Source organism: Schistocerca serialis, chromosome 2 (genome assembly GCF_023864345.2).
Source record: "Schistocerca serialis cubense isolate TAMUIC-IGC-003099 chromosome 2, iqSchSeri2.2, whole genome shotgun sequence".
NCBI classification, from domain to species: domain Eukaryota; kingdom Metazoa; phylum Arthropoda; class Insecta; order Orthoptera; family Acrididae; genus Schistocerca; species Schistocerca serialis.
The window spans coordinates 287,106,394-287,228,289 of NC_064639.1; the positions used below are offsets into that span (position 1 = coordinate 287,106,394).

General features: G+C 42.4%; 1 protein-coding gene across 1 annotated transcript; it reads right to left on the reverse strand.

Moving 5' to 3' along the window:
• Positions 1-31,089: 31,089 nt before the first annotated feature.
• LOC126455912 (growth/differentiation factor 6-A-like) lies at positions 31,090-119,350 on the reverse strand. The gene is made up of 5 exons (XM_050091670.1): positions 119,092-119,350; positions 84,581-84,682; positions 66,825-67,072; positions 49,278-49,517; positions 31,090-31,811 (listed from the first exon to the last, which is right to left on the reverse strand). Exons 1-5 carry the CDS (start codon positions 119,348-119,350, stop codon positions 31,578-31,580), a joined length of 1,083 nt encoding a protein of 360 aa, XP_049947627.1. The 3' UTR covers positions 31,090-31,577.
• Positions 119,351-121,896: the final 2,546 nt, after the last annotated feature.

Sequence of the window (121,896 nt, forward strand, 5' to 3'; positions counted from 1 at the left end):
GCATGAAACTCAGGCTGAGAAATGGACTTCTATAAATTGAGGATCAAAAAGTAACTAGATATCTCACTCGCGTTGGTGGATGAGTGGTACTGTCGCATTTTCTCACCTATACACTCTTTTGACTCATTTGACGACATGTCAGCTGTGCATAAATGTCAGTAAAGTCACTGCACTCGTTCCAATAAGTAATGATTTACGTGTTTAACAGTTTTTCAGTTGTGGACATGACAAATCACTGTGCATAAATGTTTGCGCAAAGCGATGACATTCAATATTATGTGTTGTATTTTTGCTGGAACATAACTTCCATTAAAAATAAGCTATATCATTTATACTAGAAGGTTGGAACTGCTCCTTTGTACACGTATAACAGATATTGATTAATAGTGATTAATTCATCAGAGACTCTTTTTAAACTCTCCAGCTTCTACTTGTCACGTCAGTGTCATATGCTTCGTAACTACAAATACGTTTACTTAGATCATTGACAGAGAAAGGAGTGATACATTCATATTGATTTACCGTTATTTTCGCCAAAGAAAGCCGGTGACAATTTATCCGAGAAAAAATTACGCAGATGACAAACTGATTGAACACAAATATCAACGATAACTAAATAAGTACTACTAAAACGAAAATAATAGTAATAAAAATAATAACCATTCGATTCCTGTCGCTGAAGGGGGAGGTGTGTGAGATATTACAGAGCCCTAGAAAGCGGCGGGAATATATTGGTATGATTTCATCATTGGCACTGTCTTATATTTTACTCCTTGTTTCTACAGCTTCACATCTGACTTTATTAGGATGGTTAAATCATTTCTTTTCTTGCACAACTTTAAGGAGGAGATTAAATGAGGAAGTTCAATTATTCTCTTCTGTTTTGCTAAAAATGGAACTGATCTTAATTTTGTAGAAAGTTTAACGTAGTCATATTTGTATGTTTCAAGTAATTTCTTCTTGTCATAATTTATAATGTTTCATACCGAAACATAACATTCAATACCATACAATGGTACACGTTGACTACATTAAGTAAGATTTTCCGCTGTTTCACTGCGTAAGTTCTTTTGTGGCGTGTTTTTTGATCCCGGAGCTATTCCTCACCTCTATTCGGCTACTAGTGACAGAAAAACGTGGTCGGAAAATCAACCACGGGGTGAAAAACATTTTGACGTTGACACTTTTATAATAGGTGTGTTAGGAACCTGAGTTGATGACCCAGGGATGTGTAACACGGGTTCTCGTCTAACTGCTTGCTTGTGTTTCATGAACAGCTCGCATACAACCATACATGATGTTACCCTACAATGTAAATCATTAATATGCACCGCATGGAAGATATGCTATTAGTGCAAAGCCCCAAGAAGAAAAGAGATACGCACCAAACATATGTTAAAACTGTGTCTAAACTTTCTTACGGGCTCTAAGTAGTGTAATGGAGTATTCAGAGCGTTCGCGAGGATCCTCGTTTCCTATTCCAGAATACATTTTGCATACTATGGATCACCTGTCTCAGCACGTGACCAAGTCTGGTGACATTTCATTGTCTCCGATAAATATTAAATATTTCATTCATCTACATCGTAAGCAGTTTTGCGTTACAATTCCACAAGCTCTCACAACGCCACCGTCGACATTGTTGAAGCACCAAGTCACTGTTACCTCACATCTGACACGCCAGTTCGTGTTACCCGTTATTGGCTTCACTATCGCAGGCTAGTATTTGCGTTCCTCGTGAGTACAACAGCTGTAAAGCTTACAGATTCCTGTATTCGTATTTAAAGTAATCCGTGCTTTGTCACTGGATTACGTCCGTAGTTCATGCATAGTTAATCTCACACGCACTGCGCAAAGGAATTAAAGGCTCACTTTTTTGAAACCCCATTATTTTCGCCCATTCTGACAGAGCAGTGTGGAATTTGCCTCAAAGGTGCCTACAAGATTCCTCTGTCATAGTGCAAAAGTGTGGGGCCCTGCAACATCACACTAGGGCTAAGTGATGCTACAAACAGCAAGGTGTTGTTGTTGTTGTTGTTGTTGTTGTCTTCAGTTCAGAGACTGGTTTGATGCAGTTTTACACGCTTCTCTATCCTGTGCAAGCTTCTTCATCTCCGAGTAACTACTGCAACCTACATCCCTCTGGATCTGTTCAGTGTATTCATGCTTTGGTCTCCCTCTATGATTTTTATCCTCCGTACATCCCTCCAGTACTAAATTGGTGATCCCTTGATGCCTCAGAATGCGTCCCACCAACCGATCCCTTCATCTAGTCAAGTTGAATCACAACTATCGGCTCCCCAAATCTGTTCAGTACCTCCTCATTGGTTACGTGATCTACGTTCAAAGTGTTCCTTTTTTTCTGAACGTGAGTGTGTATTAACCCTTTCTCATACTTCTTTGACATAATCGACTGTAATTTTTTGCCTCCTTTCATTGATTTTATTATAAGTAGTCGTTTCCTATTTGAATTTTTCTCTCTGCGTTCACATATAGAATCTACCCAGTGTTTCCTTTTTGAGAGTTTCAGTTGCTATTGAAACCTCGCCCATAGGCGCGTTTCATTATATTGTTATGACCATGCAGTTGTTTTGTGCATGGGTTTAACTGGCGTATAACATTTCCAAAGATAGTCGCAGTAGTCTGCCCTCACCTGCCTTGCAAAATGATCTGAGCTGATACACAGGCGAGTAGCAATAGTATCTTCTTCGCGATTTCTTTGCGCGCACTATGGGAAGTGCCGCCCACGAATATACATTCAAACTGAGTTGTATTACAGTTGAGAGACTGGTTCCAATATTTGGAGATGAAGGATGCGGACTTTGTGGCCCCATTTGCAGTTATCTTTGGTGAGATTTAGCCGTGCATTATGTGTGAAAGACAGTACAGCAGCAAATTTTTCTGTCATTTCAAACAGGTTTCTTTATTCCTTTGGCTTTGCGTAAGAAAGCCTCGTTATAATTTTTCGTAGCGATTCCAGTTTTATGTGCTAGTGACGTAGGAATTGTTTCAAATTAGGCCACGTAAATCATTGCATCCATCGTTGTTTACCCATCAGTTTTCAGTTTGGCTTACCTCTTTCAAATTGAAACAAGATTAAACTCTCACTTACAAACGATATTTTGTCAGGATACTTTCTAGTTTTCTTTGTCAGAAAGTTTGATAAAATTATTTTCTTCGGTACCGTAAGCAACCATGTGTATTTCCAATTCGTTTCTTTTGGTATACCATTCCATGTGTTTGTCTATATTTATTAATAGAAATCTGTCGCGGATGTAGATTTTTCTTTTTTTGTGGGAGACTGTGAAAGTTGTCTGTCACTGTCATAACTCTCAGAAGTGAATTTTTTCCCATGTATGCTAAAGATGTTTCTGTACCAAGAAATCTATGTCTGAAACTACCATCATCTTTGACTAACTCATTACGTAGATACCAGACCAAACACAATGGCGCTCTGTAAAGACAACCAAACAGGTACCAGTGTGTTGCACGTTCCGGTGAGGAACTGGTGGTTCAAACTTACAAAGGTTCTGCCTGTCTACTGTCTGTCTGGGGGCTTCCTTCGGCATGTTTCGAGGTTCAGAACAGCAGCCATGGTCACTTTCTGACTTTCATTCTCAGATGTCGTGCTATTAAATGTGTATCAGGTACTGGCTTTCACCACACAGTTTGGAGCAACGACATGTACGGCATTTCCAGATATTTAACTTGTATTTATGTATGCTCGAGCGATATGTTCCTTGTTTGGTGGTATGATCAGTTTACAAACCATGGTACAGAATAGATTAGTCCATCCGAATAACAAGGCCGTTGAATTTATGACAACTCTGCTTAATAGACTGTTCTCAGCGCTTTCTAACGTATATGGAATTCTTTTCGTTTAAATCTTTGCTTTGAGGTGATCTCTTAGGACATGTGTTTCATGGTCGGATGATGGTGAGCCACACTGTGACAATGATTACGCTTTAAGTGAAATTATACTCTTTCGAATCTATGTCTACATGTCTTATGCGTGAATCTTGTCGCTGACTAATGATTATAATGTACCTTCGATAGAATGTGAACTTTGAAATCTATACTCAGCTATCACAAGTACTGTTATAATTTTTCTGACTTCAGCATAGATACCAGTCTTAGTGAGCCACTATTATGATTAGCGCACTCCTTTTCTCCAAGCAGCAATATGCGTTCGATATTTCTTTGTATGGATTTTTTTTCTTGCTGAAGAAGGCAATCTTCAACTGGAGATAGAGCTAGCGGTTCGTCATTTTTATGCCATGTAATTTCTTTGTCTTTAAATTTCAGATTCCTGAAAAGAAAATGTCGGGCTAACAGAGTGAGTCAAGCATGCTCACTGCACGTAATTAGGCTACTTGCCGTTTACTCACATATAATTGAAGAAAGACCCAGAGCTTATCCTAAGTTAGTATGATATTAGATTTCAGTGAAATATTAATTTATACCCATTACCGTTACGCCACACAAAGTAAGCTACTCCTGATGATTAAAATTCTTCTGGTTGTTGCACCGTGTCATTGAACAAAAGACTTTAAAATATAAACCATTAAAACGACATTTTGGCCGTACTACAACGGCTTTCCTTGCAGTGAGGAAGGCCTTAGTTATATGGCCAAAGATTTGGTTCACTAATTTATGTTTAAAAGTATTTTATAGAATGACACAGTACAACACTCAGAACAATTTTAAGCATCTTCACACTGGCTGTGAGACGCTCCATAGTTTTGTAAGCTATTTCTACCCTTCATTGTTCTATTCCTTTAAAACAATTTTTGTCTGGTAACGTTATAAGATCTTTGCTTCTATATAGAAGAGGAAATTCATTCAAGGCTTGATTCAGGTTTCATACAAGCATGTACATTGAATCTGGAAAAAGACAGGAGGCTTACAACTGAAACTCTTATACAGCGGTGGACTTGGTAGAGTCATTATTTTCTTTACTGGCTGGCTAGTACCATCAGCACTCGTATCTGTAATTGATGCTTAAATAAAATTTATTTCTGCCACTCGAGTGATTTTTCAAGAATCATGCTAGCATCTCTTCACTATCCATTGCTGGAGACCTTTTCAAGTCTACGCAAGACCCTGACTATTCCTTAATTGATTTAACTTTTTCATGAAATAATCTGCATCTCACAACCTTTTGCAGCGGTAAAGCGAAGTTTGTTTCTTGGGATTTTCCGTCTCGTCAATGTGAGTTCAGCGATTTGTAACCACATGGAATTCAATTTTTTTTGTGCAAGCCAGTTGTGAAACTCAGTTGATCCATGTAGAGACAGTTAGAACTACACCCAATCTTTCACTTTTCTTTGAGCTTGTAGACAAAACAACACAGATATTATTAGTATGTACGTGTATATATACAAGATACATTTTCTCATATATGAATGATTATAATACTTTCTTAGGTTTGTAGACAGATCACCAGGGATCTACCATTAACGTAGTGAGATGCATGTATACTTTTTACTTATCATTTGTCCGCCCCCGGTAGCTGAGTAGTTAACCGGCACGGTAGCTCAGCGTGTTCGGTCAGAGGGTTAGCAACCCTCTGTAATAAAAAAAACTGAGCTAATCGATCAACAATGAACTTCAACGGATGTCTTACGACGTCCGCAACGACCAATCACAACGATAAAAAAAAAGTGGTCAGCGTGACGGAATGTCAATCCTAAGGGCTCGGGTTCGATTCCAGGCTGGGTCGGAGATTTTTTCCTCTCAGGGCCTGGGTGTTGTGTTGTCCTAATCATCATCATTTCATCCCCATCGACGCGCAGGTCGCCGAAGTGGCGTCAAATCGAAAGACCTGCACCAGGCCAACGGTCTACCCGACGGGAGGCCCTAGCCACACGACATTTCATTTCATTTTTACTTATCATTTTATGCAGTTATTAATCATACGGACGACAAAGAGTATAAACAATGTTACTTAATTCCAAAGTTTAACCTTTTCAATCTCTAGTCGGTTTACCTCAAGCCCAATTCAATGATTAACTCAGATAGTAACTTTAACCTCACTTGGCAACCTTTGAAAAATTGTTCAGTCAATTAATTCAGTTACTGAGTTCGTACATAATCGTTTCAATGTAACTACATTTCCTCAAACTTCCTTGTTCATGTGGTTGCAGTATTTATTGACTTCCAAAAAGCTTTTGGCTCAGTATCATGTCATTAATGAAAGTACGATCAAGAGGGCATGAAAAAACATAATTATTTGACTGGACTGTAGATTTCTTCACAGAATGCAGTATGGTATCTCCAATGTCATCTACCAAAGTAGAAGCAGCCCGAAGCGTGTCCCAGGGCAGTGTGTTGTGACTACCGTTGTTCATATAACATATTAATAACGTGGCAGACAACATAACTACTAAACTCAGAAGCTTTGCAGGTCTACAATGTAGCATCTGAAAACAGCTGCACAAATATTCATGAAATTTTAAAATGGGTACAAAGATGATCAACTTGCTTTAAATCTTAAAAAGTGAAAAATCGCACACTTCATAAAACGCAGAAAAGTAAAATTCCACGTCTACAATATCAGCGGCTTAAAACTGAAGCCAGTCAACTCAAACTTAGACTCCATTGCACAAAATTTATAGATGGTGTGCACGAAATGTGGCTCACATATAAAAATAGTTTTCCATCAAGGCATGAGAAATATTTCTCTTTCATACTGATGCTAGTAAATTTAATGTAAGAGACGTACTCCAGAAGTATACGCGTCGCTGTTCCTTTTCACAATATGGTCGTATTCTACTAGTGTTTCAATTTCAAGGGAAGGTAGCAACTACGGGCATGCACAGCGAAAGGGGGGCGGGGGGTGGAGGAGGAGGAAGGTAGCTGTAGGGATAGCTGCACCTTTTTTTGTGTCATCAGTCTTCTGACTTGTCTGATGGGTCCCACCACATCTCAAAGTATCACTTGCAACCTACAAACTAAATGATTTGCTGGATGTATTTCAGTCTGTCTTCCTCTACAGTTTTTACCCTCTACAGCTCTTATGACCATGGGAAGTTATTCCACAATGCCTTAACGGATGTCCTACAATCCTGTCCCCCTTTTTGTTAGCGTTTTGCACATATTCCTTTGCTCATCGATTCTCTGGAGAACCTCCTCATTCCCTATCAGTTCTCATAATTTTCAGCATTCTTCTGTAGCACATCTCAAGTCCTTCGATTCTCTTCTTTTCCCCAACAGTCCACGTTTCACTACCATGCAATGCCGACCTCCAAACGCACATTCTCAGAAATTTCTTCCTCAATCTAAGGCCTATCTTTGATACTAGCACACTTCTCTTGTTCAGGAATCCCCTTTCTGCCAGTGCTAGTCTGCTTTTGATGGCCTCCTTGCTCCGTCCGCCATTGGTTATTTTGCTGCCTAGTTAGATTAGATTTTCTTACCTTCATCTAACTCGTGATAAACAATCCTGATAAGTTTCTCGCTGTTCTCATTTGTGATACCCCTCATTACCTTCGTCTTTCTTCGATTTACCCTCAGTCCTTATTCTGTACTCAAACTGTTCGTTCCATTCAGCAGATCATGTAATTCATATTCACTTAGGATAGGAATGTCATCAGCGAATCGTATCATTGATATCCTTTCACCTTGAATTTTAATTCCACTCCCGAACCTTCCTTTTCATTCCATCATTGCTTCTTCGATGTACAAATTGAACAATAGTGGCGAAAGACTATATCCCTGTCTTGCACCCTTCTTAATCCGAGCACTTCGTTCTTGGTCGACACTCTTATTATTCCCTCGTGATTCTTGTACATATTGTATATTACCTGTCTCTGCCTATAGCTTCCCCCTATTTTTCTCAGAATTGTGCGATTTTACATCGTCGAACGCTTTTTGCAGGTCAACTAATCCTATGAAACTGTGTTGATTTTTCTTTAGTCTTGCTTCCATTATCTACCGCAATGTGAGAATTTCCTCTCATGTGCCATTACCTTTTCTAAAGCCAAACTGATCTTTTCCAGCACATGCTCAATTTTCTTTTCCATTCTTCTGTATATTATTCATGTCAGCAAGTTGGATGAGTGAACTGTTAAGGTGATTGTATGTAATTCTCGCACTTCTCGGCTCTTGCAGTCTTCGGAATTGCGTTGTTGATATTTTTCTGAAACTCTGATGGTATGTCACCAGACTCATACATTCTACACCGAACGTGAATAGTCGTTTTGTTGCCACTTCCCTCAATTATTTTGGAAATTCTGATGGAATGTTATCTATTCCTTCTGCATTATTTGATTTTAAATCCTCCAAAGCTCTCTTAAATTCTTATTCTAATACTGGATCCCATATCTATTCTAAATCCACTCCTGTTTCTTCTTCTACCAGATCAGACAAATTTTCCCCCCCGTAGACGCCTTCAGTGTACTCTTTCCACCTATCTGCTCTCTCCTCTGCATTTACCAATGGAATTCTTGTTGCATTCTTAATGTTACCGTCCTTGCTTTTACTTTCACAGAAGGTTGTTTTGACATTCCTATATGCTGAGTCAGTCCTTCTGACAGTCTCTTCTTTTTCAATTTCTTCACATTTCTCTTGCAGTCATTTCGTCTTAGCTTCCCTGCGCTTCCTATTTATTTCGTTCCCCAGCGATTTTTATTTCTGTATTCCTGAATATCCATGAACATTTGAGTACTTTTGTATTTCATCGGTCAACTGAACACAGTGAGAATTTATTTAGCTTACGAAGGTGAAGATATCCGTGATGAGAGTTCTGCCCCAGAAATGTTGCAAATGCTGCCTTTCTGGGGGAACGAAAAAACTCTCCTCCCTACTCCTAAGTCACTAGATGCGCCTGATCCCATAAACCTCAAATGGCTATTGGCGTAACAAAACAGTTGGACAACAGAAGTTTACTCTTTCGAACTTCATACTACGTACATATTACTTTAAATTTCGGGGAATTGCAGCCAAATATCTACATTTTTTAAGAAGGCAATAAACATCGCTCTTGCTGTAGAAAGCTTTCTTTATTGAAAACACGACCGGTTTCATGCCAATTTAGACACATCCTCAGGTGATATAGACAGGAATTTACTTAGTAAATATTGTTATACTGAGCAGAATAGTTCTGTACATTGGTACTTACGTAAATTGCATTTACAACATTATTTTACTGTCCTCAAGCCTCTCCCCGCCTTCCACGTCACGGATGAATAAAAACCCGATGCACAGGGCGGTAGCTAGTTCGTTGTTCCTTATAGCCGTGCCCACATCGCCTCCATCTGAAAATATGGTATGTTTTTATTGGCGCTTGTATACATTTTCACACCCTGTGCAGGCCTTATTTTATTCTGTCCGCACCGAATACTCGCTTTATTTTGTCTTAGGGACACGTTTCTATCAATCTGTCAAACCCGTCTTGGGGGTTTTAATTTATCAGTGACGTGAAGGACGGGGAGAGACTAGAGGATAATGTTATAGACACAATTTACGCAAGTACCCAATGTATAGGACTATTCTATTCCGTATAACAATATTTACTAAATGAAAATAAAATTGTAAAATTCCTTTATAATTCTGGTTTATATCACCAGGATGCGCCTAAAATGGTATGAAACCGGTCGTGGTTTTAATAAAAATCCCTTCTGCAGCCTGAGCAGTGTTTTTTGCCTTCTTGTACGAACTTAAAATAAAGGTTTACAACTGTCAGGCGTTAATTCCAAGTATCAAATTGCGGTATATTTCTTTTTATTTGTTGAAGGGGTGTTCACTTGCACTATGTGGTTGCTGATCGGTACTCGTCGGTAGAAATAGGAAGTCGTCGTCATTAGAACTACCTACAACCAATGTTATCAAACAGTCGGTGGCGCTTCTTGAGTAACTGCTGTACAACAGCCTTCACTTAATTTCCTAATCAATGCTGCAACCAAGCGCTGCATTTGAGCGTGAACGTCTCTGTAATGTGCGCCGGCCGTTGTGACCGAGCGGTTCTAGGCGCTTCAGTCCGGAACCGCGGCGGCTGCTACGGTCGCAGGTTCGAATCCTGCCTAGGGCATGGATGTGTGTTTTGTCCTTAGGTTGGTTAGGTTTAAGTAGTTCTAAGTCTAGGGGACTGATGACCTCAGATGTTAAGTCCCACAGTGGTCAGAGCTATTTGATCAATTTTTGTAATGTCCTGTCGCAGCACTCAGTTTATCTATATGGCGGGAGAGTCTTGTCGGTAGCGACTGAAGTTGCTCCTAAACTTTTCCTTAGTCTACAATGAGTTGTAACTGAGCAGTGGCGCTTGGATATGATTTACGTATAATTTTGAACATTTATGATATAAAGGCACACTAAATAGAGCGAAAAAATGACCTATTTTCAAACGAATGAAAACCGAAAATAAAAGTGAGGGAATCTGAAAATATGGCACCCACGATGAAAGTTAGAAGCAAGAGATGAATAAAACTCAAATAGATTCATTAAAATGCCAGTAAATGTACTCACAGAGAGAATACGAACCTAGCAAGTACCACTGGTGATTTCAAGTATTTTGATGAAACTGATAGTTGTCTTCTGGTAACTATTTCCGGTGTTAGAAATAACGTTGAAAACAAGGAGAGTGACGAATCCATGAAGTATGAGATTTTGCAGAGTTAGTAGCAACCTCAAAAAAAGTGTCAAGAATGATGTACACAGCATCGAGAAAACATTTCGATTCGATTTGTTGTATTATATCCGTGATTGGTTTATTCTAAAGAAGTTAAAAATGCGCTCTGTAATTGTGAACCGTTTTCGGGTCACGTAAAACGCATGGCAATCATTGTGCATCCATAAGCCATCCACTCACTAGTTTAAAAATATTGCTGTAATCTGCAGGCACGCATATGAAGTCCTAATGGCTTAAAGATGTTGAAAACACAAGTAATTGTGTTAACGATATGACAAACAAAGCTAAGTGTGTAGAAGAACTCGACAGTAAGAACCAAGCGAAATTAGTGAAAACCAATCGCGCTCAGTTAAAATGAGCTGTTTCTTGCTTGTTGTTTTATGCATCACATGACTTGCCTTTAAGAGGAAAAACAAATACAAATGCTGTTAGTGACAGGTGTTGAAACGTTTTAAAAATGCCCCTAAAATGCCACCATAACTTCTTACAGGACCCAAAATGATTTAGATTCTGAAAAAAAAAACTGTACAGTTTTACAAAAATCAGCAAAGTGCAGCAACCCGACGTGGCACAGACTCCACAATTCGTTGGAAGTGCTGTGCAGAAATATTGAGCCACACTGCGCCTACAGCCCTCCATAGTTACAAAAGTGTTGCCGGTGCAGTATCTCTTGTGCGCGAACGGACATCTCGAATACGTTCCAGAAATGATCGATGGGCTTTACGTCAGGCGATCAGGGTGGCCAAACCATTCGCTTGAACTGTACAGAATGTTATTCAAACCAACTGCTAGCATTTGTGACTGGGTGACAAAGGGCATTGTCATCCATAAAAATTCCATAGTTGTTTGGGAACAAGAGTCGAACATAACCTTTCCCAGTCAGTTAGACCATAGGGTCCAGTCCATTCCATGCAAAAACAGACCACAACTTTAAGGATCCACCATCAGCTTCCACAATGCCTTTTTAACAATTAGGGACCATAGCATCGTGAGGTCTCCAACACACTCGAATCCTACCATCAGCTCTTACCAACAAAAATCGGCGTTCATCTCAGCAGGCCACTGTTTTCCAGTCATCTAGCAGCCAGCCGGTATGGTCAGGAGCCCAGGAGCGGCGCTGCAGCAAGTGTTGTGCTTTTAGCGATAGCCCATTAACGACAGATTTCGTCGCACTGTCCTAACGAATACGTACGTCGTACGACCACACTAACGTCTGCGGTTATTTCACGCAATGTTGCTTGTCTGTTGGCATTGACAACACTACGCAAACGCCGCTGCTCTCGGTCGATAAATGAAGGCGTTGGCCAGTGCGTTGTCCGTGATGAGAGTACTTGCCTGCAATTTGTAATTCTTGGTGCAATGGACAGCGGAATATTGAATTCCCCAAAGATTTTCTATATGGAATGCCCCATGCGTCTGGCTCCAACTAACATTCCCCGTTCAAAGTATGTTTATTCTCGTCTTGCGGCCATAATCACATCGGAAACCTTTTCATATGAACCACGTGAGTGCAAATGGCAGCTCCGCCAATCCACTGCGAGACTACCGCCATCTGTATATGTGTATTTCGCTATACGTGACTTTTGTCACCTCAACGCATATCATGCGTTATCCCATAGGTTGAGCGTGAGCGGGTGCACGATGTAGTTTCCACATAAATGGGTGTTAAAACTTGTGGTAGCGGCTCAAAAGCGAAAAATATGGAAATCACTGCGAAATTTGTATCGGCAGAAAAACAATTAATCGAGAGACCAGGGCTTACGAAGGGATCAGCAGCAATTAATGTAAATGGCGGAAAAGGAAAATCTGAGAATGCAAAAGTAAGTTTCATTATAATGAGGCTGTTAGCTTCTTTATGTTTAGAGCATTGAGCAGTTGCTAAAACGGCACTGTAGAAACCATTACGAGAAACTGATGAGCAGACAACAAAGTCCTCAAAATTTCTAAATTGGGAAACTATTTTTCCCCTACTGACATGAAAAATCTGCAGGCGCCCCTTGTAGCAATCATAGCAAGTACAATGCCTCGTCTCCAGTTAGTCTACGTGAAAAACAAGTATTTGTTACAATGTTGAAGCGGCAGAGCGCTGGTTAGGAAGTGGTAAGTATGGAACCACAAATAAAGTGTACTTTGTTGTTTTTATTAAAAACGAATAAAATCTTTACAATGAGAAAAATGCACGAATATGATCCTTAAAATGCATGAGAGGAAGGTGATCGCAAGAAAAACTAATTTAAAGTTTTATATACTTGCAGCATTAAGTAGTAAATGAGTTCCACACCAAGGCCAATCAAATAATTATTCTTATTAACTTCACATACAGCTTAAAGCCCACAGACACTAACGGAAAAAACCGCAAATTCAAGAAATAATTAATGTAGAGTAATGAAATTTCAGGAATACTTTTCTCTAGGTAACAGATTTAAGTTATTAACATTGCAAGATCACAGGTTAATGTAAGCGGAAGATAAGACGTTGCAAATGTGAAATGCTGGTACTTTAACAACCGTTGTAACCTCCAGAATGTTGAATGCAACAATGAAAACATGCACACAATGTGTTGTTCATCTGGAAAGATGGAAGTTTGCCTTTTGCAATTCGTCTTTCAGTACAGAGACGGTTAAAGATGTTTGTGGATGACGCTGTAGTTGTCAAATGTGAGTTCGATTGGAGACAGATGGGGTGATCGAGCAGGCCAAAACAACATGTCGACGCTTTGTACAGCATAACGCGTTACTGTAGCTGTATGTGGGCGACCGTTATCCTGTTGGAAAACACCCGCTGGAATGCTGTTCATTAATGGCAGCACAACAGGTCGAATCACCAGATTAATGTAAAATTTGCAGTCATGTGCGTGGGAAAACCACGAGAGTGCTCCCGCTGTTATACGAAATCGCAGCACAGACGATAACTTCTGGTGTAGGTGCATCGTGTCTAGCATGCAGACAGGTTGGCTGCAGGCCCTCAAAACGGTTCATTTCTGATCAGCACACGGCCATCACTGGTACAGTGGCGGTACCATCTTCCATCAGGAAACATGATGGGCCTCCAACCCGCCACGCAACAGGGAGTCTGCCTCGGGGCTGTCATCGAAGTAACAGATTTGTAACAGTTCAGTTATAAGAGTCGAGGGGCATGAAAGGGAAGCAGTTGTTGGGAAGGGAGTGAGACAGTGTTGTAGCGTATCCCCGATGTTATTCAATATGTACATTGAGCAAGCAGTAAAGGAAACAAAAGAAAAATCGTAGTAGGAATTAAAATCCATGGAGAAGAAATAAAAACTTTGAGGTTCGCCGATGACATTGTAAGTCTGTCATAGACAGCAAAGGACCTGGAAGAGCAGCTGAACGGAATGGACAGTGTCTTGAAAGGAGGATATAAGATGAACATCAACAAAAGCAAAACGAGGATAATGGAATGTAGTCGAATTAAATCGGGTGATGCTGAGGGAATTAGATTAGGAAATGAGACGCTTAAAGTAGTAAAGGAGTTTTGCTATTTGGGGAGGAAAATAACTGATGATGGTCGCAGTAGAGAGGATATAAAATGTAGACTGGCAATGGCAAGGAAAGCGTTTCTGAAGAAGAGAAATTTAACATCGAGTATAGATTTAAGTGTCAGGAAGTCGTTTCTGAAAGTATTTGTATGGAGTGTAGCCATGTATGGAAGTGAAACGTGGACGATAAATAGTTTAGACAAGAAGAGAATAGAAGCTTTCGAAATGTAGTGCTACGGAAGAATACTGAAGATTAGATGGGTAGATCATATAACTAATGAAGAGGTATTGAGTAGAATTGGAGAGAAGAGAAATTTGTGGCACTGTAAGTAGGCTGTTAGGCTGTTTAGGTTTTTTTATTGGTAACGCCACCTCTGTATGAAAATCACTGGCTGTGCTGTGTGCAGTCTGTGTCTAGTTTGCATTGTTGTAATACTCGCCATTGTAGTGTTAGGCAGCTGGCTGTGAACAGTGCGTAGCGTTGCGCAGTTGGAGGTGAGCCGCCAGCAGTGGTGGATGTGGGGAGAGAGATGGCGGAGTTTTGAAATTTGTCATGAACTGCTATATTTATATATGATGATATCAAGGTAAATACATTGTTTGTTCTCTATTAATTTCTTTCATTTGCTAACTATCCCTATCAGTAGTTAGTGCCTTCCATAGTTTGAATCTTTTATTTAGCTGGCAGTAGTGGCGCTCGCTGTATTGCAGTAGCTTGAGCAGCGAAGATTTTTGTGAGGTAAGTGATTTGTGAAAGGTATAGTTTAATGTTAGTCAGGGCCATTCTTTTGTAGGGAATTTTGAAAGTCAGATTGCGTTGCGCTAACAAAATATTGTGTGTCAGGTTAAGCACAGTCTTGTAGAATTGTTCAAAGGGGACGTTTCATATGTCGACCCTTAGCCGAGGATACCTCACTGGAATCTTCTGATTTTTTCTTGTAGTTTGTGTAATTAGTGTAGATTTTGTTTATTGCTAGCGCGTAATTGTAGAGAAAATCTCCTTTGTAGTTGCAGTCTTTCATTGTTGTACAGTAAAACAGTTGTGGCATGCATGTAGATTTGCACCAAGTATTTCGCAGCTGCAATTAACTAGATATTATTTTCAGTGCTATGTTAATGTGTTCTCTTATTTTTGCTCTTCAAATTGTGTTTTTCTGTGTTATCGTGTGAAATATTGTGACAATTATGGCGTGTGAAAAACGTAACACTAGGCTCCCAAGTAAACTGAGAAATAATAGTGACGACGAGCGTGGCTTATCAGCACCACTGTGTAGTGAATTAACAGATGTTCAAAGTAGTAATTTGGTAATTGTGAATAGGGAAATGGAGCGGGCTGCAAACAATGGTGTAGACAGTGAAACAGGTAGTGAACAGGGAAGCATTATCGATCGATCGGTCGGCAACAGCTCGCCTCAGGAATCCGAAATGACAGGACACAATTTCGCAAATACTGTAGATTCAGGTTTTGGGTCATCACCGTTTTCTCAAATAAGTCAAGACACATTTTCTGCTTGTCAAAATGTGAATGTTGCCGGTGCAAATGCACTGCCGAAAAGCGTAGAGAAACAGATTCCAGACACTAATACATTATCATTGCAATTAATGCAACAAATGGAACAAAATCAGAGACAAACACAGCAAAAGCTTGAAAAGTTAGACACAATGGAACAACACCAGAGACAAACACAGCAACAGTTAGACACAGTGGAACAAAATCTCAAAAAGTTAGACACAATGGAACAAAATCAGAGACAAACACAGCAACAGCTTCAAAAGTTAGACTCATTGGAACAAACTCTTGAACAAACGCGTGAAGATTTAACTACTGAGTTACATCACATTGAATCGAAATGTCAAAAAGTCTGTAATGACGTAAAAACACAAATTTGTGAGCATTTCCAACCTATTTTTTCGCGTCATGAAAATGTATTACAGAAGCACGAAGCAGCCATAAAAGAACTGCAAACTATTGTTCATGAAAATCATGAGACCTTGCAAGCTAAAATTGACTCAGTTGCATCTACCGATTCGGTTACGCAACTTGCAAGAACTCAGGAAAACTTTAAGGACACAGTAGATACTCTGAAACTTGGTTCAGAAAAACACACTGAGGAAATAAGTACACTATCGGAGAAAGTAGCCGAACTTTTGGATCAGTTCACTAATTTATCTACGAAGGTAGATGATAATCTGATTGACGCAAGACCGGTAGTCTTTAATGACACAGAAGAGTACGAACAAATTAGGAAATTCAAACAAAATCAGAATCAAATTAATACACAACACCAAAGAGAAATCCGGGAAGTACAAGATCAGCTGACACAGGTAATACGAGAATTACGTATTTCAGAGGACACTCGCTCTCCAACACGGGAAGAGGGACTTAGAAACACGGAAAAGCCACAAAATAATAACACAGGGCATATCGGAAGTTATGAAAGAAATTGGCAATGTGCACCGAATTTTGAGATGGAACGGCCGACACAACCTAACAATGACCGGTATGCGACTCGCCGACATGATGACTTTGACTATAAGCTGTTCATTACTACACGTAAATTCAAAACATTTAAGAATTCTGGCAACGACATTCATCCACAAGCATGGCTCCATCAATTCTCTCATTGTTTTCCTCCCAACTGGTCATTGGAGCACAGATTAGAATTTATGTGTGGCTACTTGGAGAATGAACCAGCTGTAAGAATGCGATCGGTAATTCACGATTGCCACAGTGAAGGAGAGTTTTACCATGCCTTCCTCTCAGCATATTGGTCTCAAGCCACACAAGACCGTGTAAAACATAGCATCATAATGATGAAACGTTTCGAACAATCTGAATTTTCCAGTCTTATGAAATATTTTGAAGACATGTTGCATAAGAATCAGTATCTTTCAAACCCATACAGCCCCTCAGAACTCATCCGCATTTGCTTAATCAAACTGCCTGAAAATTTACGACATATTATTTTGGCAGGACGTTGCAAAGACGACATTGAAGCATTTCAGGGACTCTTACAAGAATTAGAAATTGACACTGACAATCGCGGAACGCGAAACCAGGAACACAGCAATTACAGGTCACATCCGTCGCAATTCCGCGATGAAAGAAGTAATAACTTTACACGACAAGGCTATTCTCACAACACAAATCGTGACCAAAACAGACACCACCCGTATGACAACCGTTGGCAGAGTAGTAATAACTACAGGGAAAGATCACCTCTCCGTGGTAATGACTATCACAGAGACAATAAGATAAACAGACAATACGGGAACCAAAATAAATACTATCAAGGGAGACAGAATAACTTTAGACGCAACGGACCAGCGCGCAGTTACGATTCAGGGAGAAATTCTCCACCATGTGACCGACAAGAAAGAAACTATGGAATCTACCGACATGACGACAGACGATATGATCGTAACGACAGACCTGAATTGCATCAGAACTGGCGGGATTCAAACAGAGCAGGGCCCTCTCGTCACGGTGAATTTGTAGAAGTTAGGTCTCCAAATCCCAATAACGACGCGCGCCAACAAAGAGACAATAGGCAATGACTCACACCGCTGGCAGCAACAAAACGTACTTATGAAACTGATGACGCAGCTGCCGTAGCTAGTAATTACGTAAAAATGGAAGACATTAGGGACATCTTACTCCAGGAACACGACGTAAAACTTAACAACATTGCATATCCTGTGATTCACATTACTGTAAATGACGTAAAATTTACGGCAGTACTTGACTCTGGCAGTCCCATCTCAGTAATTAGTGAAACAGCCTTTAGCAAATGCAACAAATCGAACGATTGCCCCACACTTCCGTTACGTAAGATTAAATTACAAGGTGCAATCTTTGGAAAAAGTGTAGATGTACGCCAACAAACCAACTTAGAATTCTTTTGTCAAAGCCACAGCTTCTCTACGAACTTTCTTATTGTTCCATTATTGTCGACGGAAATTATATTGGGAGTAGACTTTTTGAATGAATTCAAAGCAATCTTAAACTTTCACGATGCTGAAATAAGTTTAGAGAAAGAAGGTAAGTCAATAGCTTTGAAATTTGAAGACTGGCTCTCAAACCATGATGAGGAAATTAATCGGCTTTACGTTCTGTTAGACAACAGTTCGGAATTTTCTACGGAACTAGACACTAACAATCACTCTGCAAGAACTGACAGGGATGACATCGATGGCATATTTGAAATTAATGAGTTAATTCAGAATAAAATTCAAACAATTGAGAATTGTAATGACACTGATAGGCAGGACCTTTTTGAGATTTTACAAGCACATTCCACAGTTTTTACTCATAAAACAGGAACAATCAAGGGATTTCAATACCAATTTCGTGTTCGTGAGCATACTAAATTTTGTGTTAGACCATATGTAATTCCAGCACATTATAGGGACCGTGTTAGAACAGAAATACAATCTATGCTTGACGAGGGCATTATTGAGCCTGCAGTAAGCTCATACAACAATCCGTTACATGTTGTTGAGAAGAAAAATGGATCGATCAGGCTTGTCTTAGATTCGAGACAAATCAATACTATCATTATTCCTGAAACAGACAGGCCGCAAACGTTGGAAGAACTTCTTCAAAATTTTAATGGTGTAAAAGTGTTGTCTTCCATTGATCTCCGATCCAGCTTTTATCAGATCGAACTTCATCCAGAATGTAGAAAATACACAGCTTTCCTTTGTTTCGGCGTTTGTTATCAGTTTCGGAAACTTCCCTTTGGTTTGAACATTTCTTCAGCAGCATTCATTCGCGGGCTAAATTCCATATTACCTGAGTTCTTAAAACGTCACATCACCTTATATGTGGACGCTATTCTGATAGCAGAAGCTTCATGGGAACAACATAATCGCACTCTCAACAGTTTGTTACATATTTTTGCAGAATCTGGAATTACAGTTAACTTGGAAAAGTCTGAATTCGGTAGGACAAAAGTGAAGTTTTTGGGACATATTATTTCTTCTGAAGGCATTCAGCCGGATCCTGAAAAGTTAGAAGCAATCAGAGCCATTCCAGTTCCATCTACAAAAAGACAAGTCCGCAGTTTTCTAGGTCTCGTAAATTTTTACCGTCGTTTTCTGAATATGCAAATTCTTGTTACACCAAAACTTTGTTCTCTCACTGGAAAAAATACTATTTGGAACTGGGACGAACAAGCACAGTTGGAATTCAATTCTTTGAAAGAAGCGTTACTTCACGCGCCAATCTTAGCTCATCCAGATCTGTCACAAGATTTCTGCCTTAGCACGGATTCTTCTAAAGTCGGTCTTGGTGCCCATTTATTTCAGGAAGCCATAGAAAATGACACTACCATTCAGAAAACCATTGCTTTTGCTAGCCGAGTGCTAACAAAATCTGAAAAAAATTATTCCGTTACTGAATTAGAAGCTTTAGCTATCGTTTGGGCATTTAACAAATTCCGTTTCTTTCTTTCTGGTAAGCACGTAAAAGTGTACAGTGATCATCGTGCATTACAATTTCTTATGTCTTCAAAATTAAATCATGACAGGTTAAAACGTTGGGCATTGTTTCTGCAAGAATTCCGCTTCACAATAGTCTACATTCCCGGCAAGGAGAACATTGTTGCGGACGCACTGTCACGCGCACCGGCTGGGCTTGAGAAAAGTACCACAGAAGGCAACCTCGAGAAAAATTTCAGTATTCTTTACATTCAGAAAGTCGCCTTTGAAAACTTCATCACCACATCTTTAAAGGACATTGCTCATGAACAAGATAAAGATCCGATTTGGAAAGACATCAAGAGCAAATGGCATGAAAAGACACACACACAGATTCGGCATTATTACCTGGTTAGAAACAACATACTCTTCAAACGCTGCACTGTTGATGACAAGCTATGGGTACTTTGCATTCCTGACGATTTTGTTAATAAGCTCATTTGGTACATTCATTTCAGCTACGCACATTTTGGCCCACGAAAATGTTATCATATTCTTCGAACGACTTGTTATTTTAACAATATGGAAAAGCGAATTCGAAGAGTCTTGTCTATTTGTAAACTTTGTCAAAAGGCGAAACCATCTACTGTCTCACATCGTGCTCCGTTGTTTCCTATTATTCCTTCTAAATTAAAAGAATTTGCGGCTGTTGATCTCTTGGGACCGCTTGTCAGAACATCTAATGGATTTTCGTACGTTCTAGTCGCTGTTGAACTTACTTCAAAATTTGTTTCTTTCACACCGTTACGTAAAGCCACTGGACGGTCTGTATCCAACGCCTTTGTTAAAAATTTCTTACGTGAAGTTGGACACGTTAGTAAAGTCATTTCAGATAACGGACCGCAATTCAGATCTGCTGTTTGGTCACGCATGCTTCGCAACCATAAAATCAAACCTGTTTTTATTTCATTGTACTCACCACATTGTAACCCCTCCGAACGGATTATGAAAGAAATCAATAAGCTTTGCAGACTTTATTGTCACAGAAAGCATCAGCATTGGGACAGATATTTACACTTATTTCAAAACGTGCTGATTGAAATGCCTCACGACTCCACTGCTTTACCACCTACTCTTGTACTGAAGAATGAAGAACCACCGAACAGAATCAGAGAGCTTGTACCTTTCCCGAATACACGTAAACTTCGACACAAAGACATAATTGATTTGGCTCTTAAAAATATAAAATCTGCAGCAGACGAAAGGAGAAAACTACACGGTAAAGCAAATGCAAAGAAGTTGTATATTGGCCAGAAAGTTCTCATTAAAGCTCATTCATTGTCACATAAGAAGAAACACTTGAGTCACAAATTCTTTCTAGTTTACAATGGACCTTACAGAATCCGACGTATACCACATGATAATTGCGTTGAAGTTGAAACTCTGCGTACTAGGAAGAGTAAAGGTTTACACCACATTTCACATGTAAAACCGTTTATTGAAAGATAATCTGCTTTTTAACTTAGTCTTTGTCATAAAATTTTTCGCTTCACATTACTAATATGCTTTGTCAGACTTAGAATCTGTTAACATACAACAATGTTTGAAGTTAAATATCCAATCAAGAACCAAGAGAACTTATTTAAACAGAAATGACGAATGCATTGTTATAGTGAACAGACGTCACAGTGTTATTGTGTGTGTACATTCTTGCTTGTTAGTTGTACAATTACGTAACGACTATAAGTCTCACATACTTAGAACATTTACCAGTACTGCTAATGAGATTTTAATGCAACATTTTGGTTACCTGAAAATACATTCTGTATTTAAAGTGCTTTCTGAGAGATACCAGATGACACAGAGGTTAGTTTATGTGACAGCTACACGATTTTTATCACGACGCTACTAATGAGTGACAATTTACAATGTTGCTTTTGCGGTGTATCTGTTTTATATCTGCACAGTTTTCTGAATTCTTCTGGAAAGAAAAACATGTTTTAGTAGTAACTTTTGTGGTATAGCAACAATGAGACAGCTTTTTCGTGGCACAACAATACGTTACTGTACAGTACTTTCTTCAACACGCCAATAAGCATAATAACTACGATATCTATACGCAAAGCATTTCACTTTTGTTTATCATGAGGTAAGTACATTGGCTTCTGCAGAACTTAGCTTTCGGAGGAAAATAACTACGACACTTCCACAGAGATTATCTTACAACAAGATGCACATTTAGCGCTACAGGACACGCATTTCAGTGATCAATTTTATACTTAAAACATTTATTTTTAAAGATTTTTGAATTACAAAGAAAGTTTTCCGTGATATATTTCATTCCATTGGTGTAATCTGTAACACCTGAGGGTATAATTACATTAATCCTCAGGGGGGTACACGCTTACTTTGTGTACCATGTGTGTGGCAACCACAAGGAACCCTAGCTAATATAGTATTTGCTTACACAACTTTACACATCGGTACCATATTTCTCTAACACAGAATTACACAGCTATCTGATTATTTGACAGAGAAACAAACATTCTTTTTACTACGTCAGTGACACATGTTTACGCAATTACACAGTTGGATCACTTCACACTTACGAAATTGTATTTTGTCTGTACTGTGTGAACTCTTCATATTTTTTCGGAACCATTGTGATACTATGAGAGCTTTGAATGATGTATTTGGTATAGATTCACGATTTTTAAAGTACGTTTGAGGCAGATGACACTTTTGACATGAGCAGAGAATTTTCTTTAGGTTTGGAATTATTGCAGAAAGCTACGACGATTTTGAGTTTTGACTGAGGTGTTAATGATGTTATTTTTACGACGACGATGTGTATTATGCTGCTGAGGCTTGTTTATGATTAATAGGCTGAGGCTATATGAGTTATTTGATTATGCTTCATATTTATAATGACGAAATATTGACGAGTGTCGATGGATACGTATACGTGTAATAAGGTAAGGAGTAATGCATAGTGATTAGGGACTCTGATTTATGAAAAGGATGTTGGAAACCAAGAAACGTACTTTAAGAGTTATGAAATGTATGTGTATACGCGTGAATGTATCACAATGCCGGCGAAAATTTTTTTGGACACTTATATTTATAGGATTTTGTTTCTACAGATTTGTAACGCAAATTCTTGACCTGTGAAATATTTTTATGTGAGACTGTCACTGTAGCGGAAACTGCTGTCGTAAATATTTCCGTACGAAAGTTAAGTGACCACCTGCACGTAATGCGTTGTGGCGCCCAGCTGGGCCAGCCGCCCGGAGAAAAAGCCATTAGGTGGAGAGAAAAAAAAAAAAAAAAAAGAGGCCATTAACCTCGCTTCTGACATTCCTTTGTAGAAAGCATCGCAAAAACGACACGGTCGAACTTGAAAACATATGATTTTTGTAATGCGTTGTGGGCACACAGCTGTGTCAAACACCTGGATAACAAGCCATTAGGGTGTGCCTTTCATCGCTAATGCGACACCCTCGTTACTTGAAAACATATGATTACTCGCACTTTGTGCTAATTACTGAAATGCTTATGAATTGATGGGAAATATTCGTACATCTGCACACCTGATTATGACAAGTGTCTTTCTATGAGAGTTGAGAGCTCCTGACTTACGAAATGCCACATGACTATTGAATGATATTTTTATGCTTTGGTTTGCGTAATTGCTTATTTCATTTGATATCTGGTTTCCAGCTGTGTTGCAGCTTTGCTTTTATAAAATAAAATGCATTTGCTAATGTGAACACTTTCTGTCAACAGATCTATTAAATAATTATTTTATGATCCACATTCTTTAAAAAAGGAGCACTTGGAAAGGAAAGAACAATAAGAAGGAACTAGTAACAGTAACACATAATTTTCTTTTCAAGTTCATGGTAATATTTTTTTTATAATAAATTGTTGTGGTGCACCACTTTAATTACGTAGACATTAAGATGTGAATATACATTTCCCTTATCTGCATTGTTGTCTTTAGTGTCATGTTTTTTTTTCTGCTTGAGCTGTGTCATGTTTCGATATAAGCTACTGTTTGCCAGGCATAGTGCTACTGAACTTTAATTTGTGTTACTCTGCTAAGCCAGATTTTTTTTTTTTTTTTTTTTTTTTTTTTTTTGCTGCACAGTGCCCTATATTAGTTGTAATATTGCAATTGCTTTGGCATTTGTATTTTTGTCATTGATGTTTGTGTTAATTGTTTTGTGCTGCTGCATTGCCTTGTCCCTTAGTTTAGCATCTGAGCTCAGTAGATTTAAGTTAGATTAAGAGGGGGTAGACTATAGAAGAGAATGAGTTGCGATGAATTGGAAGAAATGCATTGAAAAGTTATACAAAAAAAGGTACAGAAAACAGGTTTAGGTAGGATTTTCTTGGAAATAAATGTTGAGGTAAGAAATGTGTGAACATATAAATACAGAAAGCATGCTTAGATAGAATTTTTTTGGTGGAAACAAAGGATGAAATAAGAGGAAAGATATATGAAGTTTTGGGTTGGACTGCAGTACCAAATGTTACACTGAAAACGAACCCTGTCCTTTCCTATTGGTGTTATCCCACTATGTGTTTGTGTACCCTTGTCTATTTGTTTTCTTCCTGTCTCTGTGTAGTTTCATAGAATTTTTTCTCTTTTAATATTAAGCTACATTCACTATGATGAGGAATACTGTCATCCTCGAATATAATTGGCATTAATAATATGTTATTTACTTTGTAAAGATGTTAGACATTATTAATTCTGTTCTGTTTAATGCTCATGTGTGAAATTGATGTTTCAAAAGTTATTCTGATCTTTTATGTATTTACTAATGTCATAATTCCTGTAACACTGATGTATATGTTATTTCAATTCTTTTGTAAAGCCGATATTACTACAAATGTTATCTGTATTATTATGTTTTTAATGATGTATTTTGTACCTTTGTTATTGTATTCTCATGTTATAAAATTGTACTTGACACCAGTTCATCAAATTATTAACTTGTAAGTTACATTTCACTGCACACGTTTCTGTTGGTCATAGTATATGGACAATATGTTAGAAGTAGGGACTGTTAGTGTTTGCACTTGTGTTGATAATTCAGCAAGGGACTGGATAACAACATTGCTCGTTCTAAGGACAATTCCAAAAAACTTTGTGAGTGCACAAGTGGTGGTTATGGACTTGCTATATTAACTGCAAGACTCTTCACTAGTGATTGTGCACCCGCACAGTCACAACAGATGGCTGCTGGTCATCTCTACCAGGACTACAGTGGGCCTGTCCACACTTTCTACAAGGACTGCAGTGGGTCTGCACCTCTGGTGGCCCACCAATACCATACTCTCTACCAGGACTACAGTGGGTCTGCTCTGTGATGACCTACCTACCAATATTCTTCCAAACTTCGAATGACTCTGCTGTGGGTTTGCTCTGTTGTGGCCCATTACCTGTATGCATGTCAAGAGTCAGCACTGTCTTTCCGTTGGAAGGACAACACTACTTCTTCAAGACTGCATGGAAATCCACTACTTCTGTGTGCAATTTCTTTTACTAATGAGACTCTGTGAAAAAAAACCTGTAATTACTGTTATGATGAATGATCAGGACTATCTTTATGGACTGTGAGAAAATTTTAGCTTTTGACCAACATTGTATCAATAAGTGTGTGCATTTGATTTCTTTGTTATTGTAATTATGAAAAATTTTATCAAATCATTATTGGCCACTGCCCAAAAAAAATTTGTAAAATTTTTGTGGGGAGCATGGGGGCTCTGTAAGTAGGCTGTTAGGCTGTTTAGGTTTTTTTATTGGTAACGCCACCTCTGTATGAAAATCACTGGCTGTGCTGTGTGCAGTCTGTGTCTAGTTTGCATTGTTGTAATACTCGCCATTGTAGTGTTAGGCAGCTGGCTGTGAACAGTGCGTAGCGTTGCGCAGTTGGAGGTGAGCCGCCAGCAGTGGTGGATGTGGGGAGAGAGATGGCGGAGTTTTGAAATTTGTCATGAACTGCTATATTTATATATGATGATATCAAGGTAAATACATTGTTTGTTCTCTATTAATTTATTTCATTTGCTAACTATCCCTATCAGTAGTTAGTGGCTTCCATAGTTTGAATCTTTTATTTAGCTGGCAGTAGTGGCGCTCGCTGTATTGCAGTAGCTTGAGCAGCGAAGATTTTTGTGAGGTAAGTGATTTGTGAAAGGTATAGTTTAATGTTAGTCAGGGCCATTCTTTTGTAGGGAATTTTGAAAGTCAGATTGCGTTGCGCTAACAAAATATTGTGTGTCAGGTTAAGCACAGTCTTGTAGAATTGTTCAAAGGGGACGTTTCAGCACAACTTGACTAGAAGGAGGAATCAGTTGGTAGGGCATATTCTGAGGCATCAAGGGATCACCAATTTAGTATTGGAGGGCAGCGTGGAGCGTAAAAATCGTTGAGGGAGACCAAGACGTGAATACACTAAGCAGATTCACAAAGATGTAGGTTGCAGTAGGTACTGGGAGATGAAGAAGCTTGCACAGGATAGAGTGGCATGGAGAGCTGCATCAAGTCAGTCTCTGGACTGAAGACCACAACAACAACAACAACAACAACAACAACAACAACAGTTCACTGCGTCACTGTGGTGCCAACTGCTCAACTGCTGCTGAACGTGCCGTACGGTGCGCCAGAGCCACACGCCGAACATGATAATCTTCCCTCTCGGTAGTGCCAAGTGGCGTCTGGAGCCAGGTCATCTTGCGACCGCATACTCTCGTGACCACAGCTGCCACCAGTCATGTACAGAGGCTACATTCCTGCCAAGTCTTTCTGTAATATCGCAGAAAGAAAAGCCAGCTTCTCGTAGCCCTATTATGCGACCTCATTCAAACTCACTGATGTGTTGATAATGGCGTCTTTGTCGCCTTTAAGGCATTCTTGCCTAACATCCACTCATCACATCCAGTGTCGGTCTCTGTGGCCGAGCGGTTCTAGGCGCTTCAGACCTGATCCACGCGGCTGTTACGGTCGCAGGTTCGAATCCTGCCTCGGGCATGGATGTGTGTGATGTCCTTAGGTTAGTTCGGTTTAAGTAGTTCTAAGTTCTAGGGGACTTATGACCACAGCAGTTGAGTCCCATACTGCTCAGAGCCATTTGAACCATTTTTTGTCTTCTTCTACAGATTTTAAACCCTATAGCTCCGTCTAGTTCCATGGAATCATATCTTAGCAAACGTCCTACCGTTTTGTCCCTTCCTGTCAGTTCCTTGTAGTGTCCCATACCCATTATCTTCATTACTCGCAGCATTTCGTAGATTCCGATAAGAGTTCGAGCCTGGTGTGCGTGTGCGGTGAAGAGACCATTGGCCGTCTCGCCAGACTTGTATATATGTGGCGGCAATTCTTTTGGAAGTGTCCGAAAGAACAAACACGAAGTACATTTCCTACTGCTTGGGTCGCTGATATTTCGGGAATGTAGCAGTGCTGTTCCCAGGGTATCGCAGTCATTATGTTGTCACCGATCTTTTTAAGCATGATATTGTGCCTTACCTTGAGCTGTGCTCATTCCAAGGCGATCTCTCTATAGAAAGCCGCTCAGACATCACAGCCATTTAAATTCAAAAGATCTAAAGAAAATTTAACGACACCAAAAGTTTAAAAAATATTGCGTCAAAAAACTTATAATAAAATTTAAACAGTGTAACTTCTACTTTTAAAACAACTAACTCTTACACCCACAAAATTCTTAAGCCCAGTTAATTTCAGCAATTTCAAAGACCAGACACACACCCGAATGTCCGAAACACGAATGAGCCTTTTGTTCTAATGTCGGTGTAAAAATAAAAAAAATAAATATATTTACATTCAAATGTGACACTCACCATGCACTGAAGCGTTGCCTCGTTCTCCACCAGCAAACATATGTTGGGGAACACCCACAGTAGGCGACTAATACTGGGAGTGGCTGACAACTCTTTTGTTTCTGGTCGCCGATGTGCAGCACCTCCGTTAATAGGCCGCATATGGCGACCATCCACCTATGGCTACCACGGTTACTCCACTGCTAGGTGGGGTACTTCGGCAAAGGAAGGACACAACACGTCCAACTGTGCAAGCGCCACCACACAACCCCTGCAGGATCTTCCCTCACACCGCTACAACAATACACTAGCCGGTGCAGACACTACTCGTCCGGCATCACATAGAGCGCTACTCGCAGACGGAACATAGAGCCCTTTGCCGAGCAGTGCGTGGTGCGTGCTGCCCTTTGGCAGAGTCGCGACTCTATCGCCTCCTAGCGGGGCGGTAGGGTGGTGTGGCCTCGAGCGCCGTCAGAGATCGTTGACAATCGGTGACGGGCCGCCTCAGGAGAAATAATTTTAAGAGAGAATCCTACAAGTCAAAGCTTCCAACTAAATCCAAAAGTGGACGTCCGACCACCGGTTCAGCAGCAAGTACTCCATCTGGCAGAGGTTGTGTCGTTGTACAACCAAATGCCGAAGTTTTGCAATGCAACAAGACCAGCTGTACTTTGTCGCTAGGGCCTAGTAGCTGCCCTCCACGATGAACTAACGGAATGATATAGACAGACTGGTATAGTGCACTCTAGGTTACAGATCTAGCCAGAGACGGTAGTTCACTCACCACTAGCGGTAGAGTGACTGCCATTATTGACAGTCAGTTGGCAATATGCGTGTGGAGTTCCACACTGGAGTTGCAGCTATTGCTGTCATAAGCAGAAGACTGTCATGGTAGTTTTGATAATGGCTCTGAGCACTACGGGACTTAACTTCTGTGGTCATAAGTCCCCTAGAACTTAGAACTACTTCAACCTAACTAACCTAAGGACATCACACACATCCATGCCCGAAGCAGGATTCGAACCTGCGACCGTAGCGGTCACGCGGTTCCAGACTGAAGCGCCTTTAACCGCACGGCCACACCGGCCGGCTTTTTTTTGAAGTTCGTTGTTGATCGATTAGCTCAGTTTTTTTCATTACAGAGGGCTGCTAACCCTCTGACCGAACATGCTGAGCTACCGTGCCGGCTTTTTGATAATGCTCTGCCATCCTGCATAAATAGTATTTGGCAGCATTGTGCGTAATACATACTCTCTTGGCTCTTGGTAGCACTGTGCCTTCCAGTCTATATAATGCTGACTCGCATTCGGGAGGATGATGGTTCAATCCCGCGTATGGCCATCCTGATATACGTTTTCTGTGATTTCCTTAAATCGCTTCAAGTAAATGCCGGGATGGTTCTTGAGAAAGGACACGGTCGACTTCCTTACCCATCCTTTCCTAATCCAATGGGATCAATGACCTCGCTGTGTGGTCCCCCAACCAACCAACCAAAGTATTGCTAAGTCGATATCTATGTAACGCTAAGTCGATATGTATTGGATGGGAAATGGAGCATCTCTGTATTGAATTTCACATCAGGATTTTGTGCTCTCCAAAGCGGACCTGAGGGCTTCAAGACCTTTTGTAGGAGTGTGGTCTTGGCGCACTTTACGAAGGAAGATGATGCAAGAATTTTGAGAGCTTGTATCGAAGATATCAAACTTAGTACGAGTACTTCCTGCAGATAACATTTATCAAGCAATAAGCAGTCTCCTCTCACATCAAGATTTGAATCTATGAATTAGCACAAGCTTACCCTGAAATATTTCAGTTTTTAGGATTTTCTCAACACTGAGTATAAATTCATGGACCACCTGCAAGCTCTAAGAACGTATCTCCTGCCGAGTCAAACAGACTTCCTTGAGCGCCTTATGGAGATACTTCTAATAGAGTAGGCAAATCCTGCCTCACAGTTGTATCTTTACTGTTTATATGGCATTCTTGAGCCTGCTGTTCTTCCGCTAATACACAATATGAAGATATTCTTCAGAGACTGGATGTGGGATTACTTGAAATTTATAACGCTGATACTGGTTGGGATATTTCCAGTTGGGCTAACGTACTGTACGTTGGACAGGAACGGTTTTTGCTATGACCATGCCATCCTATAAGATGCTGCTTAGTGCCGTTTGACGATCTAAACGAACGAAACTCTTACTCAGCCTGGCCGTCAAGCGACAGATAACAGCTGCTAAGCAGATGAGACGCCTATCAGGAATGAAGCCTTTATTGCAGATATTAAATCTCAGAAACGGTGCACTTTGTGCATCAAATGTAGTATTGCACACTATCTGAGGTGTTCGAATGCTCCGGGAGACTTTGAACAAGGACGTGCAGCAAATAAAAGGCCTGGATGATCATACCAGAGTACATTTTGCACTCCTGGTGACGTTTCGAGCAGGGGCTTTCCTATAGGAAGGAACACAGATTTTGGCAGTCAGATGTGTTCTGTATTTGACTTGATGGTACAGCTACAACGCCTCGAAGGAAAGTTGCACGGTGGACCTACAATGGAAGTGGAATATGAGAAGCTAGTTGAAAAGGCTGGTTTGAACATTACAGTGGAGGAAAGGGAATCTACACGAATCAGTGTGTACCAGAGACAGTGCTAGCATAGAGCAGATAAAAGCTCTTGGCACTTTTTTTTCTTTTCTCGGTCCTTCCCTGTTCCGTAATTTAGTAGACTGATTTTACCCTGCGTTTGTAGCAGCAGAAATGACCTGCCCAGATCGTTGATGAGAGCAGCAGAAATGACCTGCCCAGATCGTTGATGAGCGACATCAGATTGTTAGTGAAACCTGAGATGGGCGCGACAAAAATGGAAGGAAAGAGAAGATAGCGTCTTTCAGAGTCGTGAATATGTAAGTGCACCACAACGGTCAGGAGTGAGGCGAGGAAGAAGACAAATTGTGAATCGTGAATTTATGGAGTGAGTTAAAAGAGTTTGTGGCAGGAAGATGAGCCAACAGGGACGTGTCTACTCGTTACTTTCAAGTGTGTTCATAATTCAACCAACTATCTTCAATGTTGATGCAAGTTTTTTGTTATGTAGGCATTCTGAAAGTTTTTCCCCACTCCCATCTGCAGAGCCTGTTTAGAGCCAAGCTGTGAGTCTGTAGTAAGTGCAGCGACACATCAACTGCGGTCGAACACTTCTAGAGAATACTAGCTGCTTATGTACTCGTTTTAGTTACACCAACATCTAATTTCTTCTTGTAAAGTAGTTTGGTCTCCATCCACAGGGGTGACGTCGAGTTGTTCACCGGTGACTACCCAATAATCACACTAAACACTGTACGAAGCAGAAAAGGCTGTCCCTCCAATAGTGCCAATATGTGTCAAAATTCTGAGGTTCCAACTACTTACTAAACAGACGCCTTCAACTGAGACAGTCGGTTGTTGGAAGATTATGAGGATGGAAAGATTAGTACATAGGACACAGAAACAAAGGATCTGGAAAAAATAAAATGAGAGACTGACGACTATATATTGTGTTCTTTAAACACTATCAGTGCTACTCCTAGGTATTTAAATAACATCAATCTGTTGCATTTGCTGCATGCATTTGTCCATACGGTCCTTCACCAATCATTTTACAATACAAATTTTCTAAAGTTCACATTATATTCTGTCATTGTAGGTAATCGGTCAGATACGTAATAATCTGCTTTGCTTTTTAATTTTTATAAAACAGCAGATAGCGATGCAGCTGCAGTCTGTGACAACTGTTCACGCTAAGAGAGATGTTTCAGCAATGAACTCAGACTGTGACGACAGTTATTTTACAGGCATCCGCAGCCTTGTGTCGACCATATAGCGATACACGATGCTCTTGCAGTAGCACGCTAAGAGAGATGTTTCAGCAATGAACTCAGACTGTGACGACAGTTATTTTACAGGCATCCGCAGCCTTGTGTCGACCATATAGCGATACACGATGCTCTTGCAGTAAGAAATCAGGTTAAGTGGCAGCTGCAGTCTGTGATGACCATCTTGTAAAGAGCTGCATTGGTACATGATGAGGTTCCGTGGCAAGCTGTCATGGCAGTTCGTCATACCGTGTCGTCGAAGAGGCAGCGGCAGGTAGTGCAGTTTGCTGAGAGCTGCAGTCTGTAACAGTCAAATCGAAGTATGTGATGCGGCTCAGCGGCAGCCACACTCTGCGACCACCATGTCGTGGTAGCTGTAGTGGTAGGTGACGACGCCAGTGGGCTCCATGTAGAGCACGGAGATGGGCAGGAGGCGCGTGGGCACGCAGCAGGCGCGCGGGGCCAGCCCTGGCCGGAACGTGTGCAGCAGCGCCTGCACCAGCGCGTGCTTGGTGGGCGACAGGTGCTCCGGCAGCGGCCACGAGCACCGACCCGCGCACTGGAACGCCTGTAACTCACCAAGCACACACACCTCACTCCCGACGTCAAATGGGACTAGCGAGAATAGAGTGGTGGGGAGGGGAGGGGAGGTGAGGTGAGGTGCGGCAAAGGGCGGAGAGGATGGGAGGGGAAGGGAGAGGAGGGGTGGGGAAGGGAGAGAAGGGCTGGGGGAGGGAGAGGAGGGGTGGGGGAAGGGAGAGGAGGGGTGGGGAGGGAAAGGGAGAGGAGGGGTGGGGAGGGAAAGGGAGAGGAGGGGTGGGGAGGGAAAAGGTGAGGAGGGGTGGGGAGGGAAAAGGTGAGGAGGGGTGGGGAGGGAAAAGGAGAGGAGGGATGGGGAGGGAAAGGGAGAGGAGGGGAGGGAAAGGGAGAGGAGGGGAGGGAAAGGGAGAGGAGAGGAGGGAAAGGAAGGGGCAGGGAGGGGAAGCAGTGTTCTAGTCGAAATGGACGCTTCAGCCTGTTGAGAGATTAAGAACTACCCACTTGTTCCATTTTTGGGATCTGCAGGACAGACCCTATACTCCGTATGGCGGGAGAAGAGCTCTGACAGTTGAAGTGGCCTTGCCGCACGTGCTTGGCCAACCAGATTATGAGATTTTACATTACCATGGCAACACCCAGTGTTGCCGAGTTGCTAGGTGATCCTTGCTTTGTCAGTGGTGGCAAAGGCATCGTTCAGCTTTGTGTGTCTACATGTGCATTCCACTAATTTTGCAAGTCTCTTGCTGTGCGTGTGTGCGTATGTGCGTGCGCGCGCGTGCGGGCGTGTGGGGGTGTGAGTGTACACGCAAATTTATGTACAGATTGTGTGTTTACTTTGAAAGGGAGAATTGTGGGCTTTTGATACAAGTGCGTAAAGCGATTAATAGAGTAGCAGAAGCATTGATCATCTCTACAGCGATGGTGAAGAGTGTCGCAAATGATATTGAGGCTACCTATTCAGCTGGGAGGCTTGTTATTGTGACGCATGGAAAGTCAGGGAAGAGATAGTGTTGTGTGACAAACAGGCAACGTTGAAAAATGCTCTCAGACAATAAGTATACGCATCCTACAGCATGAAGGAATATCTGACACTTAAAAAGTCGAGGGCGTAACAATCGGGTAGTGGTTCGTTCACAGGCAGGATCACAAGGCTCTCCATTACTTTAAAGGAATTGAGTTTGGGTGGAAATAATTCACAGGAACAAAGGTGCTACAGGAATGCAGAGACATTTTAGCGTGGAGATGTTGTTTCCCGCATGAGATGCTAGCAGCGAATCAGGTCAATGTAAAATGGATTCACGAAACATGGACCAACTTGCGTCACGCACGGTCCGTCGGGTGGGCAGACTACACGCACCATAGAAATATGAGCGTGCCAACTGGTAAAGGAGGACGACTAATTGTCCATGCTGGCCCTGTGAACGGTTTCGTGGCCTGTGCTATGATAATGTTTCAGTCAAAATAAAACTCGATTTGCATGAGGAGGTACATTTAAAGACCGGCTTGTTACTTGTTTGCTACCAAATGTTGTTTTGGTTATGGACAACGTGCTGTATCATTTTGTAAAGTTAAGTAAGGCACCATTGGCTGCTGTAAGGAGAGATGACAGACAGCTCGTTGAAAGATAATAAAATAGGCTTTGAACAGAATGTGAGAAATGTGGAACTGCTGGAATCAGTGAAACGATACAAGCCACAGAAGATGCTGTATGCTATTCGTTAGTAAAGTACCACATCTATAAAGCTATACTTCTTCCATCGTACTGTTGCCATTAAAGTACTATCGAACTTATCTGGGCCCAAAGAAAAGATGTCGCAGAGCAAAATACAACCTTTACATAGCGAGATACAGAGAAGGTCGTAAATGAAGCAGTCACACGAATAAAGCTACAAAATTGGAGGAATGTATTGAACTATTTGTGTAAAGATATTACAAAGTCTAATTTAGAAGAAGACGGAAGAGTAGAATCCATACAAAATTCTGTAATTTCTTTATCAGACGATGAGGACAGCAGCAGTTAAGATACGGAAGCCTGTGTGGCCATGAATACAGATGATCATTAAGACGATTATGATCTCGGAGTTCGCGTTCTTCAGTACAAAATATAAATATAATGTCTTCATTCGATTTCTTACACGAAACATTTGTGACTTTTGCTGTACCTTGTTAAAATCGAAAATCTATTTGTCTGTGTTTGTGTAAGAAGAAAAATACCTCTAGCACACGAGTAAAAAAAAAAAAAATTATCAAGCAACGCATCACTCAGTGCAATGCTGCCAGCAAGAATGCTGCAATGATTCATGCGGCATTGTTAGGCTTTGTAGACCTGGTTGCCACGCTGCCGAAGGGTGGGAGGGAAAGGTCCGTTGCCCCTCACCCCGCCGAGCCAGTAGCTGGCCAACTGCACCTCCATGTCGAATACCGGCAAGTGAGCTGGTAGCTGTCAGAGCTCTTGTCTCGCCGAACGGAGCATACCTACACCAACAAAATTTCGAAGGTTATTCACATGTACTTTCTGACTATACTATTTTAGCACGAGTGGCCCCGTAATGTGTAACGAGACAATTCCTACTACTGCATAGCCTATTGCATCGTGATCATCACCTAAGGCGAGGTTGTTCACGTGAGGTCTTGTTTTCTCACCTCTCCTTGGTTGGTCGTAACATTCCTTATATGGCAGCGTTGCCTTTCCTACCCTTTGATTGGCTCGAACTAAGAGAAAAACAATTCCATTGCAACTTGAGCAAAGTTCGAAGGCGTATGTCATCAAAAGTATCCGGATACCCCCAAAAACATACGTTTTTTATATTAGGTGCATTATGCTGCCAGTTACTCCATATCAGTGACCTCAGTAGTCATTAGACATCGTGAGAGAGCAGAATGGGGCGCTCTGTGGATCTCACAGGCTTCGAACGTTGTCAGGTGATTGGGTGTCACTTGTGTCATACGTCTGTACACGAGATTTCCACACTCCTAAACATCCCTAGGTCCACTGTTTCCGATGCGGTAGTGAAGTGGAAACGTCAAGGGACACGTACAATAAAGGTGTACAGGGCGACCTCGTCTGTAGACTGACAGAGACCACCGTCAGTTGAAGAGGGAGACCATCACACAGGAATTCCAAACTGTAACAGGTTCCACTGCAAGTTCTGTGACAGTAAGGCGGGAGGTGAGAAAACTTGGATTTCATGGTCGAGCGGCTGTTCAAAAGCCACACGTCACGCCGGTAAATGCCAAACGACGCCTCGCTTGGTGTAAGGAGCGTAAATATTGAACGATTGAACAGTGGAAAAACGTTGTGTGGAGTGACGAATCACGGTACACAATGTAGCGATCCGAGGGCAGGGTGTGGCTATGGCGAATGCCCGGTGAACGTCATCTGCCAGCGCGTGTAGTACCATCAGTAAAATTCAGAGGCGGTGGTGTTATGGTGCGGTCATGTATTCCGTGGAGGGGGCTTGCACCCCTTGATTTGCGTGGCACTATCACAGCACACGCCTACATTGATGTTTTAAGCACCTTCTTGCTTTCACTGTTCAAGAGGAATTAGGGGACGGCGATTGCATCTTTCAACACGATCGAGCATCTGTTCAAAATGCACGCACGGCCTGCGGCGGAGTGGTTACATTACAACATCCCTGTAACGGGCTGGCCTGCACGGAGTCCTGACCTGAATCCTACGGAACACCCTTGGGGTGTTTTAGAACGCAGACCGATTCGTGCCAGGCCTCACCGACCGACATCGATATCTCTCCTCAGTGCAGCACTCCGTGAAGAATGGGTTGTCATTCCCCAAGGATCTTTCCAGCACGTGATTGAACGTATGCCTGCGAGAGTGGAAGCTGTCATCAAGGCTAAGGCTGGGCCTACACCATACTGAATTCCAGCATTACCGATGGAAGGCGCCACGAACTTTGAAGTCATTTTCAGCCAGGTGTTCGAATTCTTTTAATCGCATAGTATATATACAGGGTGTAAATTTTAAGTTGACAAACCAGAATACCTCGAAAAGTAAGCTTCATACGAAAAAGTGTGTAGAATCAAAAGTTGATTGTTTTCGAGGGGGACATCTGCTGGTGCTAAAATTAGCCCGCCAACCCAGCGCCCTGGGGATGGGGCCGGAGGCAACTTTAAAATTTCAAATGGGAACCCCCATTTTTTATTGCAGAATTAGATTCTACATAAAAAACTACGTAAATTTTGTCTTCAACATTTGGTTTGATTGTTGGCAGTTGGCGCTGTAATTCTAGAAAATCCATGTTCTCATTTCTGCGTGGAAAATGGTTACAGAAAAATAAAAAATATTTATTTACTTCGTAATTTTTGATTCGCTAAAACTAAAAGTCTCCCTCTCTCCCCATAGGGTGGGGTTTGAGAGAGGGGAATTAGAGTTTTACAAATGTTTACCCAAATACTGTATTAATTTTTTTCGCAGGTTAGGATAAGTTTTATTTGTTTCGTGGTCATGAGGCCAAACAATTTTAATTATCAAACAAATGATCTAACTAGCTACCTAACTAACCAAACAACCTACTTACTAACGAGTGAACTCATTTTTATTTATCCGTAACCATTTTCCACGCTAAAATGAGAACATGGATTTTCTTGAATTACAGCGCCAACTACCACGAATCAAAACAAATGTTTGAGACAAAATGTACGGAGTTTTTTTATGTAGAATCTGATTCTGCAATAAGAAATGAGGGTTCCCATTTGAAATTTTAAAGTTTCCTCCCGTCCCACCCCCAGGGGGCTGGGGTGTTGTGCTAATTTTAGCACCAGCAGATGTCCCCCTCGAAAATAATCAACTTTGGATTCTACACATTTTTTCGTGTGAAGCTTATTTTTCGAATTATTCTGGTTTGTCAACTTAAAATTTATAACTCTGGCCAAGATGCAACGGAATTGTTTTTCTCTTAGTTCGGGCCTATCAAAGGCCAGGAAAGGCAATGCTACCACATTAAGGCCATGTTACGACCAACCAAGGAGAGGTGAGAAAACAAGACGTAACGTGAACAACCTCGCCTTAGGTGATGATCACGATGCAATAGGCTATGCAGTAGTAGGATTTGTCATGTTGCACATTATATTACGGGGTCACTCGTGCTAAAATAGTGTAGTCAGAAAGTACACCTGAATAACCTTCGAAACTTTGTTAGTGGAGTTATACTCCGTACGGCGAGACAAGAGCTCACTGTCATTGATTTGGAAGCACGTAGGAGGAAATAATTGTAATAGCATCAGAACTGTTTTTTGGCGTTGCGACATACATCGCAATTTGGGATAGATTTCTGACATTCCTTAAAAAAATTATATATACATTACTGGGAAGTAGACCTGCTCATTCCTGTAGCAGATTGCCAGAGCTGAATCATCAATGGAAACACGATCGTGCGAGATAATCTGCGAAAGGGATCAACTCTACAAGACGCAGTAGCAAACAGAACTTTTGTACGTGTGCGTGATGTATATATTTCTCTTCCACATGAAATGTCAGCTTGTTACATATAGGCACACACGAACAACCTTGAGATTATCAACCCGAGGTCGCCAGTGGCTCGCTGCAGAGTAATTCCATTTCGTGTTATTTCTTACTCGTGTTTGTCTTTGTACGCTTATTGATTGATGATATCTGCACAGCAGTATAAATGTCGGCGGCATGCTTTGCGTGTCTTGCTTCGAAACAAACATGACAAACATGTCCCACTCACTTGCCACTTTCGTAACTCTTAACAACAGTAATGTCGCGTTTGTCTTCGTCCTCAGCCATGCATTCTGTACTGTTCTGTGTAGGGTTTGTTTTTTCCGGCAGTGAAATGAAACGTCGTGCTGCTAGGGCCTCCCGTCGGATAGACCGGTCGCCTGGTGCAAGTCTTTTGAGTTGACGGGGACTCTGGCGACTTGCGTGTCGATGGGAATGAGATGATAATGTTCTACTTTAACAATGATATACAGCTGTATGGATTGGTTTAATGAAGAAAAGTTGGCCGATATCCATCTTGCGTTTGCCTTCACTGAATGCAATGGAACAGTGGCTCAATGTTAAGCTGTTCCTAGACAGGCAGCAACCTAATCACAGTATTTTTGCATCTGTACATGTGTTTTACTTTTTGGCAATAGCTTATTATAGGCTTTCTCACTTTTAAGATATTTCCACTGCAACAAAGGTAACTGAGATAATAAATCCAGATCTTAGTTCTATTATTACTCGGTAACGACACACCGGAGATCTTGTACCCCTTGTACTAAAATACTCAAAAAATATGAATGAATAACTCATGAAATTTTGTTGGAGTTCGATTTATCCTATATAAGCTATCAATATTAGCTTTCTGTGAGAGGAAACAAGTACAGTTCATGAACGAATTAGCTTTTTTTATGTATCCATTATTTATGGCTGTTAGATTCACACACCATTGATTTTGACGTTAGATAGCCATATAACATCAACAAATACAAGTGGAGGGAAAAGTTCTCTTTCAAGCAACTCACGTCCCTCCAAAGTTTGGTTCAAATGGCTCTGAGCACTATGGGACTTACCATCTGAGGTTATCAGTCCCCTAGAACTTAGAGCTACTTAAACCTAACCTAAGGACATCACACACATCCATGCCCGAGGCAGGATTCGAACCTGCGACCGTAGCGGTCGCGCGGTTCCAGACTGAAGCGCTGAGAACCGCTCGGCCACACCGGCCGGCCCTCCAAAGTTTATTAACATGGAAGAAGATGTGGAAAGCGAGATGCGTGCGATAGGGAACCAAGATGCTGTGTTTGTTCTGATGTGATTGTAGTAACCTTGTAATTAACATACATTAATGCGAAAGGTAATGTGATAGATGATCGATATATCATGTGGCGAAATAAGCATTGTCATTGTGTGAGATACAGATACCCCAATTCACTACTATGAGCTTCACATCATTATAACGTGCCTGTGCTTAGAATACAAAGGACTGCACCGTAATCTGAGAGTGAAATTAAAAATTAAAAAATGGCTCTGAGCACTATGGGACTTAACATCCGATGTCATCAGTCCCCTAGAACTTAGAACCACTTAAACCTAACTAACCTAAGGACATCACAAACATCCATGCCCGAGGCAGGATTCGAACCTGCGACCGTAGCAGTCGCGCGGTTCCGGACCGAACCGCCTAGAACCGCTCGTCCACCACGGCCGGCACTAAAAATTAAATTATTTTTTCCAAACTTCGTCAGTGCATGCTTCAGTGTATTAAAGTTAACATAGTGAAGTCTCAGAATGAGCAAATGAATATGTTTTGCTGATTATATTTGTTTTAAGAAAAAATTAATAGGTGCTAAACAATCAAGCTGGAAAGCTAAAAATTGTTCAGAATGTGCAAATGTATGTCACAATCATAAGTTAGAAGTCTCGACTCGATCGGGGCAATGTTTTGGTCAAAATTGGCGTTTTACGTAGAGATGAAGGCGCTAAATATTAAACTCATAGGATGAAAATTCGTATGTAGCCTCATTTTGATATAAAAACATTAACTACGTTACTCTATTAAGCTGCCTCTATTACTTTTCAAGTTATTTACTAAATGCCAAATTTGGGAAAAAAAACATCCTTATTCATAATAGATTAAGTATCATTTGTATTTGTTGTTCAAAGTTCTAAATACAGCAGCAAATGAAACAATAATCACAAGGAATCTTAAAGAGGCAGTTCGGAGGTCACGTTCTACTGTCGGTACCTTCCTAAAAATTCTAGCCAGCAAAATTTAAATTCAGTCGAGCTAAAACTTTTTCAGTAACTAAAGCAAACTGAACTTTAATTATACGAAAATTAAGACGTTTGCAAATTGTTAAACGACAGAGTTATTAATTAATGTGGGTTCAAGAAAGGGGCAATTTAGATGCTGCTACCTGTGCCTAGAGTGGTTGACAGCACTTGTTCCGTTCGGCGTCCCGCTGTGCACATAAATAAATACAGTCAGAGAGGCAAAGAGCAAAGAGACTTCGCACCGAGATATACTTGACGCAATCAAACGCTTGCGTATGCTGTGCCTCAGATGAAGTCACAGCCAGGCAGCTCCCAAACACATTTTCAGTGAAAGTAGGAAATCAACTTGCGTGGATTGTACACTGTCCTGGATCGCTTAGATTTCACGGAAGTAACTGTGTGCCAACCACAATGTTGACTAAACCGTGTGGCAAGTGGCGAGATTATTTTCCACTTTTAAGGCGAGCAATTAACTTTTTTGATTACAAGTCAGGGCGATAGATCATTTTACTTGGAACTTGCTGTACAGGTCGTCTCTGAACTGTTAATAGTGCTGATTCACATAGGGAAAACATATTGAGCGTGTGAACTTTTACTGAATATATCAGTTAGTTAAAACTCTAAACTTTTATTTTTAGTGATAGTTTCCTGATCCTGCTGAATAAATAGCAAGTAGGATCACTTTATTTCAGTGAGCACAATGAGTAATGTGGACTTGTAGACTGGAAATTATGATCAGTAAGTTCTCCATCGCTTTCTGGCTGACTGCAAAAATAGTTTTCAGGCTCGTGTAAATGGCAGAGATCATAGATTATTTTACCAGTCGCCCGACAATGTTTTGATGCAATTAAACATTATCACTATCTGAGAGAGCTAAATTCAAGCGGAAAAACTGAAACAGAGCATGAGAATTGGAATCAAGTTGGGTGGAGAAGGAAAACTAAAGATAAAGGAAGACAATTAAGTTAGCAGCATTATGGAAATGTGAACTACACCATTACTGTTTCCTTTATGACAATGTGAACGTAAATATTGTAAAAGTTTAAAGAATTAGACGGATCCTAACCACAACAATACCTAAAGATGAGCTAAGAACATCTTGAGAAGTTCTTTCAGGGTATGTCACATCACATTAGACCATTAATCAAAGTGAGATGATGGATGTAATTATGTTGTAACTGGAGACATGCTGACCAGGGTACATAGCTTTCATATTGTTAACTCCTCCGGTTCGTTGATAAATATTAAATTTTGCAGGATTATTTTATTTTGTTATATTCTCTGATCACAATGTAGAACTATTGTTGTAGTAACACATTTTTAATGTTTGTTTTATTGACCTTTTGCTCATAAATATGGGAATACATTGAACAAAAATTAATTTATGTAAGGGTATACAGGTTGCACGCAGCCTTACGGTACGTAACATGCGCTCGCCAGCCGGCCTATCTGGAATGCTGACAATCTGCTTGGTCAGTACACGTGCGTCCGGCCACAGTGCGATGCAGCGAGTAAGCGGTCCACAGAGCGCGATATAACTAGCTCACCATGGATACCTTCGATACGACTGCAATTAACCGCTGTTAGGATGACAGACACAATGATGATCGGTGCGCGTAGCGTGCGTGTTTTATAATCAGCCTTTGTTAATAAACTGTTTAAACTTACTTCTCGGTGTTCGCGTATTGCCGTACCTCAAGGACACATCGCTTACAAATCCTGACAAATATCAGGGTAATCATCATCCGGGGCAACAACACAAACAACCCCCTTATTGAAGTGGTGTCAGAAGTGGGATAATTATAGAAAATCCACAGTCCTGAAGAGGTGCAGCACAATGTGAACTTCGAGCAGCAGCAGCAGCAGCAGCAACATGAACATCTTCTGACTATGTGGCGACATCCAACGCTGGAATTCAGGTTGGTCTACTCCAGTTTGGCAAGAATACGAAAGGCAGTGATGGATCTTTATTTTGCGTTTGAGTGACTCATTGGCGTTGTATTAGACGAAATGTCGCAATCCAGAGTAACGTTGTCGATCTACAAACTGTTATTAATGAACTGCAAGAAGAGATTCGGCAGTTAAAAGCAGAAATAAGCGAGCGCAACATTCCGAAAGACTTGGCAAATGATAGTTCATGCAGTACACGTACAACTACAGTAAAGAATTTTTCATTATTGCCACCAGTACCAGTGTTTAGCGGGAAACCCGAAGATGTGAAAGTGTTTTTTCGTTAACTTGAAGGTGCCGCCCTGTTAGTATTATGGACATATTCCGATAACTTAGCGGTTGCCGGATTAAGAATTTAAGGAGCAGCACAAGATTTCATTAGCGCGGAGCCTACTTGCGTGAAAACAGAAGATTACAATGAGTTTAGAACGATTGTTGTGAAGACATTTAAAAGTAAAAACGCGATCAGATTTTACAGAGAGCAGCTTTACAGTTTGCGAATGCGACGAGACGAATCTATCGAGCAGTTTGCCGACAGCATTCGAAACATCAACGCTCAAACGTACGAGTTAGTAGAAGATGAAAATGAAAATCGCATTCAGTTGTTCGAAGCCGACCAGAGAGCCTTGGACACATTCATTCATGGGTTGCACAGAGAGGAAATAAGCAAGGCTGTTCGATTGGCACGATGTAAAACGTTTCAGGAAGCAGCAGAATCAGTTGCTGGTTTCGTTGAAGCACTAAGACGACCGAATGAGAAGCAGAAACAAGAACGCAGAGTCTTCAACACAACAGTACAATGCTACAGATGCAATAAGCTGGGTCACAAGCGTAAGGATTGTAAAGAGAAGCGAATCTGCTATCATTGCGGGATGCAGGGTCATGTTTCGAGGGATTTCTGCAACAAGAAGAAAGGTAATGCGAACAAGAGACAATCTGCCAGATCTTTAAACGAGTACGGGGCGTACGACCGTTGCCAGAGACAGTGATTCCTGTTAGTTCCAGTGAAAATCTGACCGAAAATGACTTCGTGATAGGTGCTGTATATCGTGGGAGAAACATCAAACTACTTATTGACACAGGAGTACAGACCTCAATGTGGTGTGGCATAGGTAAACGGGATAAAGTGCGAGGGTTAAACGGAGGAAAGCTACGTAACTGTGGAGTAGTTGACGTAGAATTAATTCTTGGCCAAGACCAAGATGAAGGTGAAAATAAAGATAAATACACAGCATGGGCGCAAATAGTTTCAAATAACGAAACGCGATACGACGGTGTTCTTGGATTTGGTTTCTTGTCCACTAATGAGGACAGATATTTGTCGCAGAAAGAAAGATCAGACTAGGCCGTAGCAACTACAACCTAGGAAATCGTTCTTCAGATCGTACTCAAAGGAGTAGCAATACTGACGTCGTGGGAATAGACCGTCCAAACGATGCACCAGTTCCGAGTCCATGTTCAAATTGATCAGCCTCAGCAAATTCCCAAGGGAGCAGGAAAGACAATCTACGTTGAAGTTAAGTCACCACGATGCAAGGAAGGAACTCTGTTATTAATTGAGCAATCCGAGAAAACTGAGTTACTGGATACAATGCATTGTTTTGTTGCTAGAAGTGTAGGTGTCGCTACAATGGTGAGACAATGTCGCAAAAGTCCCGGTTAAAATAACGAATATGAGCAATGAGGATGTTTTGCCACGAGGAACTAAAGTTGCTGAAGTGTCAAGCGCAAGTAAAAGTGACGTAATCCAGATGAGGTAACAAATTCTGCAGTTACAAACACAGATTTTTGTAACAGTACCGCAAGACTGCGACGAGGAGACGACGTTAATAATAAACCGAAGCGCAAGATTTGGAAGAAGACAGAACATTTGACAGCTGATGAACAGAAGATTTTAGCACCTTTTTTGTTGGAGTCCGCAGATTTATTCCGAAAACGTGCAAATTTACCTGTCACTCGTTTAGTTTAGCATCGTATTCATACAGGGAGCAGCAAACACGACAATTTGGATGTCTGTTTACCGTACTTGGTAAGTTGTTACAATGCCAAAATGCACAGCTCAACTGGCCTAAGTCCATATGAGATCGTCTATGGAAGAAGAATGCATTCACCCTTGGACTTTGCAAGATCTACTGCCGGAATGAGCAATGAACACGTAAGGGATCTAGTACGCAAGCTAAAGGAAGCATGGAGGGGAGTGAAACAGCGAAATGATCGATCCTCTCTTCAGCAAGCAAGATAACACGACCGCCAAGCAGCAGTGACACAGTATCGAGTTGGAGATACTGTGTATCTAAGCAACGTGGTGCTAAAGAAGATTCAAGTCAAAAAGTTTAAGAAGTTCTGGGAAGGACCATATCCAATCGCGGAGGTGTTGTCGCCAGTCACTCTTAAGCTTCGACAGCTCTTTCGTTCCATTGTCGCTCACGTCAATCGTGTAGAGCCATTTCTGTGTACTTTTCCTGTAGTATCGCAAGACGACGAGGACCGACTGAGAGGCGACCTGCTGTTCTCAAACCCAGGAAGAGAGAATCGCGAGGTCGCAGTCCAGACTTCGAGGCCGAGGCATCGCCACGTTCCGAGCGATCCTGTTCCAGACATGTGCGTAAACGTGTGTAGTGTCTGAGAATGCAATGCATGTGTTTATTTCAGCCATGTGCTTATGTGAATGTGTTGTGAAAATTTAGTACTGAAGCAATTGCACGAGTGCACAAGTGAACTAAACCTTTTATTCCGCAGGTTAGCACAAGAAACTCATTTATTTTATGTTCATTGTTAACTCTAGTATTTAGAACTAATTAAGCATGTTCATTTTTATTCTAATGTTTGCTATGATAGCGTATTCTGCTAATGCTGTATTGATAGTACCACAGAGAACAGGTGTTTTGTTTGAAACACGATCAGACATGGTAGTTTCAACAAGTGATGCAATATTTGTCCTCAAGTACAATTTGAATGAAATCCAGCAACAGTTCAATTCTGTAAAGACGCAAATTGATCTAATTCGTTCTGTTAAGGGCAATGATACAATTTTGGAAATTGGTACATCTTGATATAATAACTGGATCACAGCCAGAATGCAGGTAGAGTCTACATTTGCTAATTATGAACAAGAGATGTACTGTTCTTTTTTTTAAAGCTTTTGCAACACAAAATTTTAATTAAGCGTGAACCTGCCTGGTTTGATTTTGGAGGGAGTATCCTTCGTTTTGTACTTGGTACTTTAAACTAGTCTAGATCTACTGGCAGTTAAAGGCAAAATATTAGCTCTTGAACAACAGTCCAGTACAGATCCAACTAACCTCTCTAATGAAATTGTCGTATTAAAGAATATGTGAAGAACCATCACTAACCACACAGTTTTCATTGAACAGCTTGTAAAGCAATTTATCTCACATTTCCACGTAATTCGTAATGAAACGAGCGCAAATATCCAAGAACTATTCCAAGGATTAAATGCTGTGAGTGCACACTTAGATTTAAACACTCTTTTGCTGAGGATTACTGATAGTTTATCAAACGCTAGAATTGATGCCCTTAACTTAAGAACAGCCTTAGAAAGTACCTCAAATGATTGTTTGAGCAGCGTACTACTACATCCAGGACAATTTTTACAGGTCCTAATATCCACTGAGCGAAAGTTAGATGCAACCTATACTATGATTTATCCTGTTAACTCTTACAATTTATGTGATTACTATAAGTTAACCGCCACACACTCTTTAATGATTGAAGGTGAATTAACTGTTATTGTTTCTATACCCATTGCTAGATCAAAGCATAATTTTGAAATGTATAAGATTTATACTTACCCTGTGAAATGGAGACAGGCAGGTATCCATGTAAAGTACACACTGAATGATTATCTACTGATCAGCAAGGATCGAAGATATTTTGTGTCCCTAAATGAAAACGATTTGCATATCTGTAAACGTAGTCATAAGTTAATTTGCCCTGAATTGGTAGTATTCTTAGACAGCAGATTGTACAGCTGTGAGAAAGAATTGTTTATGAATCATCCCCCCAGAGATGATTGCCCTAGAATTTTAATGCATCTTTGTCACCCATTTCTTAAAGGATGTTCTGAAGGTATAAATTTTTCATTTAACTCCACCCTTGATGTCACATTTACATGTAAAAATTACGACACACCTGAGCTACCCTTTACACTCAAATTGTATGAAAGTGGATTAATCATGATTGCCACACATTGTCATTTATTATGTGAACTATTTGATATGCCTGGTGTATTGCCAACTACATTTCATGCAACTGAACATTTGCCGTTAACGAGAATGTTATTTTTTTATTACAATGATTCATACATATCAACATATGGAAAACATTCCTTATCAAGTTTTTCTGAAGACAACAATTTAATTAAGGATATCCATGAAAATTTAATTTCTTCCAATAATGAGCTAAGCTTCATTGAAGCAGCAAATAGAATTAAGTTCTTCGATTCATCCAGTAATGTTAATGCATACCTGATTGTCAGTATTGTGTTTTTATTGCTTTTATTAACTTGTCAACAGCATTAGCCATGTATGAAAGTGTTATCCTGAAGGCACGCTTCTCTGTACAGAAAGTTACTGTGTGTGCAAATGAAATACATGTTGCAATGCCTTCTGATGCCACAAATGATGAAATAGATTCATAATGCCCAATGGTCGTTTTGAGCCACCTATGGTTGCTCTTTTTCTCTGGGGAGAGTAATGTAAGGGTATACGGGTTGCACGCAGCTATAAGGCACGTAACACGCGCTCGCCAGATGGCCTATCTGGAATTCTGACAATTTGCTTGGTCAGTATACATGTGTCCGGCCGCAGTGCGATGCACCGAGTAAGCCACTGGCTGCGGTCCACAGCGAGCGATATAACTAGCGTGGCCTCGGGCGCGAATATGCCTCTTTCCTTAGCTCACCATGGAGCCCTTCGATACGACTGTAATTAGCCATTGTTAGCATGACAGACACAGTGATGATGGGTGCATGTAGCATGCGTGTTTTATAATCAGCCTTTGTTAACAAAACTGTTTAAACTTACTTCTCGGTGTTCGCATATTCCCGTACCTCAAGGACGCATTGCTTACAAATCCTGACAAATATTCGGGTAATTATCATCCGGGGCAACAACACAAACAACCCCCTTATATTTAACTTAACCACTCGTGCAGTCTTGGATACACTAATATTTTGGGTAAAACTGTACATAAAAAATTACAATCCTTCCCATCTTGAAGCCATTACCTTAAATTTTGTATGGTGTCTTTCCTGTTGTTGTTGTAGAAGTGGTCTTCAGTCTGAAGATTAGTCTGACGCAGTTGACCACGCGAGTGTTTCTGGTGGAAACATTTCTGTAAAACTGCTGCAACGAACATCCATGTGAACCTACTTATGCGTTCATGCTTAGGCCTTCCTTTATAATTGTTAGCCCCGACACTCTTCTCTACAAAATATCTGAAGATTTCATGATGCTTCAGGATGTGTTCTACCAGCTGATCCTTTCTTTAGTCAAGAGCCACAAATTTCTTTTTTTCCCCAAATTAGGTTCAGTGCTTCTTCATTATTTACTCTATTTCCCCAGCTAATCCTTAGTAATTTACTTTAGCGCCACATTTCACTAGCTTCTACCCAAAATTTTAAAAAAGTTCACTCACCAAAATTTAGTACTTGTAATCCAGTGTTTCAGTATCAATAAAATCTACGTCTTCCTAAACAGAGGATTGAAGTACAAAATCACTTCTGAAACGAATGCAGAATTTATAAATACCACAACTGTGGAACTAAAAAGCACATATGCCTTGGTGAAGATCGAGGAAAAGCACACACAGAGATATAGGTGCTAACCTCAACAAAGTCTTACCAATGAGCAGCAGTTAGCTGTGAAGAATGTAGGGATCCATGCACCTTCAAGAACGATTGTAATTTGGTGGCATTTGTAAACGAAGTTGGAATTCCAGAGGGGGTGGGCGGTGAAAATGTGCTGGGATCGTAAACCAGTACGCATACCCATTAAGTATCCTGTTCAAGTAACTAAAATTTACTGAAGTATCAGAAAATTCTATGAGTCGAATGTATGGAAGTAATTGAACATGTAGAATTGGTATATTCTTTTAACTCCTTTAACTTTAGCCACTGAATTGATCAGCAGACAGATCAAAGGGCAATAGTTTATCTGGGACATAAGTAAATAGTTTTTTAAATTACCTAAAAGGCAAATTCTTTCCCAAAGAGCAAGATAGAGAACATAAAATTGTATCCTTGCTATACTAATAACAAATCTGTAAAACCGTCGTTTCTGTCAGTATTTGAACACGATAGTTTCCAAAACTGCTAAACGAATTTTCATTGGGTTTTCACAGTAACTTGAGGATAGCTTTGGGAACCTACCAGACTTTAGTTCGTCGAAACCAGATCTCCGGCCGCTGTGGCCGAGCGGTTCTAGGCGCTTCAGTCCGAAAACACGCGGCTGCTACGGTCGTAGGTTCGAATCCTGCCTCGGGCATGGATGTGTATGATGTCCTTAGGTTAGTTAGGTTAAGTAGTTCTAGGTCTAGGGGACTTGTGACCTCAGATGTTAAGTCCCATAGTGCTTAGAGCCATTTGAACCATCTGAAATCAGATCACGAAAAAAGAAGATATCTACACATGTTATAGAAATGTATGTATGTATGGATTTATTTATGCTTGTTTGTTTGATTTCCTCTGTAACCATTTGACCGATTTCGTCCGAATTTGGTACGCTTATCATTGTTGGAAAGAATCGCTTTGGGGGTAAGAACTGCCTACGTATCAAAGGTGTTTGAGTGAAACAGAAGTGTAGGCCACTATACGCGAATACAAGACTTTTATTCATCCTGTATTTAAGAACAAGAGCATTTTGTGAATTGCAATAAACTTTACACATAATTTGAAACATTTAAGAAACTTATTCTTGCCGACCCTCCGCCCCCTCCCCCCTCCCTCCTGTTCATTTTCGCATCAGGCATGGCTACGTAATTTATTCCTTCTTTACTACTAATCTTATTATAACACATTTTGCAGACATTGTTCAAATAGCCACCAAATGTATCTGCAAAATTATATCAGTATATGACACATAGTTCAGAATATATGATGTCAAACACTGAGATGCCTGAATAAATTCCGCATCATGCTTAACGTTTAAATTTGTTATTACTAACCCGCATAACCGATTTCGATGAAATAAGCAAACGATATAGCTTGAATTCTGATGAAGAAGATAGGCTTCTTTATAAAGTGTAAAGTACTTTGCTAGTTATTGAGGTGAAGACTATTACGCGGATTAGGGAAAAGTATTTACTTCGACTTCTGAGCTTCACCGTATTTGTAACAATGCTTTTATTGATTGGTGTGTCTTACGCAATACAACTGGAAGTAATGAATACAATGGTTATACAATTTTCAATGTCTTTAATCCATGCCTCCAGACTGCTTCAGTAGCAGGATGCATAGGAATGCGCTCTTGATTGGCGACTCCATGGAGTGTTCTGTGCACCACGACCAAATAGTGGATAGAATTGGAAGGAGAATCAGCATTGGTCGTATTTTTTTGTTTTATTATCCACAAAACTGATTTACGGTCACTTAGTGACCATCCTAAGTGCTGTAATATACAATTAAAATGGGTAGGTGCTGGTATCAACAAGCTTAGAGCGTTGATTCTCCTTCCAATGCGCTCTTGGCTATGCTCCTCCGTACTTAGGAGAGGCGGGGGGGGGGGGGGGAGGGGAAGGTCATACTTGACATACTTGCTATGCTTTATTTGCATTCGTTACCTCGTATCCAGTGGGGGCGACTATCCAGGTGTCGTAGTTGATCTCTGAGAAGTCGACGTAGAGCGGCTTCCTGCGGCAGTTGCCGCGCGCCCGCCGGCCCGACCTGGCCTTCACCTGGAGCTGCAGCTCTCCGCCCCCGCCGCCCCCACTGTCCCTGCTCCAGACGCGGTTCGTCTCTTCCTCGTAGTCCTCCGCCTCCACCTGCCGCCTTCTGCGTGGAGACTCACGACCGCCGCCCACCTGCGAGACAACACGCACACTTAGGCAGGCAACGCGGCATTCGCAATACTCAGTGTGCACGCACACGCACGAGGTGGCGAGCTGTTACAATGACAGTGACACCCTTAGTTTCACACACAGTAGAAGACTGATCATCCCGATTCTGCTGTTTTCGAGTTCTTCGAATACAATGATTCCCAGGCTACCGTGCAGGTGCGCTTTGACGCGGTGGCTATCTTAGAGGCTAAAGCATTAAAACAAAACAATTTCTTACGTTTTGCACTTTACTTCGGGACACATCTTACAATCGTGAAAGATAGAGAGTTAATTAATTTGTGTAACACTGAAAGTCGCGAGTTCTATCTTCTTATCTCGTGTTTTCTACTGAAAATCTCGTGTTTGTACTCTTGTTAACTTTACTATTACAGAGATCGCCTAAACTTTATTTTTTTATTGGTCCTGTACGCAACAAATAACTTACTCGGTCTTTCTGCTGCCACTGCTTGATCTGCTACATTCCATTATTTAACAAAAACATAAAAAAACCTATTATTCATGCTGAGTGCACTGCATGTTCTGTATGGCGGCTCCTGCTGTTGCTTGCGGCTTCTGCTTACTACAACTATATATAATTCACGAGAAAGTGTTTGGTCAAATCTAAACTCTATAAATGATAACCCAAACAAGTAATTCCTTTTTTCAAAAACTATATTATGAAAGCGATTCTTTCTCATTCAATTAACAAAACGCTAGAAGCTCTTTGAACAATCGCTTCGTATGCAAATCTGCCTCCAATGGCATAAAAGCAATATTACAAATTAATCAGACTCTTGAGACAGACTGAAATAATTCCCAATTAAATACATAGTCAAACAATTCCCTGACAATTACAAAAGAAATCAATGACAAAAATCAATACTTAATCTATTCGCCTAACAATGGTTTCCCTTCAGAATTCAGCTCCTATCTTTATCAAAATTACCGTCTGCTGCTACGCACATACACAAACCCTTTTCCTTAAATTAATAAGCGCGCTGCAAATTATAAAAAATATCAACTCAATACCAAATCCTGTGTCGCTGCTGGCGGTCACGGCAGTACGGCAGCTCGGCGACGACCCCTCGCCCAACACGGGCGCACCACAGCAGGCGGGCTCCTACACTGGCTTCCAAACTGCCACTAATTAATCCGTGTGCTGTGAAGCGCGACAACAATATCTTAGATTCCAGAGCTTGTGTATGCGCGCTGTAGCCAACCTTTAAATCCTAAGAGAGTATTGCCAACTCTCGACATCACTCATACAGTGCCTCCATAGCCGAATACTTAGATCTCCTGCTTTTGGCGCAGAAGAGCGCCAGTTCGATTCCTGCTAGCACCTTAATTTTCTGAGGTATGGATGTGGGGCATGGCCGGCCGCTGTGGACGAGCGGTTCTAGGCACTTCAGTCCAGAACCACGCAGCTGCTACGGTCGCAGGTTCGAATCTTGCCTCGGGCATGGATGTGTGTGATGTCCTTATGTTGGTTAGGTTTGCGTAGTTCTAAGTCTAGGGGACTGATGACCTCAGATGTTAAGTGTCATAGTGCTTAGAGCCATTAGAACCATTTTGATGTGGGGCATGGGGCCCATTTAACGCTTCTGAGGTCGAATGACGAGCTGCGTGAATAAAGAACGAGCGGCAATATCATGATTCGTCTACCGGCAATAACGGCTCGGGGAATCGCCAACATGCTGATCACATGTCCCATCATCACATGTAACTCCTCAAACTGCCTTGTAGTCAGCAGTCGCCAGTCTGAACAGTCCTAACGCCTAAACCGTAAGTGGTGTTTACATACTTCACTAAGATTGTTCACCAACACAATGAACCATCGATCTCGGCGATATAGGTTGGCTTGCATGCCGCTTCGATACAGATACACTATGCCATCAAAAGTATCCGGACACCTGGCTGAAAATGACTTACAAGTTAGTGGCGCCCTCCATCGGTATCGCTGGAGATCACTATGGTGTTTGCCTACCCTTAGCCTTGATGACAGCTTCCACTCTCGCAGGCATACGTTCAATCAGTTGCCGGAAGGTTTCTTGGGCCCATTCTTCACGGACTGCTGCACTGAGGAGATGTATCGATGTCGGACAGTGAGACCTGGCACGAAGTCGGCGTTTCAGAACATTCCAAAGGTGTTCTATAGGATTCAGGTCAGGACTCTGTGCAGGCGAGTCCATTACAGGAATATTATTGTCGTGTAACCATTCCGCCACAGGCCGTACATAATGAACAGGTGCTCGATCGTGTTGAAAGATGCAAACGCTATCCCCCAATTGCTCTGTAACAGTGGGATGCTGTCATAGTGCCACGCAAAACAGCAAGGGGTGCAAGCCTCCTCCATGGAAAACACGACCACACCATAACACTACCACCTCCGAATTTTACTGTTGGCACTACACACGCTGGCGGATGACGTTCACCGGGCATTCGCCATCCTCACACCCTGCCATCGGATCGCCACATTGTGTACCGTGATTCGTCACTCCACACAACGTTTTTCCACTCTTCAATCGTGCAATGCTTAGGCTCCTTACACGAAGCGAGGCGTCGTTTGGAATTTACCGGCATGATGTGTGACTTATGAGCAGCCGTTCGACCGTGAAATACAAGTTTTCTCACCTCCCGCCTAATTGTCATAGTACTTGCAGTGGATCCTGATGCAGTTTGGAATTCCTGTTTGTGGTTCGGATAGATATCTGCCTATTACACATTACGACCCTCTTCAACTGTCGGCGGTCTCTGTCAGTCAACAGATGAGATCGGCCTGTACGCTTTTGTGCTGTACGTGTCTCTTCACGTTTCCACTTCACTATCACATTGGACTCAGTGGACCTAGGTATATTAGGAGTGTGGAAATCTCGCGTACAGACGTATGACACAAGTGACAACCTATGACCTGACCACGTTCGAATCCGTGAGTTCCGCTGAGCACTCTATTCTGCTCTCTCACGATGTTTAATGACTACTGAGGTCACTGATATGGAGTTGTGGCAATAGGTGGCACCACAATACACTTAATATGAAAAACGTATGTTTTTGGGGGTGTCCGGATACTTTGGTCACAATATGTAGCTATCTACCGGGTACAACCACATCGGAGGGGTGTCTATAGAGAAGCCAGACAAGAATGTAGTCCTCAAAGAAGGACAGCTGTCTTCAGTACCTGCACGAGCACGTCTGGATGACTGGCCGATATGGCATCGCAACAGTGGCTGACATGGGCTTGCTATTTTCATACTGCTGGGCGGCTGAAAGCAAGAGGAAACCACAGACGTTATTTACCTGAGAACAAGCAACTATACGGTATGGTTAAATGATGATCGCATCATCTTGTCTAAAATATTATGGAGGTAAACAGCCGCCCATCCAAATATTTCGCTGAATACTATTCAAGAGGTTGATCTAGTCTGAAAAAACAGGACTGACATTCTACGGGTCGGAACGTGGAATGTTCGATCCTTTAATTGGATAGGTAGGTTAGAAAATTTAAGAAGGGAAGTGGATAGATTGACCTCAGATATTGTTAAAGTTAGTGAAGCGCGGAGTCTCTAAGAACAGAACTTCTGGTCAGGTGAGTACAAGGTTGTAAGTACAAAATTATTTAAGGGTAGTACAGGAATAGGTTTAAGGATCTTCTCTTTCCTCGCCTTTGTGCCCTATCTTCACAAGGTCGGTATGTTAATTATTGGATTTGGTATTAGGTAACGACTGACTGAAACAGGACCAAGGAACACAATATAAGACGAATGGGTAGCCTAGAGAGATGAAATACAGATGAAATGAAGGCAGTAGAGGACCAAATAAGCAAAAAGGTAGAAATCCTTGGATAACATAAGAAAACAGAGTCTAGCCGACGAAAGAATACTCAGAGGAGACAACGTTTTTCGTTTTGTGAAGTGCACAATTTTACTTTTCCGAATACTAAAACCGAGTTGCCGATCGTGGCATCTGACATCTTACCAAGACCTGACTGAATGTATATGCAGCTTCTTTCAGCCAGTACTTCATTATAGGTAACTACTTCAGCTGCACAGAGCCTGAGGTTAGTATTAATATTGTGCGCCAATGTCATTAATATAAAACATGAACAGCAAACGTTCGAAAACACTGGCGCAACCCGCTGTCACTTCTGCATCTGACGATAACTCTCCAGCCAAGAGAACATGCCGTGTCCTGCCTGCCACGACATCCTCAGTCTAGTCGCATATTTCACCTGATAGGCTATCTGGTCGTACTGTGTCAAAAGCTTTTTGGGTATCAAGGAATACTTCACCTACCTGTGTGCCTCGATCCAAAGTTTTGAGTATGTCATGCGAGTAAAGTGGGAGTTGGGTTTCACATGATCGATGCCTTCAGAATCCTTTGTAAAGAAACATTTGAAAACCGAGTTCACCATTTCGGCTTTTGCTTTGCAATCGTCAGTTTCAGTTCCTGTCTCATTCCGAGTCACTGGACACTAACTTTGTTGCCACTAACAGCATTTACACATGACTAGAATTTCTTTGGGTTCTGAGAAAGTTTATGTGACAATGTTCTTCTACGGCAGTCAATGAAGACTTCATGCACTGCTCTCTTGAAAGTCAAAGGCGTTTCGTTCAGCACCTCTATCTGTAGCCCTATGCTTTGTTTTACACCTATAACGCAGTAGACTCTAGAAGTTTCTTTACATTGGCTGTATACCATGGAGAGTCCCCTCCATTTTGAACTGTTCTACTGGCTACATGTCTATCCAGTGCATGGTCAATTATTCTTTTAAACTTAAGTCATAGTTCCTTACACGCTCCCGTCCTGCACTGAAAATTTCATGTTCGTCATTGAAGTACAACACTACTGTTTTTATCTAGTTTACTGAACATATATATCTTTCTACTAGTTTTATTTTTCCTTTGTACTTTGGTAATCATTGCTGCCACAACAGCAGAAATGACACCAGTTTCGATATGGAAATCCTCAAAGAAGTCAGGTCTGTTTGTTGCCATCAGATCTAATGTATTTCCATCATGTGTGGGGTTCGAAACTATCTGTTCTAAGTAATTTTCAGAGAACGCATTTAGTGATGTTCCACACAATGTCTTCCCACGCCCACCACTAACAGAATAGTAATTTTCGCAGTTGAGTATTGGATGATTAAAGCCACCGCCGATAACTGCAGTATGATTAATTACACTTTTGAGTCTCCTAAAGCCATAGTTATTTGCACTGCACGGTTAATCAGCTAAACGAAAAAAAACCTTGGGCGTACCCCCCCCCCTTCCCCCCAAACACACACTGCTACTTTGGTAGCAGCTTCTGGTGTGCATTGGTCACTTGACGCAATTAATGGGACCCTATAGTTCTCAACCCTATGGCTCAAGTCCAGGAAGTCGCAGCCTAGCTTGTCATAGATCGATTGAAGTCTTTGGTTCAGTCCTATCAACTCAGAACGTAGGGCCACGAATAGTTCTGGAGACAATACTGCCAATTGTGAGCTTAGTTGAAACTCTGTGTGAAAGGCTGGTCTTAATCTTCTCTGCCAGTCGCTGTATGATCCAAGCATGAACTCTGAGCCCAGTCGACAGGCATTGTCTGTTCCTACGTGCGCTACCATCTGCAGTTGGTCGCACCCCGTTGCCTCCCTTAATAGCTGCTGGAATAGCATCGGCAGGAAGGTAGGAACAAAGAGGCGATACTGATCCTATGGTCCCCCCCTCAGTGGTAAAGTGGTCCAGTGGATAGCAGGACAAAACCTGGACACAGATCAAGCATGAAAACAGGAAAGTATACTGTAATGTAAAAGAAAGAAAGAGAAAAATAGAAACAGTAAACGCTCCAAGACATGCAACATGGAGCGAAGTACAACAACCGTGGCGTCTTAGTTGTGTGGCTATAACGGTGGACTGCCAAACGAGAGCTCCATGATGAAATCTCCCTCGCCGGCCGGGTGGCCGAGCGGTTCTAGGCGCTACAGTCTGGAGCCGCGCGACCGCTACGGTCGCAGGTTCGAATCCTGCCTCGTGCTTAGGTGTGTGTGATGTCCTTAGGTTAGTTAGGTTTAAGTAGTTCTAAGTTCTAGGGGACTGATGACCTTAGAAGTTAAGTCCCATAGTGCTCAGAGCCATTTTTGAAATCTCCCTCGAGCCTAATTTTTTTAAACATAATTATGAACTTTCCGTCAGGTAATCGACGTGTCTGTTTATATTTTGCTTCTTTTTTCGCAGTGCTGTACACCCTGTTGTCGCGTCTGATGTGTGTTCAGTTTTTGACGAGCTATCCACTGGGCGGTCTTACCAAATCTGAGAGGGGTGCGATGGGGAATTTCCCTTGTTAGAAGATAGATTGAGGAAAGGCAAAGCTATGTTAATACGATATGTCTATATGCAGTTTTGAGGATTTTGACCAGAATACACTCTTTGAAATTCTGAAGATAGAAGGGACAACGCACAGTGAGCGAAATGTTACTACAACTTATACAGAAATCAGACTGCAGTTGTAAGAATCAGGCACGAAAGGGATGCAGTTTGAGAAAGGAGTGAGAGATCTGTAGGCTCTTCAAGTTATTCAATCTTTAGCCCAAGCAAGCAGTAAAGGATACAAAGCAGATATTTGGAAAAGGAATTAGAGTTCAGGGAAAAGCATTAAAAAACTGAAGCTTCCCAATAACATTGCAGTTCTCTCGGAGACAGCTAAGTAATTGGAAGTGCAGTTGAATGGAACAGATACTGACTTGAAAAGATGTTGTAAGGTGAATAACGGCAAAAGTAAAACAGGGCTAATGGAATGCATTCCAATTAAATTAGGCGATACCCAATGAGTTATGTTAGGAAATGAGACACTAAAAGTGGTAGACGAGTTTCGCTATGTGGACAGCATAACAACTGAGAATGACTGAAGTAGAGAGGATATTACACGAAGACTGGCCATAGTACGAAAAGAATTTCTGAAAAATATTTCTTTTTTTAACGTCTAATAAGTTCAAGTTCTAGTGTTGCACCTATAATATTATGTAAGTAACAGCATCAGTTAATCGGTAATAATTAAAGAACAATAGTCATATAAATTATATTTTGATACACTAATCAGTTTAGAATCATTAAAATACAAATAGTCGAAATTTACACGTTTAATTACGTTGGACAGGGAGTATTTCCGTCTGTCGCGGAGTTGAGATGTGTTAGCAGGTGCGCTCCTGGCGGTCGTCAGTTGTTTACGTTTCGCGGACGAGCGTGGCGACTCGTACTCTGCTATAGTGCTTGCAGTGCGTCGACTTTCACATGATATTTCTTCACCGCGTGCGTCAATCGACCCGACCGTGTAGTTCATTACTAACAATACGTTTCCAAGGATATTAGAACTCTGATACTATATGTTGACCGTTTCGGTCTTTCCATACTCTTAGTAGCTTACTAGTCTTCAAATTGGTAATAACATTATTCTGCTAAGCCTTAATCTTACGAGAATATTGGCAACTGTTCCACCAATACTGATTGGGTCGATATCACCGTTTTCTAGACTTTAAGAGTGTCTTAGTAGCAAAGAATAGATGTATTAAGACTTCATACATGATACGGAGTTTTTTCACACATCTCAGTGTTTATGACGTCATATCTTTTGACATGGGTGTCGTACAGTGAAGTATTCGTGCAGATACATTGAGCGGCTTGTGTGTATTCTGTCTGCGAAATATGTTAGTTAGTAGTAAAGAAGAAATTTAAACGTCATCCATGATGCGACACTTTTCCACGCATCTCAGTGTTTATTACGTCGTATCTCCTGTACTACGATAAGAAACTAAACTCCACCTGAACAGGCCATGAAGTCCCAAAGGTATCGACCGGCCGCCGTGTCATCCTCAGCCCACAGACGTTACTGGATGCGGATAGGGAGGGGCGTGTGACCACCATACCGCTGTCCCAATCGTATGTCAGTTTAAGAGAACGGAGCCGCTACTTCTCAGTCAAGTAGCTCCTTAGTTTGGGTCGCAAGGGCTGAGTGCACCACGCTTGCCAACAGCGCACTGCAGACTGGATGTTCACCCATCCAAGTGCTAGCCGAGCCCGACAGCGATTAACTTGGGTAATCTGAGGGGAACCGGTGTTACCAGTACCGCTAGGCCGTTGGCCCTGGACTATGATAGACAGGTAGTTATTACCCCCAAAGCGATTGTTGCCTGACAATAAGGAATAGGAGTGCCAAGTCTGGCTGAAATCGGTCCAGTGGTTTAGGAGGAGATGTTAGACAGACAGACACACACACACACACATTTTTATAATATGTATGGATCTGAGGCTCAATGGCCTGGTTCAAATCTTCCAATTGGACGCCACTTCGGCGACTTGCGTGTACCTAGCGTACCCCAGTTACCCAACCGGAGAAAGGGGACCGTCAGTTTAATGTGTGGTGTACCAGGGTGGGAAGAAACTGACGTACCCACCCCTCAGGCAAAACCGCCGCAGCCGAGAGTGTATAATCGTGATACCGTTAATGGCCAGCGCACCTAGGTAACTGATGTTGAGCGGGATGTAATGAGGAGTTACGCCTTTAGCGATGGGAAGTCGTTGGCGGGCTCCAGACCGCGTCGGGAACGCCCCGAGCAAGGCTTGGTAGCCGCCAACGGGAACGGACCACAAAGGAAATTCCCAGGCGTCTTTTTCGTGTTTTTTGTGTCACTGTTTGCTCCCCCGGCTTCTCTAGTAGCAGTTTATGGTGCGGTTTTGCTGTTGAGGTACTTTTCATTTCACATTCATAAGTCAAACGGAAGTTCGTCGACCAATCTCAGACTGTTAGGTTCTATGACATTTTCACACAATTTCCTTTCCATTTATTACCTAGTTTCTTGTTTTGAGCTTTGCTGATTGGCTTCCTTGGTTTTTTTTCTCCATTTATTTACGTTGTTTTTGCTGTTTCTTTCTGTTTTGTTTTTCTAGTTTGTTCCTTACCTTCTATTTGTCATGTCAGACTTCCGGGTACTTTTTGTCGGTGGCAGATTCTTAGTGTAACTGTTCCGATGTTGTCTAGTTATTTAGGGGTGCTTCTCAATATGTCTATCGTATCACAAACTTTATTGGAGAATCTTCGTATGATTTGGTTTAGTGTGTCCGTTCCTACCGCGTTTTGTAACTCTACGCAACCGAGTGAAGAAGCGCAGTGGGTACCATACTGGACTCACATTCTGGATGGAAACAGCTCATATCCGCGTCCGGTCATCCAGATTTAGGTTTTCCTTGATTTCCTTAAATCACTGCAGGCAAATGTCGGGATGGTTCCTTTGAAAGGGCACGGCCAATTTCCTTCCCCATCCTTGACGCAATCCAAGCTTGTCCTCCTTCTCTAATGACCTCGATGTCGATGGGACGTTATACCCTAGTCGTCGTTCCTCCCTTCCTCCCTCCTCCATCCCTCCCACCCTTCCACAAACACCTGACAATAGCAACAACGCAATGTGCCTCTCGTCAGATACGGCGGCTCGTCGACACCCCCTGGGCTCTCATTGCCTAGACGAGGAGCTCGTATAGAGGCTGGTTGTCACTTTAATTCCCTGTAAATAGAAGAAAACTGCGGATCTGTTAAACGACGACGAGTTTGACTTTAGGAAAGTCAAAGGCACAAGAGAGGCAGTTTTTCCGTTGCACTTTATTATCGAAGCAAGACGTACGAAAAATCAAGACACGTTTATAGGATTCGTTGACCAAGAAAATACGTTTGACAATGTAAAATGGTGCAAGACGTTTGAAAATCTCAAGAAAATAGGGGTAAGCTATAGGGAAAGAAGGGTACTAGTCTATATATGTATAAGAATCGAGATGAAACAGTAAGAATGGAAAGACCAAGAGAGAAGTGCTCGGATTAGAAATGCAGTGAGACAGGGACGCATAGAGTGACGTCTACCAAAAAAAGGTGAAAGTAATGAGGAGTAGCAGAAATGAGATTAGTCATAAACTTCATATCAAAATTGGGAACCACGAAGTACACAAAATGAAGGAATTCTACTGTCTTGGAAGGAAGCTAAATGTGATACACGAAGCAAAGCGAATGTAAAAAATAACGCTAGCACAGGCGAAGAGCGCACTCCTGACTAAAGGAAGTCTACTAGTATCAAACATTGTAAAGTTTCTAGTTGATTTTTGGTACGCATTGAAAGTGATGTGAGCTCTGTTTTCTTTCGATGTGTTGTACTTCACATTTGTAATCTGTACATTTTCCAAAGAGAGATCTTCAGTTGTCAGTATGTTACACCACAGACGTTCTGAGTACAAGTAATGTGATCTTTGGTTGCTGTAGCATTCTGTAAGAGGTAAGTGAGTGACTCGGAAATTGGTCACACTATAGAGCAGTCCGGAAATAGCTTGCAGAGCACAAAGATGAAGATACAGAGGATGCTGAATATTGGAAATATGATATGGTAAAGATTAATTTGAGCAGTGTGAAGATTTTCAGTTAATGCTGTTGCTGATTTGCGTGTCTGTGCGAAATTTATGATTTGTTTCGAAAACGGAATGTTTTAGTGGGAATTTTTTTTGGCCAGGTTAATTAGTTTGATTACTGAGATGTGATGAAGCAAAGTTATCTGTTCAGATGATTTGCCCTGAGAAGTTTTAGATTTACCGTTACCATTCTACAAATTTATTTCATGGCAGATTCACTTTTACTGAGAAGTAATTTTTGTAAAGATGATCACATTTGTCAAAAGCTAGAGTTTCAATATAGTTCTTGAATGTTAGTCTCTTTTACATCAATCAGTAAATCCGACTGTCTGCTCACGAATTTTGTGTGTGTGTGTGTGTCGCCACATTGCGCTGAGCTGATCACAATTGTATAAAAGTAAAGTTGAAGATTAATACCCTTAGTATAGCAGCATGTTCTTGCATTGCACTGCACAAGGATTTTCTTTTATTTAGCTGGTTTGTTGCTGAGCTGTATTTTTATGTTCATCACTTCGAGCAGTACCGAGTTTCCGTTGCCACAGGTAATCCATGAAAATTTGCTGGGGCCAGTTACGTTGCAGTCAAGACAATAAGAGCATCAAGAGTTATAGCTTTGAATTTCAGAATTAGCACCTGGCTCAATTTAGGTAACGTTCAATTCATATTACATTTCTTTGTTAGACAGACTTATTCTCACAGTGCAGTGTCACATTTGCCTGAGCGTTATTTAATATTTGGAATTCTGTTCAGGCAGTTTGCTTACATAAATTCACAGGGTAATTTCACATACATTTTTGTTATTTGTACGTTCAAAGTTCAATTTGTGTTTTTATGCAGCATTTTGATTCTGTTAGTTTTGTGTGTTGGAGCTGCAAGTCACGTATGGTGATTTCACGCTCTGTAGCACAATACAGAATTTCACAGCACAGTCTCTTTAATTTACCGCTTTAGGTTTTCTGTTAATTTGGTTGACTCTAATTGCAATACCGATATACTGTTATACAGTCTCAGATTGGTTTGGCGACTCATTTTTGTTTGAGAGTGTTATGTAGGCGCATCACCTGCGTTGTTCAACGTTAAACTAAGCAAACCAGTTCAGTCCAGTACAGTTACAATTGACAATACTCATCTTAATTTGAGGAAGAAATATCAGAGAATGTTCATCTGGAGTACAGCATTATATGGAAGTGAACTATGAACTGTTGGGAAACCGGAAAACAAGAGAACTGAAGCGTTTAAGGTGTGTGTTAGTAAATGCGACTTCTCGCAATGGTCGTCTTACTCCACAAATAAAAGCATTATGAGACCTTAGAAAACATGGACATTTTATTTCTCTGGGTTTACAGCAACAATGGTCTCAACAATGATTCATTTGCCTTTGGTTCTTTACTGTTTCCTGTTCAGTGGCACTTAGTCCAGTGTTTGATACAACTGTGACTGAACATGTGTCGACAGTCACTTACTGACGGAGAAATATCACAGATTTTGGAAAAATTCTCAAATTGAATTTGATGAAACTGACGATGTAGTGTGTGAACGTGAAGAAGAATGTGTTGTGGGCGAGGACGTGGACAGTGATAGAGTACCTACAGACGCTGAAGATTAGTTCTGCGCACCTGAAACTGATGACAACTCAACTTGCGAGGTTAGTGACAAGGATATTACAAGCACTGGAAAACTTTATAGCTTCAAACCTCCTCACATTAGAAGACGAATGGCACAAAACATAGTGACAGAAGCAGAAGCATAAGAGACAAAGATAAAGTAGGATCAATAAGAGAATCATTTGAAAAGTTTTTGTCTCCAGAATATGTCAACATCATAATAAAGCATACCAGTGAAGAGGCACTGAGGAAGAAAATACCCGAGACAGACAGACTTGAATTCATGGCATATGTAGGGGCTACTTATTATTATGGGGAAGGAAAACGACAGTACATCATCTGTTACAGATTTATGGTCCTACACTACAGGATGGTTTGTTTATATTGCTAGAATGAGCCGAACCATACTGCAGCAGCTTACTGAAATGGCAAGATTTGATGACAGAGTGTCACGAAGAGATCACAGGAAACGTAATAAGTTTGTTGCAATATGAGAAGTTTTTGATAAAATGAATCAATTACTGTCAAAATATTATTCCTTGGGATGCCCACTGTTACAGACGAAATGTTGTCATTGTTCTGTGGCAGGTGTCCCTTCAAGGTCTTTATGAAGGAAAAACCTTGTAAATACGGTATACTTATACGCATGCTCATTGACGCTAAAGCCAGAGATGTTATCAGCATGGAGTCTTATGCTGGGAAAAGAAATGATGGTACATAACAATCAAATTCCACTGCAGCTGTGGTCAAACATGTGGTTCTTATAAATAATCCAGGGCGAAATGTCACCACAGACAGATATTACACTTCATTTGATTTGACGGAAGATTTATGGAGGAATCATAAGCTAACTCTCGTGGGAACAATAGTAGCTAATAGAAAACATATATCTCAAGAACTGAAAGGTATCTCAAGAACTGAAAGGTATCTCAAGACGAGAATTATACTCTAGTAAATTTGATTTCAGTATACTGGTACTGGAAATATTCCAATCACAATTGTTTCTTATATCGCCAGTGAAAAACCCAGAAGAAAACTGCTGTTTCTATCATCTCAACATTATGACGCTGCAATTGGTTCACCTACTGACATTAAGAAGAAAGCAGTTATAAATGTATATTATAATTATATTATAATGAGACTGAAGGTGGCGTTGAGATGATCAAATGGTGAGGAAATATCCAACTAAGTGGGCTAAAAGGAGGTGGCCACTGTCTGTTTTCTATACTCTTGTGGATATAGTAGCGGTAAATAGCTATACACTACTTTTGTTGAATTTCCCAGACTGGAATAAGAAAAAAACCTAATAAGCGACGACTTTTTCTTCAAGAACTGGGACTGCAGCTCACGAAACCGTACATTGAAGAAAGGGCTACAAATATTGCGGGACTGCCAAAGTTTCAAGTATGGAGGGTATTCTCGGATGGAAAATCAAGCAGAACTTCGGTGCAAAGGAAGCTCATGGACGTAATGTTAGATGTCTTTTGTGTGTTAGTGAAAGCCGTTCAAAAGCAGAAAGGAGCAACAAAGTGAACAAAACAACAACAATCTGCAAAAATTGTAAGAGATGCACGTGTGGTAAACACAGCAAAAAACAATTGTATGTTCCAACTGTGAAGTAGATTCCGAAGAAACTGGTTAATAATTCTTCTCACAAACCTGTGTTATGCAACTAAGCTCAAGTTTTTGTAATATTTTTTTAATTATAGTAAAGTGTGCTTCAACAGTACCATAACGACTTTTACTACTAATTTTTCTCAAGATAATTAGACTTAGTAAACTTACATGACGACGTGAGTGAAAGATATAAAATGCATGTTTTAAAAGAAATATTCAGGTTCTGGACCCTGATTATGCATCAACAGATCTTTCAAAAGTATGTTATTAATATAATTCAAGAACAATTAATCAACTTTACTTACTTTTTAAAGTTTTTATGGGGGCAGCAAAAAGTACCCCCCCCCCCCCAACCCCTTTGGTAGTATACTTCACTGAAAATGGATTGGTATTGCGAGGGTTAACATACGAACGAATAACTTTTTGGTACGGCGCGCCGCGGAATTTGAGTCCGCATCAGACGTCAGGGACGTCGAAGACCCCTAGAGGTCTCTGCAACATTGCGCCGTAAGCTGTGGCGGCGCGCGCCTCCTGGCCTGCATTTAATGTGAGGGCGCCACAGTGGAACACGTGGTTCCAGCAGCCAATAGCGGCGCCCCCGATAGCGTACTTAAGCGCCTGCCTCTCGCTCGGTCAATCCAAACCTTCGCCCTTCCCATTAACTACGTCCTTCTGATCGGGTCCTTTCTCTCCCGCCGTCCTTCCTATGTCACCATCCATAACACAGATTCCTACACCTTTTTCCCCTCCGCCGGTGTGCCCCAAGGCTCCGTCCTCTCCCCCCTTCTGTACCTGTTGTACACGGCGGACATGCCACCGCCGTCACCTCCCGTCCACCTTCTCCAATTTGCTGATGACACCGCCTTCCTTGCCCTTGCCCCCACCCTGCAACGCTCCCAACGCCTTCTCCAATCCCATCTTGACCGGTTCACCGTTTGGTGCAACCAGTGGTTGCTGAAGGTCAATCCTTCCAAGACCCAGGCGATCATTGTAGGCAAAACCACCCCTTCCTTCCGCCTCCTTGATTTCTATCTCACCGTCTATGGCCGTCCCATCGCCCTCACTCCCACCCTTAAGTACCTTGGCGTCACCCTCGACCGTCGCCTCTCCTGGACTCCCCATCTCCAGACAATCCAAGCCAAGGCAAGTTCCCGACTCCGTCTCCTCAAGCTCCTTTCCGGCCGTACGTGGGGTCTAAACCCCTCCGCCATCCTCCACACCTATAAATCCCTTATCCGCCCTGTCCTTTGTTATGCCCATCCAGCATGGATCTCCGCGCCCCCTACCTTTTATAAATCCCTCCAAATCCTTGAACGCCATGCTCTCCGCCTCGCCTATCGCATCCGTCTCCCCTCCCCCACGCGGATCCTGTATGATCTCATCCCCTTCCCCCACCTCCTCCTTTTTCTTGAAAGGATACGGATCCTGTACACATCCCGTAAACTTGATCCTCCTCGCCCGCTCGTCCCCGATCCCCTCCCATCCCCGCCCACTACCGCGCCTGTATTCCCACGTCCCGCCCGGTCTCCATCTCTCCACCCTCCTTACCCTCTCCCAGTGTGGCTTCCGCCAGCTCCCTCTCCCTGATGATGCCCTCCTCCCCTCCATCTACCCCTCCTACCAACTTTGATCCTCCCGCCCTCCTCCTGTACTTACTCCTCTGGGCACCCTCCCTCCCTTCTCTCCCTTTTCCCTCCCTCCTCCTTTTCTCCCCCCTCGTCCCCCGGGCCTCCCCTCCCCTGTCCCTCTCCTCCTGCCTCCGTCTCCTAAGCCATTGGCATCCTCTTTTCCTCCCCTCTCCCCCACCTCACCCCTGTTCCCCTCTTGGCAGGTCCCCGGACTCGCACACGCTCAGTGGACATTCGCGCGCCGAAGATCACCGCCATCAGTGTATCGTGTGTGCCGTCATGTTTAGAGTTCAGTTTCGCCGTCACCCTCCATTGTTCACCTGTGCCATCGTCTTCTTCAGTGTTTGTGCGTCGTGTCAACAGTTTGTAGTGTGGATTGTCATCGAGTGTGAACGGCTTCTTGTGCTTTTATGTTCATGTGTCTCCTGTTTTATCCCGCCGTTTTTCTAAGTGATGTCTCTTCTTTGTTTATCTCCTTGTACTCTCTTCGGCTGAAGAGCGGCGTATTGTGCTGCTGCCAGCCTACCTGATTGTTCAGGTATCAAAATAACAATAAAGTAAAAAAAAAAAAAGCTCGGTCAACACCTCCAGCCCCCTTCATCCCCCTCACCCCTCACCCCCTGCTCACCCCCTGGTTGTTCCTCTCATCTCCCATCCCCACCCCCTGCCACGTCTTCACTGTTGTATCCCCACTACCCTCCATCTCTACACCCTTCATCTCCTTTCCCAAGGTGGCTTCCATCAACTCCCCCTCCCGGATGATGCCCTGTCTCCCTCCATTTATCCCTCCTATCAACTCTGATCCTCACTCCCCCTCCTCTCCTCTGTCCTTTTCCAGGGCTCCCTCTCCTCCCCTTCCATCCTCTCTTTTCCCAACTTACCCTCTCTCTGCCCCCATTCTCTCCCTGGAGTCCTTTTGCATTTCCCTCCTCTGCCTTTTCCCATTCCCTCTCTCGTCTGCCCTGCCCCTCTCCACTCTTATGAGTCCTCTCCCTCCTTTGGTTCCCCTCCTTTCGTTTTCTCCTCTCCTCCCTCCTGTTTTCCCCCCTCATCCAGGTCCCCCCCCCCCGCCCCGCCATCTGACATTGGCTAGGGAGTGTCATCATTGTGCCGACATTTTCGTGCAGTGTTTTACAGCGAGTGTTTTACAGTGAGTGTTCCGTGTTGTGTGTCTTTTGGGAAGTTTTGCGAACTGCCATCATACTGTCGCTGGGTGTGATTTTTTATCTCTTGCGAACAGAAACCAGACTGTCGCCATGTTTTTTTAATTGTGTGTCTACTATGTTACTTCTCTGATTCCTGTGTATTTTATTAACATTGCCAACCCCTTTGCTTTCTGTTTTAACTTTCCACAATTTTCCGTCGTTTTACAATTTAAGTCACAGTTTTATCGCCTGTTTTTCTTGTTTCTTTTCTTCTTACGTTTTTAAAAAAGTCTGTAGGCTGTAGAGCAGCGTACTAAGCTGCTGCCAGCCCGCCCCCTTCGGGGGGGGGGGGGGGGGAATTGAAATTCAATAAAGGAAATAAAAAAGCTAAGTCAGCGAGTCTAATCGTTGCTTGATTCTTGACATATCGCCTCGACAACAGACAGCGTGTTTACCGTTCTTTGTTTTCATTACTAGTGGACGTCTTGGATTCATTTGGTTGTCTGTCATTCCGTTGCTTCTTGCGTGTTGTCGTCGTAAAGTCTCTCTCCAACGTCCATCCTTTCCGTTCGTTTGTTTGTTTGTTTGCGGGCCGCTCCCCGTTTGGTCCCGCCGCACTTTCTCGGCCACCCCGCGACCGTTCCAGTTGCGGTTACGACAGGTTATAACAAACTTCCAGACTGCAGGGACCTGTCGAGTATGAAAACTGTGGGGGGACTGGAGTATATCCAACAAACAATTGAAGACGATGGATGTAAGTGATACTCTGAGATAAAGAGAGCGGAGTGGAAATTGCAGCGAGCTTCATCAAACTAATATGTGGAGTAAAGAAAACTAAATAAATAATTTGTGCAGGTCGCCGTTCTGATGGTGCATGGAGCAGTACCTTAAGGTCAGTTGCGGTCCTGTGTGGTGGCTCGTACTGCAGCAGAAGTAGCGGCGCCTCACCGAGGCGCAGAGGGCCGTGCAGCGTGACGTTGATAGCGAGTGACGTCACAGCGCCGCGGCTGGGCAGCGCCGCAGTCACGTTGAGTGGAGCGAGCCAGGCGGAGCGCGAACCCACGGACCGCAGGCCGCCGTCCAGGCGACGTGGGCCCGACCACGCCACCATTGCGACCACCCCTGGTGGACCGCCTGCAAAAGGGAATGGCACAGCTGTAACCGGCGACTCAGCTAGCTATACTACGTACTCGTTCCCACAGCTACGGGCGCCACATACGTGCAGCAGGCAGCGAGCACATCGTAACAGTCCAGAGACGCGACCTCCTCTGCCTCATTATATCACGTGGACTGCCGTAATTCCTCGGTCTCTGCGGCCGTGTCTTATTCAGTCTACAAGTTACAACAGATATGCCAGCTGCATTCTTGTTGCCGGCCGCTGTGACCGAGCGGTTACAGGCGCTGCAGTCCGGAACCGCGCTGCTGCTACGGTCCCAGGTTTGAATCTTGCCTCGGGCATGGATGTGTGTGATGTCCTTAGGTTAGTCCGGTTTAAGTAATGCTAAGTCTAGGGGACTGATGGGCTCAGATGTTACGTCCCATAGTGCTTAGAGCCATTTGAAACATTTACACTCTTGTTCACAACAGGAGCTTGAACGATGCTTGACGTCTGTCTGGGTGTTTCGTATGAATACGAGTGAGAGGATTTTTTTAAACGACTTTCCGTCTTCAGTGTTCATTCTTTCCATAACTACAGTCAGCCAGAAGTTGGAATTGCGTACCGAACTCTCAACAAGTACCAAACTTTTAACTACTGATTCTACTGAAATAAAGATAACAGAACACGTTCCCAATAGGTGTCTCCAGTAATGTAGCATAAAAATGTTCCCCTTGTTCCTGCAAGATAACATCTACAGTATCCTCTGCCCATCATAAGGTTGTGACCAAACGGAATGCGTCCTGAGAGCTTACGGTCAAGACTATTGACACTTATCAAGCATGATCCAAAGTATATTATATACAGCTTGTTTGAAGTTTTTTTTATTTTTCAGTCCGAAAATTCTCTACATAAGCCTTCTGCACGTCAGTGCCAACTTCTGTGTCTCCTGTCAAAATTCTGACTTAATTTTGAGACAGAACGTCTATTTTGATTGAAGGATCGACTGCAGAAAATGACGATGTGCAATTAACAAGTGTAAGACTTATCCATTTCAACACAGGTTAAACAGATTAGAAAGAGAGGAAAGGGGAAGATATTGTTCTGACGTTCCAGATCTAGACTCAAATCACGCTTGGCTAAGTGCACACATGTTCACTATACATCACACATAGGGTGTTTCACTGAAAGTGTTTGCCTCTGTAAGTTATGAAGTAATAGGAGACGGAAATATTTATCGCGGTAGGTCACCATAAGAAACGTTTTACTGCCTGCGGAGTTACGAATTTATTGTGTTATTGTACAAAGAGTTACAGCAAAAAGATACAATTTTTAAATGGAACAATAGCTGTTTCTGCCATGCACTGGAATCAGTAACATCAGCTGTGTATACATCAGTTTAAATTACATTCCTATCACTTTTAGTTTGGGAGCTCTAACCCTTCAAAGATTCAGGGGCAGATACCACACACGCTGCGCATAACGCCATCCACCTTCTCAATGTGATGCGGCCGAGTTGTAACGTCGCCGGTGTCACGAAGCGAGAAGCTTCCTCGATGCCCTTTTAGACTGCCGACTGTCGCCGCACACGAACGAATACCCGACAGTTCGAGCCACACAAACAAACGGAGCTCAATATACCACAGTTACTGACATCGGATGAAGATGGCACACACGAAGAACGAGCACCTTGACATGTTGCTGATGCTCGGCGAGCGCCGACACGATGCCACTGAAGCAGCAATGGCGTACCCCGCGAGATATCCTAGGCGAAGAGCTACGGCAGCCATTACGTTCTTACGTGCCGAACAACGACTTCGGGAGACAGGCAGCTTGGTAATGCGCCGCAGGAACAGTCGAAGAACTGCAAGAAGTGAGGAGACGGAGGTGTTTGTTTTAGCTGCAGTACACCGCGATCCTCATGTCAGCTTACGAGCCGTTGTTGCAGTCGCTGGAGTCAGCCTCCCATCTGTGTAGCCTATAGTACACGGCCACAGGTTTCACCCGTACCACCTGTCACTGACCCAGGCGCTGCATGGGAACGATTTACGTGCGAGAGTTATATTCTGTGGATAGGCCATGCGTAATTTCACGCTGGAGTCTTCACAAGGTGTTATGTTCTCTGATGAGTCCACGTTCACAAATTATGGTGCAGTGAATCGCCATAACGTTCACTACTGGGCCGCAGACAATCCTCGGCGGGTACGACCTGTCGACCATCAACGTAGGTGGTCTATTAATGTATGGTGTGGAATCCCTGGGGATGAAGTCATCGATCCACACTACTTCCCAGGTACACTGACAGGTGAGCTATATGGCGCGTTTGTAGTCGTCAGTTTGGGTGGTTTCCTTGAACATCTACACGCGAGAGTCCATATGTGGATGCAGCACGATGGTCACCCTGCCCATTCTGCCCGTGCTGTTGTGGAAGAACTAAACAATAGATTTGCAGGAAGGTGGTTGGGGCGCCATGGTCCTCATTCATGACCCGCAAGGTCGCCCGATTTAACACCATTAGATTTCTTTTTGTGGGGATATCCACAGAATCGTGTTTATTTCACTGATCCCACATCCCCAGATGATCTAAAACGGCGCTTCGAAGACGCATGTTGCTCCGTGACATCGGCGATGTTACATATCGTCCGCAGATCCTTTAGAAGGTGCATTGCGTTGTGCATCAGGAACATTGACACATATTTGAACATCTCATTTAAATCAACTTCGCACCGCCAGAACATCCATCACCCACCAAACAGCCATGTATTATGTACAGTGTGTGGTATCTGTCCCTGAAACTTTGAAGGCTTGTAGCTCCCAAGCTAAAAGTGATAGGAATGTAATTTAAATTACTGTATATACAGCTAGTGTTACTGATTCCAGTGCATGATAGGAACAACTATTGTTCCAATTAAAAATGGTATGTTTTCGCTGTAACCCTTCGGATGATAACATAGTTTCTATGTTCATAGCTCCGCACACAGTGTAACGTTTCTTATGGTGACCTACAGCAATAAATATTTCCGTCGCCTATTACTTCGTAACTTACAGAGGCAAACACATTTAGTTAAACATATTCGGAAATGTGGACGAGGATTTGTAAAGTCTTCACAGTCAAGGCATATCTTCACTTCTTGCTGGTGATCCCTCCTCCACTGCTGGAAAGACATGCCTCTTTTGTGTTACGAAATGTAATGTGGATTCTACATGATAGCGCTTCAGCTAATTGCGCTCTTGTGTCTGGGGCTAGACCACATTCTCACTTGTCTGGTGTTTTCTTATGTAAGTTTCCAATCACTGAAACTTAAACTGTCAAAAACCTTCTCTCTCCACCTTGAAGTGCATGGACAAGGGTAGTGGAACAAAGTATGGAAAAATCAAAAACAAAATATATTAATATACGTAACACGCTGTAGGAAAAATCGTCGGTATTCCGAACACCTTCCAACCGTCTCTGGATGGTTACATAATTCCCTTATGGTTTTCAGCTGAATCTTATACCATTCTTCCCTCAAAATAGATGCAACTTCAGCTAAGAATAATGGAGGTGGATAACGATTAGCATCCTTCTTCCCACAGCAGACCACAAAGGCTCAATAATACTGTCATTTAGTGACTATTGTGGTCAGGGGAGACGCAATAAATAATCCTCATGCTCATAAAGCCAGTCCTGGACGATGCGAGTTGTGTGAACATGGAGAGTGTTACAGAACACAGTGTCACCACTGGGGAACAAATGTTGAACCACGGGATGGACCTGATCAGCCAAAATGGTCCCATAATCCTTGGTAATAACGTGATCTCTCATAGTAGGGATGAGGCCCATGTAATACACGATAAGGCTGCCCAAATCATCACCGAATCCCCGCCGGTAGGCAAACGCAACTAGAATTGGGAAATACTGTGCAGCAAGACTCGTTCAACCAAATGAAGGTCTTCCATTGCTCCACAGTCCTAGTTTTATGGCTTCTGCTTCACGTTTTCTGGCTACGGGCATTTGCATCACTGATGAATGGTTTTGGAATTCCTGCTGTCACTTAAATTCCCTGCTAATGGACATCCATTCGTTTTGTTTCGGTGCTGGTACGGTTCGCGAGTGCGACATTCAGTTCTGCAGTGACTTTTGGAGTCCTCTTATTTTTCATGATAATCCCGTTCAATGACTGCTTCTCACGAGCACTAAACAGGCAAGTTCGTCCGCGTTGTAACTTTTCCGCTTTACCTGTACGCGGTATAAATTTCCATGCGTTGTCTCTTGAAACACCAAACTCTTCGGCTATCTTGATTACGAAAGCACGCACCATACGAACATCAAAAATTTGCCAAGGTTCGAAGTCACTTAGCTCCAACACAACGCACTCTCAGCTTCACTGTATACTGTTATGACTACGACTGAAACTTGAAAATATGGAGGACATTGCGCAGGCACCATTCGTGTTCAGACACAAACACCGCAACCTGCAGCTTGGCTAGCATCAGCATTTACAGTATGTTGATGCACAGATTCCTCGTCGTGTTTCCATATTTTTGTCGAAGCCCTGTACCTCCCTTTCCTGCCGTAAGTGCATATGGCCATTTTTGCTCCGTGTCCTCTCAGGTGAAGGCAGCAGATGATCAAACAGTCCAAAAACCAAGGCCAATAATGCCACAGCATATATTGACTGTAACTAATGAAAGGAGAAAAAATAAAAATGCAGCAAATAAAGCAGGCGTAAGGGAATACAAACGACTAAAAAATGAGATTGACAAAAAGTGCAACATAGCTAAACCGGAATGGCTACAGGGAAAAACCAAGGCTATAGAAGCATGCGTGGCTAGGGTAAAGATAATTACCGCCTATAGGAAAATTAAAGAGGGCTTTAGAGAAAAGAGAACAGCTTTATGGATGTTGACAGCTCAGATGGAAATCCAGTCATAAGCAACAACGAGAAAGCTGAAAGGTATAAGGAATATATAGACAGGCTATAAAGGGGAAAAACTTGAAGACAGTGTTATAGGGAGGGAAGTGGAAGTAAAGAAGATCAGATAGGAAATATAATACTGCAAAAAGGATTTCACAGACTTCTTAAAGATCCCAGTCGAGACAAGGCTCCTGGAGTAGACATTCCCTCAGAAGTACTGATATCCCTGGGAGATCTAGCCATTACAAAAATATTCCACTTGGTGTGCAAGATGTACGAGAAAGGCCACATACCCTCAGACTTCGAGAACAATGCAATAATTATAATTCCAAGGAAACCAGATGCTGACAAGAGTGAATTTTACCGAACTATCAGTTTAAAAAGTCATGGTTGCAATATACTGACGCGAATTATTTATAGTAGAACGGAAATCGACCAGAGAGAAGATCAGTTTGGGTTCAGGGGTGTTGTCGATGCTAGTTGCCCAGCAAGAGGTTCGGGAGCACTCCCGAGAGGGTGCTGGCTGTCCATACACGAGACTTGAAACCACTCGCCACGCCAGTTTGAGAAGTTCTGTTTTCGGTCTCATATGGGAGCGGATGGGAAGAGGCTGAGCTGGCCGAGCACAACAGACCGCGGCAGTGCGGGCCCACAGGAGAAAGCGAACGTTGTGACTATAGGCTGCAATACGCAGTGGCCTAAGTCGCAATCGACTGCAAGCAGTGGTTGGAAGCAATGGTAGTGCCTCTTTGGAAGCGTGCTGGGTCAACCTCGATCAGCCCCGGCAATCATAGGGGGAAGAAAATACGTTTCTGAACACTTGCTTCCGATATCTACGCGCCTTGGGATACATACGTGTGGAGACTCGTCGAGTTCGCTTGGTCCCTTGTTTCAGCAAGTGTAGATAACGCTCATTGTAGACATTATTTTAGCACTCTGGCGTTCCTGTCCTTGTGTGTTAGTGCAGGCATGAGAACATTTTTTTTTCTTTAAGCTTCGCGAATTCACTTGTCTTAATTGTGTTTCGGCCTTAAAATTATTTTTAATTTATTTTAATCTTTTTTGTGGATATTTAACTATATTACCTGGCGTTTATGCAAAGCTTTAAATTTTTTCTTGTTATCAAATTCCTGAGTTTTGCGGATCTTTGCTGGTCAACTAACTTGTTCCAAGTTAAAGTTCTTAACAGCTTTCACAAAGTTGCCGAGAGTCTTGGCTCCTTACAAGCAACCTGGTTTGCCGTGTTTTTAATCTTCAGATTATTATTTCATTGACGTGTTCAGTATGAATCTTTTATTTTTGACAGTATCTACTGTATTGTAAAAGCCTTTGTATTTCCGGTGTTTCGGGGGCTTATTAATTCCTATCAATGTTTTGAGTTTCACAATCACTAAAGCGATTATCCTGGTTCTTAAAGTAGTTGCGTTTAATTTCATTTACTCCTTTCTTGAATGTTACAGTATACCTGTGTCTACTGTAAAAAGGACGGAGAGTCGTGTAGAGCGGTACCCCCATTACTGGTGACCCTCGGCGACTTCTCTTTGGGTGCTATTGGGTTATTGTAAAAGTTTTTCTCGATCCTTTCAGCACATTTCCTTTTAACTGCGCACCTTTTCGTAGCTGTTTGTGCTTTAATCCAATTAATGCAGTCCTGGGCAGAGCGAATGAAATTTTATTTTTTTATGTAATTATATTTACTTGGTCGCCTGGCATTTCATTTTCAGCTCCTCTCCACTTTGAAATGTTGACCTAAATACACTATTTGACATTCTAAAGTAGCAGGAGCAAAACCGAGAGAGCGAAAAGTAATTTACAACTTACACGTAAATCATATGGCAATTATAGGAGAATAAGTGCACGAAGGCAAGTAGCGGATGGGAAGGGAGGTAGGCAGGCATATAGCCTACCCCTTGACGTTAGTCAATCTTAACGATGAGCAAGCAGTGAGGAATACCAAATAAAAATTTCGAGGAGGAGATGAAGTTTAAGGAAAAGAAATAAAAACATTGAGGTTTGTCGATGACGCTGTAATTTTGCCAACGACAGCAAAGGATTTGGAAGAGCACCTGAATGGAATAGACAGTGTCCCAAAAGGAGGATATAAGATGGACATTAACAAAAGAGAAACGAGGACAATGGCATGCAATCGAATTAAATAAGGCGATGCTCAAGGAATCAGGAAATGAGACACTAGAAGTAGACGAGTGTTGCTATTTGGGCAGAAAAATAACTGATGAGGGGCGAAGTAGTAAGGATATAAAACGTTGACTGGCAATGGCGAAAACAGAAGAAGAGAAGGATTGGTGCTGCTGATACGTTGCCACCATTCCATGGGGTATCTCCGTAGCCCACAGGTGGGTATTGTGAAGGTTGCTGATGAGGCTCCTTACAAAGATAGCGTCTGCCTTGAACAGGATGGATGACAAATCTCTGCACCGTGGTGGCCTGCACGAAAAACCAGCGAGAAACTGGCGCAAATCCGTAGGAGATAAAGCAAAAATTTACGAGATGCGGATAGAGCAAACTGTCATGAAGAATATTCCGCAAGGTTACAAGGTTGACTGGCTTATCGCACTACGGCGCGGGTCGCCTGCTATGTGCTGATACCGGGGTCACTGCCACAGATCTTTTATCTCCAAATTCAAGTGGGGTGTACCTCCCTTGGAACGCATTTTGCTTCTTATCCTCTCAGGAATCGTTCCCTGTACCTTTTTCCCATTTAGCAAAATCAACGATTATATTAACATTCAGTTATTCTCTTCGTTATCTGCCCGCATCTCGTGGTCGTGCGGTAGCGTTCTCGCTTCCCACGCCCGGGTTCCCGGGTTCGATTCCCGGCGGGGTCAGGGATTTTCTCTGCCTCGTGATGGCTGGGTGTTGTGTGATGTCCTTAGGTTAGTTAGGTTTACGTAGTTCTAAGTTCTAGGGGACTTATGACCATAGATGTTAAGTCCCATAGTGCTCAGAGCCATTTCTTCGTTATCTCAAGACAGCTTTATTTTACTCACTGCATAAAATTTTGAAATTAATGTTTGTTATACTCGGTTACGAAAAACTTTAATTATCTTCTCCTTTCCCGTTACACATCATTCGTGTTTATGAGGTGTATTTTGAGTCTTAATGATCACACAGAAGAAACCAAACTGCGTCAGTAAACTCTACGTATTCACCCTTCAATGAAATGCCAGTATCACAAGGAGGAGAGAATAGAGAGACGTGTGTTGCAGAAGTGTAGATTTTGGCTATTTAGGAAAAGTTCCACCTCGGAAAATTATCTCGTCATTCTGGAACTGACGGGTGAGAAAAAGGTCAGTGGCTGCCACATGAGGAGAATACAGAGGGCTGAGCCGAGGCAGAATTTGGTAGCACAAGAAGCAGCATTTTTACTGTCCTGAACTGAATGAATGGGGCGTTGCTTGGAGGTGAAATGATAGCCTTTCACACTTTCCCGCCAAGCCCCATTTTGACAGCCTGTAAGGTGCCTCTTACGTGAGGAAGACATTTTACCAGTTTTAATAAATTATTGTCTCTTATTGATGTATTCACGATAGTTAGGAAGTGCTGTAGTCCGTAGCCGGTCATGAGTCGGAGTGCATTTCCCACGCTGGCTGGCTAGGTGAAGAAGCGACCGTATGTCGCGCGTATTGGAGTGGGGCTCGGCGCTGGACCATAGCAACAAGCGTCAGCCTGGGAAATATACATGACGGGAAGTACCGCCATCTTGGCGCCAAAGTCATTTATTTATATTTAATAATTAAAATCATTTATGACAACATGAATACTAGGAGGAGCCTCTGGATGTTTAAAACTATTTATCACAATTTAGCCTCGATAAAATTCACACCCATTCATTAACAAGTCCATATCTTAGTAAGTACGAACTTGATCGGAAATCCACGAACTGTGACGAAACTAATAAGAGATACGGATTGTGCGCTAAAGTCGGCAGTCGGAGTTAAGAGCTCTTCCTGTCTTGTTCGATGGCAGCCATGCTCTCGGTTACGAGTAGTTTGTGACATGAGTGTTTCATTATTGATCCAATAGGAATAAAAGTGATATTACGGCATTCTGAATGTTAATTTCGAGTAAATAGATACCCCAAAGTTGATCGACAGCAATTTCAGATAATTAGCTTCCACCAACAGAGGTTAGGTAGGTTAGAAAATTTAAAAAGGGAAATGGATAGGTTAAAGTTAGATATAGTGGGAATTAGTTAAGTTCGGTGGCAGGGGGAACAAGACTTCTGGTCAGGTGACTACAGGGTTATAAACACAAAATCAAATAGGGGTAATGCAGGAGTAGGTTTAATAATGAATAGGAAAATAGGAATGCGGGTAAGCTACTACAAGCAGAATTGTGAACGCATTATTGTGGCCAAGATATATACGAAGCCCACACCTACTACAGTAGTACAAGTTTATATGCCAACTAGCTCTGCAGATGACGAAGAAATTGAAGAAATGTATGATGAAATAAAAGAAATTATTCAGATAGTGAAGGGTGACGAAAATTTAACAGTCATGGGTGACTGGAATTCAGTAGTAGGAAAAGGGAGAGAAGGAAACGTAGTAGGTGAATATGGATTGGGGCTAAGAAATGAAAGAGGAAGCCGCCTGGTAGAATTTTGCACAGAGCACAACTTAATCATAGCTAACATTTGGTTTAAGAATCATGAAAGAAGGTTGTATACATGGAAGAACCCTGGAGATACTAAAAGGTATCAGATAGATTATATAATGGTAAGACAGAGTTTTATGAACCAGGTTTTAAATTGTAAGGCATTTCCAGGGGCAGATGTTGACTCTGACAACAATCTATTGGTTATGGCCTGTAGATTAAAACTGAAGAAACTGCAAAAAGGTGGGAACTTAAGGAGATGGGACCTGGATAAACTGAAAGAGCCAGAGGTTGTACAGAGTTTCAGGGAGAGCATAAGGGAACAATTGACAGGTATGGGGGAAAGAAATACAGTAGAAGAAGAATGGGTAGCTTTGAGAGATGAAGTGGTGAAGGCAGCAGAGGATCAAGTAGGTAAAAGGACGAGGGCTAGTAGAAATCCTTGGGTAACAGAAGAAATATTGAATTTAATTGATGAAAGGAGAAAATATAAAAATGCAGTAAATGAAGCAGGCAAAAAGGAATACAAACGTCTCAAAAATGAGATCGACAGGAAGTGCAAAATGGCTAAGCAGGGATGGCTAGAGGACAAATGTAAAGATGTAGAGGCTTATCTCACTAAGGGTAAGATAGATACTGCCTACAGGAAAATTAAAGAGACCTTTGGAGATAAAGGAACCACTTGTATGAACATCAAGAGCTCAGATGGAAACCCAGTTCTAAGCAAAGAAGGGAAAGCAGAAAGGTGGAAGGAGTATATAGAGAGTCTATACAACGGCGATGTACTTGAGGACAATATTATGGAAATGGAGGAGGATGTAGATGAAGATGAAGTGGGAGATACGATACTGCGTGAAGAGTTTGACAGAGCACTGAAAGACCTGAGTCGAAACAAGGCCCCCGGAGTAGACAACATTCCATTGTAACTACTGACGGCCTTGGGAGAGCCAGTCCTGACAAAACTCTACCATCTGGTGAGCAAGATGTATGAGGCAGGCGGAATACCATCAGACTTCAAGAAGAATATAATAATCCCAATCCCAAAGAAAGCAGGTGTTGACAGGTGTGAAAATTACCGAACAATCAGTTTAATAAGCCACAGCTGCAAATTACTAACACGAATTCTTTACAGACGAATGGAAAATCTGGTAGAAGCCGACCTTGGGGAAGATCAGTTTGGATTCCGTAGAAATACTGGAACACGTGAGGCAATACTGACCCTACGACTTATCTTAGAAGAAAGATTAAGGAAAGGCAAACCTACGTTTCTAGCATTTGTAGACTTAGAGAAAGCTTTTGACAATGTTGACTGGAATACTCTCTTTCAAATTCTAAAGGTGGCAGTGGTAAAATACAAGGAGCGAAAGGCTATATACAATTTGTACAGAAACCAGATGGCAGTTATAAGAGTGGAGGGGCATGAAAGGGAAGCAGTTGTTGGGAAGGGAGTAAGACAGGGTTGTAGCCTCTCCCCGATGTTATTCAATCTGTATATTGAGCAAGCAGTAAAGGAAACAAAAGAAAAATTCGGAGTAGGTATTAAAATCCATGGAGAAGAAATAAAAACTTTAAGGTTCGCCGATGACATTGTAATTCTGTCAGAGACAGCAAAGGACTTGGAAGAGCAGTTGAATGGAATGGATAGCGTCTTGAAAGGAGGATGTAAGATGAACATCAACAAAAGCAAAACGAGGGTCATGGAATGTAGTCGAATTAAGTCGGGTGATGCTGAGGGAATTAGATTAGGAAATGAGACACTTCAAGTAGTAAAGGAGTTTTGCTATTTGGGGAGCAAAATAACTGATGATGGTCGAAGTAGAGAGGATATAAAATGTAGACTGGCAATGGCAAGGAAAGCGTTTCTGAAGAAGAGAAATTTGTTAACATCGAGTATAGATTTAAGTGTCAGGAAGACGTTTCTGAAAGTATTTGTATGGAGTGTAGCCATGTATGGAAGTAAAACATGGACAATAAATAGTTTGGACAAGAAGAGAATAGAAGCTTTTGAAATGTGGTGCTACAGAAGAATGCTGAAGATTAGATAGGTAGCTCACATAACTAATGAGGAAGTATTGAATAGGATTGGGGAGAAGAGATGTTTGTGGCACAGCTTGACCAGAAGAAGGGATCGGTTGGTAGGACATGTTCTAAGGCATCAAGGGATCACCAATTTAGTATTGGAGGGCAGCGTGGAGGGTAAAAATCGTAGAGGGAGACCAAGAGATGAATACACTAAGCAGATTCAGAAGGATGTAGGTTGCAGTAGGTACTGGGAGATGAAGCAGCTTGCACAGGATAGAGTAGCATGGAGAGCTGCATCAAACCAGTCTCAGGACTGAAGACCACAACAACAACAACAACAACAACAGAGACATCCAATGCGCCAATGAAGAATTTGCACGGGACGACATTTACGAGAGCTGCACCGAGAACAGGTAAGATGAAATCCGACGACACGACCCACCAAGGCGGATCAAGGAAGGTCCGACTTACACTCGCAAATTCCGGGTGGAAATGCTGACCAGTCATACTCTACGTCACATATACCACCCTCTACGGACTCGCGGCTAAGCTGAGTGATAACAGTATCACTTTAGAAGAGAGGTGATCTAGCAAACCTCACATAACCTCTTCAGGGAATTTAAATAGTGTGCTACTGTGGCTGTTTGCCCCTTACGAGAATTATCTGTCAGCACCACACAATGGCAGTCTCGAAATTCACTCAGCATCACCTTGTGCGATTATGGTCTTCGGATTAGTCGGCGATTTTGAATCTACGTGTTTGCACTGCTTGTTGCACTCCATTGTCACGACATCGTAGTGATACATGCAACACTCATCTATGTTTAGGCGGCTACAGAAATCTTGATTAGCCTGCAATAAGTATCAAACTAATCATTCTTCGGCCTTAATCTGAGGAAGAAATTTCTAAAATTTTATATTTGGACCACAGCACTCTTTGGTAATTAATCGTTGTCTGTGAAATAAGAGATCGAAGCGTTTGACATGTGCTGCTGTAGAAGTCAGTTGAAAGTTAGATGGACTGATAAGTAATGAGGAGGTTCTCCGCAGAATCGGCGAAGACAGCAACAGATGGAAAACACTGACTAGGAGGAGGAGACAGAATGGTACGCCAACGGGAAAAAATCTCAACACTAAAAAATAACTAAAGCAGAGTAACGAAATTTCGATAATACATTTGTCTAGGTAGCATATTTCAGTGATTAACATCGAAAGATCACTAGTTAATGCAAGCACGAGATAAACCATTGAAAATGTGAAATGCTGGTACATTAACAACCAGTGTAACCAGCTGAATGTTGAATTCAAGGATGCAAAAGAAAGTATTGTGTTGTACACGTGGCGTATGTCAGTTTGTGGAATGGAGTTCCACGCCTGTCGCACTTGGTCGCTCAATACAGGAACGGGCAATGCTGCGTGTGAAAGACGCTGGCGTTGTTGTTCTACGATGTCTCATACGTGCTCGGTTGGAGACAGATCTGGTAATCGAGCAGGCCCAAGGAACATGGCGACACTGTGCAGAGCATTTCAGATTGCAACAGCGGTATGTGGGTGAGCCTCATCCTCTTGGCAAAAACCCCCTGGACTACTGTTAGCCGGCCGCTGTGACCGAGCGGTTGTAGGCGCTTCAGTCCGGAACTGCGCTACTGCTGCGGTCGCAGGTTCGAATCCTGCCTCGGGCATGGATGTGTGTGATGTCCTTAGGTTATTTAGGTTTAAGTAGTTCTAAGTCTAGGGGACTGATGACGTCAGATGTTAAGGCCCATAGTGCTTAGAGCCATTTTTCTTTTCTACTGTTCATGAACGACAACACAACAGGTCGAATTACCAGACTGACTGCAGTCAGCTTGCGTGGCATAACCAAGAGAGTGCTCCTGCTGTCATAGACAACACAACAGACCTCCACCCTGCCCTCCAATGAGCTCTCGCTTGACACCACTAAAGTCGCAAGTGGCGGTGGTTTGAGGTCAGTGGAATGCACGCTACAGGGCGTCTGGGTAGGAGCTATCAAAATAACCGACTTTTAACACTTCTTTGTGTCACTCTGGTGTCAACTGCTGCTCAAATTGCTGTTGCACATGCAATACGATGTTCCAGAGCCATTCGCGGAGCATTTTGATCTTCCCTCTCGGTAGTGCCACTTGGCTGACCGGAGCCCGATATTTTGCGGCCGTACATTCCTGTGACCACCGCTGCCAGCAATCATGTACAGTGGCTACATTCGTACCAAGTCTTTCTGCAGTACCACAGAAGGAACATCCACCTTCTTGTAGCCCTATTATACGACATCGTTCCAACCCAGTGAGGTGTAGATAATTGCGTCTTTGTCGTATAAAGGCATTTTTGACTAATGTTCAACTCACCACGTCCTATCTCAAAGGTAACTAACGTTCACGACCGTTGCAACGCAAATTTAAAGCAAACCTGATTTTCAGGTTCATAGTGGCGCCACTAGCGCTACCTGTATACTAATGGCGGGAATTTGAATAGATATCATCTTTCAGATGTACACCACTGGCCATTAAAATTGCTACACCATGAAGATGAAGTGCTAGAGACGTGAAATTTAACCGACAGGAAGAAGATGTTGTGATATGCAAATGATTAGCTTTTCAGAGCATTCACACAAGGTTGGCGCCGGTGGCGACACCTACAACGTGCTGACATGAGGAACGTTTCCAACCGATTTCTCATACACAAACATCAGTTGACCGGCGTTGCCTGGTGAAATGTTGTTGTGATGCCTCGTGTAAGGAGGAGAAATGCGTACCATCACGTTTCCGACTTTGATAAAGGTCGATTGTAGCCTATGGCGATTGCGGTTTTTCGTATCGCGACATTGCTGCTCGCGTTGGTCGAGGTCCAATGACTGTTAGCAGAATATGGACTTGGTGGGTTCAGGACGGTAATACGGAACGCCGTGCTAGATCCCAACGGCCTCGTATCACTAGCAGTCGAGATGACAGGCATCTTATCCGCATGGCTGTAACGGATCGTGCAGCCACGTTTCGATCCCTGAGTCATCAGATAGGTACGTTTGCAAGAAAACAACCATCTGCACGAATAGTTCGACGACGTTTGCAGCAGCATGGACCATCAGCTCCGAGACCATGGCTGCGGTTACCCTTGACGCTGCATCACAGATAGGAGCGCCTACCATGGTGTACTCAACGACGAACCTAGGTGCACGAATGGCAAACGTCATTTTTTCGGATGAATCCAGGTTCTATTTACAGCATCATGATGGTCGCATCCGTGTTTGGCGACATCGCAGTGAACGCACATTGGAAGCGTGTATTCGTCATCGCCATACTGGCGTATCACTCGGCGTGATGGTATGGGATGCCATTGGTTACACGTCTCGGTCACCTCTTGTTCGCATTGACGGGACTTTGAACAGTGGATGTTACATTTCAGATGTGTTACGATCAGTGGCTCTACCCTTCATTCGATTCCTGCGAAACTCTACATTTCAGCAGGATAATGCACGACCGCATGTTGCAGGTCCTGTACGGGCCTTTCTGGATACAGAAAATGTTCGACTGCTGCCCTGGCCAGCACATTTTCCAGATCTCTCACCAATTGGTGGCCGAGCAACTGGCTCGTCACAATACGCCAGTCACTACTCTTCATGAACTGTGGTATCGTGTTGAAGCTGCATGGGCCGCTATACCTGTACACACCATCCAAGGTCTGTTTGATTCAATGCCCAGACGTATCAAGGCTGTTATTACGGCCAGAGGTGGTTGTTCTGGGTACTGATTTCTGTGGATCTATGCTCCCAAATTGCGTAAGATGTAATCACATGTCAGTTCTAGTATAATATATGTGTCCAATGAATACCCGTTTATCATCTGCATTTCTTCTTGGTGTAGTGGTAGTGTAGAAACACGCCTACGAACTTTCGTTTATGTCGCACTACTCCTTGTTGGTGTTGAGATTTTTTTCCGCCATTGTATGTTAAGACATCAGGGAATTACTATCACGGTAGTAAAAGGAGCTGTAGATGGTAACTGCAGTAGAGGAAGCCAGAGGTTGGACTACATCCAACAGATATCTGAATACTTAGGGAGCAAGTGCTGCTCTGAGATTAAGAGACTGACAGAAGAGAGGAACTCGTGGCGAGCCACGTACAACCAGTCAGGAGACCGAAGGGTAAAAAAATAAAAAATAAAAATCCTGACACAGCTGCCACATTTCCATTGCTGCCATCGTTTAGTGGCGTTTTTTTAATCTGTGTGAGCATACGGGGAGCCCAGTGTGCTGCGACCTTCGTCATGTTCGAGAAGCAGAAATTTAATTCAATACGGAATTCCAGATTGTCTGTGGGCCCCGGCTATTCCTTTTGGCTGCTCTAACAACGTGCTAAGATACTGCAGCGCGGGGATTTCTGGGTTTACAGAGTCTGCAAACATGTGACTACAAACAAACATTACGTAATACTTTTTCGAGGTGGTAATTGAAAGTTCGTACCTCTTGTACTGTACTGAGAGACTGAAATCTGTGTACGGATTTCACTTAAATATTTTTCCATGTTAACAACAGTGTCATACTCATGTTGTTGTTGTCTTCAGTCCTGAGACTTGTTTGATGCAGCTCTCGTGCTACTCTATCCTGTGCAAGCTTCTTCATCTCCCAGTACTTACTGCAACCTACATCCTTCTGAATCTGCTTAGTGTATTCATCTCTTGGTCTCCCTCTACGATTTTTACCCTCCACGCTGCCCTCCAATACTAAATGGGTGATCCCTTGATGCCTCAGAACATGTCCTACCAACCGCTCTCTTCTTGTAGTCAAATTGTGCTACAAATTTCTCTTCTATCCAATCCCATTCAATACTTCCTCATTCGTTATGTGATCTACCCATCTAATGTTTAGCATTCTTCTGTAGCACCACATTTCGAAAGCTTCTATTCTCTTCTTGTCCAAACTGTTTATTGTCCATGTTTCACTTCCATACATGGCTACACTCCATACAAATACTTTCAGAAACGACTTCCTGACACTTAAATCTATACTCGATGTTAACAAATTTCTCTTCTTCAGAAACGCTTTCCTTGCCATTGCCAGTCTACATTTTATATCCTCTCTACTTCGACCATCATCAGTTATTTTGCTCCCCAAATAGCAAAACTCCTTTACTACTTGAAGTGTCTCATTTCCTAATCTAATTCCCTCAGCATCACCCGACTTAATTCGACTACATTCCATTATCCTCGTTTTGCTTTTGTTGACGTTCATCTTATATCCTCCTTTCAAGACACTGTCCATTCCGTTCAACTGCTCTTCCAAGTCCTTCGCTGTCTCTGACAGAATTACAATGTCATCTGCGAACCTCAAAGTTTTTATTTCTTCTCCATGGACTTTAATACCTACTCCGAATTTTTCTTTTGTTTCCTATACTGCTTGCTCAATATACAGATTGAATAACATCCGCTACGGTCGCAGGTTCGAATCCTGCCTCGGGCATGGATATGTGTGATGTCCTTAGGTTAGTTAGGTTTAAGTAGTTCTAAGTTCTAGGGGACTGATGACCTCAGCAGTTAAGTCCCATAGTGCTCAGAGCCATTTGAACCAATATCAACCTATCACGTAAAGTCTCTATGGCAACGTCCCAGTGTTTGTTGGTTGGTTTTGTAGGAGGGGACCGAAAAGTAAGGTCGTCGGTCCCATCGGATTAGGGAAGGATGGAGAAGGAAGTCGGCCGCGCCCTTTTAAAGGAACCATCCCGGCATTTGCGTGAAGACATTTAGGGAAATCATGGAAAACCTAAGTCACGCCGGACGCAGGTTTGAACCGTCGTCCTCCCGAAAGCGGGTCCAGTGTGCTAACCACTGCGTCATGTCGCTATGTCGCCCCAGTGTCATCGTAGCTCTATATACGACTATTGTCTTCGTCAGCGCAGTTGAAAACCGCCAACTGCGTTGCCAGCTGCCCGGAACTTCCTCTGGGCGATTGTTCCATGGCATGGCAGTACGAGCAGCCCTGGCGTCGGTGACAGCCACTCACCTGCAAGTCTGGCGTGCAGCCGGAGCTCGGCCGCCGTCAGCCGCTCGCCCGCCTCCGTGGCAGGCAGCCGGAACTCCAATAAGGCGCGGCCCGGCGCCCAGCCTGCAACACCCGACACACCTTAATGTTGAGAGTGGTACATTCATCAGAAGTAGGTCACACGCAGCGCTGGATCTCTTTTGGTGTACATTAAAAGGTTACAGTTGAATGAAACAGATTCGAAAGGCCTGTGACCACTAGCAAGCATTCACGGCGAGTAAGCCTACACCTTCATCTTGTAATGGTTCTTTATTTACGTGACCATTACAGCACTCCAACCCCAGTTCTCGATACCAGTAATATCGTACTACTTTTCTGCGAAGTAACAGACGTATTTTTGTGACAATATTCACATTTGGTTTTGTTAATGCATAGGTACTCCGATGTATCGATATATTACAGTGATATGGTTCTTGTGTGTATTCATTTCTGTGAGAATGTCATCATCTTTGACTTACACGTAACCGTTTTGGCGCGAATGCGCACAGAGCACTCTTTGTTTCACTTCGCAGAAGTTAAGTTGTTATTTCGCTTTGTAAAAGAACTGTAAAGTCTTGTGTTTGGTTAAAGTGGAAATTAAATATATGAAGATTGATGCAAAACTGTTTTCTTGATGATGTGACAATTAAGAAGAAGTATATGTGAGTTTACAAGAAGTTTAATAAAAATGTGGATCGTGAACACCAAGCCAAAAATTATTTCTGCCGTACCATTGTTCTGATCTGTGATTATTTGTTCATTAAGAATTTCCTGAAAACGCATTTTTTAGGTCTTAAAATATTGCTAAAATACCGATCTGGACCTTCTAGCAGTCAAAGTGGAATCACCCTAGAATCAACAAGATGAGCCATAACAACTTCGACGAAATGAACCTGGGAATCCATTCAAAATAAGTGCAAACTTAATGACTTTTTTACAGTGACTTCATTATCCCATTCTGACGATACCATCCGCAGTCAATAACTCTTTTGTTGCCCGATAAAGCGAACATATGCTGCGTGAGCAACATTATTAATCTGATTTCTAGCCTACTTTGCAAGTGGTGGTATTGTTAGAATCTCCATATATACACACAATCCGAAAGCCACCATATCGTGTATGGTGGAGAATACCTTGTACCAGTAATAGTCATTTCCTTCCCTGTTCCACTTACAAAAAGAGCGAGGCAAAAATGACTGTCCATATGCTTCCATACGAACTAGAGATGGCAGTTATTGCTGAAAATACCGGTTTTCGGTTACAGTTTAACATGACTGTTAAAACTGTTCGAAATAACCGGTTTCTAAAATTTTCAGATTTTTATTCTTATTCATACTCCTTAGAAGTCGAACAAATATTGAAAAAATTTTTACTCACTTTCAAGGTACATAGAAACATAGTATTAAATTAAACAGGCAAATAAAAGAAAACTTATTCCATCCACCGTTCGCTGGTTTTCTCGAAAAGCTATTAAGTGGCTGAAGAGTATAAAAAATTACCAGCCTTCTATTACTGATTCTAATTTTTTGAAACTGTTCAAAAATCATGTTGTAATCGGGGATACAAGCAGATAAAAAATGTTCAAATGTGTATGAAATCTTATGGGTCTTAACTGCTAAGGTCATCAGTCCCTAAGCTTATACACTACTTAACCTAAATTATCCAAAGGACAAACACACACACACCCATGCCCGAGGGAGGACTCGAACCTCCGCCGGGACCAGCCGCACAGTCCATGACTGCAGCGCCTGAGACGCTCGGCTAATCCCGAGCGGCTACAAGCAGATAAAGGCGTGTTGTGTAGACACAGGCAGCAAATCACTTTCTGTTTTTGTTACATACTATGAATAAACTGCTGTTAAGGTTTTATTTTATTAGTGTTACCAAGTTTTTCATCCTCTTTATAGTTTCACAGAAATGGCAAATAAATCTTTAAACGATTAAAGCAAATAAAGCATTGTACTTAACTGCTACGTCACTTCGTAAAGGTATTTTCAGGCTAGGGTTGGTGCCATTTTGCAACGTAATGGATGTCCGGCGGCGACAGCGAGAAATACCGTACAGACCAGGTGGGAGCAAGTCTTGCACACTGCAGGTTCACTCGTACCTTAGGCAACGACACATGTCATTGTAGACATAACTGTCTAAGCAATGCTGCACCAATTCTTATGGCATCTGTTTGTTGCTCTCTTCTGTCGGCACTGTTATTAAAATAGCACTCATCGCTTTTCCCATTTTCGCTAATAACACAATATTTCAAACCGATGCAAGTTTTACGAATATAAGTTACTTCTTTTTTTAAAGAGGTTTATTTTAAAACAAAAAATTTTAGCGCCTTTACTAAGGCTATTTGATATATTGTTTTCTTTATTCGGTTATTAGTAAATATTAGAAAACATCTGTTGTAGCCGAGACCTAACAAATATTGAAAAATACCTGTTATTCAGAACTAAAACTCAGTTTCGGTTTTAACCATCCCTAGTACGAACCTTAATTTCTCTTACCTTCGCAGTCATTACACGACATGTACGTTGGCGGCGGCAGACTCTTTCTGCTGTCAGCTTAAAATGCTGGTTCTCTAAATTTCCGCCACGCGAAAACAACCTCATCTTCCCTTCAGTGATTCCCATTTGAGTTCACGACGCATCTCCACAACACTCTAGTCTTGATCGAATCCGTCGGTAACAAATCTAGCAGCATGGCACTGAACTGCTTCGTTACCTTCCTTTCATCCGACCTGGTGGGGATCCCGAACACTCTAGCAGCATTAAAGAATGCGTCATACTATTGTTCTACATGCGATCTGCTTTATATAAGGGCTACACGTTTCCAAAAGCTCCCCAATAAACCGAAATCGACCATTCCCCTTCCCTACTACCTTCCAAGGTGCTCGTTCCACTTCAGATTACTTTGCAACGTTACGTCCAGATATTTAATTGATGTGACTGTTAGACACCACACCACAAATGCTGTACTCGAACATTTTAAAGCAAGCTGCCGTTCATCACATCAACTAGAAATTCTGTCTAATTGGACATGTATCCTCCTAAAGTCACTAAACGACGACTTGCTGAAGTGTTTACATGAGAACAAAAACTAGCAGAAGTTTACTCGGCAAGGTGATTAAGCAAGTTAATTCCAGTAAGTTACTGCAGGTACTTGCAGAAGTGCTTCCAGTAGAATCACCTGATGAAATAGGCAAGTGGTTTTACGTCATGCTGGAAAAGCAAGCCACCTGGCCCATGTCCCATAGTACAGAAAACCACCCGACCTCCTAAATTAACAATTGCGTTTTTTCACTGGTCCGCTCCTATTTCTCATTTCTCAACACTGACGTTTTCGTACCGACATTGACACACGAAACACCTACTAGTTTGAGAAAAAAATCACAGCAACTGACAAGTTCGGCAAATAATTGCACAAAAGTTCAAGGAACTGTTTACGCATGCGGAAGCTACTTCTCGATGTTTACGAAATTTGCAGAAGTAGACTTACTGGGGAAGTTTTCACGCCGAAGGACATACGGAAGTAGGTTCTAAATAGACTTGCGGTTGTTTAGCTGTTGGTGGACACACACCTCCAGCAATTTCAAGCGTTTCCTACAGATTCTGGTGGATTGAAACAGTAGCATGTTAAACTACTATTTCTCGTATCTGTCGACGTCACCAGACTCTTAAAAAGTTTCTGACTTTGCCAGGAACCAGACTAACACAAAAAGTGAACTGGTAAAGTGGGGTGAGATAGCGAGGTACGATCGATAAGCAATGCAACACTTCTTTCTGCAAGCAGGTTGGTTTTATTTATGATTCCAATACATCGCATTATTCCTCGCTCTTTTCTAAAAAAAAAAATCTATCTACATGGATACTCTGCAAATCACATTTAAATGCCTGGCAGAGGGTTCATGGAAACACCTTCACGAGCCTTTATTATTCCAATCTCGTATAGCGCGCGGAAAGAATAAACACCTATATCTTTCCGTACGAGCTCTGATTTCCCGTATTTCATCGTGGTGATCGTTTCTCCCTATGTAGGTCGGTGTCAACAAAATATTTTCGCACTCGGAGGAGAAAGTTGGTGATTGGAATTTCGTGAAAAGATTCCGTCGCAACGAAAAACGCCTTTCTTTTAATGATTTCCAGCCCAAATCCTGCATCATTTCTGTGACACTCGCTCCCATATTTCGCGATAATGCAAAACGTTCTGCCTTTCTTTGAACTTTTGTCGATGTACTCCGTCAGTCCTATCTGGTAAGAATCCCACACCGCGCAGCAGTATTCTAAAATAGGACGGACAAGCGTAGTGTAGGCAGTCTCCTTAGTAGGTCTGTTACATTTTCTACGTGTTCTGTCAATAAAACGCAGCCTTTGGTTAGCTTTCCCCACAACATTTTCTATGTGTTATTTCTAATTTAAGTTGTTCGTAACTGTAATACCTAGGTATTTAGTTGAATTTACGGCTTTTAGATGAGACTGATTTATCGTGTAACCGAAGTTTAACGAGTTCCTTTTAGTACTAATGTGGATGACCTCACACTTTTCGTTATTTAGGGTCAACTGCCACTTTTCGCACCATTCAGATATTTTTTCTAAATCGTTTATGCAGTTTATTTTGATCTTCTGATGACTTTATTAGTCGATAAACGACAGCGTCATCTGCCAACAACCGAAGACCGCCGCTCAGATTGTCTCCCAAATAGTTTATATAGATAAAGAACAGCAAAGGTCGTGTAATACTACCTTGTGGAACGCCTGAAATCACTTCTGTTTCACTCGATGGCTACAAATCCTGTTTTTCAATATAGTCTCCATTCAATGTGACGGCCTTCTGCCACCTTACTGGAAGGACTTGTATGCCCACATCATACCACCCTACTGGTCGACGTCGGAGCCAACGTCCCGCTGCATTAATAACATCCCTATGGCCCACGTACTACTTTTCACAGAGTGCACTCTTCATTGGGCCAAACAGATGAAGGTCTGAAGTGCGAGAACCGGGCTGGACTGTAGATGATGAAGAACGGTCCAATAAAGTTTAATTTGAGGCAACGAGCACAATGAAGTCGTTTCTTCAGTTACCTTAGGGTAGTACAACACACTTAAGAGTTGGCCGTTGCACCATGCGAGAGCACATCACACAGAATAAACTATTCAGAGTCCCGGAAGGCAGTCACTGTGTCTTTATCGGCCGAGGGTGCGGCTTTGAACTTTCTTCAGAGGAGAGGTGATGTGGGCGCCACTCAATGGATTGCCGTTCTGTTTCCGGTTCGAAGCAATGAACCAATGTTTCATCCCTGTGACAATGTTAGACAAAAAAATTGTCCCGATCAGCCTCATAACGAGCAAGCAACTGCACACGTACGGTCCGTCCCTGCTGTTTATAGGTGGCGGAATCCAGCGGACACACAACTTTCAGTACCCGAACTTGTGAATGAGTGTCAGCACTACCGACGGAGACGTATAGTTGAGCAGCGAGTTGTTTGTTTGTGATCCCTTGATCACCTCGAATGAGAGAGAGTGCACTTTGCGACGTTGCAGGAAGCAGAACCGTGCGCGGCCGGCACATGGAGATCGGACAGGTTTGCACAATGTTGTTGCGATGATGACAGACGCCTCGCCCAACGACTCACCGTGCTTTTGTTCACTGCCAGGTCTCCATTAGTTATTCTGCGCCTGTGAATATCTACTTTGTTCTGGTTTCCTGCCAGAAGAAATTCAGTGACAGCTCTCTCCTTGAAACTACCTCAGCTACAGACGACAATTTGAAGGCTACGTATAGCGCTGCCACCTATTGGAACTTCATGTCCTCGATGACCCACAAAAAGTTTCGCATTTTTCAACCGAAACTGGCCGAGGAAAAAAATATGTTGCATTACTTAATGTACGCAAGAAACATAAATCTTGTTGGATGATATCTAAGATACGCTCGATGTGATTCTCGTCATGAGAATGAATGAGGGACGCCGGCCGGAGTGGCCGAGCGGTTCTAGGCGCCACAGTCTGGAGCCGCGTGACCGCTACGGTCGCAGGTTCGAATCCTGCCTCGGGCATGGATGTGTGTGTTGTCCTTAGGTTAGTTAGGTTTAAGTAGTTCTAAGTTCTAGGGGACTGATGACCTCGACAGTTAAGTTTCATAGTGCTCAGAGCCATTTGAACCATTTTTGAATGAGGGACGGGGGTGGGCACACCTGTGCCCGACGTTCGTGTAGTGCTCCTCACACCACACGGAAACAATTCGGGAATGTTGATGTGGTACGTTTTCTTACTGATACTCCAGGCCAGAAGTGGGGAACTTTAGGGCAGCAAACGGATAGCACGTTGTACGTAGGCTGTTTAGGTTTTTATGTTGGTAACGCCACGGAGCGCTCTGTATGAAAATCACTGACTGTGCTGTGTGCAGTCTGTGACTGGTCGGACTCACTGTTGGAATATTCGCTACTGTAGTGTTGGGCAGTTGGATGTGAAGAGCGCATAGCGTTGGGCAGTTGGAGGTGAGCCGCCAGCAGTGGTGGATGTGGAGAGAGAGATGCCAGAGTTTCGAGAGCGGACGATATGGACGTTTGTCGGTTAGAAAGAGGAAATTTGTGAAACTGGATATCATGAACTGATATTTATGATGACTTTTGAAAATTATTAGGGTAAATATGTACATTGTTTGTTCTATATCAAAATCTTTCATTTGCTAACTATGCCTATCAGTAGTTAGTGGCTTCAGTAGTTAGACTCTTTTATTTAGCTGGCAGTATTGGCGCTCGCTGTATTGCAGTAGTTCGAGTAACGAAGATTTTTGTGAGGTAAGTGATTTGTGAAAGGTATAGGTTATTGTTAGTCAGGGCCATTCTTTTGTAGGGATTATTAATATTCAGATTGCGTTGCGCTAAAAATATTGTGTGTCAGTTCAGTTTTGCTCAGCTGTTTGAAAATCAAATAACGTAAGAGGTTTAGCAGCACAGTCATTCATAATTTTTCTAAGGAGACATTTCAACGTGATCACAGTAGGTTCCTACATTATTCACTGATTTGAAACGATGGCAAAAGGGTATCACATATAAAAGTATAGAATATAAACACGAAAGTTCGTCTCATACCGTTTTACCAATGCCCTGTTAGGGTGCACAGTTAATCGCCGCCGACCGCGGTGGCCGAGCGGTTGTACGCGCTTCAGTCCGGAACCGCGCTGCTGCTACTGTCGCGGGTTCGAATCTTTCGAATCTTGCCTCGGGAATGGATGTGTGTGATGTCCTTACGTTAGTTAGGTTTAAACAGTTCTAAGTCTAGGGGACTCATGACCTCAGATGTTAAGTCCCCTAGTGCTCAGAGCCATTTGAATTAATCGCCTCCTGTAGTTTTCGACGTTTTAGACCCATGTGCACATAAGAAGGCAGGTAATGTGTCCTCGCCGCTGGACGCAACCGGAGCTAGCATGCTGAGAAAAATTCCGACTGGAGCCATGGGCGGCACTTTGGAGTTCGCCGCCAACCATAAGAGCGACCAGTCAGCAATCTCCGTGCCACCGTCAATGAGATGGATACCCGCGTTCTGATAAGCGGAGTCCACAGGCAGCAACGAGGCTGATGTTGGACGTTGGTGTACGACAGTTCAAAGACGGAGTTCCAGGGTTGCAGTTTATAGATACAGTTCGTAGGGGAGATCGGCCTGCGACACGCGACCTACAAAAGTGGAGTCGCCTATAGCCTTCGTATACGGATAAGTGTTTTTTGCTGTGATTGACAGTGTGGTGCCCAGTAACGAAGGCCCTGACAGGCCACTGCTTTGTTGTATCTGTCCACAAGCACATTCAACGAGTGTTGCACAACTTAAATATCGAAGTGCTCTACTCATACGACCTGCGTCCGGTGATGTGACTAAGCACAGTGGGAAAGGGACAGTGGTACCATGTGACACTCCAGCCATTAGTGTCATCTTGTCACGTCTATCTGTAGCACATGATTCATCTACATCTACATCCATACTCCGCAAACCACCTGACGGTGTGTGGCGGAGGGAACTTTGAATACCTCTGTCAGTTCTCCCTTCTATTCCAGTCTCGTATTGTTCGTGGAAAGAAAGATTGTCGATATACCTCTGTGTGGGCTCTAATCTCTCTGATTTTATCCTCATGGTCTCTTCGCGAGATATGCGTAGGAGGGAGCAATATACTAGCTACTGAGCGTCTCTCTTGCAGAGTCTTCCACTGGAGTTTATCTATCATCTCCGTAACGCTTTCGCGATTACTAAATGATTCTGTAACGAAGCGCGCTGCTCTCCGTTGGATCTTCTCTGTCTCTTCTATCAACTCTATCTGGTACGGATCCTATACCGGTGAGTAGTATTCAAGCAGTGGGCGAACAAGTGTACTGCAACCTACTTCCTTTGTTTTCGGATTGCATATCCTTAGGATTCTTCCAATGAATCTCAGTCTGACATCTGCTTTACCGACGACTAATTTTATATGGTCATTCCATTTTATATCACTCCTAATGCGTACTGCCAGATAATTTATGGAATTAATTGCTACCACTTGCTGACCTGCTATACTGTAGCTAAATGATAAAGGATCTTTCTTTCTGTGTATTCGCAGCACATTACACTTGTCTACACTGAGATTCAATTGCCATTCCCTGCACCATGCGTCAATTCGTTGCAGGTCCTCCTGCATTTCAGTACAATATTCCATTGTTACAACCTCTCGATATACTACAGCATCATCCGCGATAAGCCTCAGTGAACTTCCGATGTTATCCACAAGGTCATTTATGTATATTGTGAACAGCAACGGTCCTTGGACAATCCCCTGCGGCACACCTGAAATCACTCTTACTTCGGAAGACTTCTCTCCATTGAGTATGACATGCTGCATTCTGTTATCTAGGAACTTTTCAATCCAATCACACAATTGGTCTGATAGTCCATATTGTTCATTAAACGACTGTGGGGAACTATATCAAACGCCTTGCGGAAGTCAAGAAACACGGCATCTACCTGGGAACCCTTCACTATGGCCGCCTGGGTCTCGTGGACGAATAGCGCGAGCTGGGTTTCACACGATCGTCTTTTTCGAAACCCATGCTGATTCCTACAGAGTAGATTTCTAGTCTCCAGAAAAGTCATTATACTCGAACATAAAACGTGTTCCAAAATTTTACAACTGATCGAAATTAGAGATATAGGTCTATACTTCTGCACATCTATTCGACGTCCCTTCTTGAAAACGGTGATGACCTGTGCCTTTTTCCAAGCCTTTGGAACTCTAGACTCTTCTAGAGACCTACGGTACACCGCTGCAAGAAGGGGGGCAAGTTCCTTCGCGTACTCTGTGTAAAATCGAACTGGTATCCCATCAGGTCCAGCGGCCTTCCCTTTTTTGAACGATTTTAATTTTTTTCTATCCCTCTGTCATCTACTTCGATATCTACCATTTTGTCATCTGTGCGACAGTCTAGAGAAGGAACTACAGAGCAGTCTTCCTGTGTGAAACAGCTTTGGAAAAAGATCTTTAGTATTTCGGTCTTTAGTCTGTCATCCTCTGTTTCAGTACCATTTTGTTCACAGTGTCTGGACATTTTGTTTTGATCCATCTACAGCTTTGACGTAAGACCAAAATTTCTTAGGATTTTCTGCCAAGTCAGTACATTGAAATTTACTTTCTAATTCATTGAACGCCTCTCGCATAGCCCTCCTCACACTACATTTCGCTTCGTGTAATTTTTGTTTGTCTGCAAGGCTTTGGCTATGTTTATGTTTGCTGTGAAGTTCCCTTTGCTTCCGCAGCAGCTTTCTAACTCGGCTGTTGTACCACGGTTGCTCTTTTCCATCTCTTACGATCTTGCTTCGCACAGGTTGCAACCAAAACAATTAGCGTTGAATTTTGTATCAGTGTGAGTCTGATGAGGCTCCTTGTCAATTGCAGTGTAGAATAACACAAGAGCTCTATAGGAGTCCAGTTCCAGACTACTACAGTCCTTAGGAAAGGCGATATGCGGTGGTGAGGACTTAATTACGCTCGACAGCTCAAAGAAAGCATCTTGACAATAACGCATGCATTAGGCAATAATACAGTATAGTCTTCCAAAGCACCGCGCCACTGACGGACCAGCGGGGTAGCGCCTAATCAGCAGCACAAAGCTAGCGTGCGCTTGACTCACAGTACTTTCAAGATAGTAAAGATTTGTGGTGGCTGCTAAGCCACGGGGTAGCCGTCGACGAGGGACCCTGGTAGCCTCCAGCTCTATGTGTATATCTCCGAAGTGCTCTCGTTGACGTCAAAGATTTGGGCTCAGGAATATGAACTAGCTCCACCAGCAGCATCACTGTCTGCCGCAGGAACGGGTTGAGTAGCTGCAGTGCCCCGCCCCCTATTGAAGGCGGATGGCGGACAGCGTCCAGGTCACGCAGGTAAAGCGTCAAGCAGGCCTGCGGGGTGATGGCGGCCTCCGCGCGCCATCAGTGTTGCCTAGGGAGTTGACAGTGCGACAGTGGCCTTCCAGCTCGACCTGTAGATCAATAGACGCTCGAAAACAACTAGGCGTGCCGAGGGTCGACCTCCATAGCCTGCCCTCTAACTGGATAGCTGAAACTGTCAAGGGCTGAGATAACGCATTGGGCAGTCGGCAATCAGCACTGAGAAATTAGACATTCGTTAAGAAGGGCGAGGTTTCTATGTTCGCGCTTCCCGTGTGCTCTGCGGCGGTGGGGATGACTGTGGCATCATGCATTCAGGTTTTCCCTCACTGTCAGCTCTCCTAGTGACTTCAGACTTGCGCAACTTCACCTTTCAGAGGCTCTTTCTGTTGGCTCGGCACCTGAGTACTTAAAGTTGCGTTGTATGCAGCTTGACTTAAGAAACTATTTGTCACAGTATGATGGTAGCTCGGCTTCCATGATATCATTATGCTTCTATTGTCGACTTGGGCGCTTGGTCGTTTCTCCGTGCTGTGACAGCTTCTGTGTTTGCCACAACTCGCTCATCATTTCCCCCTAGCTGGCAGTCGACTGGTCATTGACGTAGGCGGTTCGGCTTCCGAGAGCTGCCTAGGTAGAACTTTAACGAATTTTTAGTGCCCGCCAAGTATACAATCATGGAGTGAAAAGCTCATTTCTCGATAATCAAAATCCACTGGTACGAAACAGATCGTAACTGGAGAAGGATATTTCTACTATTGCTCGTGTGGGGAATAAAAACTGTATGGAAGTCAATCACGGGCTGTGAGAAAACAGAAAAAAATAGAAAATTTAAGATGCTGGAAATATCTGGATAAAATATGAAGAGGATCTCCAGAGACTCCATGAGAAAACAAATATCTGTAAAATATTAGCTATAATAAGGAGTAAATGAAAGGACGTATGTTAAGACAGCAGAAACTAACTTCCACCTGTAAGAGGGGGTTGTCGATCGCAAAAAATGTAGAAGAAGAGAAAGTATATCCAGCAAATAACTGAGGACGTTGGATAGCAGTGCTACTCTCAGATGAAGAGATTGACATAGGGGAGTCTCATGGTGGTGCTCATCAACCCAGTCAAAAGACTTAAAACGCAGAAAATTACGATTATAGTTGGCAGAACAATAGAGCACGCAGGCGCGCAGCTAGTCCGCAGGATCTTCACTGAGATGCAGTCCATGGGAGGGAGAAGATACGTATCTAACGGCTCTTTCCTAAGCCCTAAGCTAGGGTCACTCGCATGTTGCGTAACACACAGTGAATGATTGCAGGCGAGAGGAAAGTGCCGGCCGAATGAAGCTTAGTCTCGTGTAAAGCGAGTGATCGGGAGCGGGATCCACTCACACGGTTGCGTCACGCTATTGCAAACACGAGTTAGGTCAACAAAAGACAGTGGTAGCACTACGTTGTTTATTATCACCTTAAGTCGGTCCCAGTGCAACTGAACGACTCTGACAGCTTTCTGTAGTCCAAAGCAACAACAGGATGCCACTAACGGAGGATGTGTTAACCTTGCCAGTTGTGAGGGCAGGGAATACAGGGAGGGCAAGACATGGGACACAGAGGGCTCGCTGACACAGGGCAAATTATTCTCCATCCTTCTCCATGCAGAAAACATCACACATCTGTCTTCAGGTGTCAAAGAATTGGTATGTATGTGACAGCATTCGTAAATAATATTTTCGGAAACGCCGCGCATAAAAATCAGATTTTCCAGTGGCCATACTTTGGGTTCTGTTGCTGATGAAAAGGTAGGGTCAGATGTTGGACAGCCCTGGAGCTAGGGACCATTTTATAGTCAACAGAAGGATCGTCTTAGTCTCACTGTCTTACAGTAGAGGGTCAAGTTATGAATTACACATTTCCTCCTCCTTAGACAAATGGAGCGAATCGGATGGTTCTTTTTGCCTTGATGTGATCCACGGAGGAAATGATGGGACTCACGGAGGCACCAGTAGCTCATAGGCAGTTCATCATAAAACCCAAAAAAAGGTTTTCACTATATTTTTGTCGTCACCAGCCCAGGATTCCAGTCTGCTAAGCACAGACAATGGCTGTAATTTTTACAATGTATTCCTAACATTCTGATCTCCAACAACTTTAAAAATTTTCTTCATATCTTAATCTGTTTCCGAGAACAGATGTTCAAAATTGTCCTACTTGCAAACGTTTAGTGGTAACCTCTTCATCTCAAAGTAGCACTTGCAACATGCGTCCTCAATTATTTGCTGGATATGCTACAGTCTGTCTTCCTCTACAGATTTTACCCTCTACAGCACCCTCTAGTACCAAAGAAGTTATTCACTGGTGTCTTCAAAAAATGGTTCAAATGGCTCTGAGCAAAAAATGGTTCAAATAGCTCTGAGCACTATGGGACTCAACTGCTCTGGTCATCAGTCCCCTAGAACTTAGAACTACTTAAACCTAACTAACCTAAGGACATCACACACATCATGCCCGAGGCAGGATTCCAATCTGCAACCGTAGCGGTCGCACGGTTCCAGACTGTAGCGCCTAGAACCGCACGGCCACACCGGACGGCTACTGATGTCTCAACACATATCCTATCATCCTGACCCATCTTCTTGTTCGTGTTTATCATGTATTTCTTTCCTCTCCGATTCTGCGGAGAATCTCCTGATTCCTTACCTTACCAGTCCACGTAATTTTCATTATTCTTGTGTAGCAGCACATCTTAAATGCTTCGATTCTCATCTCTTCCGGTTTTCATACAGTGCATGTTTGACTACCATACAATACTGTGCTCCAAACGTACATTCTTGGAAATGTCTTCCTCAAAATTAAGGCCCGTGTTTGATGCTAGTAGACTTCTCTTGACCAGGAGAGCCCTTTTTGCCTGTGTTAGTCTGCTTTTTGTGTCGTCCTTGCTTCGTCCGTCATTGGTTATTGGCCTGCCTGGGTAGCAGAATTCCTTACCTTAATCTACTTCGTGATCATCAGTCCTGATGTTATGTTACTCGCTGTTTTCATTTATGCTACTTCTCTTACTTTCGTCATTGTTCGACTTACTCTCAATCCATATTCTATACCCATTAGATTGTTCATTCCACTCAACAGATCACCTAATTCTTCTTCACTTTGACTCAGGACAGCAATGTCCTCAGCGAATCTCTTCATTGACTTCCTTTGACTTTGAACTTTAATTCCATTACTGAATCTCTCTTTTATTTCCGTCATTGCTTCTTCGATGTACAGATTGAACAGTAGGGGCGAAAGAGTACATTCCTGTCTTACGCACTTTTTAAACCGAGCACTTCGTTCTTGGTCTTCAACTCCTATTGCATACTACCATTCTCTCCGTAAAACTTACCCTTTTTCCCCAAAATTTCTAACATCTGGTACAATTCGACATTGTCGAATCCTTTTTTCAGTTCAACAAATTCTATGAATGTGTGTCCATTTTTCTTGGGCCTTGCTTCCATTATTAACCACGTCAAAACTACCTCTCTTGTGCCTTTACCTTTCCTAAAGTCAAAGTGATCGTAAAATGCGCACGTAAAGTCCTTTGAGGCGTAAACGTAGTTTATAGGTGACGTAGCACCAAGAAATATGCTGTATAGCTTTCCTATTTTCATCTAGGAACACTATGCTGTAGGACATGTAAAATTTTTTTGCCCATAAAAATCGGCCTGAGGTGTAAAATGATTTTTGCGTTATTTTAGTTTCACATACGTAAATTGTCTGAACTCTGCTGACCTATACATTTCTTTTCATACGAGTCACATGCCCTGATGCAGCAGGGTAAAGGAAGGAACCAGAGGAAGAGTGCTCCTAATGGGTTCACACAATACGAATAAGCTTTTGTTTATTTAACAGACTGAAAAGTGAGATCCCAGCTTCCGCGTTCTATCTTCCGTAGCACCCTTAAAATTTTTCCGAAAAATGTTGGCATACGAACATATTCGCGCTTTTTTATTGTTGAGGAAGAAGAAAAAGAAGAAGAAGACAAAGAGAGAGAAAAGCAATAAATGCTGGAAGGTAGTAGACAATGGTTGTGTTATAGAAAGAGCGAAGAAAAAAAGACTTGTATTGAGGTACGGAGAAAATCTCCAAGAAATCTTGATACCGATGATTCTCATAGTAGATACACTCAAAGCCAAAATGATTGTCGATCACATGGACACGCTTAGAGCCATTGTTTTGTGTACAGTGTAACGTCCCCTTAGAAAAATTAATGAATTACTGTGCTGATAAACCTCTTACATTATTTGATTTTCAAAGAGCTAAGCAGAACTGAACGTACTCAGACATTTCTCTCTTTACTTATTCTGATCAACACTAAACTGACACACAATATTTTTAGCGCAACGCAATCTGACTTTTAATAATCCCTACAAAAGAATGGCCCTGACTAACAATAACCTATACCTTTCACAAATCACTTACCTCACAAAAATCTTCGTTACTCGAACTACCGCAATACAGCGAGCGCCAGTACTGCCAGCTAAATAAAAGATTCTAACTACTGAAGGCACTAACTACTGATAGGCATAGTTAGCAAATGAAAGATTTTGATAGAGAACAAACAATATATTTACCTTAATAGTGTTCAAAAGTTTTATATATATATATATATATATATATATATATATATATATATATATATATATATATATATATATATATGTCTATGATATCCAATATTACAAATTTCTGTCTCTGTCCAGATCATCCGCTCTCAAAACTCCGCCATCTCACTCCCCACATCCACCACTGCTGGCGGCTCACCTCCAACTGCGCAACGCTACGCACTGTTAACAACCAACTGCCCAACACTATAATAGGCAACAACAATGCAAACCAGCCACAGACTGCACACAGCACAGCCAGTGATTTTCGTACAGAGCGCTACGTGGCGTTACCAATAAAAAAAACCTCTGCAGCCTACTTACAAAAAAAATGGTTCAAATGGCTCTGAGCACTATGGGACTCAACTGCTGAGGTCATTAGTCCCCTAGAACTTAGAACTAGTTAAACCTAACTAACCTAAGGACATCACAAACATCCATGCCCGAGGCAGGATTCGAACCTGCGACCGTAGGGGTCTTGCGGTTCCAGACTGCAGCGCCTTTAACCGCACGGCCACTTCGGCCGGCTCCTACTTACAACAACAAATAGCACTTCTCAGGAGGACAGTTGTCCACACCACGAAATCAGTTTTGTGACTCATTTAGTATACCAAGACAAAGCAGTATAGTTGAGATGACTTGTGACAGCCAGTCGCTACTCCTGCAAGCCAGACTTCCCTCCAGCAACACATGTCGAACGGTACACCCACATGCCAGACGGAGCAAGTCCACCAGTAAATTCCACCCATCTAGAGACGTCGCTAGCAAAGAACGGTATGTGTTTTACGTAAAGCATTACGCGAAATAAATAGCGCGGAGTCGTACCAGGATGTAAGCCGTGCTCCATGGCTTAAGCGGCTTGGTTCCAGCGAGAGGCAGTCCGAGTTACAGTTACAGACGCACTCAATTCATTGCACTTCACCTGTCCGAAGAAGAAGCCGCAACGCATCGAAAAAACACGACACCGCCACAGCAGTGTCTACACTGAAAAGTAGTGTTCACTGATTGAAGTGTCAGATCAGGATTGGCACAGGGTAGGACTACTAGAGAACCACATCCTGAAGGTGCGTGTGCTGTTGACTGAGTGAGTGAGTGTCTTAGAATTAGAATTTGTAGCTGTTTTAGTAGCTGTGTTTTATATGTATGTTATTGGTTCGGGAGAGCGCGCCCTGTTCACCCTGACATATCAGCGGCATTTCGGGGTATGTTGACAGCGTACGAGTGAAGGTACAAGACCGATAACAGACAAATTTGAATTCTCATCCATTCACCACTTATAATTGTCAAATCTGGGAAATATGATGGTATTTACGTACAAAAACATGTCGGAGAGAGAAACATTATTTAGTACCATTTCTCATTCTAGGGTCGCATAAATAGTACTGTGACTTTTTCGTTTTATGACCAAGTCATCATCGTACGGTACCTTTAAAAAAAAGGATTAGAAAGTCGATTGAACGTTAAGCTGATGCATGCAACAGTATGCACTGATTTCATAGCATAGCAACTCTTCCATTGAACTAGCCGGCAGCGCACATGCAATGTGAATACATCTGCACTCTAATCGTTGCAACTGAAGGTTACGGTTAATATAAATATTAAGCTAAGAAATCTTAAATCGCAAACATAAGATTAAACATACGTAGAATTTAAAATCGATTTTCAGAGAAAGTCTTCTCAAAGTGAAACTAGGAATACTGGTGTAAGAAAGTGGTAGTTGACGATCACAAGTGTGAATTGTCTGTTGTATTTTGTCTCGGAATCTTCTGCCGACGTTTATTTTTAATGATTTTACTAACGTTCTCCGTATGTTACCTGAAACAGTCGTTCGGTACAGTAAAAGGAACCCAAATGCTGTAGCTAGCGGTCCAGAGGATAAGACTACATTACCTGATCAAAAGTATCAGAACACACATATGTAAAGCCGAACTGACTACTAAATGTTACGAGAGGTAGGCCCGTCAGCATAAAAAGGAGACAGGGTGTGTTGTCACTGCAGAAGCGGCAAAGGCAAAATGAACCGGTCAGAGTACCTCAGTTATTTCGATCATAGACTATTCATTGGATGTCTTAAGTAACAGATGCATGAGGGACATAAGACAAACCGTCTACAGCTGCCCAGGTCAACTGTTGATAACGTTACTCGGAAGTGGAAACGCGAAAGAACAACCAGTTAAGTCGAGACCTGGCAGACGTCATGTAATGACATACAGGAAGCATCGAGCATAGCAGAGGCCGGTTGTAAAAGATAGCACGAAATTAGCGGAAGCAATCGCTCCTGATTTCGAAAGCGCTACCAGCAGTCCAGCTACCAGAATGAATGTGCTTATGGCGCTAAAAGGAACGGAATAGACTGGTAGAGCAGCTCCTCATAAGCGGCACATTTCCGTGGTCAGTGATAAGCCGTCATACGTAGCGCCGACGCTGAAGTACATAGGACTGTGTTACAGTGTGGGTTGCGTTTTTTGTGGTTATGGTGTGATCGACTTATTACGTTAGCGAAAAAGCTACATGCAGAAGGATAGAAACATTTTACAGCATTGTGTACCACGTACAGTAGGACAGTACGGAGACGATTATTGTATCAGCATGACAATACACTCTGTCAAAGCTGGATCGGTAAACCAATTGTTGATGTACAGTAACATTACTGAAAAGAACTTGCCTCTCCAGAGTCCTGACCTGAACCGAATGGAACACCTTTGGGATGGGTTAGAACGTTGATCTCGCACCAGACCCGGTCCTCCAACACAACTATCTTCTCTTGGTTTGGCTCTTGAGGAATAATGGGCTTCATTTCCTCCACAGACGTTCGAAAACCTCACTGAAAGTGTCCAAAGCAGAGTTCACACCGTCGTGAAGGCGGACACACCCCATATTAATGTCCTACGTGCCAGGATATTTTTGATCGGACAGTGTATTTACTCGCTCTGTAAACGGCGACTCCAAGTTCGCGCAGTAAGCAGAAATGCAGAGAGCGGACTGGAGACACGTTCTCCTCCGCTACGTCAGGTCAGTTGGCATGATCCCATAGATTCCAGAAAGGGTAAAGTTTCCCCAATCAGCGACAACGAACTACCATCGTATTGAGTCGGCAAGTTGGGAACATACACGTCGCCTTGCGGCCGATCAAAATTATTGAATCGGTTATCGTGTCGTCGCGATCTAATTTTATCGTTTCAGTCTGTTGTAATAGCAGGCAAAAAGTAAGGTAAATCAAGGAAAAGGATGTTATACTTATCCTTTCAATGTAAATTTAGAAATTTGTGGTAAGGTCTTATGGGACCAAACTGCTGAGGTCATCGGTCCCTAAGCTTACATACTATTTAATCTAACTTAAACTAACTTACGCTAAGGACGACACACACACTCATGCCCGAGGGAGGACTCGAACCTCCGAAGGGGGAAGCAGCGCGGACCGTGACAAGATGCCTCAGACCTCACAGCTACCCCTCGCAGCTATTCTTTCATTGTAACTGAAGTTTATGTTGATGAATATGTTCTCGAAAAACATTCATATTGTGTCCATCCAAGCAAGTATTCAAACAGAGACGGTAAAGATCATCCACGCATCGTTGCCCAACAGCAACGCTTGGGCGCTCAAGAGACCATCCTGGGCGAGATGGCTTCTAGAAGAGCGACCGACGGCTACGAGATATCCTATTTTAACCGTTAAGAAATAATGGTAGCGCCCTACATCTGTCTCACACTCTAATATAGTTGAGGGTCTGCCGTGAGTGTAATTTTTTGACTATAGAGTCGTACAACGATGTAGTAACATTGTTTATGTAATGGCTTATCGAGCATTATTCAAGAAACTTTTCTTGATCAGTGGATCAAGCACAGAAACACAGGATCGGAGGTGAATTATTATAGACAGCGTATTTTTCCCGTGCGTATTATTAGAGACTTAACCATTGAGACCATATTACCCTAGTGGAATAATCCCAGAGCGGAGATTTTAACAACTGCTATTATTTCTGCAGTAAAAGTGATGGCTAACAATTTCATTTAGGATCTGCTTGTGGGTACACGACAGGCCAATACCTGATGAGGATGATACTTTGGGAATCTGAAGTTGACATATAAAGTGGTGATGGCATCTAGGATTTATTTCGAGATTTTTTTCTATTGTTCATCTCGCTTAGTGTGGGGGCTATTAGTTTTTGTAGTCACTCATTCACAATCGACATTTGGTCATTGAAAAGCATTTACATTTAAATATAAAGAAAACTAAACCCTCATTCGCTAAAAATAAATTTTAGTCCCCGAGTTATCATTCACCAACGACGAACCTTCAGTAATCAATTTTAAAACAACATGACTTGAAATTGTTCTGACGTTTAGCAAGTAACCCAAGCACGCTCTAGTCAGCGATAAGATCTAGACAACTGAATTGAGCATAATTAAAACCAAAGGCTAGCGCCTCTTTGCGTAAGACAGTAAAGCAATGTCGTAAGAGGTCGGCACTGAAATATTGCGATTAATTAAATGCTAGTTGGTCAAAGTATTTCTAAAAGATTTAGTAAAGGAATGAAGTGATTATTTAAAGATAGTACTAAGCATTTGTTAGCAGCGAAACGAATAATCAGAGATGGTCCCTGAAGAAGGTTATTTAAGTTGTCTTAGTAACAGTTTGTATCTTTGGATTTTGATGTCAGATTCGATTACGAAAATACTTGAATTCTGACACTTTTCAACACTTTAGGGACTTGTACAGGGTTGTAGCCTATCCCCGACGTTATTCAATCTGTATATTGAGCAAGCGGTAAAGGAAACAAAAGAAAAATTTGGAATAGGAATTAAAATCCATAGAGAAGAAATAAAAACTTTGAGGTTCGCCGATGACATCGTAATTCTGTCAGAGACAGCAAAGGACCTGGAAGAGCAGCTGAACGGAATGGACAGTGTTTTGAAAGAAGGATGTAAGATGATTATCAAGAAAAGCAAAACGAGGGTAATGGAATGTAGTCGAATAAAATCGGATGATGCTCAGGGAATTAGATTAGGAAATGAGATGCTTAAAGTAGTAAATGAGTTTCGCTATTTGGGGAGCAAGATAACTGATGATGGTCGAAGTAGAGAGGATACAAAATGTAGACTGGCAATGGCAAAGAAAGCGTTTCTGAAGAAGAGAAATTTGTTAACATCGAGTATAGATTTAAGTGTCAGGAAGACGTTTCTGAAAGTATTTGTATGGAGTGTAGCCATGTATGGAAGTGAAACGTGGACGATAAATAGTTTAGACAAGAAGACAATAGAAGCTTTCGAAATGTGGTGCTACAGAAGAATGCTGAAGATTAGATGGGTAGATCGCATAACTAATGAGGAGGGACTGAATAGAACTGGAGAGAAGAGAAATTTGTGGCACAACTTGACTAGAAGAAGGGATCGGTTGGTAGGGCATATTCTAAGGCATCAAGGGATCACCAATTTAGTATTGGAGGGCAGCGTGAAGGGTAAAAATCGTAGAGGGAGACCAAGAGATGAATACACTAAGCAGATTCAGAAGGATGTAGGTTGCAGTAGGTACTGGGAGATGATGAAACTTGCACAGGATAGAGTAGCATGGAGAGCTGCATCAAACCAGTCTCTGGACTGAAGACCACAACAACAAGGGATTTGTAAGTAATTGATAGTATATAAATGTTAAAGTCTTTAACTATCGAGACATTGAGGAGCGTATATTAATTCGAGAATTGTTAACTAGTGTTGTTTAAACAAAGGGAGGGTAATTGAAGCAACTTTTCGATACACAACATGGTTTACTGCTAACAGATTGTGCTCCTAAGGGACAATCACAGAAATATACTACTGACATCTCCTGGTAATTTAATGGAAGGCTGTCAAGATGAAGCTTCGGGACCAAGTGTCCAGTGCGGGGATTTTGCTCCAGGACACCACCTCAGCTGTTTCTGCATAGAATACAGCCACACATGTTGCTGTTTTTTGCTACCAATTTTGCCTCACTCCCGTATTCGGCTGACAGGACACAGAGTGACATCTTCCCTTGGATGAAAGAACCATTACATGGCTGGTACTTCCAGAATGACTAGATAATTTTACAAGTGGAACATTTAGCGATAGACAAAGATACAGATTTCTACAACAAAGGTCTCCATCAAGCCATCCGTCGTTGAGAAAAAAATGTGACACACTGAAAGTTGAATGCGTAGCGGAAGACACCGTCGGTAAGTATCATGATCGCAGCTTCTTATTTTTTCGAGTTGATACGCAATTCCATGTGTGGGAAACACGTCTATATCCGTCCACAAGCTGCTCATTCTCAGTGGGTTCCGTAACGTCAGGCGTAAGTAGGCGAGCTAATCGGCCGCCCAGTATTGGTACAATAAAAGACGAAATTATTGTACGGCTGAACGCTAGTGTGCCCAGGTGTCAGGACGTGCCGCAGCAGGTCCGACTAGGTGACTGGTGTGAGCGAGTCCAAGTACAAAGACGACTAGCTTCGCCAGTCGGATATAGGCAAATCCCAAAGTTTGGAATTTGAACAGCTGTTGCTCAAATGGCCTCTGTGTGGGAGACAATGCTCTAAGAAATGTCAGTGTCAGACCAGGTGAAAGATGGCCTCTACAGCTCTTCAAGAATCCATAATAAATTCACAATCAAGTATTAAAGCAAATCTGAACACATCTGCGATCTTAGAAAAGTGAGCCGGCCGCTATGGCCGAGCGGTTCTAGTCGCTACAGTCTGGAACCGCGCGATCGCTATGGTCACAGGTTCGAATCCTGCCTCGGGCATGGATGTGTGTGATGTCCTTAGGTTAGTTAGGTTTAAGTAGTTCTAAGTTCTAGGGACTTATGACCTCAGCAGTTGAGCCCCATAGTGCTCAGAGCCATTTGAACCATTTTTTAGAAGAGCGAGGAGCAGCAAAATAACACAACAATATTTCAGTATCTTCAAGACTACAGAAGTTAATATTTCATAGCGAATAAACTTTTTCTCAAGAAATCTCTGAATTAACTTTTCAACGCTTCATGCTATTTCAGCTAACAGTATCTCAGATGATAGAATTGCACTATAGCTATCATATCTAAAGCGACATATCTGTATCTATTTTTTTTCCTGATTTATTACATTTCTTATATCTTTTCACTATACAAATGTTTGTCGTAACATCGTATGTTCCACAACTTCACAGCAAATGAATACAACATGAATATCTCATATTTTGTCACACTTTTGTATTTATTTAATGAACAGTTTACTGTTTTGCCAGTAACATTGTTTAAATTTTAAGTACAATTTATAATAAAAAATCAATGTAATTTTCTAAGTGGCCAACCGCATGTGTTAGCTGACACCACCATCTTTGTAAAGGAGTAGCAAGAGACACTTCTGACAAACAAGCCTAAATAATTGTTTAAACCATGTTTAACGATAATCTGTGGTCATTTATCGTGAGAGCACTTGTGCAAGAATACTGGGTTATTTATTTATTAATAAACTTATTTATCTTTATTGTGAATGGTCTGAGTGGAAACAAATGTTTGTAACACTTCTTTATTTAAATATTATTGTAATACTTTAGTCTAGAAAGTGCTCATGTTGAGTCAAATCATGTCTTTAGAACTTAAGAACGATGTATTTTTGGTGGGGATGGCCTTCAGCCAAAGGGAAAGCATTACAGGAGTCAAGTGGAGACTAGGACTTATCGCGTGAAGAGCTCAAGGGGATGGTTCTGAACACTTACGTTCATTCTTGAAGAAGGCAGACCTGCCTGTGATGATGAGTATTACTCGACTGTGAAGGTGTTCGATTCTGGACGGTGAACTTCTGAATGGACTTTGTATTTCGAGGGGTCTAAACGTGCTCCAGAGTAAGACTAACATTTTCCGCTTGTATTATGGAACTCAGGGTAGACGGACTATGAGTTACTACTTATTGTATCACGTGTGTTACTTTGTGAATCGTCATGTTGAATTCTGAATTGTTTTAAGCTGGTGAATATTTTGTGTGCTGTGTTTACAAAGCCGGCCGAAGTGGCCGTGCGGTTAAAGGCGCTGCAGTCTGGAACCGCAAGACCGCTACGGTCGCAGGTTCGAATCCTGCCTCGGGCATGGATGTTTGTGATGTCCTTAGGTTAGTTAGGTTTAACTAGTTCTAAGTTCTAGGGGACTAATGACCTCAGCAGTTGAGTCCCATAGTGCTCAGAGCCATTTTTTTGTGATTACAAAAAGGACTTACTGTTCAAGTATCTATGATTAAAATTTAGTTTGGGGATTTTACTACCGTTCTCGTAACCCTTGCAACGTAATCTTACTACATTTGATAAAGGTATTTTCTGTGTGCATTTTAACTGAATATCGTAGGACCACTTCCCCTTTGTTTGAGACGTTCTTTCTTGAGTAAACATTATTCAACATAATTATCTATCGTCTACAATAAATTACAGACTTTAGAATAGAGCTCTTGTTATTAAATTATTAATTTAATTTCTGTGTATCTTATTAACTCGCGAGTGTAGCAAATGCGTAGACTATTTGACTGCAGGATCACAAGTACAGGTTATTATTTGCACCGCATTAGCTGTGAAGCATGAAAGCAAACGTGTGCGGCTCGAGTCTATGACTACATCGAGCTGTTCTTTTTAAACAGAGTCGTGGACTGCCCAGGTTCCTAAAGTACGAGTAATCACAGGTAAAGACGCAACTGGTTTGCTCTGAGGGGATGCTGTTCAGAAGAGCAAGTAGACCAGCAGTAGCCGCTAGTTATCGTTGCAGTTCAAAGGACATATCTGTCCGTAACATTCTGTGGCTAGTAGCTAATGGGAATAACGAGTTTCAGTGTTATATTGCCATTAGGTTCCTTCCGTTAGATGGTGCCTCTTACTAGTCAAGATGCTCTTTTCTCGGCCATTTATTACGTTTTCCTTTGGAAACTGGTGAGTCGCAATATATATGACAGTCAAAACAGTGAAGAGAAAGTAACTTTCTGAATTATATTGGAGTCTGCACATGATTTGCTTGGAAAGGATTACAGTATTTGCTCAATTGGTACAGTAGCCCAGATTTTGTTGTGATACTAACAAGTAAGATGGTGTCTGTACAGTGCAGCGAAACAGAAAGGATGACAAAATGAAGAAGGGCGAGTACTAACGGCGTAAGGAGAGAAACGTCATGGCCGTCAGTATGTTCCACGAACATACATTTCAAGAAGTAAATTAGAAGAATGGCATCCTGGAAAAGCTAAGTGTTGTCATGGATTACGAGATTCGCAATTGCAGACCTACCTAACGGCCAGGAACAGAATGAAAATAAATATTATCAGAAGCTTTTTCACCTGTTATTGGACTGTACAAGTGCAGAAGTGGTATCTGGTCAGCATGGAAAAGGAGGTGGGCATCTGGAGGGAGTGTGAAGTGAAATGGGAACAAACTGTATTGTTATACCAGCGAACTCTCAGTGCATAAGGATTAAGGGCTCCCCTGTGACGGACTGTGAGGCCACCTGTCAATCTAGGTGATCATAGTGGGCAGAGTAATAGGAAGAGAGAGAGAGAGAGAGAGAGAGAGAGAGAGAGAGAGACGACAGTTCAAGTCTGGATCAGCTGGTGGCCGATCATGAAGAGCGAGAGCAAAGACAGATGTAACTAATCTGCTTCTCGAATGCTCTCTATTGGCTCACAATGGTGGCGTGTGTGGCTGGTTTTGTCAGATGATTACCAGACTTAACAGCCTGTCTTGATGCCTCAGTTTTACCTGGCAGATAGGCCGGAAAGAGACTGTGCTGAACGCATGATTGAAAAACAAGACAAAAATTCTAAATAAAATTTTGTACCCAGACCCTACAATATTCCCAGACTGGGTAGGTCTCTAGCACAGGACGTTGCATGCTTCAATACGAACGCTATCTAATCGAAAGCGTCTGGACATCTATTACTGGACATTAGTAAGGGATGAGACGATCTCTGTCGCTTTCAGAGAGGTTATCGCTGGCGCGCGTGTTCTGCCTCTCCGCTAGGTGGCGCGAGAGGCTACGCGTAGCCTTGATGAGCGGTAGAAGAGACCGTCTCGCGGCCGTTGGATTCCGGGTCGCATGTGGTAGGTTGTGGGAAATGCGTCGGCAGTCGGCTCGTTGATTGTTAGCTCACTTTGTAGTGATACGGATATACCCCACGACGTAAGAAGTATGCCGGTGAAATCATATGGACTTGTTGCAGTGTGCTCCATAGCAGTAAAGCAGAGTTGTGCCTTGGCTCGAAGTGTGCATCAGTGCTTGGGAGAAGCTTCTAAGTAATCACTAGAGTCTAGCCGGAGGGATGCGGCTTGGTAAAGTGTTGTTCTGTGCTGTCGGAACCACAAGTTGGCTGCGGCGCGGAAAAAAGTGCTGATCCTCTGTTTAAAATTTCTACGTGGCTCAGCAATGGATAGAAAGTTTTGTGGGAACCGAAACCAAGGAGTTCTCACATAATTGGATTTTGTGGTGAGAATCCATTCTTGTAATCTCGCGGTAAGGAGTGAGTGATGCCTGTTTACTAGTCACTTTCAATGACGTCTGTAGCGCTGGTTGGTTAAATAGCGAGAAATAAGTTTTGCAGTTTGAGTGCATTTTTTAAGCAGGCGTTGTCTTCATCCTTGTAAATTGCCTTAAAGCTAAAGCACCGTAATGTTCAGCTATGAAATTACAAATCTGTTATTCAGCACTTAAGGTTTTAAGCGAAATTTTACTTTGTGTTCATAAGTAATAGAGCAGCCGTCGCTTTTTGACTTTTATTATTCTAATACAGTAGTTAACTAAAATAAACAATGGTCAAGGTAATTTCCGTTTTTTTTTTAATTTTTGAATCAGCTGGTTAAACAAAATAAAAGCCATAAAGTTCGCTCGAGCGTTAACTTCATATAAGTAACTGATGTTCCGTAAACTTTTTTATGTGACTTACTTGACTTAATTCCTTGGGCCCTTATGGGGGCATAGGGCATCCAGGAGAACTCGCCATCCGTCTCTGTCTTTTGCCATTTGCCTCAATTCTGCCCAGGTCTTACCAACTCTTTTTGCTTCCCCTTCCACTGTCCTCTTCCATGTGCCCCTTGGTCTTCCTCTTTTCCTTGTTCCCTGGGGATTCCATTCCAATGCTTTTTTCTCGATCGCTCCATCTGGTTTTCTCAAGGTGTGCCCCAACCAGCCCCACTTTCTCTCTCGTATCTGTTCTATAGGTATCTGGTTTGTTATTCGCCAGAGCTCCTCATTACACATTTTTTCTGGCCACCAGATATTCATGATGCGTCAAAGACATCTATTTATGAAGCTTTGTAACTGGGTTGTTATCTTTTTATCCATTTTTCAGCTTTCACTGGCGTACAGAAGGACAGCCTTCACATTTGTATTAAAAATACGGATTTTTGTTTTGTATGTGATATTTCTATTTTTCCATATTGGATACAATTGTATGAAGGCAGCATTTGCCTTTTTAATGCGGTTTTTGACGTCATCTCCAGCTCTACCATCTTCCGCCACTATACTACCCAGATACAGGAATGAGTTGACAGTCTCCACTCGCTGCTCACCTATTAACAGGGGCACCTCCATGTTCCCTGAATTTACTCTCATTTCCTTTGTTTTGCCTGTATTTATCTTGAGGCCAGCAGTCTCTGCTTCTTCTTTCAGCAAGTTTAATTTAGCTTGCATATCAGTCAGCCTTGGAGCTAATAAAACTATGTCTTCTGCAAAATCCAAATCCTCCAGACGTTCGTGGATCCCCCACTGGATTCCTCGTCTCCTGCCTGCTGTGACTCTTCTCATAACAGAGTCTGGAATGAGTAGAAAAAGTGTTGGTGACAAAATGCAACCCTGCCGGACTCCAGTTGTTACTTTTATGGGCTCTGTCATATTTACCTTGTGGAGTAAGCAGCATTCATAGCCATCGTATATATCTTTTATGATGTTTAAGATCTTCTGTGGTATGCCATACTTCCGCAACATCTGCCAGAGCACTTTATGTTTCACGAAATCGAAGGCCTTTTGAAAATCAATGAATGCCAGGTACATGGTTGCTTGGAATTCTTTGCTTTGCTCTAAGATGATCCTAAGAGTGTTAATAAGATCAACACAGCTGCGTTGTGCCCTAAAACCGGCCTGTTCTTTACGCAGTCGCTTTTCAAAGGAGACACCGCCTTAGCGAAACACTGTCCGTGTGGGCGAGGGGGTTTGTGTGATCCAGTGAAGTGGAGGGCTATGCCGGCGGTGGTGTAACTACCGGCAGGGCCTCCCAAGCCGGACAGGTCTCCATAGAGGATTCAGACAAAGTGTGTCTCACACTGTCCTATACTATTCTGTTCTGTCCCATCCTATACATTCCCTTCCGTTCCTTTCCTTTTCCTCTTTGTGATTGTGTGGCAGCAGACACAGTCCCCTAATGTGGACAGCGGAAGATCCTTAGAAACCAGGACAACGTTGATGCACATAGGCCTTACTGCGAAGGGACGGATAGCGTTCTGTAGTCGTGGTGAAGACAAGCTATCTAAGGGGTAAGGCCGTGAAATAAAACCTCGGCAGGTGTCCAGGCCACGAGGTGGCAGCCCCACCAGGACACTCGATGGCTGTGGGCTGATAACCCGCACTACCAAAAAACACATATCACAAAAACTAAAAGGAGAAACAGCCGGATGGATCTTAAGGATATGACCTTTGGCCTGAAAAGGAAAACCCGTATCGGTTTTTGGAATGTAAGGACGTTGAGAGAGGCAGGGAGGTTAAGACAGGTTGAAAAAGAGATGGAGAACTATCGACTAGATATACTGGGACTAAGTGAAGTAAGGTGGCCAGAATCTGGGGAATTCCTAACACAAGATGGTGAAGTGTTGCTGTATGCGGGTCAGACAGGTGAGGACGCGATGCATAGGAATGGTGTAGGGCTCTTACTATCTAAAAGCAGCGAGAAGAGCTTACTGGAGTGGAAACCAGTCTCAGAACGGATAATAACCGCACGCTTTAAAACAAATGTACGACATGTCACTGTAATTCAATGCTATGCACCTACTGAAATAGCTAAAGGAGAATTAAAAGATGCATTTTATACAGAGCTTAACGGAGTCCTTAGACAAACAAATTCTAGGGACATAAAAATTTTAATGGGTGACTTGAACGCAAAAGTTGGTTCAGAAAATGAAGGGCTTGAACATATCATGGGCGTGCATGGCATGGTGATCAGGAATGTAAATGGTGAACTGTTGATAGATACATGCGCTGAACATGACCTAGTCATTGGAGGCACATTGTTTCCACATCGTAAGTGCCATAAGATAACGTGTGTTTCTCCAGACCACGTTGCCGAAAATCAAATAGACCACATAGTAATAAGCCTCTGGTTCCGACAATCTCTGTTAGATGTCAGAAATAGAAGAGGGGCAGACGTTGGAAGTGACCACCACCTAGTTTTGGCGGAATTCAGACTGAAGATAGTGGCAAATAGAACCAAGCTCAATCATAGGTGCAAGAAAATAGAGGTGGCAAGATTAGAAGACCAACAGATATAAGAAACATTTGCCCTTGAACTACAAAACAGATTCCAGGTCCTCTCTGAGGAAAACTTTATGGAAGAGGGAATTGAAACATGCTGGCAAAAAATCAAGAACAGTTATTTAGATGTGGGAGAAAAAATCTTAGGATTTAAGGCACAGGAAGGAATGGATCTCCGATGATACGTGGAATGAAATCAGCCACAGGAAAGAACTAAAACTTCAGTTAAATTTTTGTAAGACAAGAGCGCAGAAGAGCGAAGCGCATAAAGAATACATGGAGGCGAACAAAAAAGTGAAAACATTGCAACGTCGAGATAAAAGGAAATGGATAGATGAGCAAGCAAAATTAGCAGAAGAGGCAGCAAGACAAGGAAATATGAAAGAGCTCTACAACATTACCAAACGGTTGTCAATGAAGAACTTCAGACATGAAGGACCAGTTAAGAACAAGAATGGTGCGATGCTTACAACTCAACAGGCACAGCTACAGAGATGGGAGGAGCACTTCAGGGAACTGTTAAATTGTGAAGACAACCAAGAGGAACGGTAAGAGATGTTCCAGAGGAAGTCGAAGAAGATCAAGATATAAATTTGCAGTGCCCCACAATGGACGAAATTAGGACTGCCTTGAAAACACTAAAAAATACAAAGGCGCCAGGCCTAGACAACATAGCACCAGAGCTCTTAAAAGCCGATATTGAAAGTACTGTTAAAATGCTCCATCCTTTGCTGAAGCATATTTGGCTTGAAGAGAAATCTCCAAAGGAGTGGAAAAATGGCTTGGTGGTAAAGCTCCCAAAAAAGGGAAATTTGTCAGACTGTAACAACTGGCGTGGTATTACATTGTTGTCATTGCCCAGTAAGGTTCTCACCAGAATTATTTTAAACAGAATTAAAGAATCCCTTGAAACGTTTTTTATGTGCAAGAGTATAAATGGTATCTTATTTCTGTTTTAGAGTAATTGCTGTTTCAAGGTTGTTCCAGTGTTACCTTGCCGAGGGGTGACCGCTGGCAGCGCCATGTTTACCGGGCTTTTGGTACCCGCTCGTGATTAATGTGAATACCAATTTCAATTGAAGAATATTATGATTAGTTGTTGTAAATCTTTACTTATAATAAAATGTCAGTTTGTGAGACATATGGCCTCCGGAGACCAGTTAGCTTATAACGTGAACGTTAATCGTCCTTCCTACCCTCCCTGTATTATTCCCCCTTTTGTAAATGTCTGCTTGCGATGTTTAAATACTTTCTTTCTGACATTTACTTATAAGAGTAAGTTCTAAAGTTTGTGGTAGTAGAGACTGTGTGTCCAGCCTTCGCCTTTATGAAAGCTTATAAGCACTCTTTATTCTTGTAAAATTTTTGTTTAAAGTGTGTTATGCAGCACTGCGTACTCGCACTGAGACGGAGTACGGCATCTGTTAAGAAAGCACGTCTCTCAGCAAAGGCAGTGGTATTCAGATAATGTTCGAGAGGACCTGCAATTGTTTGTACACTAAGATTAATATATATTTATTTTTCCTTCTTTGTACAGGGTCCGCTACATCTCGCAATATAAGATACACAATTAAGTAAGATTTACTCTTCCAGAAAAAAAAAAAAAATTAACCGAGCGAGGTGGCGCAGTGGATAGACACTGGACTCGCATTCGGGAGGACGACAGTTCAATCCCGCGTCCGGCCATCCTGATTTAGGTTTTCCGTGATTTCCCTAAATCGCTCCAGGCAAATGCCGGGATGGTTCCTTTCAAAGGGCACGGCCGACTTCCTTCCCCGTCCTTCCCTAATCCGATGAGACCGATGACCTCGCTGTCTGGTCTCCTTCCCCAAACCAACCAACAAACCAACCAGAAAAAGTTAACTCCTTTTCGGAAGCATACAGAAATTGCACTCCGTCTTCAGGCCACAAGTGGGCCATCGGGGCCATTCGACCGCCGTGTCGTCCTCAGAGGAGGATGCGGATAGGAGGACCGTATGGTCAGCACACCGCTCTCCCGGTCGTTATGATGGTATTCCTGACCGAAGCCGCTACTATTCGGTCGAGTAGCTCCTCAATTGGCATCACGATGCTGAGTGCACCCCTAAAAATGTTAACAGTGCATGGCGACCCGGATGGTCACCTATCCGAGTGCCGGCCACACCCGACAGCGCTTAATGTCGGTGATCTAACGGGAACCGGTGTATCCAATGCGGCAAGGCCGTTGCCATACAGAAATTGTCTTCCACTAATTTCTCGGTTCTTTCCCATCCTAAAGAATTTCTTAATTTTGATCAAACAAATCCATAGGAGGAGGAGTAGATACTCGTAACGGATGCAGGACAAGGAATGAGACCTAATAAATTAGTTGTAAGTACGGGTTAGTATGTGCCCGCCTGGTTAGCCGCGCAGTCTAACACGCTGCTTCCCAAGTGCGAAGGCGTGCCGGTCCCCGGCACGAATCCGGATTTGTGTCGAGGTCCGGTGTGTCGACCAGACTGTGGATGGTTTTGAAGGTCTAATCTAAAAGCCGTAAATTCAACTAAATACCAAGGTATTACAATTGTGAAAATTTAAATTGGAAGGAAGACATAGAAAATGTTGTGGGGAAGGCTAACCAAAGACAGTGTTTCATTGGCAGGACACTTAGAAAATGTAACAGACCTACTAAGGACTACACTTGTCTGTCCTCTTTTAGAATCCTGTTGCGCGATGTGGGATCCTTACCAGACAGGACTGACTGAGTACATCGAAAAAGTTCAAAGAAAGGCAGCACGTTTTGTATTATCGCGAAATATGGGAGAGAGTGTCACTGAAATGATACAGAATTTGGGATGGACATCATTAAAAGAAAGGCGTATTTCGTTGCGACAGAATCTTCTCACGAAATTCCAATCACCAACTTTCTCTTCCGAATGCGAAAATATTTCGTTGACACCGACTTACATAGGGAGGAACGATCACAAAGATAAAATAAGAGAAATCAGAGCTCGTACGAAAAGATATAGGTTTTCATTCTTTCTATGCGATATACGAGTTTGGAATAATAGAGAATCGTGAAAGTGGTTCGATGAACCCTCTTCCAGGCACTTAAATGTGATTTGCAGAGTATTCATGTAGATATGGATGTAGAAAGCGGTTTTCCAACTGCCTCGGCGAATGCGGGCTGGTTCCCCTTATTCCGCCTCAGTTACACTATATAAGCGATTGCTGTGTAAACACTGTCCCCACGTACACGTACACCATAATTACACTACCACGCAAACATTGGGGCTACACTCGTCTGGAGCGAAACGATCCCGGGGGGAGAGGGTCCACTGGGGGCCGAACCGCACAATAACCCTGGGTTCGGTGTGGGGCGGCGGTGGGGTCGGTGGACTGCTGTGCCTGTACTGGGGTTTTTGGACCACTGGGGGCAACGGCGGATGGAAGCCCCTCCGTCGTTTCTAGGTCCCCAGTTCAATACACACAGTGGTTAGTGTTTTGAATAAATTAATCATGTTGTTGTTGTTGTTGTTGTTGTGGTCTTCAGTCTTGAGACTGGTTTGATGCAGCTCTCCATGCTATTCTATCCTGTGCAAGCTTCTTCATCTCCCAGTACCTACTGCAGCCTACATCCTTCTGAATCTGTTTAGTGTATTCATCTCTTTGTCTCCCTCTACGATTTTTACTCTCCACGCTGCCCTCCAATACTAAATTAGTGATCCTTCGATGTCTCAGAACAGTCCTACGAACCGATCACTTCTTCTAGTCGAGTTGTGCCATAAGCTCCTCTTCTCCACAATTCTATTCAATACCTCCTCATTAGTTATGTGATCTACCCATCTAATCCTCAGCTTTCTTCTGTAGCACCACATTTCGAAAGCTTCTATTCTCTTCTTGTCCAAACTATTTGTCGTTCACGTTTCACTTCCATACATGGCTGCACTCCATACAAATACTTTCAGAAACGACTTCCTGACATTTAAATCTTTACTCGATGTTAACAAATTTTTCTTCTTCAGAAACGCTTTCCTTGCCATTGCCAGTCTACATTTTATATCCTCTCTACTTCGACCATCATCAGTTATCTTGCCCCCCAAATAGCAGAACTCCTTTACTACTTTAAGTGTCTCATTTCCTAATCAAATTCCCTCAGCATCACCCGACTTAATTCGACTACATTACATTATCCTTGTTTGGCTTTTGTTGATGTTCATCTTATATCCTCCTTTCAAGACACTGTCCATTCCGTTCAACTGCTCTTCCAAGTCCTTTGTTGTCTCTGACAGAATTACAATGTCATCGGCGAACCACAAAGTTGTTATTTCTTCTCCATGGATTTTAATACCTACTCCGAATTTTTCATTTGTTTCCTTTACTGCTTGCTCAGTATACAGATTGAATAGCATCGGGGAGAGGCTACAACCCTGTCTCACTTGCTTCCCAACCACTGCTTCCCTTTCATGCCCCTCGATTCTTATAACTGTCATCTGGTTTCTGTACAAATTGTAAATAGCCTTCCGCTCTCTGTATTTTACCCCTGCGACCTTCAGAATTTGAAAGAGAGTATTCCAATCAACATTGTCAAAAGCTTTCTCTAAGTCTACAAATGCTAGAAACGTAGGTTCGCCTTTTCTTAATCTAGCTTCTAAGATAAGTCGTAGGGTCAGTATTGCCTCACGTGTTCCAACATTTCTACGGAATCCAAACTCATCTTCCCCGAGGTCGGCTTCAATCAGTTTATCCATTCGTCTGTAAATAATTGGAGTTAGTATTTTGCAGCTGTGACTTATTAAACTGATTGTGCGGTAATTTTCACATCTGTCAACACCTGCTTTCTTTGGGATTTGAATTATTATATCCTTCTTGTAGTCTGAGGGTATTTCGCCTGTCTCATACATCTTGCTCACCAGATGGTAGAGTTTTGTCAGGACTGGCTCTCCCAAAGCTGTCAGTAGTTCTAATGGAACGTTGTCTACTCCCGGGGCCCTGTTTCGACTTAGGTCTTTGAGTGATCTGTCAACCTCTTCACGCAATATCACATCTCCCATTTCATCTCCTACTACACCCTCTTCCATTTCCATAATATTGTCCTCAAGTACATCGCCCTTGTATAGATCTTCTATATACTCCTTCCACCTTTCTGCTTTCCCTTCTTTGCTTAGAACTGGGTTTCCATTTGAGTTCTTGATATTCATACAAGTGGTTCTCTTCTCTGCAAAGGTCTCTTTAATTTTCCTGTAGGCAGTATCTATCTTACCCCTAGTGAAATATGTCTCTACATCCTTACATTTGTCCTCTAGCCATCCCTGCTTAGCCATTTTGCACTTCCCGTCGATCTCATTTTTGAGACGTTTGTATTCCTTTTTGCCTGCTTCATTTACTGCATTTTTATATTTTCTCCTTTCATCAATTAAATTCAGTATCTCTTCTGTTACCCAAGGATTTCTACTAGCCCTTGTCTTTTTATCTACTTGATCCTCTGCTACCTTCACTACTTCATACCTCAGAGCTACCCATTCTACTTCTACTGTACTTCTTTCCCCCTTTCCTTATGCTCTCCCTGAAACTCTGTACAACCTCTGGTTCTTTCAGTTTATCCAGGTCCCATCTCCTTAAATTCCCACCTTTTTGCAGTTTCTTCAGTTTCAATCTGCAGTTCATAACCAATAGATTGTGGTCAGAGTCCACATCTGCAGCTGGAAATGTCTTACAGTTTAAAACCTGGTTCCTAAATCTCTGTCTTACCATTATATAATCTATCTGAAACCTTTTAGTATCTCCAGGGTCCTTCGATGTATACAACCTTCTTTCATGATTCTTAAACCAAGTAATAGCTATGATTAAGTTATGCTCAGCGCAAAATTCTAAATCATTAATCATATGAATTTGAATTGAATTATATAGTGTTCAATACGAAAAAATCCCAAAAACCGAGTAAAGCCCATAAGTACCAAATACTACCAACTGTAGTGTTTTTTTTTTAGAAATATCCGAGTTTTTCTCAAGTGTGCGCCAGGCAGACGAACCTTGCACCGTGGGCCTGAGTCCGCGGATGAGCTCCGCCGGCGGGGGCGGGTGCGGCCGGTGCCTGAGGTGGCTGTGGTACAGCTCCAGCATGGGCTGCGGCACGGCGGGGAGCGCGGGCCGCCCCCTGGCCGCTGCTGGCGACCACCCCCTGTCCGGGTCTCTGTGCCTGCCTTCTGCCGCGCTGCGCCACACCCACCAGCAGCTGCACGCCAGCGACACGGCCGCTGCGGGAAACACCAGCACCCAGCGTCGCCACATCACCACTGCAACAGCAGTAGGTCCAGCAGTCAGTCGTTACCGCAAGTCTCCCAAACAACTTCAGATTCTCTGTTCGCTACAGGAACGCTAGTAAACACATTGACGGAAAAAAGTCGCAACAGGCAAGAAGAAATTGTGCGACGTGAACGAAAGTTTGAAAGGTCCCTGTTGGATTCCTTTCACGTTAATTTCTTAATGTCATTTACGGCATACATTCCACTTCTAAATTTACTGTGGTGTTTCTGACTATCTGGGAGGAAACTGAGCAGTGGAACATGTTACTTTTACACATAAACAAGAACGATCTGTCGCACTACTACACTTTAAAACACAGTTTATATGTAATTCGTGTCACACAGTCTCATACGGAACCTACATCCGCTATCTTATATATACTGTATGTGATGAAATACTGTCATCCCTCTTTCCTTGAGTGTGAAAGGATGAATGAGCAAATGTGTTTCTAGTTGCATGCTTGATGGTAACAGACAAGCCTGTCTGCTAGAGATCAGTAGGACCAACGTCGGAACAGGTAGCTAGGCTTTCTAAAAGCAGACAGGTTTCTATTCTTAGTATGGTCCTGTCTGTCCCTTGTCATGTTGCTATAGGAACCTACCTTCCTGGTCACTTCCGTTTGTATTTGTGAGCCACCCTCAGTAGGGGCCCAGGCGGTCTGTCCGCGGCGAGTGTCGGAAGCGGTAAGATCTCTGGCTAAGCGCGTCTCTGCTAAGTCCGTAGGACAATGGATTTCTTAAGTTCAGCTAACTGAAAATTTAATCACCTTTATTTCAGGTTTAGATCTAAAATATGTTATCTTAAATTGCAACACAGTGTAATTCGAGTGTGAAGTTCAGAATATCTTCCAGTAGTAGCTTTGTCACTACATTGTGAGTAAAGTGTAACCACATGTTGAGGATCCGTAACTCTAACTGAGATCATCAATCTTAAATGCGAATGTGCGTGAGATTATAACGTCTCGTCTTGACAATATTTTTCAATATAGCAACTTTTCCTTATGTTTAACCCACGTGGTGTGTACTTTGTGAGACCAGTGCCACGTGCTTATACATCTGTTTGAGCCATCAGGTTAACAGTAAGACGATAGTAACCAGTTCGAGTTTTTCTTTTGTAAATTGCGTTTTGATGTAATTTATTTATTTATCAAAATTATTGTGGAGTTACACTCTCCGTGTAAACCAAGTTGACCACGTGAAGCATGTGGTGTAATCACCAAAGTAGCCCTCAGCTATTTTTTTCGGGAAGATTTCACAGAGAGTTAGTATGAATTTAGTATACCAGTGTGTGGTAATTACATGACGGACAGGAGTGCACTACGACCGTAACTCCTTTGGGTGAAAATTGAATCGGTTGGTTGCGGTTAATTTCCTCTTGCATATGTTTCAACGTTCTTCGTGTGTTATTTTATGAATGCAGTGTTGTATGCAGTCTCCCAATCTTGGTTCCATATTTGATGTGTTCCCTAAGATTACAAACTCACATTTTCACAATCCTAAATAAGGCACCAGTTTAGTTATGAATCAAGTTTAATATGCTGAAATTTTAACGGAACAATGATCAATGTTAAATGTCCAAATATAAACTGATTTATTTCTTTTTATTTAAATTGTCTTTTCATGTATATATCACCGGTTATCGTAAGATGACTACTAAAAGATTATAATTCATATTAGTCTGAAACTTCCTGGCAGATTAAAACTGTGTGCCCGACCGAGACTCGAACTCTGGACCTTCGCCTTTCGCAGGCAGAAGTAAAGCTGTGACTACCGGGCGTGAGTGGCGCTTCGGTAGCTTAGATGGTAGAGCACTTGCCCGCGAAAGGCAAAGGTCCCGAGTTCGAGTCTCGGTCGGGCACACAGTTTTAATCTGCCAGGAAGTTTCATATCAGCGCACACTCCGCTGCAGAGTGAAAATCTCATTCTGGGAATATTAGTCTGGTTGGGAATTTTGTAAGCTAGACTGGATACCTGGTGAAACATTTGCTCAGTAATGCAAGGTTAACTTCCCCAGATAGCTCACAGCTTTTAACCCGCTTTTATTGTCTTTAATATCAGCACCGCTTTCAGAACAACTTAATGCATCAACATTACAAGTTGGTAGGCATGTTTCTACGTCTGAAAGATGATGATTATTCATATTTCGCGCCAGTCGCATAAGGATGGTACTAGTAGCGCCACTATGATCATGCAAACAGGGTTTGTTTCAAATACACGCTGTAACTGTCATGAGCGTTAGTTATCTTTGAAGTTGGGCTTTGTGAGTTGCTGTTAGTCACTGATGCCTCCAAGGCGACAAAGACGCCATTGTCAATACTTCATTGAGTGAACGAATTCGTGTAATAGGGCTACGAGAAGGTGGACGTTGCTTCTGCGATACTGCAGAAAGACTAGGAAGGAATGTAGCCACTGTACATGACTGCTGGCAGCGGTGGTCACAACAATGTACACTAGCAACATGACCGGGCTCTGGATGGCCACGTGGCTCTGCCAAGACGGAAGACCGTCGTCCTGCTTCTAAAACAACAATAT

Excerpts from the sequence above, each read along its gene's own strand:
- LOC126455912 (XM_050091670.1), bottom strand. The coding sequence starts at position 119,350 with ATGTGGCGACGCTGGGTGCTGGTGTTTCCCGCAGCGGCCGTGTCGCTG. Across the intron at positions 84,683-119,091 it reads ACTCAGGCCCACGGTGCAAG|GCTGGGCGCCGGGCCGCGCC; the intron begins GTTCGTCTGCCT and ends CGGGTGTTGCAG. Across the intron at positions 67,073-84,580 it reads GCTGCACGCCAGACTTGCAG|GCGGTCCACCAGGGGTGGTC; the intron begins GTGAGTGGCTGT and ends TCCCTTTTGCAG.